The following is a 123,790-nucleotide window of genomic DNA, read 5'->3' as shown; positions in this document are numbered from 1 at the left end:
ACCCTACTGCCGTCAACGGCGCCGAAAGCTGTAGTCTAGGGAAGCCTGAATGGCTGTGGTCCTGGAGGGCCCCTATCCAGTCGGTATTCCATGTCTCCCTCCACCAACATACCCCAATCAATAATCAGGATGGTGATTGAGCACCGGGACATCTCGCTGAAGAGTTGATCCCTTGATTCGGGTGTGGTGGAGGAGAGGGATATGGGAAAACAGACTGGAGTGTGGGAGGGAACCGGAGTACCCGTAGGGAAACCACACACACGCCCAGGGGAAAATGTAAACTCCACACAGGTGGACGTGACCTGGATTTGAACCCATCACCCTGGAGCTGTGAGCCCGAGGCGCTAACCACAATCCAAAAACATTAGTATCAAAATGGTGATTAAAGCCAAAGAGGAAAAAAAAAACATGGTTACAAAGAGAACTAGTAGTTACCATTTGCAGAGAAATTGTATACCCCTGGTTGATCAGTCAACTCGGGTCACGTGCTGTATATTTTTGGCTATTCATTTGTCAAATCTATAGCAAAGTAACCTTTGAACATTGGAACGGTTTCGTACGAATGCAAATGAAAGAGCGCCAATCTCGATCGACGCCACAGCTCGCTAAAAAGAGGCACGGTCACTGATTGGAATTCTCCTTCCAAATACTCCAGGCCTTTCAGCTGCTCGCCATCACGACACGGAAAGGGACTGACCGATGACTCCCAGGCGGTGGGCGGCGGTCAGCGCCAAGCCGGTGCCGAAGGCGTTCCACAGCGTGCCGGCCACGGCGTAGGTGAGGATGGCGCCCAGGTTGTCGAAGAAGAGGCGCGCCGGCATGAAGTAGCCGGCGTCGCCCACGATGGTGGGCAGCAGGAAGAGGAAGAAGAGGGCGGGCTCCAGCTGGTACGGCTGCTTGTCGTCGGCCAGCAGCGCCAGGCCGCCCAGCGCCAATCCCAGCAGGATCAGAAGCACGCTCTCGGGGACCACCCGCGTCAAACGCCGTGAAAGCTGGAACACTGAAAGGAGGAAACGCCATTGGCACGGTGCAAATGTCCACAAATGAAACCTGCTTCCTAAACATATCCCATGAGGCATGACGTCAGGAGGGACCCACAGATTTTGGCCACGCTGGCCACCAGTAGCCACACGGCGATGACGTAAGGCGTCTGCACGTAGCTCCACTCCCATTGCACCACCCGGTATCCCCCGCCGCCGTGGCCGTGCCCCTCTCGCTCTTCCTCTGCCTCTGCCGGGTCCGAGCTCGCCCTCGCCCTGGGCGCGAGGAAAAGCAGTGGCGGCAGCAGCAGCGCAGCGGACGCACGAGCGAGCATGGCGGCCACTTGATGCGTCTGGGAGTCCGCGGGAGGCGGGAAGGCTTTTAAATCCCAGGAGGTAGGCTTAGGGGCGGGACCTCAGAACCCCCATTTGGACCTCTGCGGACTACTGTGATTACTGCCTAAAAGTAGCCTTAAGGTGTGTTTTCCAAGTATCTTTCCTAGAATTCAAAAGACATCAATTACTTGCACAGCCAAAATACTCTGGAAAAAGGTCAAACAGCCCTCAAAGTCATCTAAACCAGGGATGTCAAACTTGTTCCTCATCGCGGGCCACATAAGACGCCTGGGTAGACTTTGCGGGCCGGACCATTAAAATTATAGCACACTTGGCTATGCATAACCCAAATATCACATCTTTCCTTTGTTTTGGTGTAAAGAAGCACAGGAACACATTGACATTTGAAATTTAACGCATTTTCTCGTAAATAAGCCTGCCCCCGTGTATGAGCTGCACCCTTAAAATTGCCTGAAAATGGTTGACGTTTGCAATTTCTGGCGTACGAGACACCCCTGATTCACAATTTTCACCTCCATATTCATGGTTTCCTGTTTTCTTCACTTTCAATCACCCTGAGAGCCTGACAGAACCTCCTTGGGGACCGGTTTCGGCCCACAGGCCATGCATTTGACACCACTGGTTTAAACACTCCCAAATGGACAATACACCCTTGAAGTCATGCGAGGAGAACAAAGCAGCCTCAATACTCCCTACTCAACTACGTACTATACTTCCACAAAAGCATCAAGGCAAAACTGCAATGTACTGTAGACAAAATAGCTCCAAACGCACACAATTGTACATGTATTTAAAAAAATCATTTTTATTCGAGTAGTACTTTTCCCAGTAAACAAACAGAGTTAAAAACAAGACCAAGCGAAGAGAGAATTTTAAAAATGCAGAAAAACCCAAGATTAGTGGAAGAAGGGCGAAAAATACTGCAAAAAAGGTGCACAGTAGCCCTCCCTCGACAGCACCCAAAAATAGTCGCATTTCTTCATTTGTGCTCTGTATTTGCCATTTTCCGTCGGCCCATGGTCATATGTCCTCTGCGCTTTTTTGGAGCCCCAGGGCCCGCAACGTCTCGGCGCTCACTCCGCTTTTCAGCGTCCTCCTCACTGCACAGAAACCCATGTCAAAAACACTTTGTCGTCATTTAGCGTTAAAAGAAAGGGGAACATATCTTCTAAAGACTTGCTATGGCTACAGGAAGGAGTTAGGCTCATTCCAAGCGGGTGGACGAACGGACGGCTATCTGGAAGCAAAAACTGGCACGGGCGCCGCTTCTTTCCGGCCGGATTGTTGCAAAAGCAAACATCGGGCAGAAGAGAAGCCACGGCGAGACGCGGACGCCGACCAAAGTACCGTCCGTACCTGTGGCTTTTTTTTTTCGCCAAAGGTCGGGGTCAGTCGGACTGGGGCCCACGTAAATCGCTTGTCGTCAAACGGACGGAAGCGGAGATGGCCGCCGCGATGTCGGCGAGGGCAGACGGCCGCGGACGGCCGCCGCCGCCAGCAGAGAAGAAGGGAGGGAGACATTCGGCCGGATTAGTGTGTTTTGACCAAAACAATGCACGTGGTGGCGGGTCCAAAAGTACAATGCGTCCCAAACTGGGCTCCATCCTGTCCCTCGGGAAATAGATGCTTTTAAAAAAAAATAGAAATATTTTATTTTATTTTTCTAGGGAGTGAGACTGGAGAATTTGCAATACTTTGAAGTTGTGTGGTTATCCGTCACCGAAAATTTCAGGAGACGTGAAATGATATCAAGGAGTGGTACTCATTCTTAAAATACTTTGTGAATCTACTTGGAAAAAGTCATCTACATCAGTGGTCCCCAACCACCGGTCCGCGGGCCGCCTAGTGCCGGTTCGTCGGAGTAAGAAATATTAACCTTTTCAATCTCGTTCTCCTACTTGAAATGATGAAAGTTGTTATAATAATAAATACTTGCTACTATGCTTGGGAAATGTTTTTTTTTGTCGTCTTGGGTGTCGTTTGTGCACCGACCCCACACAATTTTGACTCAAGTGATAACCCTCCCCATTCACCGGTCCGCATGAAAATAGAAAGAGCTTTACCGGTCCATGGTGGGGAAAAAGGTTGGGGACCGCTGATCTCCATTCTCCCTGACGTACTGCATTAGTCCTTAGAGTGGCCTGAATATTTCCAAATTTAATCCTTAGAAGATCTCATAAAATCAACTTTTAAAAGATAATGTTATCGCTAGCCGGCACTTAGCGAACAGCGATGGACGAAAGGTATGCGTGGGCGCTCCCACTTTAAGCCAATTGGATGTCATTGGAGGTGAATGGCAGGCAACAGTTTACGCCTTAGGAAAACGCCAGGAAAGGTACGGGCCAAAACCCAGCCGCAAGACGGAGAGCTCGTCCGAAGCCGGCGGCGGCGGCACGTGGCTTACTGGACTTCCTGTTGATCCGGGAGCGCTTCCGGGTTTTGGGGGCGGACGCCCTGGCCTCTGGGTCGCGGGTCACCGACTCCACCAGACGCTCCATAAGGTCGTCCGACCGGTCTCGGTCGTCCCGAGGCGACGGAGACTGGCCGCGGGACGCTGTGGAGCGGGCGACCCTGGATTAGAGTGCTCCTTTGAAAGGCCATCGGACGGCTCCTTACCGCCGACGGCGTGAGAGCGTCTCCGGTTGCCGTCATCTTGGGTCAGCATCCGGGTCATGGTCCGGTGCTCGGCCTCCGGCGAGACGGGGGCCGAGCCCTCGGGGCGTGGCAGCGCTCCAGAGAACTTCTCCGTCTGAAACCAGGCCAAAGAGTATGTACGGGTTAACCGTCAATCTCGCACTGCAAACGGACGGGATGCACACTAGCGGCAAAGTCGTTTTGGGACGCCCAGTTGGGGCAGAGTCGTTTTGGGGCGCCCAGTTGGAGCAGAGTCGTTTTGGGACGCCCAGTTGGGGCAGAGTCGTTTTGGGGCGCCCAGTTGGAGCAGAGTCGTTTTGGGACGCCCAGTTGGGGCAGAGTCATTTCAATGGAGAGCAAAAGAGGAGTCTAGCAGAAAGAATGCAGAAGAAAATGCTTTGAAAAAGAGTTTGACCTCGGTGATCAGCTTCCCCCGCGTTTTGGTCCTCTCCCTGTGTTTGTCACGCTTGCGTTTGAGGGTGAGCGCCCTCTCTCTGGTGGTGCGGTACTCCAGCGCAAACTCGCTGATGATCCGGCAGAAGCCCGTCACTTTGGTGTCCCGGGCCGATGCCGCCGGCTGACCCAGGAACAGAAGGAACGAGTGGAACCTGCGAGCAACGCCACGAGCCTTAGTAAAGTTGTGGATGGCATGAACACTACACGACTTGTGGAGGGAGGGCAGGGCGCCTTTAGTGATTGCCTTCCCCACCTAGAAACGCACGTGCGTAAAGCGGTTGAATCAAGAATATTTGTTGATAAGCAAAAGCGTAAGTAAATGATGACATTATCGCCCGCATCCATGGGCGCATTTACGAAAAATGAAACTTTGAGATCATTTCTTTACTGTCGTCTGAGCTGCGGCAGGCACACTTTTTGCATTGAAATAATCTCAAGGCGAAACTTGCTGAAAGTCTTCCGACTTCAAACTGTTGCCTATATTCTCATTAGAAACTCATTATCATTAAAGTTTGATCAAGGGGAAGTAAATCACCCCAACCCCCAATATTCACAAATCCATTTTTTTCCAGTTGGATTTAACGTCCTCAACGTCAACAATTGAGATCCCGAACAGCTTTCAGTTCGACTGATGTTAAACTAATGAATGGCACGTTTTTAAACCTCGTTTTAATGTTGCACTTTTGCTCCAGATATTACGCAAAATGCCACGCGCCCACGGAGATGCCCCCGAACCCAAAACAACTTCCGGTTCAGTTAGCGTCAAAAGGGGAACTGGCTTAAATCTCGTAACGTTAACACTTTTTTCTTCCCCGTACTACTTCAGGCAGCTAAATTTATGAGAATTCCTCCCACCCGGCCTCGACGTCTCCCGTGGACGCAACACCTCGCGATTGTTGGATTTGAATTCTCCGGCAACGGGACTGACAAACGCCGCCGGCGAGCACGGCGGCATAAGGGACGGGAGGACGGACGGGAGGACGGACGGGAGGACGGACGGGAGGACGGACGGGAGGACGGACGGGAGGACGGACGGGAGGACGGACGGGAGGACGGACGGGAGGACGGACGGGAGGACGGACGGGAGGACGGACGGGAGGACGGACGGGAGGACGGACGGGAGGACGGACGGGAGGACGGACGGGAGGACGGACGGGAGGACGGACGGGAGGACGGACGGGAGGACGGACGGGAGGACGGACGGGAGGACGGACGGGAGGACGGACGGGAGGACGGACGGGAGGACGGACCTGTTGATGACTCTCCTGTGGACCACCTTGAGAATGAGAATCCTTTGAGTGCAGTCCTTCAGGAAGTCGGCCATCTTGTTCTTCAGGGCGCTTTTGGTCTCGTGCTTGGAAACCACCTTGAGGTTTTCCCAGGATGCCTTGCAGCGTCTTTCCAGCTGGAGCAGATTGTCCGCCAGCAGCTCAAAGTCCACCTAAAGAGAGCGGAGGGAGAGAGAACTAGAAGTAGACCCCGACCCGTTCTCAGCCCAAAATTGCACTCCATTCTCGGTGGTTTGATCTTCTTTCTTTCATCCATTTATAAAATAAAAAGCTGGCTTTCACCACCGCCAGAAAAGTGGTCCACGAGTCCGGCGGCGGGCTCTTTTAAACTCCGGCCTAAGCTAACCCCGTGTCCGGGACGCACCTTGGCGGAACGCGTGACGGCGGGGATCTCGGAGTAGACGTCGGACGAGCGCGGCTCGCTTTCCGTGACCAAGGCGCAGACGTGATGGAGCAGAGTTTGGCGGTGGACCGTGTCCTTCACCTCCGCCACCTTCTCCAAGTAAGCCAGCTCGAAGCCGCCGGCCTGAAGGAGGGATGGGCGGAGGGCTTACAAGGGCTTAAGGCGTGCCGCACTGCCGCAGGCCCGCCCGCCCACACTCACCTCGGAGCCGTTGAGGAAGTTCCCCACGGCCAGCAGCGTGGCCAAGATCTTCTTGAAGGTCCGGTTGCCGGCCAGCTGCTCCATGCCCAACTTCAGGTCAAACAGGGGCTCGGCGATCTCCTGAAACATCAAATGGGACTTTCTTTGCCCGCTCCGCGAGGTCCTGCGGCCGTTGTTGTGGCCCTTTGCTTTGTGGCCGCTTTGGACACCCCTTCCCATCCCTATGCTATTGGCTATCTGATCATTTTAACAAAAGCGGATGGCTCAAAAAGAAAACGCAAGAAAATATAGGAAAGTTGCCCTTCCAAGGCCATCTTTTTTTGGCCGTGACGATATACGTCACTTTGCAGTCGTACAATGATCGGATGTACAAAAATGGTCATCTTCTAATAGATGTATTTTTTTTTTGTCGACGGAGCGTTGTCTTGTTTGAATTTGTAAAAAAAAAAAAATAAATAGTTCCATGTATTTGAAAATCCCACACGGGTCAAGGATCCACGGTGCAGTCGCCACAGACTCGGGTTAACCCCCCCCGCCCAGACCGCGGCTGATTTTCACCTTCTCGAGTGCCTCGTAGTTGAGCTTGAAAGACCACAGCTGCAGGCGGGGGGTCAAGGCGCTGACGGAAGCCAGGCCCGAGAGGAATTCCTCGGCCGTCCCCAGGGGAACGTCGGGATTGGCCGAGCGAGCCTCGCGGATCTTCTGCTTCTCCTCCTCTGTGGGCGTCATGCTCAGGATCTTCTGCTCCCGAGAGGACAAAAGCCAATTGGGCCGGCTGATCTAGGGTGGGGGAGCATTTGGGGGGGTTGAGACGCTTTCATACCTCCACACCCTCCTTGCTGATGGCAAAGTCGTCAAAGTTGAGGATGGCGCTCTTGATGACGTGAACGGCGGGCAGGACCGTCATCCCGATGTTGATGGCGGTGCTCCGCTTGGAGTCCAGAACCAGGATCTCAGACTTTTTGCTCTCTGGCGCTTTCTGCGCGCATGCCACCCCCGCGGTCAAAGGGGCCCCCCCACCAAACGTCGGCGACGGTCGTCCCGGCTTACCTTGGCCGCTGGCGTCTCTTTGGCCCTGGACTCAAAGAGGTGCTCCAGCTTCCCCATGTCCACTTGGACCTTGTCCAGTGACGTCCACAGGGTGCCCCGTCCGAAGCGGCACTTGGCCGGCGTCTCCGTCTGCTTCAGTTCCCGCCAGAATAACTTGACAGTCTTCTTCTTCTTTGTCCCCGACGGCGATACCGCCCGGGTGGGTGTCGGAGGAGTCGGAGCGCCTGGCAGGGGCGGCGGCGGGGGAGGAAGAGGAGGAGCTGGAGCGCCGGGTAGCGGTGGTGGAGGAGGAGGAGGAGCCAGACTGCAGGGCACAGGTGGCGGAGGAGGAGGAGCCAGACTGCCTGGAAGGTGCGGAGGAGGAGGTAACCGCCCCAGGGGTGCTGAAAGGCAGGAAAAGTCTGTGGTGTCCAGAACGTCCAGGTCCTCCTCTTCCAGGAGGTCTGAGAAGTCCAAGTCTTTAATCCGAAGGCTGGCGCCGCACAACTGGAAATGGTCCCACGCGTCCCCGGGTCCCAGCGAGGCGCTCTCCAGGCGCTGACGGGGACTCTCGGCGTCCACTCTGTTCGGCTGACGCGTCTGAGGCTTTTGGAGAAGGCAGAAGAAAAAAAAAAAAACATCTCGTCAAGTTCCGTGAAGAGCAAAATCCATAGCGGGTGATTCATAATGCACAGAAAGGGAGCTCAAAATGACACAATTGACCCAGAATCGCCCCAAAGTGTGCCAGCTGTGCCGCGCCAGGGGTCTTGACCTGCTCTTCTCGGTCCATCTGCTCGGACGCTTCCGGCTCCGTGCCGCGCGAGGAGGTCACGTCCTTGTCGGGGGCGGCCACGTCCTCGTCGGGGGCGCCCGCCTCCTCCGTCGAGACGGAGAATCTCGCCGGGACCCCTGCCCCGAGTTGGCCGTCGTCACGGCCGGCGGCGGACGCTTTGGAGAAGAGCATGTCCAGAAGGAACTTCCTGTCGTCGGACAGCGTGCTGATCTGGCGGCCAACGGCGGGCAGCTCAGGTATGCCTGGAGACAAAGGCATGCTGAGGTTATTAGGATTTAAAAACAACAACAACAACAACAACGCCCCTTCACCACCCTACCCTCCCTGTTACGACTCCCCCTGGGGTATGATATACCAGGGAGTCGCAACTATCACAGCAGACAGGTTGGGTCAAAGATGAGTTCGAACACACATTGCAAGTAGCCTTCAGTTATTTTTATTTACAATAAAGTCAATAAAACAGACTACGGGATAACATAGGGGAAGCACGAGATATTAAAGTGGCACCCTCAAATAAACACGGTAAGACCCCCTCCCAGACAGGTGTTCAAATGAACACCCACAAAATACAGGAAATAAGACCGAAGGATGCCACTGTTAAACTGATGTAATATAATCTAGACAGGGGAATAACTGTGTCTAAATGCACAAACTATATGTATACCCATGGTGTCTAAACTTATCTCAAGTCCCCCTATGCAACCCAAAATCATTAACAACACATACAAAATATAACAGGGAGTAACATACTCACAAGCCTGCAACTCAGCAAGGCATCAAGGACAAGGGCAAAGGCCAGGGCAAGGGCAAGGGGCCAACTGACAACTGAAAAGGCTTTAAATAAGGGCAGGAGGGATGATTGGGGAATTAATTACAGCCGTGTTGGCCTGGGCAGGGCTCTGTCACAGGGGTGGAGCCAGAGCTGCAGATAAGCACACACCTCCTACATAGTGTGTGTTCAGGCTGCCAGCCGTAACACTCCCACATCAAAAGGATCGGACAACTACGGCCATCGAGGACCGCCAATGAGTTCATTGGGACATCAAACTTTTTGCACGTTTCCATTCTTTATCAAGATTTTGTTTCCTGGGTTAGGGTCAACCATACCCCGAGGGGGGAAAAAAACAAACTTTCTAAGCCTGATTGGCCTCAGAATCAACGGGAAGTGAGCAATGTCCCCTTCTGCTGATCACTCAGAAATGCCCCAAAATGAAAAGGAGCTGCCGCGCGAGACATGAGGAAGGAGAAAGAGCAAGCGTGCCAAGGAAACTTTCTCACAAAGTGCATCAAGTGATTCACGTGTCAATACATAACCAATGTCATTCATCTTGACCAAATTTCTTTTGGGGCAAACTGTCTTGGCACTGTTTTTAAAAAGGGGGGCTAAGAGCGCTTCAAAGCTCTTCAAAATGGAATGGAAATGGAATTTTGGACACAAGAAAGGCAATTTTCCTAGGAAAAGGAATTCAAAATGAGTCTGAAGAGCATTTATAAGCTTCCCCATTTCTAACTGAAACTTAGATTTGCCTCCAGAAAAGGAAAAAGGCAACATTCCTATCAAGATCCATTCAAGTGGAAAAACGGACGCACCGTTGGCGGGAAGCCCCTCATTTGGCACGGCCACGGTCTGCTGTCGACTCCGCCTCCTTTTGTCCCGTTCGGTGGCGGCCAAGGCGCACGGGAAATCGTCTCTGCGGAGGAGGGGAGAAGACGGTGAGACCCTCGTCGCCAGAACCCCCCCCCCCCTTTTTTAAATGATTAATAGCATAAAAAAATCAAAGTAGTGAATTGGCGTTAATAGAGGGATTACTGTACTCCAATTGCGCTCTTTTTAAGCCACGAGGATGTGTTTAGGTGGAAAGGCCTCTCTATCTCAGGTTTGCGTTCTCAGCCAAAGGGCAGATTGACATTGCGGAGCAAAGGCCACGCAAAGGCTTGGCTCGGTCTGGTCCAGTTTGCCTCCAAGCACCCCGGATATGCCACGGCCAAGCACCATCCTACGGGTGGGACTCACTTGAACGTCACGCTGTCGGCCTGCGGCCCATGATCCGCGGGGGAGGCGGGCGCCGCTGCATCCTCGGCGGCCTTGGAGACCATTCTGGAATTCCCACAAGGGCCCGGAGACGACGACATGCGGTGGATGAGGAAAGAGCGACCCCTGTCGGCCGTAGATGAACCCACTTAGCTGCTTACCTTCATTGTTTTTGTGACAGGCGAGGTAACACATTGAAGTCAAAAGGGCGGGCATTTTAAAGCACTTACGGCGTCGCCAGAGTCTCCGGAGTCTCCCGGTCATCCAGAGGGCTCGGGGAAGGAGGCGGAAGAGTGGGCGAGACCGGAGGCGTGGGCGAGGCTGGAGGAGCGGGCGAAGTAGGCGAGGCCAGAGGGACGGGCGAATCTTGAAGAGCGGGTGAACCGGGCGAAGTTGGAAGAGCGGGCCAAGGCGGACGGGCCCCGCCGCCATCGCACGAGCGCCGGCCCTTGCGACGATCTTTCCGTCCGGGAGCCGAGGGCTGGCAGATTTCTCCGTCCTCGTGGCGCAACGCCGCCTGGGTGCCAAACGGCCGGCGTTAACACCCTCGGTAGCGGTTTTGCCTCGGCGCTGCCATGGGCCCTCACCTCGTAGACGGTCAGCTGCACCCGCAAGTCGGGCGAGGCGGCGGCACGGCCCAGGTTCCTACGGACCGCCTCCTCCATCCCCAGGCTCTCCAGGCAGTCGGTGACGTCGTAAAAAGAATCCTGATCGGGAAGCGCCGCCAGAATTTTGTTGACCAGCGTCATGGCGAAGACCAGGAGCTCGTCGTCGTCGTCGTCCCCGCCCTTCCGGTGAAGGACGTCCATCACGTGGGACCACGGCGTGGCGCCTGGCGACAACGGACGCTTCTAGGGTTAGGGCTAACGCTAATCCCCAAACCACGACGACGAGAGCCGTCACGTGCGCCGGCCCCTACGGACAAAAAGTCCCTACATCCACACGTGGGGCTTTCCCCGAAGGGTGGTCGGCTCCGCAGAGAGTGGGTCGGAGGACGAGAACAAAAGAGGAAGCGGCGTTTCCACGTACCTCTCCGCACGTCCGCGGCATCCACGGCGGCGATGAGCACCGGGCTGTTAGATTCTTGATACTCCACGAAGACGATGAGGAGCTTCAGGGACGTTTTGACCAGCAGGCGAGACTGAAGGGCGCACAGGCGGCGTCCGTCTTTGCCGGCGGGGAAGAAGGCGGCTGACTCACCGGACTTCCCGTCAAGGCGTAGAGCCACTCCAGGGTTTCGCTGTGGCGGACCACGCCGTTCATGCCATCCACGAACAACATGATCTGGCTCAGGGCTACAAGCGCCGGCGGAAACGCCGCGTCAAGCCAAGCGTGTCCACGGAGGGAGGGACGCCGCCGGGCGGCTACCTCGCACGATGTAGTTCTGGTAGTTGTGATCGGCCTCGGCTGCCACTTTGACCAAACAGGACAAACCCTCCGACGCCACGAACTCGGGAACCAGGTCCTTGTCGTCCTAGGGTGGGGGGGGGGGGGGGGGGGGATCGGGGCGTGCTCGGCGTCGAGGGCGGCGAGGGGGCGGGTCAAGCCGGCGTGCGGCCTTACCTGGAAGAGCTGCTTGAGCGAAAAGAGCGAGCGCCGCAGCTCCGGTCCGTGGCTGTTGTACAATTTTTCTGCCGGGACGCAAAGCCAAAGCCGCGTCAGATTACTGGAAAGGACGGCCTGACGGGGATTCAAAAGCCTCCCAAAAAATATATATATAAAATCACCCCCAACCCCTTTCCCAACTAATGTGGCCTGGCCATTTTATGCTTGGTCATGGCAAACACCTGGTGGAAAAAGGTCAAGAAACAAACCAAGGCCACGGCGGAAGAACATTGGTCGGATTGGACGTTTACTACTCATTCTCCTTCCCAGGACCAGACCAATGGGGCACGGTGGCTGGCGCTCTTGAGAGGCCCGAGCGGCAAGAGAGCATTGTCCAGAAGGCCCAGGAGAGCGTTGGCAACTTGTTGTGCTCTGCCCTCCTCACAGGAAATGCCAGCCAGGCCCACTTTATCAGAAGCGTTTCCTGCCGCGCGGCCGACGAGGCCCTCGGCAGGAAACGGCGCAGTGACTGGTGTGGCCTGTTAGCGTCCGGACTTGGGCAGCTTGTCCTAGCGTCTTTGGGGCGCTAGGCAAATGCCCTCCTCTAGTGTGACACTGATAGCGCCGTACTACACGCGCGCACACACACACACAAAGTGGTACTTTTCCCGACTCGGTGGTTTTGTTTCTTTCTTCCTTTCTCTAGGGCAGGGAAGACAGCCACCCCTCTCAAACTCTTCCCTGCTCGCCGCCAGCACTTCCTCCTAACAAGCAAAGAGTATTGGCAAGCACTGACTCCCACTTCCGCCTTCAAAGATATTCCCGCTTTCGGAAGCTGCGGAGAAAAAAAAAAAAAGAGAGCAGAACGGGGCGAATGCGGACGAGTCACACGTGACCCGGCCACTGGGCCAGGCGCGGCACGGCGCCTCCAACCAGGAAGGAAGCGCTGACTCATAGTCGCAATGGCTAAAGAGACTAAGTTGAAATGTAGGCCACTTTCCCAAAGCTATACAGAAGCGAAATTACAGGCAAAAGGGTGGCCGGCACCCTTTGGCGGGCGCCAAGTGGTCCATCTGCCGTACTCTGAAATGGCTTTAACACCAGTAGACGTCAGAAGCGCCGGGCTGACATGGTTCAGAGAATCTTTGGAAGGAATAAGATACGCAGGACTACATGGGGACGCCGGACACCAACGCGGTAGGGGACGAGGAAAACCCGTGAGCGCTTCTGCCGTACTCTGAAAAGGGATTACCGCCAGTGGACCGGTTGAAGCGGGACGGTTAGGATTAAGGATCGGTCGGGGTGACATTCCGACGAGTCAAATTCATTTACTACGCGAGTCGAAAAAAGTGAGCGGAACTTCCGTCCGTCTGTCCGTGTGTGCGTGCGTGCGTGCGTGCGTTCAAAGCTGACAATTTCAACCTCTGCCAAAATAAATGGGGAAGGGGAGAAAGAAAAAAACTAAAGAAGAATGCGAGCGTGGGTACCCAGGATGGCGTGGACCCGCACCGACAATTGCGTCCGCAGGAGCAAGATGGGCTTCTTCCCCTTCCTGCGCACACACAGAGCAGATGAGTTAGTATTTGCCAGGCTTCCACCGGTGAAACTAGCACTAGTATTTACTCCTATATAAGCCCTACACTTCAAATGGCCAAATTTGACCATTTCTCCCATATAAGCCAACCCCCATTCACAATGTTCTCCTCCAAATTCATGGTTTTAATAGGGAGTACACATGGTTTACTTTGATAGCAAAATCATCGCTATTTATGAGATACTGTATCAATCAAAAGCATCATTGGGTTCAATATCGTATGAAGTAAATGCAAAATATCAAACCAATCGTCATTTTTTTGGTCTGGCATGTTTGCAAAGTCCGCCAAAGATGCAAGCTCCCACCCTAGTAACCTAGAAACTGTAACCCTACTTAGTTAGCATTGTCCATGTGTAGAAAAATAAAAATGGAAAAACACAGCTCAAAATCAAGTCGTACATGTAAACAGTATCATGAAAAAATTTGGAATATAGATCTAAAAATACAAATTCATGAGAAAAATGAAACAATCGATCAAGATATTTGCGTTGTTAAAAGGGAATTTAGAAGCCTTATTTTCATGTTCACCCTTGGTCAAAAATTCACGCACACATTCTCATTTGACTCCGGGAAAAGAATGTCTCAATCGGGCTTTATGCAAAGAGCGTTTGGGTGTAATTTTGCCGAATGGGCCGGAGCGGCGGCTCGCGTTCTAAAAATGGACGTGACTCCAGCGTGCCAGGAAATGGGGTGGGGTTTCGCTGGAAACTTGGAATTGGCCAAGAAAAAGGAGTCACGGAGGGTGGAATAAAAGGGGGGGGGGGTGTTAAACCAGAAATGGTTATCAGCCAACAGACTTGAGCGTCGTCTGACCAAACCGTGACGCAGATGGCCTTCTAGGTGACGGTACGGGCACGGGGAAACGGGCGCTACGGGGTCTCTCAGTCAAAATGGGTGGGGGTACGCTCGCCAGCGGCTAGCTACTTACGTGACATCCCGGTAGAAAGCGTCCAGATCGTCCCGTTGCTCCGACAGCGACAAGTCCAAGTCCAAGTAATTGCCGTACGGACACGTCTGCAGGGCACACTCCTCCAACTGCACACAAACGCCATCAAATTGGCCATCTTTCAAAGGCCGCTTACTGCTGCGGCACCCCCGCCACCCACCAGATAAGTGGCACCAAACGACCGGTGCTTTTTTTCCCCATCCTTGGTTTTTCAATTCGCTAAATGAAAAATACATGTTGTTTTTTTTAAAGTTTTACTTCCAAAAATACCAGTAAAATGGATGCCTTCCTTTAGAATGCCGGTTTTCCCATACACAAATGCAAGGAGAAAAACAAAATTTCCCACAAGCGCAGTTGTCCGTTGTTGGGGATTTCAAAAGACAAAAAGTGGCTGTCAAAAGCCAAATTCTACTGCAAGCGACCTCTGAATGCAGTGGAAGCCCAGACATCGAAAGCCCAGAGAAGGGGAAAGGGCGGACATCCATTGGCCCCCCCGTCAGTCCAAATGGATCGGACGCTGGCACCGTCGACTGGTGCCCTTAAAAAAGTGGACATCTCGAAAATTTCGGCGTGTAAATGAAATACTACACGCGAGCACGAAGCGTGCGTGCGTGCGTGCGTACGTACGTGTGGGTGTGTGAAAAGGAAAAGTTAACGTTCTGGTCGGACGGCATTTTTTTCCCAAAGACGCCAATGGCAGTAATAGCATTGCCTTCAATTCAATTCAATGGCGCATCCCTGCACGCCTGGCTCCACAATAAAAGCTCGGCTGGATGGACGGTCGAGCGAGCGAGCGAGTTCAATTCCACGCGTCCCTCCTCTTCGAACCAGAGGCGGCGACAGAAAAGAGAAAGCTCCGATCGATCGCCATTCCCGAGCACCGCTCCGCCAGCTTAGAAGTCGACATCGGCGGCGACGGACGTCCATTTCTTTGGCGGTCAAAGGTTCGGCTCGTTGGCCACCACGCCCTACCACTTCAAACGAATTGGACGTCTACCGGAGAGGAAGGATCTCGTCATAAGTCACCGACTGACGCCAGCCGACTGGGAATGGGAAGCGCGCAATGATCGAGACGAGGAAAGGAGCTATACTTCAACGAGTGAAGTGGAGGACGAAGGAAGGAGGCAAGGAGGAGACGTGGGAAGGAGACGTCTTCGGAAACTTTCTTTCTTTGCCTTTTCGTTTCTAAGAGGCGACGACGAAACCCCAAATGCAGCACCTGGACGGCCGGCTCTGTCTAACTTGGCCCCGGCCAGCTCTCTCTAATTCGGTCCCGGCGCGTCCACCTGACGACTCGGCGGTGAGCCTCGTCATTTGTCAAGTGATTTTGCTGACTCGACAGCCCGACACCCGCTTCGCTCACCTTGAGGGGCGCGTCCAAGAGCTCGTGAACGAGCTGAACGACTTGACTGAGCGGCGCGTCCTGATCCACGTCGAGCGCGGGAGGTCGCCGAGGTTCCGGAAAGTTGGTACAGATGAAGGGATCTTGGTCCGACAAAAACTGGACCCGGCACGTGACGGTGGGCATGATGCTTGGACGACGAGGTCGAGGACAGGCGGACGAGCCGGCGTCCGAGTTCCTAAATGCGTGGGAGCCAGCTCATTTCGGTGGCTTTAAATGAACTCCCGGTGACGAGAGTGAGTGAGAGAGGGAGGGAGGGAGGGACGGTGGGAGGCCGCTTCCGCTCGAGCCCTTCAGAGTAAGACATTGAGGCAAAAGCCCCGCCCCCCCCTGCCTCCTCCAACAAGTGAAACTTTTCTTTCTCTATACTTCTGCCGTTCTCTTCTGTATCTTTTTTGTATCGTTTTCTCATTTCCTTTTCATTTTGTGGCTTTTTTTCTGCTCATTTCCTTTTGATTTGGTAGTATTTGTAGTTGTCAATTGTGAGTCTTTTTTGGGGGTGGGTTAGTGAAATAGTTAATATCGACTGTGATTATAGACAACCAAATTTGAATTTTTTTGTCCCTTTCAAATAATAGTAGACCCTCTAAAGGCTTGAATGAATTTGACGTCCATGCTTGTCAAGAGGAGGCCGTTTTTTTCCCCTTATCTCCCGTTTCAATAGTTTTGAAGCGTCTCATTGATTGAATTGTCCTTTGTTTTCAAGTGCCTTGACGATTGAATGTCATTTTATCAGTGGAGTGACGAAAGCAACCCTTTGATCGACTTGAAGGAATTGGCCTCGTCTTGCCCGGATTGATCGCGTCTCACTCTATCGTTGGACTTTTGAACAATTTCGGAGCGCTCGGGAAGAGGCCGACGCGACAGTCTTGCCGGCAGAGCGCCTTTCTTCGGTGACACACTTTTTGTCTTCTTCTTGTTTTACAAATTGGAAATACCACTAGATGATGAAGATGCTATTGCTGACGTGTTTATGGGCAAAGGTCACACAAGAGAGTGACTCGGTACAGCCACAGTGTGCAGGTCAGATAAATATCGATGGAGATATTTGGCAACTATTTATTTTTCATTGTTTAGCGACACAGTCACTGGAAACGTACGGTCACGGCGCTGCGAGAGATTGGTCGCTGTCCAGCCCGGTCCCGCCGTCCGTCGGCGTGGCGCCCCGACGTAGGCAAATGCTCACCCATGCTCGCCAACGGTCGCCGAGGCCGCGGCGAGAAAGGTCCTTTATTGTTGGCTTTTGGAAGACAGACTGAAGATTGGCGCAGGCCTCAACGCAGGATGCCGGAGGAGACGCGCTTTAGCCTGAAAAGATAGCCCAGGGCTCTCATTAGCGCCGGGTGAAAAGATAGCCCAGGGGTCTCATTAGCGCCGGCCGGGCGGCCTTTTTCCGCCCGCTCCCGTCTCCCACCTCCCGATCAAATCCTCCGTCCGCCCGTCAGCGTGGGGTCTGGGCCCCTGGGCTTTTGTCTTCTTTTTCTTTTTGTCCTCTTGTCGCTTGGCTTTGTCTCTCTTCTTCTTGCTTTTCTTCTTCTGCGGAAGGACACGAGCAAAGGGTTAGGGGTGCGAAAGGTGGAGCCCAAGCGGGTTCCTCTTTTTTCTGGGCCACTTTTCTCAACGAGCTTAGAAGCATTTGGGCCGGCTCCCATTTTCCGTCCAAACGCTCACAGCTTTCTGCTCCGAGATGTACTTTTCGAGGAGCAAACCTCCCGCCAACTACTCCTCGTGTCGCAGACCCCCCCCCCCCCCCCAGCCTTTGTATTATATTCATTCATATTATATACAGCAGATTGCATGTCAAATTCATCACGGTGTTGCTAAGGAAACCAACACACTGACCACCGGTAAATCGCAATCTACATTTCGAGCGCCCTTGCTCGACCGGCTGGGCAACTTCCCAAAAGTCTGTTCAATTAATCACGAGAGAAAGAGTAGGACAGGTACGTGGGCAGGCGCTCACCTTCTTGTCTTTCTTGCTCTTGTCTCGCTTCTTGCGTCCGAGCTCTCGGGCCGGCGAGGCGCTGGCGACTGAGCGGGGAACGGGCAAAGGATCCGTCACAAATGGGGGGAAGGGAGAAGAAGGGGTGCTTCGACCGAGGCGCTCACCGGGAACAAACCAGGGAGGAGGAAGCGCCGGACCGAACTCGGCGTCCTGCCGCGGCGGCGGCGCCAGCGAAACGCCGTCGGCGGGAGAAACGCCGTCTGCCGTCGCTGGCGTTAAGACAAAGCGGGGGACGCGGTCAGAGGCGGCCTTTTTTCCCCCCACCGTGCGCCCACTCGTATTCAACGGGAAATGCCGGGTGATCCCCGTCGCCCACTCCGAAGTCTCGGAAGCCACGGCAAGAAGGCGAAGGAGGCTTTGTCACCTGTCTGCCGGGACGAGACGGCAAAGAGGGCCGCCGACGGCGCCCCCTCTCCGTCCTCTCCGGCATCGCCGTCCTCTCCGTCCGAGGAAGACGAGGACGCCTCGTCCGAGGAGCTGGCGAAGATGGCTTTGAACACGTCCATGGGAGGGCGCGTCTCTTCCTCCACCTCCTCCTCGTCGTCGTCATCATCGGCCTCCCCCTCGGTCTCCTCTTCGTCTGCTTCTGCCGGCGCCGCCGCCGCCACCGCCACCGCTTCTCGCTTCCCGTCCTGCCAAAGCCAAATCATGGCAGATTGATCGGAAGAAGGCCTCGGCCAGCCGGTGCTCCGGCGGCCTACCCGCGCCGGGTCCGGGGGCTCCGTCTTGACGGCCCGAGACTCCTCTTTGAGCGCGCCCGCCTGCGCGGGATCCTCCTTCTCCGTCACCGCCTCCTGGTCCCACCTGGACTTCTTGGAGGCCAGCGGAGGAGCTGAGGGAGATAGCCGGGGAGTCAACAAACCCCCCCCGGCCACGGGTGGTTGGAACGATCGGCCGGCCGCGGTCGGCGGAACGGGCACACGTACGTGGATCGCCGGGAGCGACGGTCAGGAAGTTGAAGATGGAAAACTTGTCTCGCTTGACTTTGGGAAGACCCACCACGGCGGACCTGCGTTTGAGCGAGCCGCTCGGTCAGGCGGGCGGTCACGGAAGGCCGCGGTCCAGCGGGCGTCGAGCCTTCGGTCAGGCGGGCGGTCACGGACACCGCGGTGCCTTCGGCGCTTACCCGGGGTAGGGGTGAGGCACGTTGAACCTCTTGCAGAGAATCTTGTCAGGATGCCACTCCAAGCTTTCCCGGGTGAGCTGGCCGAACATTTTCATCCGGACGGCGGCTTCTTTGTCCTTCTCCGTGCTGCCCTGAAAGCGCGCCCGTCTCATTTGTCACCAGCCCGTCCAGTCTCGGTCGCCAGCCCAAAAATCACGGGGACAGACGCGCTCGCCCAAAAGAAGACTGGGGTGGCCGTTAATCGCCGGAACCATTGCCAGAACAATGGTCTCTAAGGCTCAGGGACGGGACGCCGCCTCCTTCTCTCTCCCCGCTCACCTCTTGATCTCGGGGGACTTCCACGAGGTCGTCGCCAGCGTCGTCGTCTTTGGCCCGCGTGAAGCGGCTGGCCAGCGCGGAGGAGGTGGGCCGGTACAGGACGGAGGCTCGCACAAACTCCTCCTTCTCCCTGCCGCGCTCCCACTCGGTCATGGACGGGTCCAGACTGGCCTCCGCCGCGTCTATAAACGGTGACGTGAGTCGGGGGCGGTGCCACCGCCGTCCATCGCCGGACGCCACGCCGGACGCCACGCCGCCCGACCAGACCCACCTTTGTGTCCGCCGCGCAGTCGCTCCAAGTAGGCTTCGTATCTGGCCTGCTTGGCGTCGTTCTTCTGGAATGGTTTGAAGGCGCGGCCTTGGCCGTGGAGGCCCCGCCAGGCCGCCGCCGCCGCCTCCTCCTCGCGGCGCAAGGCGCTGGTGGTGGTGGTGGTGGGCTCGGGGGCGCCGCGCAGGCGGAGCAAGCGCTGGCGGTCCTCGGGCTTCAGCAGCTCCATCACCGAGGAGGGGCCTGAACGGGGAGAAACCCGGATTACACTTGGTTTCTTAAATAAAAAGGAAGACATTCAAAAGGGAAACAGCCCCAACATTTTCAATAGCGCTCATGTCGAAAGGGTGGAAGATCCCGGAAATGTCAGTAGTTGACTGGGATAGGCTCCGGCACCCCTGGCAAGCCACAGGTTCAGCAGTACAGAAAAGGAATATTTTTCAAAGGAGAAAAAGTCAACTTAAAAGTAGAATCTTTCTTTAAAATAACATGAAAGAAAGAAGTACCAATTGAAAGAGAAAATGACCCACCTGGCAGAACGGGCTCCCCCAGGAGCGCGCCCCTCTGAGCGGCGACCACGCGGTGACGCCCGGCGTCCTCCGGGAGCGCCGCCCGGGTCGGGGCCCCGGCCGCGCCGGGGGCGGCGCTCACGCCCGAAAGGTGCGACACTTCTACCCGCCTGCGGAAGCGGCGCAGCGGGCGGTAGTCGTCCGGCAGTTTCGGCGGGGGGAACGCCGCCTGCCGTTCCCGAGGGCGACACGTTGCAAATTGGAACCAAAATCCGGCGAGGGGGGCGGCGGGCCTTTTTACGGCCTTTCGCCTTACCGTTTGATTTTCTCGGCTGCCCCGCGCCAACGCGAATCCTTCCAAGATTTTGCCCAGGTACGACGCCTCCCTTCGGTGGCCGCCGCCGGCGGTGACGGCGGTGACGGAGGCGCCGCGCGGCGCCGTCCAGCCGTAGAGCCCGTCTCCGGGCTCGTCCGCCAGCACCGTGTCGTACTTGGACATGGCGTCACGGTGGTACACGTCTTCGTCGTCGTCGTCCTCCAGCGCGCCCACGCCGAAAGCCTGCAGCCGACGGCGGGCGTGATGGTGGAGGAAAAAAAAAAACGGAGGGGGGAAAGCTGAAATGGGCCAGCGTGCTCAAATTGGTTGTCATTTGCCGTCGTGGTCCGCCATTGAACATGTCGACCTTGGACAAATGCTCACCTGCCCGGCCACGCCCCCCAGCCGCCGCGAGACCCGTCGCTTTTCCCCAAAGAGTCTGCTGGTGGCGTCCGAGTGAGGCGAAAAGAAGTCCAGGTGGGCGTCGCTGTTGCCCCGCAGCGCCAGCGCCGGATCCAGACCGCGGTAGCCCAGGCCCTGAACGCCCGCCCTGGCTCCAAAGTCCACCGCCACCACGTCCTTGGGGGCAAAGGTGGCGTTCTCGGGGGCAAACTCCTCATCGTCGTCGTCCTCCTGAAAGACGGGCGTGGTCCATCTTAGCGTGCCCCCTCATTTTTTTTCTTTTGCCCACGCCCTCGGCCGCCCTTTCATTGAGATGGGCCGAGGAGGGAAAGCGCCGAGCCCCTAAGCTAAGACGAGGCCGTGGTCGGTTCGGGCGGCGGAACGGGACTCCACCCACCTGGGATTCTTCCGAGCCGGTGGGGGGCGGAGCGCAGCCAAAGACGCGCTGTCGTCGGGGCTTCCTCTTGACGCGAGGTCCCACGCCCTGACCGGCTTTCCAGCCCATCCGGGTCAGCAGCTCGGCGCCGACGCCGGCGGCGGCGGGCGCGATGAGTTCGTCCAGGAGCTCGCTCCCAGGTAGGGCGGCCGCCAGCGCGCCCGGCGCCTCGGCCACGTCCCGCGGCGCCCGGGACGCGAACGGCTGAGTGGTGGTGATTCGGGACGGGGCGATGCCGTGCTCGCCCAGATCCTGACAAAACAAAACGAGAAAATGGCGCCCGCTCAGCAATGACGTAGCCGTAGAAGGCCGCCTTTGGCCAATGTTCAAGAACACTGGACTTTTTCATACGGACGGCCCCCAAAACACGCGTGAACTGCATTTGCCAAACCAAAGGGATTTCTTTTTGACACCAACACAAAAAGCCACACGGCCACATTTGGGGGCAAAGGGGAAAGGACTTTTGGAGTAGGTGGTCGTGGTCAAGGGAACCAAATAGGAATAATCGGCTTTCAAATAGCTCTCTCTAACCTCGTCGTCCATAAAGTCCCGCGGCGTGGCCTCCTGTTTCTCCGCCTTCTGCTGCCGCGAGGACACAAACGTGGACGGCGTCCATCCTGACGCAGAGACGGAGCGGGTCAACCTTCCTCCCGGGTGCGGCCGGCCGCCGGTGGCTCACCTTCTTTGGATCCCACCGTGTTGAAATATCCCGCAGAGAATCCGCCCGTGAAGGCGCCGTGGAAGCGTTGGTAGCGGCCCTTCTCGTCTCGGACCGTCTGCTCGTGGAGGGGGAGCGGCTTGCGCGGGGCCTCGTCTGCAAGAGTAAAGTGGAACGTCGGCGTGGGAACGGCCAACAAAAAACATTGGCTTTAAAAAAAATATACAATTCAGTAGTCGTCGGCGGGCGGAAAGGGCTTGGGTTAGCAATCTCGCGTCCTCTGCTAGCCTAGGTGGTTAATATCACAGACTGGCGTGGCATCGTTGCACCGACAGCGGCCAATACCCAATGGACCTAACAAACAGACTTTGAAAGAGTCATTGGGGGCTCTGAATAGTTTTAGACAGGGTCTGCCAAGTGAGAAGACAGTCATTTACCTTTTGAGAAAAATAATATTTTGTCCACAACACAGTAGTATAGGGGTAGTATCGGTAGGGGTTATGCTTACGCAGTGTGGGTGTATCAAGACTACTACCTCCCACGATGCCCATTGTGTATAGAACACCAAAATACACACCGAGTTGAATAGGGGGAAACATCTTAACTCGGACGCCAAGTTAGTTTGAGGGTTTTTATTTTCTTGGAACGAGCGGCTGTGACTGGGCTGAAGACCCGTCTGGCAACCCTGCTAGCAGTTGGATGCCTAGCCTACATGCTAGAACGTTTGGAACTCTGATTGCCATTCATCTTGAAATAAAAACGACCCAAATCAAGTTTCTTTATGCCCTTTGCGTTATGTGGAGACAAAAAAAAGTGTGTACAGAGAATGAGCTGCCTGACTAGCAAGACAGCTAATACGACCAAGACAAGCGTGGCTACATTTAAAAAAAATCCACCATGTGTACAAAGAATGGGCTGCCTAAGTAGCCAGAAAACTAACAGACCCAAGCCAAGCGTGACCCAATTCCAAAAATCCAAGAATGGGGTGCCTGGCTAGCAAAACAGCTAACACGGCTAAGCCAAGCGTGACTAAATTCCTTTCGTCGTCGTCGTCGTCACATAACAGCTCGCAAGGAAAGTGAAGAGGGAAACGGAAAGTTTCGAACGCGACCAACCTTCTTCCAGAGGCTCCAAGGCAGTCCCGTAAACCACAAAATCCGTCGGACATTTGACGTCTTCGTCGAAGGCCGCCATGTTTCCAATCGGAGTACGGCGGCCGCGGAGGAACGGCGCGACGGTAAAAAGAAAACTCTACTCGACGGCCATGTTGGCGGGGGCAAAAGGTGCGCGATATTGCAATAAAACGTCTACACGATAGCCATGTTGGCGGGGGCAATGTTGGCGCTTGCGCATTTTGCAAACATTGATGGCAATGTTTGCAATTCCCGACTCACGCACAAAACACTTGATTGAAATCCAATGTACAATTTAGGTTCCACCCAAAAGTAGTAGTATAAGTTTGTGCGCCGCCAAAGGGCACCAACCGGGAATCAGTTCCATTTATTTTAATCTCATCTCATTTTCTGAAGCGCTTTATCCTCGCAGGGAACTGGGCGACAGAGGACAACCGTGAAACCTCACACCAATACCTATGGGCAATTTCGAGTGTCCAATCAGCCTAACGTGCATGTCTTTGGAAGGTGGGGGGAAAGGGAGTGGCCGATGGAAACCCACGCAGGCCCGGGGAGAACATGCAAACTCGTGGAACGTCTCGTGACAGGCAATGGGTTAATGGGAGTCGAAATGGGAAGAAAAGTCCAATTTCATATCACGAGACGAGAACGTGACGTGCGTCCGCGTTGAGGTGGTGAGGGCCCCCCTCCCGGGGTCTGGCCGCTCCCGGTCAAAGTCCCGCAGCTTTCCAAAGTAAACAGAAGAAGAAGAAGAGCCTAACATTCCCTACGGTCGAAGGAGGGAGGGGGGAGGGAGGGAGGGAGGGAGGCGGCGGACGCTGGCCGAACCCCAAAGTCTCCACTGGGGTGGGAGGGCAGGCATTTGGTGATAGAGAAAGCACAGGCTAAGTAAAAAAAAAAAAAAAAGAATATCATACAAAAATTCAAATCAAGTAGGTACTTTCTGGAGGCCTTGCGCAAAGCCCCCGCCACTGGACCATTACGTAGAGTCGCCCCTCGACTCGGTGACTCATCCCATGGCCGTGTTTCCTAGCGCGTCCCCGAGCCGAGTGCACCCAAAGGCCGCTCGACCTTGGCGCGAACTCGGCGCGAACTCGGCGCGCCCCCCGGTCCAACCCTAGCGCGGCCGGCCAAGGCGTCAGCGCCTCAGATGAATCACGTGCGGCGGGCGCCGACGAAGGACAGAGGTCGCGCGGACAAACGCGCCTGTGTTGTCGGCTAATCGCCGGCTCGTTAGCCGCACGTTAGCGCGTCTTAAAATGGTCGCCGGGATTAAGATTAGGCCCACGGGCGATCGCCTCCGGAATGCACGCGCCGTTCTCGGTGACGCGGCGGGCGCGCAAAAAGACCAATCTGTGACAAAACGGGAAGCTCTTTGCGCCACTTCCTCGGCGAGTCTGGTGACGCGCGAGGAGACGTTGGCCGGCCGAGCGATGGCGTGTCGGTCGTCGCCGTCCCGTCCTACCGTCGGGACCGGGAAGGGGCGTGGCGCCGAGCGGAGTTGCGTGGCGCCGAGCGGAGTTACGTGGCGGCGTTCCGGAAAGCCGTCGGTTCGACGGGAAGTCGGCCGCACGTTGAGCGCTGAGCAAAGAGGAAGTTACATCATCGGCTAAAGGTGCGCACGCTAAGGCAGCCATGAATTCAATGTCGGCTTGCTCCAAAAGTAAGCGCGTCAGGATGCGTCAACACTCGGCCATCTTGATTGATTGTGCGAAGCAAAGGTGTCCGCGTGCAATGTGCCTTTCTTTGCTTTGGTTCCGGCAATTGGCTGCACGTTCCGAGATTTCAGAGGACGCGGGCCCTTTCCCGTTCTATTTGGCGCCAGGCGAGCGGGTCCGGACGGGATGGCTTCCTCCAACTCCACGGTGAACTCAGTGATCCAGAATCCACCGCAAGTGGCTCGCAAGTGGCCAAAGATGAACGGGAGAGAGAATCAAAGTGGTCGCCTGCGTCTCTAGAAGACATTTGAAGCAGCGAAGCAACATGTGCAATCTCCGATACAAAGGTGTTTCTGACCCTGGTGACCTTTGACTTTATGACCTCAATTCATTTCAGTCGCCGTTTATGGCGGTTGGTCCAAAGCCGAGGTGCACGCAAACGCCAAGTAGATACGTATTGCGGTGTCTGTCCGTTGGGGAGCCTGGGAGAGGCGGGGGTGGGGGGATATTTGAGGGAAGGAGGGAGAAGAAATAGCGCCAGGCGCCTGTTTGGGCCCATTGCGGGAGGCCAAGAGGGTGGCTGGAGCCAGGCATTCTTTTACGGCGCGTTTCAAAGTGCACTCCGGTGTGCGCCACCGTTTATTTGCCGCGTCTCGCTCGGTGTACTCCCGACTTGCGTGGCTTTGCCTCAATGCGTTGGTTGCACCGTCTGTCTTTCTGTCTCTATGTCTCTCTGTCTGTGTGCCGTGCGCTTTATCTGCGGGTGCTCGGGTGAGCGCTGTACCATGCGTGGGAGGGAGCGAGGGAGGGAGGGAGGGAGGGAGGGAACCCATTTTCTGGCTTTGCACCACCACTTTTTCCGGGTCTCTCCTCCTTGCTGTATTTGCCTGTTAAACGTCTAAATAGGTGGAAGTTTTTGTCGTGCAGAGGAGAGAGAGAAGTCCAAAAAGAGGAAGTGAGCTGTGACAGGGTACGCACGCTTCCTGTGTATGTGCGCCCGTGTGTGTGTGTGTGTGTGTGTGTGTGTGTGTGCCGGCGAGGGGGGGCTTAAAACCTTCTGCTGTCAATCAGATCTGGTCATCTTCCCCGTCTTATCTCACTGAACATCTGCGTCCCGTGTCTTTGTGTGCCTCCCCTGTGAGTGGATACGTGCATTTTTGCCCAGGGCTGGCTTGTAAATAAATGGGGTGAAAGTGTGCCTGTGCGTGCGTCCGCGCGTCTGTCAACGCGTCCGTCCTTACATGCGCGCGGGACAGTTAACTGTTGGAAAAACTTCACGCTAAAGAGGAAGCCACGTCGGCGCCGGCACGCGGGAGCGCTCCGAGATAGACGACTTGACTTTCAACCGAATATGTCTTCCGAGTTCCACGGCACATTTACTCCCTCACACGCGCACACACCGGCCATCCGTCAGGAAAGGGCGGCCACTCCAGAATGCAATGCACTTTGAATTTATTGGGACGTCAAGCAAGCTCATCCAAGAACCACATGCAATAGACGGGATCAAAGCGGCCCCAAGGCACTTTTGCATTTTGCACTTTTCATTCCCGCAGTTTTTCAACACGTGGGCCAGGAGGCCGGTTGTGGGGAAAGCCGCTCAGGGGACGGCTCAGGTGAGTGAGTGAGGGTTAGGCCAGGGGGCCCAAAAGTCCAGTCCACTTTTTGACAAAAACACAGGCGTGGCTTTGCAGAGGTCCGTTCCTCCTTTGGGATCCCATCGGCGATCGCCCCGGGCACGTCAAAAAGGAGCGACCGTGGCGACGGGGAGCTCCGCCCGCCGATCGCAGCCAGACCTCGGCATCCGACGGCGAGGACCGCCGAGTCTGGGGCCACTTTTCGGGCGTCCTAATACAACAAGCTGAATTATGTCCATGGGAGTTTAGTCCTGCTTTGTCCCTAAAACCTTTGTCCTAGGACAGGTGTCTCTTGGAGAGAATTGCGGCGTGAGACCTTGGCGCCAGTGCTCTTCAGCTGTGCGCTCCGTAACAGGGCTCATGTATTTGCTGCTGTTGTTGCTGCTGTTGTTGTTGTTTCTGGCGAAAGAGGCCACGCAAGGTGTCCAACTCGCGGCTGAGGTGCTCCACTCGGCGCCTGAGTCTGTCGTTGTCCGAGCCCAGCTGCAGGACCTTCTGCTGCGTCTCCATGTTGCGCATCTTGGCTTTGTCGCGACTCTTGCGCACCGCCACGTTGTTGCGCTCGCGCCTCAGACGGTACTCGGGGCTGCTCTTGTCCAGCCGCTTCCCGGACTTGCCGCTGGCCGGCCGGAGGCGCGTCCAGCCCTGCGCGCGACGCCCCGTGGGGAACTCTGGCTGAGGCGTAGGCACGCCGTAGCCGTAGCCATAGCCGTAATTGTAGCCGCCTCCGCCGTAGCCATCTCCGCCGTAGACGCCGCCCCCGTAGCTGCCTCCTCCGCCGTGCACAAAGTCCTCCTCCCGTGGCTCCTGCTTGATGGAGAGCTCCTCCGCCTTCAAAGTTGTAAAACGACAGAGAAAAATACGAGTCAAGCCTCCGTTGGAAAATGAGCAGTGAACCGTGTCAAAAGATCTTTCAAAGGAAGGAAAATAGTTTGCTGCTAATGTCTTATGGTCTACTTGTATTGTTTCAAGTTGTACTCCATTGACTCGAGCATTTTCCAAGGGTCATTTCTTTCAATATTTATTATTTTTTTGAGATCCATTTTTAGTCCTTGGTGACTCTATAGTCACCTTGGCTTTCTTGTTTACATTTTGCTTTGACTTTTGAATCATTTGATGTTCAATTTATGTCATCGATATTCTACTTTGAATGTTTTCCTTCAGAATTTGGCCCTTTTGCTTGGCATTATTGTTCACTGGCTTGGCGTTAGGGCTCACGCACAACTCTGCGGACGAAAGGAAAGGACGGGCGTTGGTTAGACGGCTCGCACACACCTTGAGAGCGTCCGTCTTGTCGTAGGTCGACAGCTGCTGGTGCTGGGCTCCGTGGTCGTGGCCGTGCGCGCTCTCGTACTCGTCATCGTCTTCGGCGGCGGCGGCAGCGCGCATCCGCGACGGTTGTTGGAAGAGTTCGGCCAACAAGTCGTCGTCGTCGTCGTGGAAGGCGGACGGATCCGCGTAAGCGCTGAGGTCCATCTCCGTTTGCCCGCCGCACGGCTCGCCTTGTGTGCTACGGAGGAAATGCCCAGCGGCGGCGGCGGGACCCATCGCCGTCGCCGACTCGTACAGCAGGTTGTGCAGCTCCATGCGCATGGCCGCCAAGTCGTGCGCCTCGGACCTTGTGCCCGCGCCCGAGTCAAGTGGACTGGAGTAGAGTAAAGTGGTGTGGAGCGAAGCAACGTGCAGCGGAGTGGAGCGGAGTGCAACAGAGTGCAACAGAGTGCAGTCCTCCTTCCTTCTATCTCCACCCTTCCCTTCCGTCTGCCACCTGTCCGTGCCTTGACGTGCCGTGAGTGGACTCTGCAAAGTGGCCGAGTTGTTTTATAGCGCGGCCAGGGCGGCGACTGCGCTCGCTGGCCACGCCCACGCAGACCGACAACCCTCCCTCTCTTACAGTGCGTGCGCGCGCACGCGTGCGAGACAATACGGACAAATGTGAGCGAGCTGTTGAGAAATGCCTGCTTTTCTTTACTTTTCACCGCTTCTCTTCTCTGCCAAAATACACATTCGAGCCGACGCCATGAGACCCCGCGAAGCCAGCCGACTTTGACACGTTGTGGTCCTTGAAAAGCCATCTCTTTGTACATGCCTTGAAATGCAGTTATCCATGTATTCAATGTTCATAAAAATGGGGTCACGTAAACTATCTAAAGGCTGACTTGGAGCCAGAGGCGGGGTGGGGTGGGGTGGGGGGCACCCTGATTTACTGGGCAACCAATCGCAGGGCACAAGGAGACAACCATTCACGCTCATGCCTAGGGTCAATTTAGAGTGGCCACACAGGACATGCCCAGGTGGTCCAAGCGCAATTTGAATTCGCCCAGAATCCAATCTGAATAATAATGATTAAATAATTCAACATTTGGGGACAAGGCCACATTGTTCATTCGAAAGCAGGAAAATCTGAATCATTTTTTTTTTAACTCAAAAGAATTGTTAACAAAATAAAGGGTTCGGGAAAAAAAACAAGGAGCTACACTCTACCAAGTTTAGCAAACCCTGTAAAAAAACGGATTGCCGCCAACACTCCAGATCAAAATGAATTGCACGTTCACATGTGAAGAAGATACATTTTTGAAGACCTTCAATAACAAACAGCAGCATTGACTCCTTTTGGTCTTCGCCAAAAGAAAACATGACGTCGCGTCACAAAAGAAAGCAATAACCGAGTCCACAGAATACGTACGTCCTCTATGATTGTTAATACTCACATTTTCCAACTCCAATACATCCCAAATATAATTGTGTTAATTCAAGGGGACCAGGAAAAGCGTGGTTTGTGTGACGTCATTTCTCACGGCCACCACACTCGCTCACTTGTTGAAAGAGGGGCGCCGTGCCAAAAGACTTAGATATAAAAATACGTGTAAATATATACATATATATATATTTTAATTAATGCATTTTTAATCAAAAATAAGCTTCAGCGATGACACGTTCAGCAGGCATTTTATGTTCGGATAAGCCAATGGTGGACTGTTGGAGTTGAGAAGTCTTCTTCCTGTTTGCGCAGGCAGGCGGGCGTCGACTTTTGACAACGTCACGCTGCGCGTCAGCTCATGACATTTAAAGCACGGTCGCCGATTGGTCGGACGACGCGTCATTCCCAGTCAAAGTTGCGTCAGGTAGCACATACTCGGACATGATTGGTCCAGGCGTCTGGCAGGCGGGTTTCGTCTCGTTTGTGATTGGTCGACGCCAGGCGCTGCCCTACATGGCAAAAGCGATTTCGCAATCGGCTCTCCGCGGAGTCCATGTCGGAAACCAAAACAGGCCGAGGGTTCGCTCGCAGAACGACGGCAGCGGGAAGTTTAGCGACGACGTTTTCGTCCGTCGCCGCTTTCGTCCATCACAAGGTAACGTTTCTTTTATGGGGGGAGCGACCCTTCCGGCCGTCCGTCTGTCCGACCGTCCGTCGGTACGTCGACGAAGCGGGCCGAAACGTCGGCGGGCGGCATCTGAAAAAACAAACACTGGAAGGAAAACAATCTCCGGTGTCTTTCGCTTTTATCCCCCCCTTGGCTCTTTCACTTTCACGGCTCGATTTGGACGGGTTAGGGCGCCCGCGTCACGCGAGAATCCCGTTTTGCGGCGGCATGAGCAAAAGTTGGCCAAAATGGTCGGTAAAATGACAAAAGGAGTCGATGTCCCGTGCGCCAAGCCGGCCGTCGACCCGTGTTTGCCGTCATATCATATGTTATCTTGCGAATAGACGCGGAGTTCCCCTCGCTAAGAGCTAAGAGGGGGACGATGATGCAACAACGGGCAACAACAGATCACTCGGCTGCTTGTTTCCACCCGGAAGCTCGACGCGAGTGCGCCTCTTCCGCCGGCGGCAGCCTGCCTAGCAACGCCCCGACCAATCGCGCAGCGCGGATCCCCCTTTGACGCTTTGTTTATCTTCCTACGCTGGCGTCTGACCGTCACGTGATCTGCGGCGCTGATAAGCGTGTTCTCGTTCACGTCTTTTTGATGTCGTGGAAAAAGGGGGAAAAAAGACAACAGCGACCACACCGAACACTGGCTTCATTTTGGCACATGGACTTTAGTTTCAATGTCTCCCAATATAGAGTCGTTAGCATAGCAGGGAATAGGATAACAAAGTGAGCTTGTGATTTTAGACTGATACATTGACAAAAGTAACACTGCTTTGAAACAAAATCAGTGGGTCTGTGTGTTTTTAAATTTTTATTTTTTTTGGTTCCCTTGCTAGCTCGTATTAAACGGTGCGTTGTAATTCCCCCCAATCCCCCCCCCCCCCCGCCTCCCACAGGTGTCAGCCCGGCAATCCCCGCTCAGCGGTTACCCAAATGAGCCGGCCGCCCCAGCATTCTAAAGTCGCGTCATCGGAGCACAACGGCGTGAGCGTCATCCAGAGCCAGCTCGCGGTCGCCGCCAACGCCAACTCCGCCAAGTCCAACTCGGACGCCGCCCTATCTTCCTCCCCCGGCGGCAAGGCCGCCACCGCCGCCGCCGCCGCCGCCCCCGGCAAGATGAAGAAGTCGTCGGCCGACAAGGACAGCGACGAGTACCGGCAGCGGCGCGAGCGCAACAACCTGGCGGTGAAGAAGAGCCGTCAGCGCAGCAAGCAGAAGGCCATGGACACGCAGCAGCGCGTCAACCAGCTCAAGGAGGAGAACGAGCGGCTGGAGGCCAAAATCAAACTCCTCAGCAAAGAACTCAGCGTGCTGAAAGACCTCTTCCTGGAGCACGCCCACAACCTGGCCGACAACGCGCAGCCCCCCTCCGGGGCCAGCCCCGCCGCCGACAACCCGTGACGGACGCGGGCGGGATCTCGCCGGTGACTCCCGATCCCGGGGCAGCCGGGAAGAGCGATTGGCCGGTGCCCCCCACGGAGGATTTTGAGCCGCGTTCACGTCACGCCAAATGTGCATACAAATGTGCTATCCAAAAGCATTGGAGGAATACATACACAAGTATACACTAATACCATGGACAAAATGACCACTTACATTGGGGAAAAAGTGGCATTAAAAAAAAAAAACACGTTTCGAGAGGGTTAAAAAAAAAACACGTTTTGAGAGGGTTAAAAAAAAAAAAAAAGAGAGAAATTGAATATAGGTTCTAAATGGCTCCTTCTTGGTTTAAGGTCCCTCGGCAGGTCGTCTTATTTTTCCTTATCATTGGGAAGGAAAGCATTTATTAATCCATCACTGCGTTCCACCAATTCCTCCAGAATACAAAAGAGTTGTTTTGAACGACTGTTTATACGGACTGGTATCCCTCCGATGCTCTGTGTAGATCTCTTCAATGTAAATTGGGGCGTCCCATTATTCTGACTGGACGCCAGGAATGCTCGCTTCAAATGGAACGGACGCTTCGGGCCGTCAACGGTGGCCAATGACGGGAATTGGCTGAAAACGTACAGGAAGAGGCGGCTTTGGATGGCTTCTTTTTTGAACCGATGCCGTTACGGACGGACTTACGGACCCAACCCCGCGAGCCCGAGGACGGATGCCACGGCTCTGCCCAGGAAATAGTTTGCAGACTTTTTCGGGACGGAGGCACTTGTCGAGCGCCATCGTCCGCGGCGCTCTCAATTCGATGCCATCGTACGTTGGTCGGCGTTTGTGTTCCCGAGCGCGGCCCCCCACTGTGTTTGTTAGCATGTTCCCTCTAGCGTGGCTAATGCCACATTTAGCGGCGCTCTGCGACCGCGGTTCTGGAGGGCGCCCACCAAATCCAGTGTGTTTTCCCAGGTTGGACGCACCTGAATCAAATGATGAGGCTTCTGGGCGGGTCAATTGACCATTTGAGTGGTGGAAAACAGACTCCCTCCAGAACCGCAGTTGCTGCTCCTTCTCCTGCTGAAGGAAAGATTCATTAGCATGAAACCCCCACCCCGAGCATGGCTAACCCTCAATGTGTTGCGGTGTCTTTATTATTATTATTATTATTTTTGGTTTTTTCTAACGGGTGCCGCCGCTAGCCGGACGTCACGACGGAGCGCCGGGCGACGGAGGCCGACGGACCCACGCCAGATTTTTCCGTAATAAAATGTGTTGAAGTCGGACCAAGAACGCGGTATCTTATTTATTGACCTGATGGAAATCACATTTCTGGGTTTTTACGGCTACTCTTATTGTACTTTGAATAGAATGACAATAAATCTTTTGGGTGGACTTTCCATTTGGCGTCCTTCTTGGAGTTGGCTAACCTCGAAGTCCAGCCGCCGCAGGAAGGGCCCCAAAATCCACCGCAAGTGGCGCGTGGCGTCGTCTGACGGAAAATGTCGGAGAGAAAGCCCACTTGTCGACCCCCATGGAATACTGACACTTACTGGCGCCGCGGCAAGTCTTTGTGTGGTTGCGTGCGCTATCGCCCGCCGCCAAAGTGGCGTGGCGATAACGCGCGCACCACCATCGACTCCTTAGATACACACTGGTTGAGGTCAGCGGGTCGTTTGGCGCGCACGCGTGTCTGTTCAATTTCCGCGTGGACGCATCTTTAACACTTTTGGTGACAGCTGTGGAAAAGTCAGCCGGCTAACTCACCCAAGAGGCGCTTTGCCAAGGCTTTTTCATCTCCACTCACCTATGAGGGTTTTTTTTTGCCTCAACTCGTCTTCAAGGATTTATTGGGTCGGCTGAAGTCGGTCGGGTGTTCTCCTTTCAACTTTGTCCATTTGCCCTTTGTTTTCCGTCCACTTCTTGAGGGCAGGCATGGCCTTTGAGCACTCAAATGTTTGAAAAATTCCTTGGCATTGCAACGTCGCCCACAAAAAAGTTCACTTTTGCACCAAAAAAAAGAAGAGCCATTCACTGACTTCCCATGGCAAAGGTAGAACTCATTGGAAAAAAGTGGACCACTAGTAGACGTCGCAACCCATTTGAATAGGAGCCAGTGAGTTAACAAACGACGCCGAAATATCGTCAACGTGTGCACTCGTACGTGCGCGCGTGCGCGTTTTACGTGCGCCCAGGGACTATTGCGAAATGATCCATCTTGTCTGATTGGGGCTGCCAGGAGAAAGGGAGGCAAATGTCACTTTCGCCAACACTGGGCGACTTTTGCCCTACTCCAGTGGGCCGTGTGTGCGTGCGTGCGAGCGAGCGAGTGTATGAGACGACTGGGGGGTGGACTGTTCCCCTGGTGACTGCAATAACTAAAAGCCTTCCTAAACCCGCTCATTCTTTTTTTCCCATCTTGCTATGAGTTAGAGAGCGACGGAAGTAGTTGGCTTGGCCTTGCTCCGCTCACTCACAGTGCGCATCACGCATCTAGACGGCCAGATGATGATGATATCTATCTAGAGCCCCCGCTACTTCCGCTCCGTCCGCTACGCCAGCGAAGCCGGCTCAAGGCTAATGCTAATGCTAATGCTAAGGCAGCTAGATCGGCGCGGAGCACCATGAGCGGGAGCTTTGCGTCCGAAGGGCAGTCGCGGGAGCAAGGCCGGGTGCCCGGACGATTTCCGAACACCGCCCCCGGCGTGTGCTAACTGGTGAGGAAAAACGGAACTGAAGGGAAAGGGGAGAAAAGAGGACAAAAAAGGAGGTGCGACGTCGCTTCGATTGCCCGCCCGCTGTCGTCCAAAGGGGGCGTACACCTTAACCCAAATTTAGAACCCTAACCTAAGCCTTCCTCCCTGTCGCCTTTTTTTTGTAATCGTTGGCCACGACGTTGACAGTCCTCCAGAGCAGGGTTAGCCAACTCCCTCCGGTCCTTCAGGCCCACCCCCATGTCTGGTATCCACTCTTGTTTTCCACACCTCCCTCCATCGGTTCAACCGAATGGAATGAGCGGGACGGTTCCTCGTTCAAGCCTCCGGACCGGGGCTGGCTAACTCTGGTCCCGGAGCCCCCTCGTCATCAAGTGTCTTTTCCATCTCTCCCTCCCCCTCCCTCTTCTAGCACAGCTGAATCAAATAATGAACTCACCGGCACGCCGTCCACAAGCCAGATAGCCATCCAGATGATTTGATCCAGGTGCGTCGTTGGGGGCAGAAACGGAAAACAGACAGGAAAGCGGCTCTCCGGGACCGGACTTGTCGTCTGCTCTGAGTTGACGTATTTGGCAGGAGACGAAGCTTCCTCGGGTGGCAAGATGGCGATCGCCGTTGTGGCCGTGACCGCCGAGCCCTTCTCTTCTTGAATCCCAAGGCCCGACCGACCTGGTGGGTCGGAGCGGGATCGGGCGGGATGGAGAGGCCCGAGGGCGGTGGCGGTGGCGGTGGCGGCGGCGGCGGGCGTCCGGGCTGCCCCCGGACCAACGGCTGGAGCTGGCCCCCGCACCCCCTGCAGCTGCTGGCCTGGCTCCTGTACGCCTACTTTGCGGCGGTGGGCCTGGGCGTGCTGGTGCCCCTCCTGCCGCCGCATTGGCTGCCCGCCGGCTACATCGTATCCTTTCTTCCCCGTCGCTCCGTTTTGCCGCTCGACGTGTGCGGCCGGAGGCGATATTGTCTCTCGGTGTGCCTCCATTTTTTTCTTTGTCAATCAGTGATATCGGCGAGTCTAAAAGAGAACAAAGATCAAATTTTGTCAAAAGCACGCTTTCCGATAAGGCCGCCACAGTGTACCGGCGTCATGTTGGCGTGTCACCTGTGCGTCCACGTCTTGGCGGTCAGCGTGGACCCGGCCGACCGCAACGTGCGAGCCAAGGGCGGGGCGGACTGCGTCCGCGTCGTCCACAACTGCCACTGCTACCTCTGCCGGGTGGACGTGTGAGTGGGTCGCTGGCCCGCCGGCTTGCCTGCCCGCTTACCTGCCCGCTTACCTGCCCCCCCCCCCCCCGACATGATCTCTTTCAGGGGTCCCAAGTCCAAGCACTGCAGCGCCTGCAACAAATGCGTGGCCGACTTTGATCATCACTGTCGATGGCTCAACAACTGCGTGGGGAGCAGGAACTACAGGTGCCTTTGGCCGCTTTGGGTTTTTTTTTTTTTTTTTTCTTTCTCAACGCCCCCCGACCGTCCGTCTGCCCGCCGCCACTTTTGGCCGGGCCGCAGGTTGTTCCTGTACAGCGTGGCGTCGGCCGTGTTGGGAGCGTGCGTCCTGCTCGGCGTCTCCTCCTACGTCCTGATGGCCTTCTTCCGGGAGCCGCCGCCCGGGCCGGAGCGCACGCGCTCGGCCCCGGACCGGACGGCCGCCGCCAGCGCCGCCGTGGCGCTGGCCGGCGTGACGGCGGCGCTGGCGCTGTTGGCCGCCGTGCTCCTCTGCCACCTGCTGGCTTTCCACTTTTACCTGAGTAAGTCCCCATTGGATTTTGGAAGTCTTGCCTTGCCCGCCCGGGCCGCCATTTCACCGAGGGCCGCTTTTAGTGTGGAACAGGTTGAGCACCTACGAGTACATCGTGCGTCAGCGCCACCGCCGACGGGGGAGGCCCGAGACCGGCACGCCGGCGAGGCCCGAGACCGGCCCGGAGGAGGCCGTCGCCGCCGGCCCCCAGGTCGGTTGCCCGCCCACGTAGATTTTCGATGCGTCCCAAAAGTCACAGCCGAGGTTTCCGAGTAGATGTGGCCCAATTTTCACCTCTGGATCTTTCCATGGCACCTTCAGGAAGTGGAGCTGCGGGGAAGTCTCAGAAGAGGTCCCTGGGAAACCCCTGGCCGCTCCATCGCCGCCGTGGCGTGGTAAGTGTTTCCCGTTTTGGGGGCCACCCGGGACGCGTCTCACGGCATCCCGCCCCGGCCGAGGGCAGGTCGGAGGCCCCCGCCTCGCCGGAGCCCCGCAGCTCGCCCGCCGCCTCGGCCCACAAGAAGAGGACCAAGCGTCCGGGCGCCGTGCGGGCCGCCGCGCCCCCCGCCGAGTACCGCTCCGACTCGGCCGAATCCCTGGAGGAGGTCCCGGTGGCGCTGGCCCGGCTGGGCTCCAGCCGTCGCCCTTCTCTCCCCTCGGCGGTGGCCACCCTTTAAAGAGGCGTCCGTCGGCATTGCGCGGCTGGCGAGTTCAGAGAGAGAGAGAAAGAGGCCCACATGGGAGCAACATTTTATTTGTTTTCATTTCTTTGTACACAAGTTGTATTAAAATGTGGAGGGGGAAACGCTGGCTGTTTTTCTTTCCTCCTTTCCCCAAGGCACGGCACGCTAGTGGTCCAGGGGCGCCATGAGCACGCGCAGCTCCCCAAAGGCGGAGCCGTGGCGGCCGGCCAGCGCCGCTTTGCTCTCCACCGCCTCGCGTAGCTCGCGCAGACGTTGGCGGCACAGGCGGCACTTGCGCTGTCTGCGGCGGGGCCCGGAGGGCCGTTAAACACGGATGGATGGACGGACGGACGGACAGACGGACGGAGAAGAAGGCGGCTCGGCCTCACCGCTCCTCCCGCGTCACGTCCACGCCCACCGGAGGCGTGGCGCTCAGCGTCTCCCGGATGAGCGGCCAGAAGTACTTCATGATTAACTTGAGCGAGGAGCAGCCGCACTGCGTGTAACTGCGCACAGTCCGCCGGCCGTTAGGAGGCGCTCCTCCACGGGAAGCGGCCCCAAAGGCCGGCCGAATAGCCACGGACCCACCTTTCGTATTTGCTCTGCAGCAGCTTGTCGATCTGGGGGAGACTGCTGGCGCACACGTCCAGCTTCCACAGCGACCTGCCAACACAAATGACCGGCATTTTTAGCGGCTCAAACGGGGAAAAAAAGGAAAAAAGCGGGACTCACGGCTGCGTGTTGATCATGTTGAGCACGTCCACCACGATGGACAGGTCATTCATGGAGACGGCGGCGTCCAGAGCGCTCTGCGGAGACAGGCCGCGCCGACGGGATCAAGGGCGCCGTCGTTTGTTCCACGGGAGGCTTTCACTCCCCGGGCGGGACCCACCTTGATGCCGGCGCGGGTCCAGACGTCCCGGACGCCCTGCAGGTTCTTGCGGCGGTTGCCGAGCATGACGCACATGGTGACGTGGCCGTTGTGGATGTGCTTCAAAACCTCGTCCTCGCTCAGCGTCCCCGAGTGGCCGCCCTGCGCGCGTCGACCGATGGACCACGGCTGCGCCGCCACCGCCGCCGCCGGGCGGCAAAAGGCGGCGGCCGGGACTCACCGACAGGAAGTCGGCCACGTCCAGGCCGGTGGGCTCGCTCCGGCCCACGGGGAAGATGGCCGGCGGCCGAGCCGGGGCCGCCCCGGCCGGCTCCGCCCTCCGGACGGGCGTGGACGGAGGCGACGGAGGAGCGCGTCTTTCCGTCGAGGCCTCGGGGAAGACGTCCCCGACCCGTGCCTCCTCCGGGGGGGCGGGACTAGGCTCCGGGATCCCGGGAGGACTGCGAGCTGGGGGGGGGGGGGGGGGTGGCGGCGGGGATTTCAATCGGCCGTCCGTTCGATATCCCGAGGGAGGCTATTGGTCTCGGGACCGTCCCGAGGGAGAGAACGGTCGCCGGCCGACAAACCGAGTCTCCTTACAGAGGGCGTCGCGGGGCCGGAAGATTTCCCGGTAGTCGCGCGCGTGGGCCCAGGGCGCTTGGTCTCCCGCCTCTTCCTCGCCGGGGCTGCGCCTCTCGCCCTCGGGGCTCCGCCGCTCGGGCCGGGGCCGGCCCCGGGGGGCGGGGGGCGGCGGCGGTGCCGGGCGGGGGGCCGCCTCCGTCGCCGGTGCCGGGCGGGAGGCCGCCTCATTCGCCGGGCCCTCGTCGCCGCGCCGCGCTTTGCCGTCGGCGGCGGTGCCGTCGCCCAGCCGGACGCGCTTCAGGTCCACCATGTAGGTGGACAGGCCGCTCGTCTGGTAAGACGCGGCCATCTGAGGGCGGAAGGAGGAGTGAGCCGACTGGTGGGGGCGGGGAGGGGCGGGGAGAGGCGGGGCGGGCGGCTACGAACCAGCTGCCTGTCGCAAAACGCCAGGTCGGCCACGCGTCCCCAGCCCACCGTCACGGCGTCCAGCCAGCGCTGGGGCTCCCAGGCGCACACGCGCAGGACGTCGGCGTGGCCGCTGAACAGGCAGCCGCCGTCGGCGCTGAACGCCACGCACCTGAGAGAGAGGCCCAGGCTGAAGGGGGCGGCCCCACCGGGGGGCGGCTCCACCGGGGGGCGGCTCCACCGGGGGGCGGCTCCACCGGGGGGCGGCTCCACCGGGGGGCGGCTCCACCGGGGGCCGGCCTCTCACCTGACGGCGCTGGTGTCCTGCAAGGCCCCCACTTGGCAAAACTTCTCCAGATCCCAAAACCTCAGCCACCTGCACACAGCCGGCGGAGGGGCGGGCGCGTCATTCCGAGGCGCCGCCCCCGACGGTCCGGACCGGGTGGCGGCCGTACCTGTCGGCGCCTCCCGAGGCCAGCAGGTACTCGTTGGGGTGAAACTGGACGGCGGCCACGGCGCCCGTGTGCGCCGTGAACTCGGTGATGGTCTTGGCCAGCTTCAGGTCCCACAGCTGGCGCCAAGCGAGCGGGCAAAAATCAGCGGACGCGGACGGGGGGGAGGGACCGGGACGAGGGAAGAGCCACCTTGACCGTGCAGTCGTCGCCGGCCGACGCCAACCACCTGCCGTCCGGGCTGAAGGCCAAACTGCGGACGGCCCCCGAGTGACCCTGGAAGGACGCCGTCGGCGGATGGAGGCTTAGGCTCGGGGTCGAGGCCGACCCCAGCCCGCCGTCTTACCTTGTACCTGTAGATGGGACCTTTCCTTCGCACGTCCCACATCTGACGGGCGGACACAGAGGCGTCGGATGGCGAACGTCCGAACGGCGAGGCCAGCACGCACCTTAATGTTGGCGTCGGTGGATCCGGACGCCAAAAAGTCTCCGAAGGGATGGAAGGCCAAACCGGTGATGCTGGATTTGTGGCCCGTCAGAGTCCGCAACACTGAGGGCGCAAAAGGCGGCCGTGAGGTGGCCCGGGACGGGGCCGGGCCACGGGGCCGGGCCACGGCGGCGGTGGCGGCGAGGGCGCCGAGCTGACTCTTAGCGGCCTCCAGGTCCCAGACGCGGATGGATCCGGACTGCGAGCCGCTCACCAGCTGCTCCTCCGACGCGTTGAAGCGAACGCACTCCACCGCTTTCTTGTGGCCGCACAGACTCTGGCCAAGAGGCGGGGCAGAGCGGCGGGTGAGCCCGGCGACGGAGAGACGCCCGCCCCGGCTCGGCCCCGGCTCGGCCCCGGCTCGGCCTCCCCGTACCATGACGCAGTTGGCCTTGCTCGGCGACCAGATGTTGACCCGGCAGTCTTCGCCGCCGCTGGCCAGCAGGCGCGCGGTGCTCTTGCCCAGCGCGGCGCAGCAAACGGGGCCGGCGTGGGCCTCAAAGTCCTCTGTGGGTTTAGGTTGAGTTAGCTGAGGTGAGGTCAGGCTGGGGTGAGGTCAGGCTGGGGTGACGCCGGCGGTGAGACTCACGCAGTCGCCAGGCGATCTGGGCCCCGCCGCCGGCCGTCGCCATGACCGGACACTGCCTCGTCTCGTTTCCTTTCGCCCCTAAAATGAAGAAGCCGGCGAAAAACAACTGCAGCAGACAGACATCCCATTTGTTTGACGCGGTTGCGTCGGCCGCCGCTGCTGCTGCTTTGGGGTTGCCGTCGACGCCAATTTTCGTCAGGGGTTTAGGTCCTAACCGTCAGGGTGACCCACCCACGGCAGCTCCACTCGGCTGTCGATGTGGAGCAAACGCGAAGACTCATAGAAAAGGACGTCACGACTCGAAACGATACGCGACGCCATCATGTTGACTAAAGTTGTAGCCCACTTCTTTTCAACGGGGCTGTCCAAGTTTGGCGAAACCACGTCAAGTTCGCCTGCTCCCTCCCATTATCGCGGAGTGAAGCTAAAGCGAGGAGCAGGTGGAGGAGAAAAAAAGAGAAGGAGGAGCAGGGGAGGAAGCAACGAGCGTGGCATGTAGCCGGGACTACTAGCATGGTTAGCCGAACCCATGAGTGAGCCCAGCTAGCAAAGGAGCTAAACGCAAAGCGCGTAGCTAGCAAAAGGCCGAGGCTTTACCTGCTCGCTTAAGCCCAGAGTTGCGACCGACCGACCGATGCCGGCTTGCTTTCAACACACCGGCGCCTGACGGAAGAGGACGCCGGGCGTTAGCTGACCCAAACGACAGCACCGAGAGTGTTTTGAACTGGAGGCGGCTGCGCGCGCAGCCTAGCAACGCTGTCGGTATGCCAACCATATAGCGTCAGATGCAAAACGTCGGAGTCGGCGGCGTCAGTTCGCGGCGGCCATCGTACGACAGTCAATGGGGAGGAGGTCCGCTCTAATGGATATATTTCGCTCAAGATATGAAGCCGAGCGTTTTTCGCGATGGACTTTCAGGTTCAGGGCTGACGGTGACAAATTCAAATCATTATATTGACAAAAAGAAGAGGGCTGACGAGTGACATGTCACATCGGGGCCGCCTTCTTTTTTCGGTCACGTGACCGGCCACGGCGGCGCCGTCGCTTGCGGAAGTGGGGAGAAGTCTACTGGATTTGTCGGTTTTGAGGGATTGCCATCAGGAGTGATAGATTGCGAGCAATCGACAACCCGACAACCGAAAGAAGAAGAAGAAGAAGCGGCGGCCCGGCTCGGCTCGGGCCGGCCATGACGACAATGACAACGACGACGGCGGCGGCAGCGGACGTGGCGGACGTAGAGGACGAGAGTCTTCTGGCCTCGGTCTTCCAGGAGCGCTTGCCGGACACTTGGAAGGACAAAGCCGACCTGGCGGCGTACTTGTCGGAGCTCAGCTCGTTGGGCGTGGACGAGCTGGGCCGCGAGCAGGAGCGTCTGGCGGAGGAGCGCGCGCGCGTTCTGGAGCAGACGCGACACTTGGCCTTCTCCGACTACCAGACCTTCATCCGCACCGCCGACTGCACCGAGCGCATCTACCGAGACTTTGGCCGCGTGGAAGCCAACGTCTCGCGCCTGCTCGACAAGGTTCCCGCCCTGGCCCACAGGTGTCGGTGAGTAAGTTGCCGGTCGGCCGGCCGGACGAGGTTTACACTCGTTTGGTCCCAATCGACCGACAGACAGGAACAACCTGAAACCCCCCCTCTGTTTCCCCTTTCAGGAGGTTCGCAGAGGAGGCGGAGCACATGTCGGCGAGGCGAGCCACCAACACGCTGACGCTCAAGCGCCACACGGAGATCCTGGAAATCCTAGAGATCCCGCAGCTGATGGACACGTGCGTGCGCAACGCCTACTACGAGCAAGCGCTGGAGCTGGCCGCTTATGTCCGACGCCTGGACAACAAACACGGAAGCAATCCTCTCATCCAGGTGAATAGTCCACCTGTGGACTCTTCTTCTTCCCGCGGTCCGTCCCCCATCCAACGCCCCGCCTCCACCCCGGTCCAGGGCCTGGCGCGCGAGGTACGCGAGAGTTCCGGGCTGATGCTGCTTCAGATCCAGCGGCAACTGCGCGGCGAGGCGCAGCTGTCGTCGTGCCTGCGCGCCGTGGGCCTCCTGAGGCGCGCCGCCGGCGCCGGCGGCGGCGGCGGCGCTCCCGACGAGGCCGAGCTGCGCGTCAAGTTCCTGCGGGCCCGAGGCGCCTGGCTGCGCTCGGCACTGGACGCCGTCCCGGACGGCGATCCCTACGGCCACGCCAGCAAGAGCGCCGAGGCCGCCCGGTCGCACCTCTTCGACGTGCTGACGCAGTACCGCGCCGTCTTCTCCGAGCCCGGCCCGGCTCCGCGCAACGCCCGGGTCCTCCGCGGCTGGCTGCTCGCCAAGGTCGGCCTTTTATTTTTCTAGCACCTTTCTAGATGCCGGAGCCGACCTAGTTCACGCTGCAGGTGTGCGAGTTGACGGAGGCGCTGGAGCGCGACCTGCGGCGGGGGGCGGCGGCCCGGCTGGACTCGCTGGCGCCGCAGTGCATGTACTTCGGCCTGTCCTTCGGCCGCGTGGGCGCAGACTTCCGGGGCCGGCTGGCGGCACTTTTCCCGCCGGCGGCGGGACGGGCCTTCGGAGAGGCGGCGCGGGAGGCGGCCGAGGGCTTTCGGCGGGACCTCGCGGCCTACGCGCCGACCGCCGCGACCCCGACGGCGGGCGTGGCGGCGCCGGCGGTCCCGGGCGAGGGGACGGTGGCGCCCCCGGCGGGCCTGCTGGACTTTCCACCCTTGGCCCGCTTCCTCAACTGCATCCTGGCGGCCTTTAACGAGCTGCGCCTGTGCTGCCCCCTGGCGCTGGCCCGCCGCGTCACCCTAGACCTGCACGGGGCCCTGACCGAGGTGAGTGGCCGGACGCGGACTCGATCCGACGCCCTCCGGGCCACGTGACTACGAAGGGCCCCCCGCAGGTGAGCCGGGAGCTGGCCGACTTCCACCGCGCCGAGGATTCGGCGGCGAGCGACGGCGAGAGGCGCCTGTTTGCCGCCATGTGCCGCGCCTACGCCCGGGACCTCCTGCCCTTCCTGGACCGCTGCCTGCAAATCCTCTTTCCGGCCTCACAGGTGGCGCTGGTCCTCGGTGAGCGGCCGAGCCCGTCATTTTTTTCTGCTAGGATTAAAAATTGGAAAATCCCGGCTGAAATCAGTTCCGATCTACGTTAACTGTGATATTTGAGGGAAAGTTGTGAGCCGTTCAGCTCCTCCGGCCCGGGACGGGCCCGGCTTCCGTTAACCCCCACCTTTCCCGTTCCGTCGGCAGGCGCGCCGGCGCCCGTCGCCGAAGGTCTGGCCCGCGTGGACGGCGAGCGGCTGCTGGAACCGCTGACCTTCTTGGCGTCCGAGGACCGGTGGTCCTCGGACCAAAAAGACGGCCGGCTTCCGGAGAAACGTCAACCGCCTCAATGAAGATGCCGGCGAGAGACGACAAAGGAGCAAGATGTTCACGTGGTTGTGGTCTTTATTGAAAATTAAAAAAGAGAGAGAGGCAAATGTGTCAGTCTCAATCACACTGGAGGCGAGAGGGCAAATCCCCGGCGAGGTCAGCAAAGTTCCGGCGCCACTAAAAGGTGGCCAATTGGCATTTTGTCCCAGGTCCCGACACGCAATTTCTCCGTCCTTCCAAGTTTCACACCAGTCTGTCCATACAGAAGGCGTCGACAACGGCGCCAGCAGCACCCTACCCGATTGGAGGCGCGCTTCCGCCAAACGCGGCGGTCCGTTGCAATTGAAAACAAGAGAGCGGCCCGTCCGAAGCCAGTCCTCCTCCGCCGCCGAATATTCTTTCCCCTGAGCTGCCCGCGGCGACGCGGTTTGTCCGTCCGTCCGTCGGACCTCGCCGCCAGCTTGGAATCAATCTAAACGGGCAATGGCGGCGCACCGTGAGGACGGCGAGCGGAAACCCCAAAGCCGACCACGCGCTTACCCGCCAACTGCGAGTTGGATTTGCGTCGAGGGGCGGCGTTGAAGGAAGACGCCACGTTGAAGGGGGGGGCGGCGTTGAGGGAGGAACCCGCGCTGCTGCTACGAGACAAGGGGAGGGGCCCCAGGCTCAGGGGCGGAGACTCCATCTGCTAGAACGCGCGTCATTAGAGTGAGTGGAAGGGAGGGCGGGGGCCAGCGGTCGCCTCCTCCCATATCACCGGTGGCGTGGAAGAGCCGCGAGCCAAACCCACCTCGGAGCCGTGGCGCGTGGGCGACGACGAGGCCGAGCGGCTGTCCGGCCGCCCGGGGGCGGAGCTCCAGGCGTTGAGCTCCACGCTGCGAACGCGCTGAGCGAACTTGAGCGAGCACAGCGACTCGCCGGCGTCGGCGGACAGGGGGGACACCTGGGGGTGGGTGTCGCCGTGGAAACAAAATAAAAAGGAGAAAAGGGAGGTGGCCACTGCCGGCGCCAACCTCGGGACCGACCTGCACAACCAGGAGCGTCTTTCCGTCGCCCCTGAGGCTGTCCTGCAGCAGGAAGGTGAGTCGCGAGTTGCGGAAGGGAACGTGGGCGTGCTTGCAGCGCAGCGCGTTGATGACGTCGCCCAGCGCCGACAGCGACTTGTTGATGTGCTGCGCCTCGCGCAGGCGCCCGCCCTCGGCGCCCGACTTGCGCACCCTCTCCGAACCCGCCAGGTCCACCAGGTTCAGTTTCCCTAAAGAAGAGGCCGGACGGGTGGGCAGGTCAGGTCAGGTCAGGTCAGGTCAGGTCAGGTCAGGTCAGGTCAGGTCAGGTCAGGTCAGGTCAGGTCAGGTGGCGAAAGACGCCACCCTCTCGCTCACCTTGCGTGCGACTTCCCGTGGTGGCGTTGATTCCCGCCACGCTGACCATGAGCAGGGCGTGCGAGCGGGAACTTCGGCGGTTGAGGTCGGTGCTGGCCGTGGCCCGGCCGGCTCGGCCCGCCTCCAGAATCTGAAGGGTTGCGCCGGCTTCAATTTGCCCCTCATTCACCCCCCCCCCCCTCTTCTCTCGCATTACCTGGTTGACGTCTTCCAGCGTGCGCACGGCCACACGCGTCAGTCCGGGCACGTAAAGCTGACCGCTGCCGTCGGGGTTCATCTTGATGTCCAACTTGTCGGCCCGCTTGTCGCCCAGCAGGTCCCTGCGGGGCGGCGATGGGGTCTGTCGGTGGCCCGCGGCCCTACGGACGGACGGACGGACGGGCCGCTTTACTCACCGGAGCGTCTCGTTGTAAATCTCCAGCATGCTGACGCAGACGTGGAAGTCCCACTCGGGACTTTGGGAACAGACTCGCGAAAAGAGGAGGCGCAGCGCTCGCTGGTTGAGGCCCGGGTCCGAGGGGACGCCCTAGAAGACCGCCGTGGCCAAAAAAAGAAAAGCGCTGGCTCAAAATGGAATTGACTTGGGATGGAATTTAAGGCGGCGGCGGCGGCGGCGTCTCACGTCCATGGTGTACGTCTTTCCCGATCCCGTCTGCCCGTAAGCGAAAATGCACACGTGGAAGCCGTCCATGCACGACGTCACCAGCGACTCCACTTCCTGGAAAACCTGGACGGGCGGAACGCCGCGCGTTGACGGCGGGTGGGGTGGGGGGCCCTGCGGCCCTGCGGCGAGCGGCTGACCTCCTCCTGGGTGGCCCGCGGCGGGAAGACTTTGTCCAGGTCGAAGGTCACCACCTTGCCCTTGTTGTCCAGGTAGAGGACGCCGTCGTCGTCCGGGTCAAAGGTCAGGGCGCTCTCCCCGTCCTCGGCGGGACGCACGCGGCACAACACGCGGATGTTGCCTGCCGGGGGGGGGGGAGAAGAGGATCTTTGTCAAAAGCCCAACGGGACAGAGGAAAATCTCCAAAATCTTGACGCAAAAAAATGACAAATTGAAAGATTTTAGGGACATTTCAAGCGCGCGACTTCTATGTGCGAGTAAATGCGGTAGGTTGACTGAGGAGAGGGGAGTAGCCCCGCCCCCAAACCAACCTTTGAGCTGGACCAGCTGGTTGTGGATCTTCTTCCTCAGGTTCATCTCCCGTTTGTACTTGTCCAGCAGCTTCTGGTTGGTGGCGCTCACCTCGCCCATCACCTGACAGATCTGCGTAGACGCGGTGGAGGCGGTTAGGCCCGGGCCAGGCTCGTACGCCGGCTTGGATGGCGTGCCGTGGGCGCATTTGGCCCAGCGTCACCTCGCGCTTGGCCTCCTCGATGGCGTTCCGCAGCATGGCGGGGAAGTGGTGCACTTGCTTCTTGAGTGCATTGTAGTCGCCGGTCAGCGTCCTCAAGGCGGGGTGGAGACCCAGTAGCTTCAAGCGCACCCCTCCAAGCAAAAAGTGGAAGGAAATCAATGAAATAACAACAGCCCCGGCCGGACTGACCTGAAGTGAATTACCCGCCAGGTTGTCGCGCACGGCCTCCATCTGGCTCTCGGCCCTGACGAAGGCCTCCTCCACCACGCGCTCCTTCTCCTCCTTCAGCCGCAGCAGCTCGCCGTCCAGCCGCTGGCGGGCGCGCTCCGCCTCGCCGTCGTACAGGGCCGCCTCAAAGACCACGGGAACAACGGAAAGCGTTGGGATCGGCCCGTCGAGGCGTACGCCCCTCCCCCGGGCCGCCTACCTGCGTCCGCAGTTGAGCGCACGTCCTCTGCGACTGCTGCAGTTGCGTCTCCAACTCCCTCAGCAGGTGGCGCTGCACGCAAACTTGCTCCTGCAGCCAGAGGTTCTGCGAGCGCAGCGAAGACGCGCCGTCGCCGGACTCCGCCTCCTCCGTCTGAGGGCCGCAAACGGGCCGTGGTGAGCGACTCTCTCCGTCCGCCTCGGCGGGCCGGCCTCACCTGGGTGGCCGCGGTGGGCCCGGGCCGTCGGGCATCCTCCCGGACCTCCCGGGAAGGCCAAGCGGTCACGGGGAGGAAGGGTCCTTCCGAGGTCAGCAGCCGTCGTCTGAGGTTCTTGTTCTCCGCCTCCAGGAGCTCCAGTCGCTTCTCCAAGTCCGTGGCCCCCTGCGGGAGACCGGGCCAGACGGGATGAGGCCGTGCCCGCCGCCGTGCCCGCCGCCGTGCCCGCGTTCCGGTGAGAGGTCCTCCCGAGGCGCCTCCCTTTGGGAACCTTTGGCGGGCCGAGGAGGAGCATTTCCCACGGGTCCGGCCGCGATGGCTGCGTTTGCGGCCGGGCCTTCCGCGCGGGCTTACCAAGGTTTCCTGGCTTTGCCGGGCCAGATTCTTCTCCACTTCCTCCACCTGTGGGAAGAGCAGTTAGGTTGGGGTGGGTGAGACTTGATGGACGGCTGGCGGACTGGAGCGGCACGGGCCCACGTACCTGCGACTGCTCTTTCTCCGCCGCGGCGCCTGGCCCACGGGCAAAAGACAAGCACAAGACAACGCTCAACTAAAAAAAAAAAAAAATTAAAAAAAAGGCAAGTCGGACTAACCCGGAGACGTGCGCTCCTCCCCCGCCTGCCGCCACCGCTCGTCCTTTTCTTCGTCCGGGTCGAGGAGAGACCGAAGGCGGAGCGCTTTGTCTCGGGGCGTCTGAAGAAGACACGCGCGCACACGGGTTAGAGGGAGGTCGTGGCGGCAAAGGCAAAGGCCAGGTGGGAGACGGCGGGGTGTCGGGACGCCCACCTGGACCGGCGGGCCGGCGGGCGCCTCGGCTTGGCCGCCGGGCGGGGGACGGCGAGAGAAGGCGGGGCTGGGCAGAGACAGGAAGGAGGCGTCGTCCTCCCCTTCGCTCATCAGGAAGTCCAGCGTGCTGGCTACCAAGGCACATTGACAGGTCACCACCATGTGCAAACGCTGGTCCCGCCCGGCGTGGCAAAACCACGGTCACAAATTATTTCCGATATAGACGGAATGTACATATTTTGCACAGCTCTCATTCCGGGGGAAAAAAAAGATTGACTTTGTAAGTAAAGGTACGAGCGTACGTTGATAAAAGCCGGCAGAAAAAAGGGGAGGTGAGGCCAAATGAAGAGAAAGTCAAGTCACCAGACCCACCCGTGCGTGTCGGAGAGGAAGAGACGTCACGGAAGAGACGTCACGGACGGGCGTCACGGACGGGCGTCACGGACGGGCGTCACGGACGGGCGTCCCGACGCAATCCAAGCGGATTGGACAATTGGCAGCACGCACCGTCCAAGGGAAAGTCGCTCTTCCACGGCTCCTGCAGACAGGGGGGGTGGCCCAGTTCCCACGTCTTTCTGGGGCCCAGCATGGCCCCCGCGGACCTCCCGAGGGATGGCTCGCTCGCTAGCTCCCGCGCCGCCTGTGGGGAGAGGAGGGGATCGGAGGGGAGAGAACGCCGGGGGGCTTAAACCGGATTTGTCGTGCCGCCGGGAAAGCCGGCTGGACATTTTTGGGGGCCCAAGTGGGTGGGTGGCTGGGTGTTATTCGCCCCCTCCCTCACAGACTGAAAGTACCAATGAATCATTTGACAGCAAATAGTCTGCCTTCTCACCTATACCTACAGGCAGGCAGGCAGGCAGGAAGAGAGCTTCCTTAGCTTCCTTAGCTTTCTTGGCTGCCACTAGTACGTTTCACTAACTGCTTTTTTCCCCGGTCCGGTCACCAGAACAGACGGTCCCCGGGCCCCCCCCTCGCTTGTCCCCTGTCCGTCTGTCCGTCCGTCCGTCCATCCGTCAGTCTGTCCAAATTTCAAGAGCCGAGCAGCAAGATTGGAGCGTGTGGCAGAAAGACTAAGTCTCAATTCAGCGGGAGGGGAAGGTCTGGATTCGAGCATAGTGCCTGCCGCGAGGGTCCAAAGGTCATGAGCCCCAAAGCTCTCTAAAATGGCCCATTTGGGCAATGGAGGCACCGGGCGCACAACGGCTACGAGTCACATTTGTTCTTTCTCCACAGTCCAAGTCACATCTGCTCGATTTTTACCCCACAGTCCAAATTCGAAGCAAACGTCCCACACCCAAAAAAAAAAACCACAATGACAGCCTGCCTGCGCCGCGCGGAAGAAAGAAAAAATAGGACATATTGACAACGGAGGGAGCTGGAAGCAAGGCTTTGGGTTTTTTTTCTTCCCCAGAGACAGTATTCACTGGAAGACCATGGCTGCACGTGAAGTGTATTAAAGTGAAAGGGTGATGACGTCACATTGGATTCGACAGTGAGTTGGAGGCCTTTTAGCGTCCCTTCCAGCCTCCAATGATCCTCGTTTCCACGGCGAGCCTAATTTATTGGTGTCGTTCGCTAGGCTAGCCTAGGCTTAAGGCTAACGACGCTATTAGCGATAGGCGTATCACTTTGATGCTTTAATTGCAGCCCTATCGTGCAACATTGGACAAAGCGGACAAAGCGGTTAAAGCCGATAGCCGAAAACGCTTCGCTAGCAAAGTGTTCGAATGACAGAACGCCGGTCGCCATGGAGACAGTAGCACGTGCGGTGGCCGTCAAGCTATTGTGACGTCACCTCGAGCCAGCAAAAAGAAAGGAAAAAAAAACACGGCGAGGAAGGAAAGTTCTCGAATGACCCCGTCCTCTTTTAATGCCCGCACACACGGGCGACAACGACGTACCTTCGACCAAACTCGGCGTCTTGTTTTCCTCTCCCTTCCTTTCCTTTACTTGTCGTCGTCGACGTCAGGGAGCGGAAACGTTCGACACAACGCCTCCGTCGGCTCCTCGCTCCGCTCACGTCAGGTCGCGGGCACGAACACGCAGCTCCACTTCAACTTTCAAGTGGCTTTTTCCATCGGAAAGAGGGGAAGAAAAAAAGTCTTGGCGCCAGTGGATCTTGTCATTTCCGGTGGCATCCGCTGCTGCCTTCACGGACTTGCCGACATGTCGGGGAAAAAGCACTACGGCACGTAGGGGGCGGAAAGGTTCGCGGCGATCACGTGACATAGAATGAGGACGGGGGCCGGCTCGGGCGGGGCGAGTGGTTAAGGAGCCAATCGGGACGCTGTCGGACATTTCATGTGTAAATGTCCCGTTTCCTACTTTGAAATAACTCCCAACGGCCCCATTTTGACAAGCCGCTTGGAAGCTCACGCACTTTGCTCAATTCAATGCACCAGTCCAACTTTTAGGATGCCTTTTTAATAGGAAATTGGGGAAGCCGGAACATTTGAGCTCTGACCGGGGCCGGCAAATGGTCACATGTTGCTCTGGCGCAGGCATCGGCAGCCGCAGCCGGCCGGGCACTGGTCCCGCTTGCGGAACCAGTCCATCATGTGGCCCGTGTGACCGCCGTGGCCGCAGCTCAGGCAGAAGTGGGAGGAGCCCCGGACGGCCACGTGGCAGACGGCGCAGCGGAAGCTGTGCCGCTTGCACGCCGCGCACTGGGCGCCGCGACCGGGACTGCCGCAGTGGCAGCACAGCACGCGCAGTTCTGAAAGCACAAGACGCCGGTGACGGCCGGTTGTCCAGGGCGCCGCCGCGTGGCGCCGCGCGACGTTCCGGCCCGGAGATCGTACCCACGCCCCGGTGGCTCTCGGGAGAACAGGAAGCGAACTTCAGCACGTCGGCCCGTTTGTCGCGGAGGTCCCAGCGGTAGAGGATTTCCGCGTAACATTTCTTGAAGTCGTCAAACTGCGGCGCGTTGGCCGGGTCCAAAAGCCTGCGGGCGACAGGACCTGGCGTCACGCCACGGGGCCAAGGGGCGCCCGCCGTGGCCCTCTCCTCACTGGCCTTTTGTTGAGCTCGTGGCGCTCGCGCTCCCGCGGCTCGCCGTACGCTCCCCGGTTGCCCTGGCGAGCGCCTTCGGGAGACTCGCCGCGGGGCTCCGGGGGGTCTCGGCTCCCGGGCGCCGTCGTCTCGCTTGGGCCCGACTGAAACCGAGGAAGCGTTCTTGACTTTTAGCGGCGCCGGCCGCGAGCACACGGCCCTACTTACGTAACGGGTATACGGAGGGAGGGCAGCTCGGCGGGACGGTGGCGGCGGCGGCGGCGCCGGCTCGGCGGCCGAGCCGCCAAAGACGCTGCACATCATGGCCAGCGTCTGCACGTCGCTCATGTGGCTGTAGTGGTCCACGCTGAGGGACACCAAAGAAAGACGTTTCAAAATAGGGTCTGGCGTTGACCATGGGGGAGGGGGGGACATTTACAAAATAGGACAATTGCCTTTGCGGCGGAAATCATTGGAGAATAGGAACAAGGTCCCCCCCTTCTCTCGTTTCTATTTTCGGCAAAAATTGTGGACGACTCACAGCGTCTCCAGCAGGTGGCGTCCAAAGGGATGACTGGCCCAGGGCGCGTCGGCGTCCGGGTCCGGGTCGGGCCTCAGGTCCCGGGCGGTGGCCGCCGAGGCCAGCGCCCACACCTGAAAGGCGCGTTAGCCGGACGCCCGGCGGTGACCCCCCCCCCCCCCGAGCCCAAACGGACTCACCTTGGCCACGTCCCTGCGTCCGGCGGCCAGGGCGGCGGCGGCGTTCTTCTGGCACGTGTCCTCGGTATCGCGTGTGTTGAGGCTGAAGACGACACCGGCGGCGTGTTGACGTGTTGGCGAGCGGGCGGGCGGTTGTCGGATTGGCCGAGCGGAGCTCACGTGTAATTCTCCCCCAGGACTTTGTGGACGGGGAGCAGGCAGGAGATTTCCTGGACGATGACTTTCCCCGCCAGCTTGAGGGAGCGGACGCCGCCGTCGGCGCCGTCGCGCTTGGTCTTGAAGCGGCGGGATTTCTGCCGACGACAGAGTCGGGGGTCGGGGCTGGTCGCGGCCCCGGAGTCCGGCGCCCCCCCCCCCAACCCTTGGGCTCACCCGCTCTTTGTAGTAGAAGGAGGAAATGGAGACGGCGTCTTTGTCCGCTCGGGTGGGGCTGCCGCCGTAGAGCCGCAGCGCGTTCTGAGACTCGGAGCGGATCTTCATGGGCGTCAGCACGCCGCTGTGGTAGGCCGACAGCGCCGACAGCGACCTGGGCGTGGGCTCGGCGGCCGGGACGGCGCGGTGCATGCCCACCGGCCGGGTGAAGTAAACCAGGCAGCCCGTGCCGCAGAAGCGGGCACCCGACGTGCGCGGGAAAGGAATGTTGGCGTCCTGGACGGGTGGTCCACAAAAACAGAAACAAAAAACCATAGCTTTTTAATCCCTTTTTTAAAAAATGGATTTCTCTCGAATGATTTGCGCTGTTACTTTTTGCATTCCAAACACTGGCAATATTGGGGACTCTCTAGAGACATTTGGGGAGACGTATTCCCCGCCTTTTATCCTTCTTTGAAATGAGAAAAATAACCTGGTAGGAGCCGTAGGTGTTGGTGACCCGGGGGAAGGCCGGCAAGGTGGGCGCCACCGGATCAGACAGGACGAAGGGTCCCGAGGACGCCGCGTCCTCCTGCCGGGACAGGGGGGGGGGGGGGGGGGGAAAGTAAGTCGCTGCCTTTTGTCGGCCCCTGGCGGCTGTCTTTGGGCTCACCGCATGGGACTCCAGGCAGGACACCAGCTTGCGGACGCAAGGTTCCAGACAGTTCTGGTTGCGTTTCACCTTCTGCAGGGACACGTCCGTCAGGATCTGCGGGAGGGGACGGGGGTGATTTAGTTCCGAGAAAAGTCGCCCCTTGAGATTTGTCACCGCCGGCCGTCCCGCCCTTTCCTACTTTGTGGATCTTTGTCTTCATGGCGGCGGAAATGGTGGTGGGCGAGACAAACTGAAAGGCGGGCGCGCAGTTGTTGGGGTACTGTCCCGGGAACTTGATGAGCAGCCGCACCCGGTGGCTCCCAAAGTGCGCCGAAACCACGCAGCTGCACTTTACCGCGTCCATCTGCCCACCCGGAAAAGGCACCTTTTTTTTTCTGTTGACGTGGCGAGGGGAAGGCTCGCCACAATGCTGGCGGCGCGGAAATTGACGGAGGCAAAACTGGCGGCGCGGACTAGCGACTAGCGGTCGGCGCTCTCACCTCCACGTTGACGTTCCGAATTTGCAAATTGACCAGAGAGAATTCCTGCTGGAGCGTCTGAGCCAGACCCGAAGACGCCTCCGGGTCACGGGCGCCGCCCCGACTGGAGACGCCGCCCTGATCTGCCAGAGAGGGGACGGGTCACCGGTATTAATGCCGGCCCGACGCTCACGGCGGGACGTACGCGTCAGCCCGTCCGGATGCGGCGCCGGGGGAATCTTGCCGCGCTGGCCTTCGGACGCCGGCGACTTGTCCGCCTCGGCGTTGAGAGGGGCGGCGTCCGTCGACTCGCCCGTCAAGTCGCCCACGCACAGCTGCGCAAAGCGGCGTCAGAATGGGCGCGGCCGGGCGGCCAAGGAGACGCTGACCTTCTGCAGCTGCGGGTCCAGCCTCCAGATCCTCAAGGTCTGGTCTCGGGACCAGGTGACCAACTGGAAGTCTTGGCGGGCTGAGGACAGGGTTAGGACAGGGTTAGGACAGGGTTAGGACAGGTTTGGACAGGCTTGACTTGAAAATCCCACCGCGAGCCACCCGGAACCGGTCTAGGTCGGAACGAAAAGCCGTCGGCAGACGCCCGGCCGGGCGAGGAACCGAGGCGGGTGGAGTGCTGATTTCAAGCGACGCCGTGTCTCACCTTGTTTGTGAGGCCGCCACTGGAACTCCAGGACCACGTCGTCGTGTCCCACAAAGGCGTGGACCGGACTGTTGAGGTCCAGCGTGGACCAGAGAAGGAGACTGTTCTCGCGCCGCAGCTGAGGAACCATCACCGTCACCAGGCCGTTGGAGAAGGGCTAAAAAGAAGAAGAAGAAGAAGAAGAAGACGACGAATATGCCATTTGGAAAGCCACCGACCCGCCGTCCGTTTCCCCTATTTTGTCCTCACCGTGTATCTGGCCTTCCAGACGGGGACCTGGCAGGAGAGGACGTCCAGGCACTTCCTGGGCTGGCGGTAGTCCCAAAAACGGACCGAGTTGTCCTGGCTGCTGGTGGCCAGCATGAACTCGTGCTCCGGGTGCCAGTCCAGGCCGTGGATCTTGGACAGGTGCGCCGCCAGGTACTCGCAGGCCGTGTCGGCTTTCTGACACCACAAGCGCCTTGGTTCCCCGCTCTTGTCCTTCCCGCTCTTGTCCTTCCCGCCCAGCGCCGCCCGCTCCTCACCCGTCTGTCCCAGATGCGCACGTCTCCGTCGTGACTGGACGCCAGCACGTTGGCGTTCCCTCGGTTCCATTTCACCTGCGATGCGCCGGCTGAGGACACCCCCCCCCCCCCAAAAAAAAGTCACCCAGATGACGGACTAATACATGAATAAAAAAAACAACGAGTTTGAAAGGGACCGGGACTCACCCACGGCGGACAGCGCCACGGCGGGTTTGCGGGCGTCCCTGCGGACAAAAGAAGAGCTGTGGACGGTCCGACCGCGGACAAAAGAAGAGCCGCGTCCTCCCACCTGACGTCCCAGATGTAGATGAAGGTGTCCACCGAGCTGCTGACCAACAAGTCGGCCTCGAAGCACGACCAGTCCAGATCGCTGCCCAAGAGGAAACATTTCAAGGGCGACCAAAGCGAAAGAAACTCAATTGGACGGCGGCCACGGCGTTAGGGTCAGGGTTCCAACCGTGTCCCGACTGGCCGAAAGCGGTCCGCACCTGATGACCCGCGTGTGCCCTTGCAGCGACGTGCGGACGCCTCCTCCGCCGTCCTTCCACGAGTACAAGTCCACGCGTTGGTTGCTCTGGAAGGAGAGGGGCGCGGCGGGGTTGAGACGGCGCCGGTCGGTCGGCGGGGGCGCGGCGGGGGTGAGACGGCGCCGGTCGGTCGGCGGGGGCCCGGCGGCGCACGCACCGAGGCGGCAAAGACGTGCGCCTGCGAGCGGTGAGGGTTCCACTGCACCGTGCCCACGTCCCACTTGCTGTGGCGGGACATCTTTCCGGCCAGCTCCGACGACGCCTCCAAGTTGACCACGTACAGGAAACGGCGCCTGAGCGGGAAGACCGTTTCTGGACTTCTGGGCTACAAGTTTGCCGAGCTTCCCCCCAATGCTGCCCCCATTTTTTTTTGCCCAATTCTGGCAAAAAAAATGTAGGCCTGGATTGGGATCCCCAGAGCGCACGGACATTTGTGGACGGCGACGACGGACTGGCACGGAGGAGCGTCTTTAGGGCGCAATTGTGCCGGTGCAGCGACTTACCCAGAAAGCACGGCGTGCGAGCCCAAGCAGTCCACGGACATGGTGCTGGCCTGCCGACAAAAACAACATCTTCACCGTCACTCGAGCGAATGGATGCAAACAAAAAAAATAGTATACAGTCCAGCATCCCCTCGAAACGCTCGGTTTTGCAAATAAACAAAAATAATATACAGTCCAGCATCCCCTCGAAACGCTCGATTTTGCTTTGGGTCCCACGATCCAGGCATCGGAAAGGGGAAAAGAGCATTTCCCTCAAAACTGGGCCACCGGTACAGTATTGACATGTACCGTCAGCAGGCGGCCAACTATCGGGAATCACTCTTATTGGCTACGTTTCCAAAGTGGAGACTTTCCAATTAAAAGTATATTCTTCAAAAGGCTTTCGTCCCATGCAGAAATACTCCGTTGAACTTTACTTTCCCCCATTTGACCACAGGGTCAAACAGCCTAACCCTGCCATTAGGAAAAGCGTTGTTGTTGTTTGAGATAGGCTCGGGGATTTTTAGGGTAGCTAAAGCTGGCGCCTTCCTTGGCATTTACACATTTACAACAAATTTGACTACGTAAAAGCTGGGCAGAAAATATGTGTGTGTGTGTGTGTGTGTGTGTGTGTGTGTGTGTGTGTGTGTTCGTGTATTTACCTGCGCGTCTCGAAACTCCAAAACCACATTCTCGCTGCTCCAGCGAGCCGCCATTGTTGTTAAAAACACGGTCACGTGACAGCCCCAGAAGTGACATCATTAGACGGGAGAGGGGGTGAGTTTGTAAGTCACATTCGGTATTGTGAACAAGTCGGGAATTGGACAAGGACCACGAGTTCGAAAAACTCGTTTACTTTCTTTCCGTGGTGTGTTCGACACGGACACAATAAGTCAACGTTACGCGCAACACGTGACTTGACGAGTTTTGGCCGAAGACCCGGGCGCGTGTTGATGGCGTCATCGGCGAAGATGGCGCAACCCCGAATGGAGCATGTTGTCGCAGATGCGGGAGCTTTTCTTCACAGAGCTCCTCTCCAGGTGACTTTTACACGCGGCTAACCGTCCCGATACGACACTTCTGACTTTGAGCTCGTTTTAACGCAACGAGGCAAAAATCGGTATTCGACCGAGCGATCGTAGCGTAGCGCATGGTTCAAATTGTCAACACGCCACGGGTGAGACGGGCATGAGATGGAGCTGAGCTTCAGAATAAAACTTTGCTCCACTTTTCTTTTTAAATCATTGGCAGTTGGACCATTAGACGAGAGGAATTTAAAATGGGAGACATTCTTTCAGAAAAAAAAGCTTCCTGGTAAAAGAAAAGACCCATTTTTGGTTCAAAAGAATATTTAGGAATGATGCAAGTAGGATAGACACGTCGTTAAAAGGATGCTGCCTTCCAGGAGATCGGGAAGAACGTGTACACTTTGAGCGAGGTGGTGGAGGAGATCCGAGACAAGGCCACCCGCAGGAGCTTGAGCTTCCTCCCGTACCAACTGGTCCTTGGCCGGCCGCGGCCGGAACACGTCCGACGGGGTAACGACCTTCCTTTCCGGGGGCGGGGCGACCCCCACTCACCCCGGCTGGGCTTCCATTAGTGACGGAATTCTCCAAGAAGACGGGCGACTACGCCAGCCTGTCGTCCACCGACATCAAGGTGGCGGCGCTGACCCTGCAGCTGGAAGAGGAGCACGTGGGAAGGGACCACCTGCGCCGGGAGCCCCTCCGACAGGTACGTGAAAAGCCCGCCTTCCCCTTCCTTCCGCGTCCATCTCCGAGTGCGCCCGTGCCTCCGGCAGGTTCAGGTGAGCTCCACGCGGCGCCATCCCGAGACGCCCGTCGACGTGGCCGGCTTCCACTTCCCCTCCCAGGTCGGCCCTTGCTTTGAGCCGGTACTTTTTCTTGAATTCAAATGGGGCCGGGGTCTTGAAGTGCGGCGTCTTTGTCGGCAGAAGCGCGGCCCGCCGGAGCCCCCGGAGTCGCGGCGACTGGACTCTGGGTGCCGTGACCACGAGGACGACTCCTTCAACAGCTTCCAGTTTTGGAGACAGGTTCTTCCCAGCGTGGAGGACGAGCTGAGTGCTTTTTTGGTGAGCGGCTAAAAGCCGAAGGATCCCCCCCACCCCGGCGTCGCTGGCCGACGGACATTGGATCCGTTTGGACCGCCGACGGGATCCCTAAATGAGCGGTCACGGCGGCCTCTTGGTTTTCAATTGCGGGGACGCTTTGCTTTGAGGTTTCCGAAGAGCCACGCGAGGCTCCGACGGCCGACGACTTCAACGGCTTCCACTTCTGGAGGCAGACGCCGGCGCCCGTGGACCGCCACCTTCTGGCCCTGCTGGTCATTAGCACGCTCGCCAACTCGACTGCACTCAACCCAAAGTGGGGCTTCGCCGTAACGTCTTTTTTTTTCTTTCTTTTTGCAGGACGAGGGTTCACAGGAGTCCCGGGATACGGGAGATGGCGGGCGGGAGATTGAAGACGACGACGAGGACGACGACGAGGACGACGACGACGACGGAGGAGGGGGCTGGATCACCCCGGCCAACATCGGGCGGGTGAAGGCGGACTCGTGCGATGGGACCAAGGCTCAGCCGGTCAAAGTGGGATGTCTGACCACAGACTTTGCCGTGCAGGTGAGCCGCCCCCAGAGCGCGCGCGCTCATTCCTCCACCCAAAGGAGAAGATCCTCTTTGGTTTGAGCGAGGCGTTAAACGGTGGGACGGGTGCGCACGCAGAACGTCCTGATGCAGATGGGACTCCACGTGGTGGCGGTCAACGGAATGTTGATCAGAGAGGTCCGGAATTACATCCTGAGATGTCACGCCTGCTTCACGTGAGTACACCGACGTCCCGCTGCTTTTTGGAGCGTGGACTGACGGCGCCCTGGTGCCACCTCCCCCAGGACCACCGGCGACACCAGCAAACAGTTCTGTCCCAAATGCGGCAACGCCACGTTGAAGAAGGTTAACGTCAGCGTGGACCAAGATGGACAGATGCGCATGCATTTTTCCAACAACCCCAAAGTGCTCAACCCGCGCGGCCTCAGGGTAAAAAACAGACACACACACACACGGTCAAAATGGGGGGGAATTCAAGTGGAAAAGGCTTAACGGGGGGAGGGGGTACTCTGCTCTCTCACCTTTGAGGGTGCCCAGTTACGGAAAATGGCTTTAAAAGGGGGTATCGAGCACCGGAGGAAATTGGAACGGGATGGCCAATGGTTTGAGAGCAAAGGCCACGACTCACCGATCTGATTTGTGATCAGCACACGTTGCCGGCGCCCCGGGGCGGCAAGCACAGCCGGGAGCCGCACCTGTGCGAGGACCAGCGCTTCCCTCAGCAGCGGCAATCGCGCAAAGGGCGGCAGAAGACGGACGCCCGGCACCCGGACTACGCCGCCGCCTCGCCCTTCTGCCCCAACGACGTGTACAGCCGCGCCGCCGCCCTCAAGGTCCGAGACGCCGGCTGCGGCGCGGGTCGCCGGCGGACCAACCCCAACGCCACGCGCTCCAAGTACACCAAATGAAGCCTGTTGGGACTGTGGAAAAATTAAAAATGTGTCCATCAACATGGAGGCAGCTGCTTTCTTTTCTGGTGTCCTATGAATGTCATCCCTGGATTGGCTTCCTTCATTGAAGGGACCTGAAAATAGCAACAACAACAGTCCTCTCGTCTAGAATTGTAGTTTTTGTACGTTAATTTTGCCCTTTAAAAATACCCAGCCCCAAATTTCTCCCCCCACAAATTAATGTAACACTAGGCTCTTTTCAAATGCCATGTTTTATTTCTAAATGACTAACAACCATCGGCATCTATTTTTTCTTCTTGAATCTGTGGGAGCTAAAAAATATGTCCGAAATGATTTTTCTTACAAAATGACCAAGTGAAAAAATCGGCCTTTTCATTTAAGGATGAATAAGCGCGGCCTATCCGGCCGGTGGCTCTCCCGGCCGCAATCAAACGGGCGACTCGTCGGCAGCTGGCCGCCCAGAACACCGTTAGGGGACGATTGGATTCAGGTGCCCCCGTGTGTCATGGCTTGGGACTTGATGGGCCTACAATATATACTTCAGAGTCACTTTCAGACAGCATCATTAAAAAACAAAAACAAAATCAACTTTACTGTCACTTATGCACAATAAAAAAAAGTCCAGAGCGCACGCAAAAAAAAGGCATTCAGGATCCGTTGAGACGAACGTCCGTCTCCATGTCTTCCTCCTCCCGGGCGACCGTCGACCCTCCGCCATCGTCTTGGTCGTCGTCGTCCTCCTCTTCCTCCTCCACTCCGTCTACGGGGGGGGGCAAGACAAAGGTGGCTTTGATTGAGCGAACGGACGCACGGGTAGGCGTCACTCCTCCCTCCCCTAACTCACCCGGCGCGGCGGCACGTCCCGGGATGTGCCCGGCCTGCAGCAAGCCCTTCAGGCGCTCCACCTCGGCCAGCGACGTGGCATTAGCGATGGCGTTCTGACGGGAGAAGGACGGGGGATTGACACCGGGTACTTCCCGTCAAGCCGTGGTCATCAAAAGGATCCTCACCTTGATGGCTTGCACGTCGGCGTGGGACGGGCCCGTCCTCTTCTTCTCCAGCTGCACCGCCATCCCCGGCGTGAACCTACCGGGGGCGGGGGGAGAGAGAGCGCCGTTAGCCGAGGCCGCCGCTAGTTTCGGGGGCCGGCCACGGCCCCGAGAGAGGCACTCACGTTTTGCTCTGCTTGGCGATATCTTTGGCCAGTTGAGCGCCACGTTTGCCTTTGAACATTTTCTCCGCCTCCTGGCGTTCCTGCCAGCACACACGCGCGCTCCGGTTAAGCCGGCCGGTACCCGTCGGCACCCGTCGAGCGGACCCACCTTGAGCTTGACCTTCTGGAAGTCTAGCACACGGATCTGCGGGATTTTGTTGATGACGTAGAGCCGGTAGTGCTTCTTGTTGGTCACGGGATTCCTCAGCAAGCTGAACGGTCGAAGGGGGAGGGGGAAAAAAAGCAAAAGGTGGGCGGAAGGAAGACGGGGAGCCGCGCCGTGCAACCCATCTGGCGTCTCACCTGAGCAGACTCAACGTCTTGACCGACGCCAGCGGCTCCAAGTCGCCCTGAAACGCAACCGTCGGGGGTTATCTCGCCGGCCGCAGACCCGCGACCGAACCGACGACGGATGGATGGCTCGCCCCCCCACCCCCCCCCCCCACCCCGACTACAAATGGACCGGCCCACTAGCAACATTGGCCCCGTGTGCAAAAGGACGGTGGCGTCGGATCCCAAAGGGGCCTCACCAGCTCTTGGATGTTGTTGCTGGTGAGGACCAGTTCTCGAAGACTGGGAAGACACTGCTCCAGATTCTCTCCGATACGACTGCAACGTGCACGCACAAACAGACAACAGCGTTGGGACGTGCGCGTGCAAAGGACAACGATGAGCTATTGAATGGGGGGCCCCGTTTGTTGCCACATCTCTCACCAAATCCTGTTGTTGTTCAGCAGCAGCGTTTTGAGTCGCTTGAGGAGCGGGAACCCGTCCAGTTTCCGGACTTCGTTGTCAGAAAAGTCTACCGTGTCGAATTGGTCCAGCGTAGCGCCCAGATTTTCCAGAACGGGAATTTTATACCCTGGTGATAAGACATAAATAAAACCATTTCCAATGCGAACCCCGAACGCCTATTGGGCCCAGTCTCCGTTCAACGAGTAGTCAAGCCTCTCTTCATTCTCCTCCTGTTTGATTTTTAACGTGCTCAGAGTATTTTTCTCTACACTAGCACTCGAGTGCCGAATTGGACAAGTTTGGCCAGCAATGGTGGTCAAAGAGACTGCCGCCGCGACCCATTTGAGACAATCAAAAGCAATTGGCAACCCTGGCGAATACACGCGAGGAGCTAGCGTCACGGGCTAACTAGCTACGATTAGCTTAGCCGAGCGGAGCGTAGCGAATAAACGGAGGAGTGCGGTTACCTCTCAGGTCGAGCTCTCTGTCTCTCACCGGGTTGGTGTATTGAGCAGCCTGCTCGATTAACTCGGCGGTTAACTTCACCATTTTCGACAACGACTAAGCACTCTTGACTCCTTTGGAAATGCAGCGTGTTATTTACAAAGTAAGAGCGGCGTCTGCAGAGCCGGAAATAAAGACGACTTCCCGCTCACCGATGTACATCCGGTTCAATATAAAGTCAACATACTTTTGCGTCTTTTATTCCATTTTTTTTTAAAAACTCCTACTCCTGAACATTGTCAGTGTTTCTTTTAAATTTAAATGGTTATTTGACTAAAATGTTTCCCCGCCTAAAAATATACTTTCGGGCACTGAGGTCAATGCCTTGGACACGTTGTTCAGTACAGTCTGTCTCTTGTATTATAAGCCGACACAACCAATTTAAGTATTGATAAATAGGTTTATAGCATTTATTGGGGTATTTACTCATGAGTTTTTAGCAAAAACTCGAAGGGGTTTGGTTTCTCATTTGGCAGGGGCGGGCAGGGGTGGAGCGTCATTGGTAAGGGGGTGGACGCGAAGGGGCGGGGGTGGAGCGCCATTGGTAGGGGGTGGGGGCGAGGGCGGGGCGGTCTGGTTCTGAAGTCAGAATGACGGAAATGACGAAATGACGCTTCCGAGCCCAGACTTACTTTGGTATAAAGCTTCCAAATTTGACGTGTTAAAACCCAAGATGCTCTTGAGTTAAGTGCGTGAGCAAAAGGACGCTGATGCAAGTCGGAGCGCGAGCGAAAGCGAAAACGACGACGGCGAAAGCGAAAGCGACAGCGACGACGGCGAAAGCGACAAGCTCCGAAGATGCACCGCCGCTGACAGACAACAAGTTCCGTCTGCCTCCTGCTCGCTGACTCTGATTGGTTGGTTCAATGTCCACTCCACCGACGTCTTTTTGTTGTGTTGCTGCGATGCGCCGACGCTCTCCTCTCCTTCCTTATATATCGCCTTCGCCTGCGCCTTTTGCCAAAGTCGCGACAAGTGCAGCCGAGTCGCAGTCGCACACTTCAGGTGCTTCTCGACGACTTCGCCCGTCGGCTCGGCTAACGCTACTAGCGCGTCGAACCGGAGTCGAGCAAAGAGTCTCAACTTGTTCTAAATATGCCCACCGAATGTCCCCAAAGCAAGCCCCTACTCGGAGTGCCGTTTCGCTCGCTGGCTCGCAACTAGCTTGAAACTGATTTGATCGACTTGAGTTGTCCGGCTTGCTAGTAAGCTAGCTCGCCGGCTGGCGGGTCAGTCGGTCAGTTAGTCAGTTAGTCAGTCAGTCAGTCAGTCAGTCAGTCAGTCAGTCAGTCAGTCAGTCAGTCAGTCAGTCAGTCAGTCGCACTCTAAATTCACTGGGCAGCGTTAATCGGCCCCAAGTCCTGCTCCCGAGTTAACGCTTTCGGGCACGAATGAGCAGCTTCTCACTTGCACTTGATTTAGTTTAAAAACACTGGTATTTTCAATTGGCACGAGCTCAACCATTTGAACTGTTAGGGTTTCGATACTTGAGTCTATGAATGAATACACTAGGCCAAACAAGTCACGGAAAACCAGAATATAAAAAGGCAGCTGTAAAAAGACAGCTGACCTGTCTCGGGCGCATGAGTGCCCTCTTGTGGACGTTTCTCATAACCCTAACGCCCTAACCCATACTAAAGAGTGGGAGAGTTTGAAATGTCCAATATTAAAAGTGGATGCCACTAGGTGACTGAGCGGTCGGTGGCGTTTTCAAGTGTAATTTTGGGCTGCTCCGACGCCTGGGCAAAGCACAATCGGCTTTTGACGCCCGTACTCCCTTCTCTCTCTTTCAGCAAATTCCAGATCAAGCTCCAAAGCGTCCGATATGAAGAAGAGAGGTTTGTCTCTTCAGCTCGTGAAAAGGTAGGATTGGGCGTCCGCTTGCTCTATCTATCACTGGGCCAGGCCGCGGGACGCCCGCGCTGACACGCCGCCACCTTTGCCCCCATCTCGCCGGCAGTGGTCGGCAGACGCGCAGAATATTTGGCTCCCGCTAGACCCCGAGATGAACGACCCCGTCCCCCAGTGCGACGACGGCGGGGGCGGCATGCTGAACCGGAGAAACCCCGAGATGAACGTGTCCGTCCCCCAGTGCGACGACGACGACGACGGCGCGCCGAACCGGCGGCCCAAGCTGCACGAGGAGCTTCAGATCCAGGCGGCGGTGGCGGTGGGCGACGTCTACACCTTGCGCCGTATGCTTGAGCGCGGCTACTCGCCCACCGCCCGCGACGCCAACGGCTGGACGCTGCTGCACTTTTCCGCCGTCAAGGGCAATCAGCGATGCGTGCGCGTCTTCCTGGAGCACGGAGGTAGGTCGTCGGCGTTGGTTAGTGCTAGCTAGGGTGGCTCCATCTAGTGTTTGAAACGAGAAGTGCAACATAACGGGAGACGCGTTCCGTTTTTTTTTTTAAACGGGCACTTTTCTCCGTCCGTTTGTAACGGGACTATTGCAAAAAACCGTCCCCCCCCCCCCCCCCCCCCACCAGTCGACCCGACGGTAAAGGACTTCATCGGGGGCTTCACGGCGCTGCACTACGCGGCCATGCACGGGCGCGCCCGCATGGCCAGCCTGATGCTGGAGTCGGACTTCCGGGCCCAGATCGTGGACGCCAAGAGCTACGACGGCTGGACGCCGCTGCACGTGGCGGCCCACTACGGGCGCGACTCGTTTGTGCGGCTGCTGCTGGAGTTTGGGGCGTCGGTGGACCTGCTGAGCGACAAGGCCACCACGCCGCTGCAGCTGGCCATCATCCGCGAGCGCTCCAGCTGCGTGCGCATCCTGCTGGACCGCGGCGCCGACATCGACATCCAGAACGGCTTCCTGCTGCGCTACGCCGTGGGCAAGGGCAACCACCCCTACTGCCGCATGTTCCTGCAGCGCGGCGCCGACACCAACCTGGGCCGGCTGGAGGACGGCCAGAGGCCGCTGCACCTGTCGGCGCAGCGCGACGACGTGCTGTGCGCGCGCATGCTGCACGCCTACGGCGCCGACGCCAACGCCCGCAACTACGCCGGCCAGACGCCGGTGGCCGTCTCTGTGGGCGTTAGTCGCCGCAGCAGGCCGTGCCTGGATTTCCTTCAGGATGTGACCAGTGAGTGGGGTGGCAGGCCGGGGTGGTGGGCTCGGATGGTGCGCCCCCCGGTGGCTAACGGCGTCCGCCTGCGTGTGTCTCTCTCTCTGACTCAGGGCACCCCCGGAGCCTCCAGGACGTTTGCCGCATGAAGATCCGCCGCTGCGTGGGACTGCGGCGTCTGCGTCTGCTGGAAGAGCTGCCCGTGGCCAAGGTCATGAAGGACTATCTCAAGCACAAGTTTTAACGGCGCCTATGCAAAGACTGGCCGTGTATATAGCTCAGATATTTTTCTACTTTTATTTATGGCTGGCCGGTGGGCGGGCGCCAAAGGGACGGCTCAGAGGCCGTGTCCGGCTCGCTCCGCGTTAATTTATTTCCTGCGAGACGAGCGGACGGATCCGCCGCCTGGCATTTTTTGTCCATTTCTCACTTTGACAATAAAAAGGCCCGCCGCGGGGAGCGCTTGACTTTTCTTTCCTGGCTCAAGCGGTGGCGACAAAACGCTCTGGGACGTGGCGAACGACGTCTCCGTCTGGTTGGTGCCTTCAGGTCCGCGGGCTTGGCTCCCGGACGGGACCGGTCGGGACCGGACCGGAATAAGATGAGCCGACCCGGTGAGTGATTTATTTTTGCCGGGTGGGGTGGGCACGCTATTCCACTGCCAGGCGGCGGCGGCTGCGGGGGTGCGGCTTTTCATTCCAAGCCAGAGTAAGAGAGGAGACGACTTCCCAGCCGAGCTGCTGTGTGCAATCAGTGAATTGCACTCAGGTGCTGGCTGGCTGTTTGAGCGAGCCCCACCCCCGCCCGTCGCTTCAACTGTCTGCCGGAAGCAAAAAGTGCAAAGTGCACCTACCTAGCCCCGTCACAGCCAAGTTTGAGGACGCCTTTGCCCACCCATCCACCCATCCACCCACCCACCCCTGCCGTGGACTGTCCAAGCCAGTCCCAGACTTTTTTGGACCTTTCAAACGTGGGCGATCAAAGCGCAGACTTTTGACCCCATGGAGAGGGCACATGTATGAAAAGGCGGCATTTGTTAAGACCAGGCCATAATCGATGGGGGTGGGCAAAGTCAAACAAAGAAAACAAAGTAAATCAAGAGCCACAGTGGCTGTAGCTTTTGCTCCAAACCTCTAAAAGAGGAACGCTCCTATGTCACAAGTGCAATCAGTGAATTGCAGTCAGGTGTGGCCGGTATGGGCACAGCCCCGCCCCCGCCCCCTTGCTTGAAGTGTGTCCGATGGCTTGGAAGTAAAATACTGGATCTGTACTACTCCGTCTTTCTGCGAACCGGACGACGAACGGACTTCCGGACGCCGGCTAACGGAAGCGGCGGTGTCACGACGACGTGGCGGCCCGAGAGTTGGATAGCGGGAAACGATGGCTCGCTGCTGTTGTTGCTTCCGTTGTTGTTGTTGTTGTTACAAATGCCATTTATTAGAGCAATTTCCATTGAGTTAGCGGCAGGGACGTCACGGGCGGGCGTCGCTAATTGAGGCGCTGCGGCGCTCATCTTTGACCATTTTCTCGCAAAAAAAGATGTAATCAAAATCCACTTTAGTCGGACGTGGGTGCAATTGGCTAGAAATTGGCGGCGTCCCGGCCGCTGATTGACCGGCCTTTTTATTTGCGGGCCAAACGGTCCAAAAAGCAAACATTTCACAGACTTGTGAAGCCTTTATTCGGCAGTATTTTTCAAAAGCAGTCATCTTGTCATGGCGACATGATATATTGCTCTTTTTTCTTTCATCTTTTTGCTCAAACGAATAAGTTTGTTGATAAATTCATCAAATAGTTTGGTGATTTGCTCCGCGACTCGGTCAACATTTCCGCCACCCTTGTTCATTTTTTTTGTGGGTCACGGAGCGACCAATCCATTGATAAAGCTTGCCTTCCCCTCCATTTGCAGCCTATTTCTCAATGGCTCCTTGTTGATATCCATCCATCCATTCGCGCTCATCCGTCGGTCCGTCTGTCGCCGGCTGCGTCCGACCGACCGTCGCCGGGGCAACCGTGACACGGTCAGCCGGCCACGGGAAGTTTAAAAGGGAGCGGCGGCCACCTCGGCGTCAATCGGCCGCCAAGACGCGCTCGCTCGCAGGTGAGTGACAATTTTAACGGTGGATATGTCCAATTTGACCTGTACAAGTAGCACTTGTTTGAACTCCTCCACGGCCAATAGTGGTGAAAAGTAGATGGAGAGAGTTTCCATTGGATATTTTATATTGCTTTGGAAAGTTTGCATTGAAGTTGGCGTCAATCTCACATTTGTTTTTTCTTTCCAGGAAGAAGAGAATATTTATCAAATCCAGTTTTGTCAGGTAAGCATTTCAAATGTAAATCCATTTTTTTCGGGTGATGCTTTCAAAAGAAAATGCATTTTTTTTTCAGGCGACCATGTAGAAAAAACTAATTTTATGACCCCTGTGTGTTATGTTGTGTCTTTTTGTTCCAAATTGGTATGTTTTGGGCCAAATCGGATAACACTTTTGATGCACCTCCCGCTTGAAAACAAACGTTTGTCCCGTTTCCGACCAACGGGGCGGCCCTCTCCGTCCGTCAATGGCAGGGAAAGAAAGGCTCCAGCCCCGGCGTGTAGGATGCGCTCCAGCTCCGGCCCCGCCCCCGGCGTGGTGCCGTACCGCCTTTTGTTGCTGTGCCTGCTGTGCCTGCCGTGCCTGCCAGGCCCGTCGTCGGCGATGCTCCGACCGGGGGGCCTGGAAGCGCCGGGTGTCTTTTTGTCACAATTAGGTGCCACCTTTTGCACTACTATTTTCTGGGGGGGGGGGGGGGGGGGTTCAACTCTGTCCTCCCTCCAGTCATTTGACCCGGCTCCTTCTTTTGGGGGCAATTGCAGCGAGGAGCCGCGCCCGGGAGAAGAGGCCCGAGCCCGCCCCCGGAGAACAGGCGCGAATATCCGGGCGATTGGACGGCGGCGGCGGCGGCTTCCCCATGGAGGGCGATTCTTTGGAGCAGCTGGTGAGAAGTCTTTTCTCTTCCTTTTTCGATGTAATCGAATCTTATGAAGTTTTCTTTTGGGGAAAACAAAGTCCGGTTAGAAAAGGGCGATTTTTCCTATGGGCACCCTAACCCCCAAACCCAATCTAATGGATGATGTTAGCAATGATCTTGACTATTGCCACTCATGAGCACCTCAAGTAAGTGGCGCAGCCCCGTCCAAAGGAGGCATTGCTTCCCTCTAGCGTCAGGAAAGCGTCACCGCAACTCGTCTAAAATGGGGTCATCAAAAGTTGTTTTTTTTCTTTCTTCCTACGACTGTAACACATTTCTCATGATGACGATTTGTGTGTGTGTAGGAGGCGTCGTCCGACGAGGCGTCGCGGTGGTCGCGCTCGCCGCGCCGCTGCGTCCGTCACCAGCAGTCTTGCATGAGCTCGACCTTGCCCTGCTGCGACGCTTGCGACACTTGCTACTGTCGCTTCTTCAAAGCCTTCTGCTACTGCCGACGCGTCGGCCACGTTTGCCCGCTGGCGCGTACCTGAAGCCAGTGCCCTCTTCCTCCTCCTCTTCCTCCTCCTCTTTCCCCTCTTTTTCCTTCGTCTTTGTCGTCTGGCATCCTCACTCTGCTGCTAATAAATGAAGTCAATCGTTGGTTTGTCTTGGTTTTCAGTAGTTTGCCTCTCAAAATGGATCTAGCCAATCCACGACTATTTGGAGAGTGGAAAATCCCGACGAAAAGTTTGGAGAAGAAGACATGGCCCAATTTTGGGATCAAGATGATCTAAAGCTTCTTCACAAAAACTTTTTTTTTTTTTTTAGCTCGCCAAAGATGTCCAATGCATTTCAAGTCCGAGTTTGACGTTAAAATGAATCGAAAGTGACTCAAATTGGAAGTAAAGCATCCTTTGGGTCGCGTTTTTGATGCACAGCGCATGCGCCCAGCGAGAGAAAACAAACCCCTCCCTCTCCCTCTCTCTCTCTCTCTCTCTCTCTCTCTCTCTCTTGTCTGCGGCAGCACACGTGTAAGGTTTCACTTCCCGCCCAACTCACGATGACATTCGTGCCGGCCAATGAGCGGCAGCCTTTTTCCTGGAGCCCGAAGATAAAGGCACCAATCAGCAAGCGGTTTGAGTTCCCGTGGGCGTTCCCCGGACCCTCTTGACTCGCTCCACTTTTTTGGGACAAGGAAAAAAGTGGGCAAAGAGTCAAGCCGCTACTTCGTCCGGGTCTCGAGTCCGAGTCCCGAGTTCGAGGTGTGGTCCCGGTCGTGGCGTGCGGCTCCGGTCCCGGTCCGGGGAACGGTTGTTGGCTTCTTCGGCATGCGGAGCTGCCGTGTGGCGCGCCTGTTGGTGGCGCTATTGTGCGCGGAAGTGTCCGGTAAGTCCGCTCGCTCGCTCGCTCGCTCGAGTAACGGAGTTCACCAAGTTGATGGATTGACTGAGCGACTTGCTAGCGACAGCCAGCGACAGCCACTTTTCGGCTGTCTGTCACCTAACAGAAATTTTTTCTCGTCCATCTGGGAAGAAAATGCATGTCAAGTTGCAAAGGGCTGAACCCAAAGCCCCAAACCCAACACCTCAAACACCCCCCCACCCACACCCCCACCCCCACCCTCACCAGTCCTCGGTTGGCTTGTTTTGCTTTTTGCTGGCTGAGTTTAATTAGGAGGAAGAAGCAAAGCCAAGTTGTGGAAAGCTCCAAATCCATCATCAACTCACTTGGTTTTGTTGACACCGTTAGCTAAAGTCTCTTGTCTTGAATTGGCACCGCCGGCCGGGTTCGCCGGGCTCGCCGGGCTCGCCGGGCCACACTCTCCAGATGTTAGCGCAGGAAGAAAAGACAAAGCCGTTAGTTAGTTGTGGGCCGGCCGCCTTTGCCGCCCGTAGACGTTCAATGGCGGCCCGTCGCCGCCATTGCTTGACGCCGGGATGCCTTTGCGCAGTGGCGGCCGGCGAGACCGCGGAGCGGGCGGAGGCGGTGCTCCCCACGTTGCTGTCGCCGCTGGCCGACCCCGAGCGCGTGCTGGTGTCGCTGACGGCGTCGGGAACCCACCTCCTGCTGGAAGCCTGGAGAAACGGAGACGCCGTCCCCCCGGTGGAGGTGGAGGAACGGCGGGCAGGCGGCCGGAGTTGGCCCGCCCTGCCGCCGGACCCTAACCGACTCTGCCTCTACTCTGGATCCGTCCGGGACCGACCCGGGTCGTTGGTGTCCTTGACCGCCTGCGGAGGCCTGGTACAAACCACGCGCACACACACACACACTTTCGAACGCCATGCGTTGTGTGAGGATTCTCCCGTTAAACGTCGGCATCTTTTTCAAAGGACGCGTGCTCTCTGCCTTCCAGACGGCCCTGGTGCACTCGGAGGGCGAGGTTCTGCTGGTCCGCCCTCTGGAGGGACGCAATTTTAGCGGCTTCGGCTCCTTCTCGGGAGTCGAACACGGGCTGCGGCGCCGGCGGGACGCGTGGCCGCCGCCGCGGCGCTGCGGAACCACGGCGGAGCGGGAAGAAGGTCAGTGCGGGCGGGGCCTTTCACCACCTACGTGAGACGGAGAGCGGAAACGGCCCAAAAGCTTCCCAAATGGCCTTTTTGTGCGTCGGCAGGCCAGAAAAAGTGGGAGGCGGGCCGGGAAAGTCGCGGCAAGCGCGCGACGCACGACCACGCGTACACGCTGGAAACGCTGGTGGTGGCGGACGCCGACATGGTGCGCTACCACGGAGCGGACGCCGCCAAGAGGTTCTTGTTGACCGTCATGAACATGGTAAGTAGGCCGGACGCTCCGCCGTGGGCAAGCGGAGGACTTGGGGAGTATCTGTCCCTTCCTCTGGCTTGTGCTTTTTCCAGGTCTACAACATGTTCCAGCACCCCAGCTTGGGCGTGAGCGTCAACGTGAGGCTCAGCAAGTTGCTCCTGCTTCACCAGCGCCCCGTAAGTGTCGACGACGTCCTGACCAAATGGCGCTCGCCACCGGAATTGCCGGGGGGGGGGGGGGGGGGGGGGGACAGCCTTCACCAAAGGAAGCCTTGTTTTTTTTAGCCTCTTTGTGACGCAGACGATATCCGCGGCGTTTGGCGGCCTTTCTTTCCCCCACGTCCTAACGCTTCCTTCCTTCCTTCTCTCCCTCTGTGTACGCGCGGCGTCAGGAGAAGCTGAAGGTGGGCCACCGCGGCGAGCGTTCCCTGGAGAGCTTCTGTCAGTGGCAGCACCAAGAGTTCGGGGGGTGGCCGTACCCGGGTGCCGCCCACGGCCCACGCGGGCGAGGCCCGGCCGTGGACGCCGCCGTGCTGGTCACCAGGCGGGTGACCCGGCCCGGGAACCCACCGAGGGACCGCCGTCTTGGCCTTCTTGGCCTTCTTGGCCTCGGGGGATGCTTGGAAGTTGACTGACTGCTCTGGTCTATCCGCCGTGTATTTCAGGACAGACTTTTGCGTGCACAAGGAGGAGCCCTGCGACACTGTGGGTAAGCTGTCCTGAAATGAGCTAAGTCACCTCCTCCCGTCCATTTGCCTTGAGCGCGTTGTCTTCTTTGTTTGGACCATTTGACTTGGCTTTTGTTCAGGTATCGCGTACCTGGGCGGGGCTTGCAGCGCCAAGAGGAAGTGCGTCTTGGCCGAGGACAACGGCCTCAATTTGGCCTTCACCATCGCGCACGAGCTGGGGCACAAGTGAGTTACGTTTAGCTTATTTTGGATGAGCTTATCTTATTTGAGCCTATTTTAGCCTAGGCTAGTGGCTAAATGGCGGGCTGTGATTTTAGCATGGGCATGAGCCACGACGACGACCGCCCCTCCTGCGGCGGCCACCCCTACATCATGTCCGGCGAGTGGCTGAAGGGCCGCAACCCCAGCGACCTCTGGTGGTCGTCGTGTAGCCGCGACGACTTGGGCAAGTTCCTCAGGTGTGTTTGGGACCCGGCGTGCCCCCCCCCCCCTCTCGCTCAACCCGGCTCGTCCGCAGGTCCGATTCCAGCGCTTGTCTGGTTCGCACGGACCCCGGGGGCGGCCACGCGCCGCGCCTCCCCCACAAACTCCCCGGCATGCATTACGGCGCCGAGGAGCAGTGCCGGATCCTCTTCGGAAACAACGCCACCTTCTGCTCCGACATGGAGGTGCGTCCTTTTGGTCGATTCATTTGGCGAGTAGAGACGGACTGTATTTCCGGCAAAAGCGCCAGCGGTCGGTAAAGATGTTCCCGTACGAGAATGGCGTGGCGTCATGGATGTTTCCAAAGTTCTTCGGGAATGGACGCGCGCCCGCCGGCCGCCTCATCGTGGGGAAAAATCAGTTGGCGGCGGAGACGCTCTTGCAATTTGTCCCCTTTTCTTTGCTAGCACCTGATGTGCGCCGGCCTGTGGTGCCTGCTAGAGGGCGAGACTTCTTGCAAGACCAAACTGGACCCTCCGCTGGACGGAACGCAGTGCGGGCCGGACAAGGTAGGAGGTGCCGGGACCCGGTCCTCGGCCACCGGATCGCCATTGCCGCCTCCGTCCTCCTCAACTGGGCTCACGGTCCGTCTGACTCCCGTACCGGCCGCAGTGGTGCCGCGTGGGCGAGTGCGTGAGCAAGACGCCCATCCCGCAGCACGTGGACGGGGACTGGAGTCCGTGGGGTCCGTGGAGCATGTGCAGTCGCACCTGCGCCACCGGGGTCCGCTTCAGACAGAGGAAGTGCGACAACCCGCCGTAGGTAGCGCCGCCGTGGGTGGGACTTTCTACTTTTAGCCGGGCCCGCCCTTTTTTTTCCGGGAGGGAGGGGCCGGCGTTGAACCCAAATAGCCTTTGCCGGCGCCCCCCCCCCCCCCCCGGACAGACGCCCTGGGCTTTCGGCAGGCCGGGTCCGGGCGGGCGGGCGTGCCAGAAGGCCAGCGTGGAGCACAGGGCCTGCGAGGGCCCCCCCTGCCCCGCCGGAACCCCCGGCTTCCGCGACCTCCAGTGCCTGTCCCATGACCGGCGGGTGGGCAACAAGGAGGGCGCCGTCTTGACGGCCGTCACGGACGAAGGTGACCGTCCGGACGGCCTTCTGTCCGTGGGCCTCGGCCATCCCGTCCTGACGCGCCGGAACGTCGGCAGAGCGGCCGTGCGCCTTGTTCTGCAGCCCGGCGGGTCGCGACCTCTCCGTGCTGCCGGTGGCCGAAAGGGTGATGGACGGGACGCCGTGCGGCCCCTACGACGCCGACCTCTGCGTCAACGGCGCCTGCCGGGTGAGCCGGGACAGCCGGGTCGGCCGGGCCGGGCGGGCAAAGTGGACTGACGCCCCTGTTTGCAGAAAATCGGCTGCGACGGCATCATCGGCTCCGCCTCCACGGAGGACGTCTGCGGCGTCTGCAACGGGGACGGGGGATCCTGCTCCCTGGTCCGGGGGGACTTCAACCACAGCAGAGGCATGGGTAAGCCACAACGCCGTGCCCAAAAAGACGAGGGGCGAGTCAAATCCCGTCGCGTTCGGATGCCTTTTTTTTTGGCCAGGTTACGTGGAGGCGGCGGTCATTCCTGCCGGAGCGCGGCGGATTAAGGTGGTGGAGGACAAGCCTTCGCACAGCTTTCTGGGTAAGACGCCTTCCAATGCCAGCACCCGCCAGCACCCGCCAGCAGCCGTGAGCAAGCGCGCTCTTTCAGCCCTGAAAGACGGCGGCGGCAGGAAGTCCATCAACAGCGACTGGAAGATCGAACTCCCCGGAGAGTTCCAGGTGGCCGGCACCACCGTCCGCTACGTGCGCAGGGGCCTTTGGGAGAAGATGTCGGCCAGGGGCCCCACCGACACGCCGCTCCATCTCATGGTGGGTCAGAACTCTGATCCCGGTCCTTTGCTCCCCGCCCGTCGGTAGACGGACAGAGCGGGCCGGACAAAGCGGGCCGGACAGAGCGAGCCGGACAAAGCTTTTCCCGCCGTGCTTTGGCAGGTGCTGCTCTTCCACGACCAAAGTTATGGGATCCACTACGAGTACACCCTGTCCCTGAACGCCTCGCAAGAGCGCCAGGGGCCTCCGCAGGACCGTCCCCCGCCCTACGCCTGGACCCAGGGAGGCTGGGAGGAGTGCAGCGTGCACTGCGGAGGCGGTGAGTCATCTGGGCGCTCCTGGCGACGGACGTCCATGGCCCACGTGTTCCCAAATCCATCCTTCCGGCTCAGGCGAGAGGAGGACGACGGTGTCCTGCGCGCGTCTGACGGCCAATTCCAGCCAGCCCGCCGCCGACGACTTCTGTCGCGACCAAACTCGGCCGCCGCCGCGGGTGGAGACTTGCAACCAGCAACCCTGCGGCCACCGGTAGGCGGTGGCGTCTGCCCGAGGCCGTCCCGGGGCCGTCCCGGGGCCGGGCTTCCTTCCGCGCCTTTACTTTTCAGGTGGCTGACGGGCCAGTGGGAGGCGTGCTCGGCCTCGTGTGGCGCCGGCACGCAGCGGCGCCGGGCGTGGTGCGCGCTCCAGCGCTCCCACGGCGCGCCCACGCCGGCCGGCGACGTCGCTCGCTGCCCGGAAGAGGCGCCGCCGCTCACGCGGACCTGCTGGGGCCGCCTCTGCCCGGGCGCGTGGGAGGCGTCGGAGTGGTCCCAGGTGGGCGGCGCTCGCTCCTTTCCCCGCCCCGACCCCGGCCGTCAGCTTTCCTTTTCCGGCCTCCTAGTGTTCGGAGGGTTGCGGCGCGGGGGTGCGTACGCGCACGGTCACCTGCGGCGGCCACGCCGACGACGACGCCACCGCCGCCGACGCCGGTGGCCGCTGCGACCCGCCGACGCGTCCCGCCGTCCAAGAAGCCTGCCGCGACCTCTCGCGTTGCTACGAGTGGCAGAGCGGCCAGTGGTCCAAGGTAGCTTTCCGGCCGTCGCGCCCGCCACCCGCAGGCTCGGCCACCGGAGCCATTTTTTTTCTCCACCCGCCAGTGCTCGTCGTCGTGCGGACGGGGCCTGCGGTCGCGAGTGGTGCAGTGCATGCACAAAGTGACGGGTCGCCACGGGGACGGGTGCCCGGCGGGCCCCCGCCCGCCCGCCTACCGCCCGTGCCGCGGCGAGGGGGCCTGCCGCCCCGAGGCCAACGCCATCACCTCGCCCAGGCTAGGTGGGTGGTCCGGGGGCGGGCGTTTTCCTTCCCGTGACGGCGCCGTGGCCACGGTCTTTCCGCTCTGACGTGTCTTAGCGCTCTTTTGCCAGCCGCCCTGACGTCCAAGTGCACGGGCGACCAGTGGGCGGTGTACTGCCGCGTGATCCGTCAGAAGAAGCTGTGCCGGGACATGCGCTGGTACCAGCGCTGCTGCCAGACCTGCAGAGACTTTTACGCCGCCGGCCACAACCAAAGCCATTGATCCCATTCAACCTAGGACCGTGTTTTCTTTTTTTTTCTTTCTTTATCTCCCCGTCTGGCCGGCTCGCTCCGCCTCCCGTGTTCCTCGCCGGCGCGAAGCGAGGAACGTAAGAATGGCGGTCGGGGGAGTCGATGTAAAGGCGTGGGTTGGCTCCGCCCTCCCCCCCGGGACAAGCAAAAGCCGGATGCTATTTTGTCAGGCGCGACATCTTAGCGTGTGTCCCCGGTGGGTGTTTGGTGTATTTGATGTTGTCCACTCCCGGCTGCCGGCATTAAATGTTCTCTACCAGTGACAACGTTTCTAGACGATGAATTGAAAGAATGTTTTATCTTTTTTAAAATGACATTTGAATACATTCCTTTTGACTTGATGAGTATGTTAATACTTGAGTCCTTTTTTTCCTCTTTATGTCTTTATCCTCTTTACCTTTTTTTCGCAAAAAAAACGACAGTATAGTAAGGCTTTTTATTGCAAAAAGAACGACATAGTATAGTAAGGCTTTTTTTCACCAAAAAACGACATAGTATAGTAAGGCTTTTTATCGCAAAAAAACGACATAGTATAGTAAGGCTTTTTTTTCACCAAAAAAAGACAGTATAGTAAGGCTTTTTTTTCCGCAAAAAAACGACATAGAATAGTAAGGCTTTTTATCGCAAAAAAACGACATAGTCTAGTAAGGCTTTTTAATCGCAAAAAAACGACATAGTATATTAAGGCTTTTTTCACCAAAAAACGACATAGTATAGTAAGGCTTTTTATCGCAAAAAAACGACATAGTATAGTAAGGCTTTTTTTCACCAAAAAACGACATAGTATAGTAAGGCTTTTTATCGCAAAAAAACGACATAGTATATTAAGGCTTTTTTCACCAAAAAACGACATAGTATAGTAAGGCTTTTTTTCACAAAAAAAACGACATAGTATAGTAAGGCTTTTTTTCCACCAAAAAACGACATAGTATAGTAAGGCTTTTTATCGCAAAAAAACGACATAGTATAATAAGGCTTTTTTTCACCAAAAAACGACATAGTATAGTAAGGCTTTCTTTCACTAAAAATGACATAGTATAGTAAGGCTTCTTTGGTAAAAAAAACGACATAGTATAGTAAGGCTTTTTATCGCAAAAAAACGACATAGTATAGTAAGGCTTTTTTTTCCACAAAAAAACAACATAGTATAGTAAGGCTTTTTATCGCGAAAAAACGACATAGTATAGTGAGGCTTTTTATCGCAAAAAAAACAACATAGTATAGTAAGGCTTTTTTTTCGCAAAAAAACGACATAGTATAGTAAGGCTTTTTATCACAAAAAAACGACATAGTATAGTAAGGCTTTTTATCGCAAAAAAACGACATAGTATAGTAAGGCTTTTTTTTAATCGCCAAAAAACGACTTAGTATAAAGGCTTTTTATCGCAAAAAAACGACATAGTATAGTAAGGCTTTTTATCGCCAAAAAACGACATAGTATAGTAAGGCTTTTTATCGCAAAAAAACGACATAGTATAGTAAGGCTTTTTATCGCAAAAAAACGACAGTATAGTAAGGCTTTTTTTCGCAAAAAAACAACATAGTATAGTAAGGCTTTTTTTCACCAAAAAACGACATAGTATAGTAAGGCTTTTTTTTCCGCAAAAAAACGACATAGAATAGTAAGGCTTTTTATCGTGAAAAAAACGACATAGTATAGTAAGGCTTTTTATCGCAAAAAAACGACATAGTATAGTAAAGCTTTTTTTTCACCAAAAAACGACATAGTATAGTAAGGCTTTTTTTTCACCAAAAAACGACATAGTATAGTAAGGCTTTTTATCGCAAAAAAACGGCACAGTATAGTAAGGCTTTTTTTTCACCAAAAAACGACATAGTATAGTAAGGCTTTTTATCGCAAAAAAACGACATAGTATATTAAGGCTTTTTTTCACCAAATAACGACATAGTATAGTAAGGCTTTTTTTCCACAAAAAAACGACATAGTATAGTAAGGCTTTTTATCGCGAAAAAAACGACATAGTATAGTAAGGCTTTTTATCGCAAAAAAAACGACATAGTATAGTAAGGCTTTTGTTCACCAAAAAAACGACATAGTATAGTAAGGCTTTTTATCGCCAAAAAACGACATAGTATAGTAAGGCTTTTTTTCACAAAAAAACGGCATAGTATAGTAAGGCTTTTTATCGGAAAAAAAACGACATAGTATAGTAAAGCTTTTTTTTCACCAAAAAACGACATAGTATAGTAAGGCTTTTTTTTCCACCAAAAAACGACATAGTATAGTAAGGCTTTTTATCGCAAAAAAACGACATAGTATATTAAGGCTTTTTTTCACCAAAAAACGACATAGTATAGTAAGGCTTTTTTTCACAAAAAAACGACATAGTATAGTAAGGCTTTTTATCGCGAAAAAAAACGACATAGTATAGTAAGGCTTTTTTTTTCACCAAAAAACGACATAGTATGGTAAGGCTTTTTATCGCGAAAAAAAAGACATAGTATAGTAAGGCTTTTTTTTCACCAAAAAACGACATAGTATAGTAAGGCTTTTTTTCACAAAAAATGCAGCATAATAAGGATTTTTATTTAAAAAAATGACAGTAGAGTAAGGCTTTAAAAAATGACCATATATAGTAAGGCTTTTATCTATAAAAATATAGCATGTATAGTAAGGCTTAAGGCTTCTTGTTTATATGACCAGGCTTGTTAAAAAAATAATCAAAAAACATCTTGTATAGTAAGACTTTTCATAAAAAATGACCAAGTATAGAAAGGTGTTTTTCCCTTTAAAAACATGTATATAGTAAGACTTTTCCTTTCAAAAAAACCATGATAAGGCTTCTTTTCTTTAAAAAAAAAACATGAATAGTGAGACTTTTCTTTAAAAACAAAATGACAATGTTTGTTCTTAAACATGTATAGCGAGACTTTTCTTTTAAAAAAACAGACCGTCTACAGTAAGGCTTTTTTTTCTTTAAAAAAAAAGTCAATGAATAGTAAGGTTATTCTATTCTTGAAAAAGAAGACCAACTACGTTAAGGCTTCTTTTCTTAAAAAAAAAACATGTACAGTAAGACCTTTGTTTAAAATAAAACTGACCATGTTACGTAATATGGCTTCTATCTTTCAAAAGTGGACCACGTAGGGCACCGTGTCCGCAAGGTGCCCGAACGGCCGCCCTGCCTGCCTGCCGTATCCCGGCCGTATCCGGGCCGTCGCGAACCTCCACGACTCGGCTCGCTCGTCCGTCTGCCGAGTAAACCTCGGAAAAGGGGCCGAGCGGAAACGGAGGGCGCCGTTAAGAAGCTGGAAATGTCGTCCCGACGACCGGCCGGAGCCGAAACGGCGAGAAAGGCATTGGTACAAAAGACAACTGGACGGAACTGGGGGACAACTTTTCAGAGAGCCGACTTCCGGCCCACGCTTTCACGGGGATCCAACGGAGGCGCTTTGGCTCGGGACTGGCGTGGAGGCCTTTTGGCGCTCGGCGCAACACCGTCCTTAGGTCATCTTTTTGTTCTTGCGTTGATGGGTGCCCGGGGGCAAATCCCTGAGGTAGTTGAGGTCCAAAGTCAGCTCGTCGCGGGTCCCGGCCGCGCCTCGCGCCGCCGCCGCGGTCCTCTTGGGGTCCGCTTTGTCCTTTTGGAGGCGCGGGCGCTCGGTCGGCGCCGCGCGCGACCTGACGGCCGGCGAGGCGGCCGCCTGTTTGTGGGCCGCCGCCGCCGCCGTCGCCTCCTCGGCCGTTTTGGTCCGACGCCCGCGGGGCGGGGACGACGGACGTCCGTTTCCCCCTCGCTGGGTTTTGAGCGTGGCCGTCGTCGTCGTCGCCCGGGTCTTGCCCCGTTCCTCGCCGGGCCGAGGGCCTTCGTCGCGTCTGAGTCGCCCGGGCACGGGCGCGGTCGGGGCCCGGCGCGCCGTCTCCGTCGGCGGCGGCGAGGAATGAAGGCGGGGGGCGTCCGGGACGGCCGTGCGTCCCTTCACCCGGAAGGAGCGCTTGCCCCCCACCCGGGAAGGGCTGCGGTCACGCGCCGGCGGCGGCGGCGAGGACGGCGCGGCGTCCCGGACTCCGCACGAGTCGCCGTGGTTGGGCGACGGGGCGGGCGGGGCCGACGGGGCCCGCGGGGACGGCGGCGGCGGCTTGGCCGACGGCGCCTTAACGGACGGGCAGCGACACGGCTCCGGAACGATGCGATTCATCCGGAAGAACAGGCAGATTTTCATGCGCCACGTCTTCTTCTCGGGCGGGAGCTGCGCAATTCTCACCTCGGCGCGTGGGCACGGGGGCCCGCCGCCGAAGACTCGACGGATCCTCCGCCACCAGGAGCCGGCCTCGGCCTCGGGAGCCCCGCCGCCGACGGTCCCGGCGACGGTCCCACCGTCCTCGGCGGCCGGGGGAGGCGGCGGAGGCGTGGCCAACGGATGGGCCGTTTTCTTGGGACCCAGCAAGCGGCAGAACTTTTGGCGCCAGTTGGCGGCCTTGAGCGCCGGTCCCGAGCGACTCTTGTCCGAGCCGCCCACCGGACAGAATTTCATTTTATCCAAGCTGTCGCTCACGCTGTGAGAAAAACAGAGACAGAGTGTGAATATCGGATCTAGACCAGAAGCCAAAAATTGGGGCCGGAATACTCACTAGAGGCTGTCGCTCTTGTGCTCGCTCAGGTGGCTCATGGTGAGAAAAGGGTGCCGGAGCGCGTCCTCGGGGGTGATCCTGTGTTCGGGGTCCATGTGGAGGAGACACTTGAGGAGGTCCACAAAGGCCTCGCGATCCTCCAGCTCCACCGCTTCGCCGGCTTCCGGCTTGAGCTGCGTTTTGGGTGGGACGTTAGCGCTGTGGCGGTGGCGGCGGTGGCGGAAACGGTGGCGGAAACGGTGGCGGTGGAGGCTGACCGCGAGCACTCACTTTGACCATGTCGTCCAAAGACTTGAAGGACCACGGCAGGGACTCGGGACGGACTCCGGTCTTTTCTTGGTACTCGCGCTCCGTCTGCCGGCAAATTGGGCGGCGGCCGTGAAAAGAGAGCCCGTGGCCGTGGCCGTGGCCGTGGCCCCGCCCCCATCCGCCACCCGCTCACCATCAGGCGCCACTTGGGGTGATCGCCGTCGTTGTCCCTGTCGCTTCTCTTGAAGTACTTGGGGGTGTTTTTGCTGGCCGTCAGCAGGTGATCGGGAATGCGGCCCACCACCTCGATCATGCTCCGTAACTGCCGCAAAAAACAAAAACAAAAAAAAAACACGATATTGAGCCTTTCTATCCGGGGGCTGGTTTTGGATGTCAACTTACCATGTTGTAGTTGTTGTTGGCCAAAAACAGGTAGTTTCCCAGGTACAAAAAGGAAAGGACGCATCCCAGGGACCACATGTCGATGGCCTCGGAGAAGGGGAGGCCCAGTGCCACCTCCGGCGCCCTGTAGGGGGCGTAGTTTTGGCGTCAACCCATAAACTCAAGTGCAAGACCCCTCCCCCATTCCACTGACCTGTTGCCCATGGGCTGCAGGGCCACGCCGTAACTGAGGGGCGCGTCCTCGGTGATGATGGACAGGCCAAAGTCGATGAGCTTGACGCGGAAGGGCGCCGCCGTGTGGTTGACCAGCATGATGTTGTCCGACTTGAGGTCGGTGTGGATGACGCCGATGCTCTTCAGGGCGTCGAAGGCCGTCAGCAGCTAAAAAAAAATGAAGGAAGGAAGGAAGGAGGGAAGGAGGGAAGGAGGGAAGGAAGGAAGGAAGGAAGGAAGGAAGGAAGGAAGGAAGGCGCTCACGTGTTTGTCCTTCTGTAAAAAGGTAACGTTTCCCTCCGCAATTACCTGCTGGGCCACGGGTCGGATGTCGCTGGGCGAAAAGGTCTTCCATTTCTTGTCCAGGACCATGCTGAACAAGCTGGTGTCCAGAAGCTCAAAGACCAGGCACGGGTGTCCGTTGAAGGTGAACGTTTCGATGAACTCTACGATGCTCTTCTTGTCCGGGTCCAGCACGCTCACAATCTCCTGCATGTTGATCTGCCGATGGCGGCAATGGAAGGGGGCACTTTTTAAGGTCCCTAACCCTAAGCCACCCCCACCCCCAAACCCTAATCCTAAGTAAGCCACCCCCAGACCCAAAACCCTCACCCACCTCATTCTCAAAGAGAGCATAATTCTTGTGGACCTTGAGGGCCACGTCTTTGGCCGTGGCCAGGTTCTTGCACTTGAAGACGTGGCTGCTGGTCCCTCGGTCCAGCAGCTTGTGGATGTGGTAGAAGCCGTTTTTGCTCTCCACGATGGAACCTTCCATCTCGCCCAGATCCCGGGATTCCGCCTCGGAGGAGGAACGCGCTGAAGAACATGCAGAGAACCAAGACTGCGCCGCCGTCAGCCGGAGGTGGACCGGGACCCGTAGGAGGAGGAGGAGGAGCCAACGCCATCCCCTTTGAGACTTACCTGTGTCATGTGTGGTGGATTCCAGGAAGGCGACGACGGCGGCGAGGCGTGGCGCGGCACGGCACGGCGGGCGAGCCAGCGGGCAACATGGAAGGCGGGCGCCTGGGCAGCGGGCAAAATCCAACGGGACGCCGGGCGATCTTTGTCAGGGCGGGACGGCCGCAGCGCCGCCCTTGTTTCACACGCCTACCATCAAAGTTGCCTGACATCATCAAGGTGCACCCGCGACCTCATCCTGCACTGATGACGTCGGCCCGGCCGACGATGTCGGAGGCCGCGCCGCTTTGGGCGGGGCCGGCGGGGCCGGCGGACCCCGCCTCCTCCTCCTCTTCCTCCAGGGAGAAACTGAAAAGGCCCCAAAGAGCCAAAGAATGGGCCCAGGTGACATTTTGCATTCGTGTTTTTAATGGCTCCTTTGGTGAAGAACGAGGTCACAAAAAGACAGTCCATTTCATACGACTATAACGGGCGTCCCGCTCCGATGGGCCTCCGAGAGAATGGGAACGTTTGGCTATTATTTCTTCCGGACGGCTTGGAGTGGGCGTAGCCTCCGTCACCACCGTTGGAGGGAGCGTGGCGCCGTTGGCGGGCCGCCGCCGCCGCCGCGCAGGCGGGCCGCCCGAGCTTCCGTCACGGACGACAGCATTCCCTGCGGGGGTCGGGCGAAAATTTAGGGTCGGGTGGGGGGCCACCAGAGGAAAGTGGTTGGAGACCGCCGACCTTTTCCAAAGCACATTGAGCCATTGAATTCACATTCGTGATAGAGAATGGAAAAGACGAGAGAGAGAGAGAGCCAAGCGAGCCACCGCGTGGCTAAAAAAAGAACCAAAAGAGCCGTAAAAGAGAATAAACGAGACGACGTGAGACGGAACACCAGAGGCCGAAACGCCGGCGAGAGAAAAGGAGAAAAAAAATCTGAAAATTGAAGTACCCGGGCAATGTTTTCATCTTGCAGTTGGATGCTTCGAATGGTCTCTCTGCCCTGCTCTTTTTGGCCAACGTTCAACTTGCGGGCTTCCTGAAAAATCCATCCGTCACAAAGTGCCTGGCCTTAGGAATCCCCCCCACCCCCCATAAAATCAAGGTGCATCCCATAACACTTTCATTGCAGTTGTAACTTTCTTTCTTTTTTTTTTTTTACCTTGCAGTAAATGTTGAGACACGTTCCGCTCAGGTCGGGAGGCCGGTACGAGTTTTCGTACAGACACTCCCACTCTTTGCTGAAGTGAGCCATAAAATCCACCTCTTTGACGCACACCACCCTCCTGGGGAGGCCAAGAGGGTTACTTGGGCTTTGGGGCCCACGGCAGAGACGGCCCACCTGTTGGTGACCACCACGTTGGTCTTCTTACGCCCGGGATAAGGACAGTGACGGCAGAATACTTCGCCTTCCAGGGCATTCAGCTCCCAACGCTGCCGGAGAGCGCCAGAGCGCCAGAGCGCGGGAGGGAGGGAGGGAGGGAGAGAAAAAAATAAAATCACCACCGACACAATCTGTTCTTTAGAAAGGTTTACTGCTTCTTTTTTTTTAAATCCAAATCAAGAGGTGGGGAGAAAAGAAGAAGAAAAGTGGCCACGTCCTTTAGTGGTCATGGTGCTGCGTGCGGGTCAAACACACAAAAGAAAAGCAAGGTTAACTTTGCAAGACAGAAAGAAAAAGCAGAGAGATACACCAAGGACAGAGCCCCCCTCCCCCACGGACGGAAGGCCACCGGCTACCTGGAAAAGGTCCAAGCCCCGCGCCTCGGCCAGGTCGTAGGCTCGGACGATCCCGTCTTCTCGGATCAGCCGGACGGGGCGCAGCTTGCCCACTTGCTCCGTCGATTCGGCCGCCCTGGAAAACGCGTCGAACATAAACGCCGAGGGAGGAGGGAAGGTCACGGCCTCGGGCGCCTCACCTGATTTGACCTCTAGGGGGCGGCGTGGGACGGACGCACGCTCACACGGACGGAAACGACGGAAATTTAGTCTGGGGTTCATTTGTTTGAGGGTCAGGGTTCAATGGAGGCAAAACAATGCCAAATGGGGGGGTCGACGGACTGGCCGCTTTCACGTCACGTCACGTAGGGCCAAACCAAAGCGTGGCAAAGAAGGAGAAAGGGGGGGGGAAAAGGCGGATGGACGGCAGGTCAAAGCACCGGGGCTTGACGGCTTCCTTACTCACGTTGCAGACGGGACGGGGGGAATAAAAAGAAAAAAAAAAGAGCGCATCCGAGTGACGCAAACGCGGAAAGCAAAAGACGTGGGCGCGCTTTTACCTCTGGATGCCCTGGAAGGCGCTGCTGGCCATGTCCACCACGCCGCCGGTGGGGCGGGCCACCACGCCCACCAGACCTTTGCCGATGCCTTTGAAGAAGCCGGCCGCGCCTTCTTTCCTGGCCCCTGTCGGGAGGGGAGGGGGGCATCGTTAGACTCTGGCAATAGCGTCCGTCCGTCCGTCCCTCCGTCCCTCCGTACCTTCCACCGGTTTGGTGACGATGCCGGTCACTCCGCCCACGACGCCCTTGAGAAATCCTTTGCCCCCTTTGGCCAAGCTCTGGCCAAAGTCTCTGGGCGCTCGGTTCATCTCGTCTCGCCGTTGCCGCTGGTACTCGGGGTCCATGGTGATGGCCGCCAGGCCTTTCCCCACCGAGCCCGTGATCCTGGAGACCACGCCGGCGGCGCCGCCTGCCGCCGGCGGAGAGCGGAAAGTCGCCGTCGGACGGTTGGAAAAGGAACCCGCCGGCTTCCTCTCCATTTCGCCCGATTGGCCATTTCTCCACCACACGAAAAGGAGGAGGAGCCGCCACTCACCCACGGTGTGACCCAGGAGGCTGCGCACGCCGATGGCCACGCCTTCGGCAAACTCTTCGGGGCCTCGGACCGCCCCCTGAAAGGGCTCGTAGAAGAAGGCCTCCACCCCCTGGGACAGGCCCCGGATCAGGCCGAAGGGGTTCCCCAACACGTCCAGACCCAGGACCAGCACGTACATCTGCTTCAAGAACTGACGGAGAAGGGCGCCCGGTCAAAATAGGGCCGAGCGGTCGTCGCTCGTTCCGTCCGTCCGTCCATCCGTCGCACCTGCTCGCTGTAATGGCGCGTGGCCGCTTCCGTCAGTTTCTCCCGCCGGTAAAACTGGCACTCCACCTCAAAGTAGTCCAGCCTGCAAAAGACCAACAAAAATGGGCAAATCTCAATTGTCCCGGCAACCGCGGCACGGCCGAATCGGGTCTCACTTGAAGAGCAGGTCGTCCACGTCGATGAGCGTGGCGCCGATGCCGCTCAGGAGCAGGTTGAGCGACTCGCCGTCGGTTTCCCCCGCCGCCGCCGCCGCCGGCCCCAGCGACAGACTCAGGTGCAGCTGGAGGGGAAAGAAAGAGTCGTCCCCGATGAGCGCGGTGGGGGCCTCCAGCCCCGCCCCGCCCCGCCCCCAATAAAAGACAGTCCCTCCCTACCTTGACGGGGGATATGTGAAAGTATTGAAAATAGTGCAGTCCGGACGCCTGGTCCAGAGAACTTTGCATCAGTTCAGCTTGCAGCATCTCCATGTCCTTTTGGACCAGCTGCCTCTACAACACACAAACATTTGTGGACAAATTCTAGTGGCCGGGGGCCGGGTGAGGGTTAGGGGACGGGAAGTGACCCGCCGACCGCTACGCCATCGAGTTTCTTCCTGTCCGCTGGCCAACCATTGGACAGGAAGAAAGAGCGCGTTGCCCACCTGGTGCTCCGCGGCCCCCGACGGCTCGGCGGGCGCCAGGAGCGCCAAGGTGGCCGACAGGAAGCCCCGGTCCACCTTGACGGCCATTTCCTGGACCAGCACCATGAAGTACCTGAGAAGAGGAAGGCTCAGCCGGGGGAAATGTGGCGGGAAAGGCAAATGCAAAACGTTTTTGCCTGACTTGAATTGCGTGACGCCGCTGCGCTGGTCCGAGCGCGTGATGACCGACATGTCCAGAAAGGCCTTGGGCTCTGCGGGAGGGAGAGAAGGAGGGAGGGAGGAAAGGCCGGCGTCGGCCGTAGGGCCGTCGGGCCGCTCCGTGGCGACGACAGACTCACCCGAGTCCAGAGCCAGCGACTTGGGAGGGGGAACCGGGTGGAAGGCCACGGGGAAGACGGCGCCCGGGAGCTGGTTGTCCACCTGCGGACAAAGGGCGGACAAAGGGCGCATACTAGGCGGTGGGCGCATTTCCCTCCGCTTCCTTCCGCTTCCGTTCCGTTCTAACCTGAAACCAGTGCAGCTGCGCCCGAAGGCTCCGCTGGTGGGGAGATCGCTTCAACTCCACCTGGACGGCCGGCAGGAAGTTCCTCCGCAGGGGGCAGACGTGGGGCCGGCGCATGGTGGCCCCGCCGACGCCCACGCCGAGCTCCACCTCCAGCTCGCCGTCCAGTCGGACGGGCCCGGCGGGGGAGCGGCCGGCGCCGACGCCCCGGTGGGCCTCCTCCAGCAGGGCGATGTGCTTCTGACTCAGCGGCCTCCAACGGTTCTTGCGCCACATCTCCCACACCACTCCCGAACTGAAGGCGGTCGCCGGCAAGCGTCAAAAAGGAGGAAACTGCCACGGACCGGCGGCGGGAAGCCCTCAGACGCACCTGGTGACGCCCACGTAGGCCACTTCCCGCCGGCCGTCGGCGTCCACCAGGGAGAGGCCGAGGTGGCGCAGCGAGAGCCTCAGCTCCTCCCGGAACTGCTCCAGCTGCTCGGCCTGCCGGGCTCGGGTCACCACGCCGGCGTCTTCCGTGAAGATCAGCACGCGCTGACGCCCGTCCAGGAAGGACGCCCAGTAGACCTGGGACGGCCCGCCCTCCGGCCAGAAGTCGCCCCACTCGTCCTGAGAGGGGGAAGAGGGGGCGAAAAAAGAAAGTGAGCGGCGGCCCTCAAATCCTAGCTCTTTGGGCGCCCCCACCCCCTCCGAATTGAGACCTTGAGAAGGCCGGTCTCTCCGGAGTGGCGGCCGCAGCTCCAGGCCAAGGTCCGAACTCCGGCGGGGTCGTCCCAGGCGAAGCGTCGAGCCTCGCCGGGCTTCAGCCGGCGGTCGGCCGCCGGAGGGCCGCTGCGAAGAGGGGAGGTCGTCGGCGTCGGGCCGCGTGGGCCGCGTGGGGCGGGCCTCCGCCGTGGGACGGAGACACTCACCTCTGGCGGTAGGCCACTTCCGCCCGTGCCGTGTGGTTGATCAACAGGGCGGGGGCCGCCCCCCGGAAGTAGTCGCCCAAGCCCACCACGGTGGAGTGGTCCGACACGTTGACCTCCACCGTGATGCCGCCGCACTGCGGAAAGAGGCGGGGAGCTCAAACACGGGCTGGCTTGAAAAAGGCACGTGGCGAGCACGTGGCGAGCACGTGGCGAGCACGTGGCGAGCACGTGGCGCCCCCCCCCCTTACCGTGTCTAGGGCCAGCAGGGTGCCGTTGTCCTGCCGATCCAAGCGGAACCACGGGGAGGCCCTCTCGGCGCCCACGGCACGCACGCGCAGCTTGGCCGGATGGCTCTCGGGCCACAGGGGGAGACACTGCGGGGACGGCGGGTCGAGGTCAACCCAGATACGGACCGGAACCGCAAAGTGGCGTTTTGGGGACGGGGTCCGGGGCTCACCTCTGAAGAGGAGATGTAGTGCCACCTGGTGGCGGCGTCCACCAGTTCGCCCACCTCCAGCTCGTAGGAAGACTTGTTGAGCAGCGTGTAGAAGGGGCTGACGGTGACCATCTTGGTGAGCTTGAAGCTGCTCATCTGGATGCTCACGCCCACCTGCGAGAGACGGGGGGGATTGGGGGGGGGGGGGGGTGGGCTTTGTGAAAATGGCCGGGTTTGCGGCAATTCCCACCAGGTAGTCCGGGGCGCCGGCGTTGCTGCCGGGGCAACGCACGCAGCCCTGACTTCCCACCGCGTCCAGGGAGAAGGCGTCCGACCAGGAGCTGTTGGACACGCACATCTGGATCTGCCGAGACAAACGGCGGCGGCGGCCGGTTACAAAGCCGAGCAGTCGAGCCTCGTTTGGAATTCGGAGCCGGAGCCAACACGTACCTTGTTTTTGCCCAGGAGGTTCTTCCCGTGGAAGGAGAAGAGGATGACGTCCCGGAAGTCGGTGGCGTGCTTGACCTGGACGCCGCCGTCGGCCCGGTATCGCAGCACCCGCCGCGTCTTGTTGACCATCCAGAAGGGGCTGTAGACGGACAGCAGGAGGCGCCCCGCCGCCACCCGGGCGTGGACGCTCAACTCCAGGGTGAGCTCGCGTTCCGAGACGCAGGTCATGCGCACGGCCGGAAAGTGGCCGGCGGTGCGCTCCAGGCGCAGCTGGCCGCGCCAGTCGCGACCCTGGTAGCCCGGCAGCTCCAGGCACAGCGTTTCGCCGGCGGCGCGAGCGTTGAGCAGGTGGGAGGTGGCGCCCTCCGCCAGCTCGTGAGAATCGCCGCAGTTCTGAAAGGCGGTCCACCATTTTCGGACTCATTTGGCTTGGGGGAGAGGAGCGTTTTTTTTTTTGCCTGACCTCCATGGTGTAGCGCAGCGCGTAGGGCAGCAGGTTCCTGAGGGTGGCCACGGGACGCAGGTGCAGGACGTAGGCCGGCTCCCACTCGTCCCGGGCCGGGTCCACGTCCACGTGCGTCAGGGCGTCGGGCGTGGCCAGCACGCTGACCGTCAGGGGCGGGTCTCCACCCTCGCCGTCCGACGGCGGGCACGTCAGCAGCGAGAGCACCTCCGAGCCCCGCCGCGCCTCCTCCTTCCAGGAGAGGCAGGTGGACGACGGAGCGTAGGGGCGGGACGCCGGCTGCAGGAACAGCCGGAGCCTGCCACCCACCGTGGATGTCACGGAGCCGCATTAGAGGGAAAGCCAAAGCGCCAATTGTCCGTTTCTACAGATGGCTACCTGTAGGCATCCAAGGGGATGTGGAATTCCTCCTCGGGTTGAGCCACTCCGACCGTTTGCAGGTCGCCGCCGTCCGGGCACCGTTTCAGCACGGTGAACGGCACAGAGAAGTGGTTCTGGATCTGTGGGGGAAAAAAAAATAAAGCCCAGTTGGCCCAGAAGGGCGGCTCACCGACCAGACGGACGGACGGACGGACCGACCTGCAGGGGGGAGCGGACGGTGACCAGCTTGTTGCCGTCGGCGCCGTCCATCTGCACCACCAGCGACAGCGACCGCCGGAGTTCGGGCCCGCGGACGTTGTAGAGGCGGCGGCCCGGCTTGTCCACGGGGACGTCGGCGATCTCGCTGTACCCCGACGGCACTGCGGACAGAGAGGAGGGATCGGACCCCGGCGTCCCGGCACCCCCTCCCTCAAGCTCCCTCAACCTCCCGCCCTACCGACGGTGAGGCAGAGTCCGCGGCTCTCTGACCGCCGCGGGGCCGAGAGCGTCCCTCCGGCTTCCGAGTGGGAATGTTCCAGTTCCACGACGCCCAGGGGCGGCAACTCCAGCAGTTGGCCCCGGCGCGCCGCTCCCGCCGGCCTCAGGTCGGCGCCGGGCCGCAGCAGCAGCGGGACGCCCAGGGCGTTGAAGACGGACACCGGCGCCTTCTCCCGGGCCGACGGGTCGAAAGTGGCCGCGGCGCTCCCCGAGAAGGCCTGAGGGCAAGGGTGGGTGGAGGTCAAGGTGGCGGTCGGTTGGGCGTCCCAATCCGTAGGCCAAACCCTCCCCCGGCAGGGCGCTTTTCCCTTACCTCGGCCAGGCGGGTCAAGACGTCCAGGGTGCCGCGCGACAAGGTGACGTTGAGGGTGTCGTCGGAGGAGACGCGGACGTCCGTGCGCGCTTCCGGCGGGATGACAAACTCGTCCCCGTGGGCCGGACTCCTGTCCGCCTCGGGATTGGTCTTGACCTGAGCGATGGACACGCGGCGGGTGACCGCTGACGGGCGGACGGACGCCACCCGAGATTCCCGCCCTACCTCCAAGTCCAGCTTCCAAGGGCGCGCTCCGCCTTCCACGCGCTCAATCAGCGGCTCCCACACGGCGTGGACGGCGTTAAAGTAGTTGACCTGCAAGGCACCCCAAATCAAAAGTGTCCCCCGGAAAAGTGTGGTCCCAATTGAGGCCCAATCGCCCGGGGTTACCTCCAAGGTCAAGTTGGCCTTGAGACGCGGGAGGGAGGACCAGTTCTCGGCCCGGCCGCCCAAGGACGACTCGGCCAGCAGCAGCGGGACCGTGCGGTGACCCGGACCGGACTCCAGGGTCACCCGGACCACCTGAGAAAGTCAGAGGAGGGCTCGAGACCCCTGTGCCGCCTTTTTCCCCCTCCCTCCCGAGGGCCGCCTGGCCCCGCCCCACTCACTTTGACTCGGAAGTCCAAGTGCTGGCCTAGGCCCAGGTCCCGGTTTTCCCCAAAGTTCTCGGTGACCTCGGTGGCCCGCTCCACGCCCAGGAACCAGTAGTCGAGCTCGTAGACGTTGTGGGCGGCCCACAGGTCCTCCATCTCCCGGGGCTCCGAGCTGTCGTCGCCGCCGTCGTCGTCACCGTCGTGTCCGCCCCGCCCTCGCACGGCCGCCGTTATGTTGCCGACGGTGTCGAGGATGAAGGGAGAAATCTAAAAAGGGCCAAGAGTGCTCCTTTGGTGTCCTGCCCGAAGGCCATCCTTGGCGACGAGGAGCACGCCATTTTCCGCGCGTCCGAGGCCTACCTTGACCACCAACTCCTCGGCGGCGAAGGAGAAGGCCGGCGGTCGGCCGGGACCGCTTTCCATTTGCGCGTCGACGGAGCAGGGTCTCAAGACAGTGGCGGCCACGGCGGGCCGCTCCTCCCCCCCGCCGTGGCCGCGGGTTACGAAAGGTCGGGCCAGGATTCGGAGAGACCTGAGGCGGGCCTTCAGGCTCCGGGCGCCGTCCCCCCGCCGCCGGGCGCTCACGTCGCACTGGAAGGAAAGGGCCAAGGAAGGCGCGTCGGCGTCCGCCAGGCTGGCCACGAACACCACCTCGGGGTCCATCACCACGGCGTGCACGGCCATCTCGGACGGGGGAGCAGAAGAGAGAGGGGCGCGGGGCGGAGCGTGAGGAAGTGCCGAGACGCAGACGTTGACGGCGGCCTCTCCTACCATCTTTGGGGCGCTTCCTCCGTTGCGCCGCCGCCGACGCCGCCGCGCGCCCGCGGCTCTTGGCGGGAAGCGGCGGCGGCAGAGCCCCCAGGAAGAAGTCGCCCACGGCCGTCAGGAACTCCACGCTGGCGCACACGTAGAGACTCTGCAGGACGGCCTCCACAGAGCGCCGCCCGCCGTTTTGCCGGTAAGTCACGTCGACGGCGGGATCCCCGCCGGAAGCCTCTCGTCGGCCCACCATCCTGAAGACCGGAGGCGGGGAAATGGAAAAGGGCGCGGGCCAGAAGCCTTTGGACGGCCGGCCGACGTGTCGGCGCTCACCGCGAGGTGACCCTGTCCACGCCCGTCCTGCGGTCGTCCAAGGCGCAGTCGGTCAGGACGGCCCGGAGCTCCAGGTGGCCGGCGCCGCCGCCGCCGTAGATCTTCCCGGACGCGTCGAGCAGGCGGAAGGCCAACTCGCCCAGACAGAGCCGGCTCTGCTCGGAGGACTGCGGAAGGAAAAGAGGCGGGATCGGAAAGGCCAGGACCCAGGGAGCGTTACCCGTCTACATCTACCTGCGCATCGGCTTGCTCTTTGTATAGAAGCAGTCCCAGAGACTCCACGCGGAAGTTGAACTTGACAGAGCAAGCGTTTCCGTCCCCGTCCCCGTCTCGGTCCTGGTCCAGATGTTCTTCGTCCCCGCCTGAAACAATGGAGGGCAATCTCCTGACGCCCGTCGAGCGCCAGCAATTTTCAAGATTTGGGAGAAGATGGCCGACCCGCCGTCGGTGTGAGACGCAAGTCGGTCGGCGGCTGGGGCGGCCCCGGGCCCGGCTCCGGCTCCAACTCCGGTCCCGGCGCCGACTCCTCGGCCTCGGCCAGGTTCTCCGTGACGATGGTCAGCAGCATCCTGAGATCTTCCTGGCTCAGCGCCACCTACGTGAGTGGGATTTTTTTTCCAATGGTAGCCACCAGCAGCTAAGAGCAAACCCGACCCCCTCCACGTTAAAAAAGAGCCCGAGACCTTCATGGGCGCCAGATCTCCGTCCAGCTCCACGGCGGCCACCTGGTGGTACCAGGATGCCGACAAGTTCCTGTTGAGCCTCAGGTTCAGGTCCACCGGTTCTAGGAGGTCGCCGGAGGCTCCGTCCCCCGCCGGGTCCAAACACATCCTGACGGACAAAAAGTGCCGTTTGAGGCCGGCCGCGTGGCGCGTGGGCCGAGGGGCGGGTGGCCGCCGGTGAGAGCGACCTCGCCACTTTGAGCCGCGTCAGCCGCACGTCCGTCTTGTCCACCACGGCCGGCAGGGGGCGTCCGTCCACGGGCAGCAGGGAGAAGGCGTTGGACACGCTGAGGAGACCCAGGTCCGCCACCAGGGCGTCGTAGGAGGTGGACGAGCGCGGGACCACCACCAGGGGCGCCTTCAGCTCCACCCAGGCCGAGAGGCGGAAGCTCTTGCCGGCAAAGTCGCGCACGCTGGACGCCGCCCTCTCGGTGGCCGCGCTGACGGCCGCTTTGGCCGTCTGGAAATGGTCGCCAAAGTTCTACGGGGCGGGAGGAAGGGCCCGAGGTTTTTAGAGGCGTGAGCCGGAACGGAGGAGCCACGGATGGACCTACCACCAGAGCCGTGGCCAGCTTGTGCAAGTAGACCACCCGCAAGCGGCCCACGTTCAGCCGGAAGCGTCCGTCCGACGCCGACGTGTCGGCGTAGCCGGCGCCCTCCGTGGCGTCGGGAGTCAGACTGACGGAGAAACTGAACACCTCGTCCCCCTCGATGGAGACGGCCTAAACGGCCAATACCCCACGGTCATTGGCCATAACGGTCAGTCGGCGGTGGGTGCGGTGGGGGACCCACCTGCCGGTGGAGGCTGGCCGGATCCGCGTCCAGGACCGCCAAGTCTTTTAAGCGGGCCGACACGTGAGTCTCGGGTCCCCGCGTGGTCAGGGAGCCGTGAAGACCTGAAAAGGCATACCGCCGTAGGCTCCGTATTGCCCAAGACGCCAGAATGGCTCCCCCCCTCACCTTGGATCTTGACGTCCACGATGTGGCCCCTCTGATCGCACACCAGGACGCGGAAGGCCCCCAGATCCACCACGGCCTTCAGCTCCACCACCCGGTGGAGGGCGGCGGGCCGGGCGTCCACGTCTGCCGGAGGAAGCAAAGCCACGTCAGGGTCCGCCCGCGGCCGGTGGACTCGCCGCACTCACCGGACTGGGCGGGCCGGTCGTCCGGCGCTCGGGTCACGACCGGCTCCCGGGGAGCCGCGGCGCCGCCGCCGCCGCCGCCGCCGGCCGGAGACAGCACCCCCGAGAAGAAGTGGAGGGCGGACAGGAGGGCCTGAGCGTGCAGCACCAACTCCAGGGAGGCCAAGGTCACCTGAAGGGAGGAGCCAAAGCAGTGAGCGGAAGATACGGCAGCGCTTTCCGTCAAAGGGCTTTCCCGGCGGTGCCCCTGGCCGGAATTTCCCCCGCGTCACTCACGTTGATCATCCTTTCCGTGTTCTTGTACACGCTGGAGAAGTTCGGGCCGGAGCGATCCGCCTGTAGACGACGGAGAAGAGCGTCGGGTCAATTCCTTTGGCGCCAAAAAGTCCATCCATACTTGGGAGCTGCGCCACCTTCAGGTATTGGACTTTGAGCAGCTCGTCACCGGAGGACGAGTGGACGAGGCTCAGGTGGTCGCCGTCGGAGTCTGCTCGGCCGTCAAAAGGCGACAGGGACGGAGGTGGGTCAGGCGGGGCCACGTGGGCCACGTGGGACGCTCAAGAGCCTCACCTTTGAACTCCATGCAAGAGAGCTGCATCCGCTTGACGTACAGGGCGGCGCGGGTGTCGTACTTGCGCACTTTGGCGTCCACTCCCAGGTGAGCCAGGTGCAGGGCCAGGAAAGGAGATTCCGCCTGGCCTCGAGCACCCTCGTCCTTGCTCGTCTTCTTCTTCTTTAGGCTCAGCACAACCTGAAAGAGGCGGGCGGCTCTAAAGGGCGGCCCTTGCTGGCCGCTCCTCTTTTACCTGGCTGATTTGAAAGTCCACGGAGACGTTGACGGCGTCGTCCGAGGCGTCGTCCGAAACGTCGCCGTTGGCCGCGGGCTCTACGGCGCTCCCTGGCTCGGCCGCCCGCCGCTCTACTTTTCCTAGGGACAAAGAAGGCGGCGCGGTTAGGGCTTTGCCATTTGGACGGTGGCGGCGGCGGCCGGCAAGGCGCTCTGTCACCCGTGGCCCCGTCGGGGCCACGGCGCTCGCTGCTCCCCTGGCCCATATTCTCTTGCAGGATCTTGGCCAGCAGCAGCAGGTCCTCCTCCCCCACGCTCAACTGCTCGGGGCAAAAGACAGGCAAGCGTCGGTGGGCGGGCAATTGCTCCGTCAAGTCGCCGTCCCCTGGAGAAACGGCCCGAGGCCGCCTTCGGTGCTCCGCCGGACTCCCCCGCGCCACCCGAGAGCGAGGGACACAAGCTCACGTGGAGAGAGGGCAGGACGCCTTCCACGCGGACGCCCGGGATGTGGGTGAACCAGGAGGAGGCCATGTTTCTGGTCACCAGCAGCTCCACGTTGACGGGCTCCAGGATCTCCACGTCGGAGGCGCACGAGCCGTTGCCTCTGAGGACCAACGGGGAGGGGCGTTTGCAGAGTCGCTCGCCGGCTCCGTGGGAAACAGACCCTTTCTCCTTTGCCCTATTCCCACCTGGAAAGTTTGAGTTGCGCCAGACGGACGTCCAGGGTCTCCACCACGGCGGGCAGCGGGAATCCTTCCGAGGGCAGCGCGGCGAAGCCGTTGGAGACGGTGAGGAGGCCCAGGTCCACCAGGATGGCGTCGCGGGAGAGCGCCGAGCGCGGCACCACCACCAGGGGGGCCTTGAGCCGGACGTCCAGCGACAGGCGCAGGCTCTTGCGGGCCAGGCGCCGCACGCCGGACGCCGCCTTCTCGGCCGCCTGGGCCGTGGCCGCGCTCACCGCTTCTCTGGCCGGGTGGAAGTGATCGGCAAAGGCCTGCCGTGGAGACTGAGGATGAGGACGGACGGACGGACGGATGGGAGGGAGGGAGGAGCCGGGCAGCGTCCTGACCAGCAGCGAAGCCAGAAACTTGTGCAGGTAGACCATCTTGATGCAGCCCAGGCGCAGGGCCAGCTCGCCGTCCACCTTGGACACGTCCCCGTAGCCGTGGCCCCGGGTGGCCCCCGGAAACAGAGACAGCTCCAAGCCCAACACCTCCTCGCCCACCACGGAAACCGCCTCACGAAATCAAAGATCGGCCGGTCAGCGCTCGGTCACGCTCGGGCGGGCTCCTTCGAAGAAGTCACCTGTTTGTGAATGCAGCTGGGGTCCGCGTCGGTCACGGCAATATCGCGGAGGTGAGCGGACAGCCGCGTCCGCTTGGCCTGCGCCCACGCCGAGGCCTCCAGACCTGTGGGGGTGGACGGCACGCGCTGAGGCCGGGGCTCTGGCCGAAGCCCCCGCCGCCCCGTGGCTCACCTCGCACTCGGATGTCGGCGATGGCGCCGCGGTCGTCGCAAAGCTCGGCGTGGAAACATCCCAGCGTCGCCGACAACTTCCACCTGAAGACGTCGGCGTCTCCGCCGCCTTTGGACGCTGCGACAGAGAGGGGCGCTAACGAGTGGCTTACGTGGGTCATCGCCGGCGTACATTTTCCCGCCATATCAACGGCGTGGCCAGTCGGACAAAATGAGCGGGGAGCCAGCAAAATAGTACAAAGGACCCGATCCTAATTTGCGTCGGGACTCACCCACAGGGCCGTGGCCTTCGTCCTCCCGTTTCTCGGCATCCGGACGGCGCCCGGAGGGCGGCGGCGGCGGCGCCACGCCGGAGAGGAATTCCACGGCAGACAGCAAAGCTTTGCCGTGGAGGTGAAAGTCCAGGGACGAAAAGTCCACCTGCGAGACCGCGTGGGCTCAGGTCGGGAGCACCAGAGCGCGGGAGCGCAGGAGCGGGGCGCCGTCGGACCCACCTGGAGCCTCTGCTCCGTGTTGTCGAAGAGCGTCCGGAAGTCGGGTCCGTCCGCGTCGGCCTGCGGGACAAACGGCGGACGGAGGTGGCTGGCGGGGTCCAACCCAGTCCGGACGGCGCCGGCGGCCAACTCACCCTGACGTAGCGCACCCGGAGAAGGTCGGCGTTCCGCTGCTCCGAGCAGTCGACGAGGCGAACGGGATCGCCGCCTGAGACGGCACGCAAAAGTCAGGCGGGCGTGCGGGGGTCGGGCCAAGGTTGGCCAAGACTCGGCTCACCTGGAACACGGTACGAGTCCAGCGTAATCCGCCGCAGGTACGACGTGACCTCGGCGTCAAAGGTCCTGATCTGGCCGCGGGCCCCCAGCCGGGAAACGCCCAGCGCCAGCGCCGTGCTCTCGCCGCCCTCGTCGTCGCGCCGCGTCAGCTCCAGCAGCACCTGAGGGACAAGCGTGGGTCAAACGCCACCCACACGGGTGGCCAAGGGGGCCAAAGGGGACCAAAGGGGACCACCCACCTCTTTGACTTCAAAGTCCAAGCACAGGTCCACCATCTCCGGGCGCCGCGGCTCCTCGTCGCTGTCCGAATCTGAAGGAGAAGGACGCGGGCGGCGTGGGACGCGGGCGGCGTGGGACGCGGGCGGCGTGGGCCGAGGGCGCGGACGGACGGGCGAGCGGCGCCGCGCATCTTACCCGTCTCGGCCGCGCCGAGGAGCGCGGGTTCGGCGGCGCGGGCCGGCGCTCGGGACTCCTGCGGAGGGCCAAATACGGGCCGGTCAATAGAAGAGAGAGGATCTCGGGCCTTCGCCTACCTGGCGCTCTCTGGGCGCAGACTCCGGCCGGCGCGGCAGCGGGATGCCGCGGAGGAGCGCCGCCACTTTTCGGATGGTCTCGTCCGACATCTTGACGTGGACCAGGGGCAGCTCGCCCGACGCTTTAAACCTGCCGCGCGCACGTGGAGAGGCTCGAGGAACGGAAGGCCCGACACGGCCGGCGCTACGTCCGACGGCGCTACGTCCGACGGCGCTACGTCCGACGGCGCCCCGCGGTACCTGGGCATCCTGACGTCGTCGTCCACCACGCACTTGGACAGGTGGAGCGTCAGGTCCAGGGGCCGCAGGATGTGCTGGCGCGAGGAATCCCGCAGACGGGACGCCTTCCACTCGTGGGCTGGAGGCGGCGGAGGAAGCCGGTGGGTGGGCCCGGGTTTCAGAGAGCTTTCGGGTCGGCGGCCCGCTTTGCCTTACCCGACTGGCCGTAGAGCACTTGGACCCGGGTCAGCTCCACGCGGTATCGCTCGTAGGCCCGCTCCATGACCTCCTCCAGGGAGGAGAAGGAGGACGAGGGCGAGCGCAGGTTCTCGTCGGCGCTGTTGAACTGCGCAAAGAACTTTTGAGTTCCTTCCTCCTCGGCGGAAGGCCTGGCCGCGCCTTCACCTGCAGGTTCCCAAAGTCCAGCACCACAGCCTCCGAGGATTCCGAGTAGAAGCCGGAGCGGGGCAGCACCAGGTAGGACGGACGCAGGTCCACCTTCAGATCCAGAACCTTGCGTGTCTCGATGATGTGGGCCAAGCCTGCGGGAAGGCCTCCGTTTTAGCCGGAGGGTAGAGGGGGGCGGGCCCGCTTTCCCGGTAGAGCCGGATCCCACCCGTGGCCGTCTTCTCTTTGATCTCCTCCAGCTTGGAGAGCGTGGCCGAGGTCAGGACTTCCAGGTCCACCTCCTGGGCCATCCTGAAGAATTCGGCCAAACTGTTGATCGTCACCTGAACAAAATAAGAATAATAATTGTCAATCTTGTTGATTTTGGTCAAGGAGCCGCTCTCCCTTTGTTTTTGTTTTTTTTTCATTTTTCTCACGGCGTCGTAGATGATCTGCACGGACTGAGAGTGGATCCTGACCACGTGATTGGCCGGGCTGTCGTCGGGGTTGAGCTCCAGGAGGGCGTGCAGCAAGGAGGCGCGGCCCTCGGCCCGGTCGCCGCCCCCGCCCGGCCGCGGCTCCTCCGCGGACGACACGAGCGAGGGGACGCGGCCGTTTTGTCGCAGGCCCGTCACGTTCCAGCCCTGCAGCGACGCCTCCGCCCTGAAGGCCGGGCGCATGAAGCGAGCGCTCTCGCTTCCCGTCCCGACGGAGGGAGGACTTCCGGCGCCGTACCTGAGGGCCCGGGCTCCCGGTCGCTGGCGGAGGGCGCAGGCCAGGCCCAGGGCCCTGACCCGGAGGATCTCCGGGACGCCGGAGCTCTCTCGGACCGTCAGCGAGGCCCCGCGCAGCTGGAAGTTGAGCGCCAGCGCCACGTACTGCGCGCAGAGACGGGCGGTCGGTCGGTCCCGCCCCGACGGCCGGTGGCCGGAACGGTCCCGAACGGGACGCTCACCTCTTTGGGCGTGGTCGAGCCGCCGCCTTCGCCGGCGCTGTATCCGATGGCGGCGTAGAGCTTCTCCTTCTCTTCCGCCGTCAGCACGGCGTCCAGGGCCGAACCTGAGGACGGGGAGGGAGGCGGGCGGGCGGTGGGTGCCGCGGTGGTCAAGGAGGGGGCCGGAGGGGGTGGCACGGCCGCCCGGTTGCCCGGGTCTACCCTGGCTCTCTTCTTCCTGCTCCTCCAGTGGCTCCTCCTCTTCTTTCTTGGGCTTCCGTCCAAAGAAGCCGGCGAAGGACCATCCCCGACCGTCGCCCTTTCCGGCTTTCTTGACCGGCGGCTTCTGCCCCGAGCGGATGGCCTGTCGACAAAAGAAAAGAAAAAAAATCCTCAAAACATTCATGGATCAGCGTCAGTGGCGGCCGTTTGTCAAGTACCTCCATCTGGGCCTGTTGCCTGGCCAGGGTGATATTGAACACGTCCAAAACCTTCTCCATTTCCTGGAAGAAGCAGACAACTGTCCAGAGGAGGCGGAGCGGGATGGGAAGAGGCGGGGCCACCCACTACCACCCTCGGCAGTGGCCCTCTACCTGCAGCTGGCGCTCGGCGTCCGGGCCGAGCTTGTCCCGGCTCAGGATTTTGCTCTTGTACGCCGACTTGTAGGCCTTGAGGTCCCGGCGGTGGCGTCGAATGTCGGACCAGGACCACGTCCGCCCACGCACCTGTACTTCCAGGATGCCGCCGATGGCGTAGCGCCACCTGTCGGGAAAAAGACGGATCATTTCAACGGATTTGAGGGCGCAGAGGAGGGGGGAAGGCTCGGGGGAAACTCACCAAGCCACGGCGTGGGCCCGCACCGGGACCCCGGGGCGGAACTTCCTGTAGGGGGCGTTCTTGGCCATGCGCTCGGCCGATTCCAGCATCTCCACCGCGCTGACGTACTGCGGCGAGACGGAGGACGTGACGGGACGCCGGGCCACCCGCGCCGCCTTCCCGGTCTCCGGCTACCTGCGCTTTGGTGATTTGGACATCCACGTCGCCGACCTCCAGATCCACCCGAGTTTTGGGCGAGTCCGGTACCTTCTCGGCGTCGGGGTCGATGCGGATTCTGGCCGTGGCCAGGATGGGCTCGAAGACTGCGAGGGGGGCAAAGGCGAGCGGATCAACCGGCGCCCCCTACGGGGAGCCGTCTCTTCCGGAGGTCGGCCACCCACCGTAGTCGTAGAGAGGCCCTTGGCGGTCCTCGCCGCCGATTCCCTCCTTGAGGCCAGCCTGCGACGAGAGGTGACGGTCAGCCGGCGGTCAGCCGGCGGCCCGCCCGGAAAGGACCCCGGCGGGCGAAGCGGGCCATCACCAGGACTTCCGGCTCGGCTTCTCGGCGGAGGACGGCCCCGTTGACGTTCCAGTAGGCGCACAGTCGCTCCAGACGGCCCAGCTAAAGGCACGCCAGGACGGAGAAAAGACTTTTCAAGCGGCGGACCGACGGCATTTGGCCACTGGGGATCACCACCGCACCTTGTAGACGATCTTGGCGGCTTGGTCCAGGATGGATAACTTCCAGTTCTCGTCGGCGGTCTGCCAAAAGAGCGCGGGATTCCGACTGGAGCTTTTAGCGGCCCTCCGGCGAGGAAAGAGCGGCGCCTTACCTGCAGGCTGAGTTCCGCCAGCGTGACTCCCAGGGCCAGGGGCCGCCGCGGGTCCGTCACCTGGGTGGGAGACGCTCCGACTTTGAGCGCCCGACTGGGCCCCGCGGCCGAGCGGCCAGCGCCCGCGGACGGGTACTTACGTCGTCCTCGTATCGCAAGTGGACGCGGTTAATCTTCACCTGCAGGTTCTTGATGACCTGCGTGGCCAGTTTCTCCAGCAGCGAGTCGCTCTTGCCCTCCTGGTCTGAAAGGCGGCCACAAGGTTCAGAGGTCAAGGGGAGGTGGCCCGGCCAGCCACCGGGTGGCTCGGCGCCGCGGGCGGGTCCGGCCTGCCTGCTCCGCGGCTTTCTAACGGCGGTTCTCCGGCTCACCTGAACGCCCGGTGCCTTTCGGCTTGCCGGGAGCTTTTTTGCGCTTTTTGTGTTTTTTACATCCTTTGAGCGCTTCGGCAGCATTAAGGAGAGAGACAGTTAGTTCGGGAAAAGAAAGCGACAGGGAGCCTAGAGTCATGGCGTAATTTGTCCCGCCCGATTGGCCAGACCTCGTCCCGAGTGAGGAAAATATGGACGGCCTCGAAAGAGCGCACGTTTTCGTATAGCCCGAACAAAGCCGGGTCGGTCGCGCGTCCGAGAAAGCGCGTCAGAGAAAGCGCGTCAGAGAAAGCGCGTCAGAGAAAGCGCGTCAGAGAAAGCGCGTCAGAGAAAGCGCGTCAGAGAAAGCGCGTCAGAGAAGAGTGGAGAAAGGGACCGTGGTGATGCCCGACCTCCTACCTGGCCCGGCCGCCGTCCGCAGCGCTTGCTCCACGCGCAGCAAATGGCGCCGCTTGGCCTCCTGCCGGTCGCGCTCCTCTTTGGCCTCGTCGTACTCGCCGGCTGTCGGCGGCAGAAAGACAAGTCACGTGGGAGCGCGTCAAACAGGAGACATCTTTTTGTAAAAAAAAGTCCTTTCGGATGTAGAAAAATCAAATGGGCCCCTCAAATCCGCCTTTTGGTTGCGGCCAAATGATCAGCGGAAAGAACTGGGCGGGCTTACCGGCGGCGGGCGTCAGCAGCAGATAGAGGCCATCCAACGTGGCCACCACCGCCTCCTTGTACAGGTTCTTCCAGGGGATCTTCAAGGTCAGCGAGCCAATCAGGCCCGCCTTCACCTTGACCGGGACGCCCAGTTGGCTCTGTGGCGGGAGGGAGTCTTTAGTTGGGAGGCCGGCCGTCTGGGGCCGGGAAATGTCCATCCATATTCAACTCACCAGTGCATTTTCCTTCACTCGCAGGTTCTCCAAAACCACATTTCCTGCAAGAAACAAAAAAGGGCCAAAACAGAGCAAATTCAGAAGGGGAGGGGGGCGAGTTGATATCATCTGGGCGCTCGTTGGCGGCCATGAAGAGATAGCGCAGAAGGACGAAAACATTTGAGGGAAGGGGGGCGGGACCGCAACACGTCGTCTCCAGAAAGAGACTTTTGTCGTTTGACTTAAGGGGCGCGCCCCCCGCACTCGGGTCCCGTTGGTTCGGTCGCAAACAAAATCGCGGGAAGCGAAAGGCAACAGCGGCCTGGCGCGAATGATGGACAGGTGGCGCTTAATTGCGCTGCCGCCGAATACATGGCTGGGACGTTTTCGGATTTCAACGTAGTCACGCGCCACCAGAGTAAAGGAAGCCAAAATGAAAAGCGCCTGACGCTTCCGAAACTCCAGGCGAGACACACCCCTTCTCGACCACGGCCATTTGTCCCCCCTATCTTCGCGTGAAAAGGAACGCAACGCGACAAGCCCACAGGCGACATGACAAGCCGAGAGGCGACACGACGTCAAAGTGTCGAGCCGAGACGAGACGCCACGCGACGTCAAAACGTCGAGTGGAGTCGAAAAACGACGTGACGTGACGAGAAGCGACGCGACGTCAAGCTCCGAGTCGAGCCCAGCTTACCTCCCCATATTCCAATTCGGAGTTGAGAACTGTCCAGGTTCTCCACGTAGTCTCCAACGAACCTGTTGAGGAGGTCGCTGACCAAAGACTCGAACACCATGACGGAAAGACGGGGGAGCGAGTATGAGTGAGCGAGAGAGACATCCGCGTCGTCCCACTTCCGGGTTGGGAGGAGACGAAGGTGCGCACGCGCGAGATGAACTCCTCCTCCTCCCTTTTCATCAGACCTAATGTCGCCGCTTCCTCGGCCAGCCATTTTGGGTCAGAGCAACCAGCACTGACAGGAGTCGAAATATTACGCAGTTTCCAAGTTTTGTTCGGTCGTCTTTCAATCACTTCATTTCAAAATTGATTTGTGCGTATTTTTATTTTCATCATAAATGTACGTGTAGCTCAAAATCGACCAAATCTTTTGGATTGTATATCATTTTATTTATTTCCCATTTTTAATTTTCTTTTTAACAGAAAAAATGCAAACATTCTTTTCAATGGAAAAATAAAGTATCTCTCTCTCTATATATATATAGACTGCATTCAATTTCATTTCTTGACACTTGCAGGCATTTTTCCAATCCCTTGCTTTGGATTGCATTTGGGGGCGTTTTCCCAACGGCAATGTCTAGTCACTTTTTGTTCATTTGGTCCATTTGCGGCTCTGTGTCGACGGTTTTCTGTTCATTTTGGAAGGTTACTTTCTTAGGCCAGCGCCCGTGTGTTTGGAGACATTGGCGAACTCCTTCCGGTGGAAAAACACGTCCGCCTTTTACCTTTTTCCCCCCATTCACGGTTGTGGAAAAGCACGAGCACCGCTTTTCCGAGAATGGACCGGCGCCTTTTCGTCGGCCGTCCCCGCCGGCGGCGTGTCAATAGCTTCCGTCAATAGCTTGAGCAACGAGTCGGCCTTGTAGGGGAAGAGTTTCTTGCTTTGCAACCTGGCGATCAAAAGGCGGAGCCTCAGGAGGCAGCCCGCCGCCCTCCCCCACGTGTCCTCCGGGGGGCGCTCGGCGTCCAGTCGCCGGCAAGAGGCGGCCAGGCCCCCCCGCTCGCTCCTCAGGTAGCGCAGGTAGCGCACCAGGTACTCCAGGAAGCAGGTTTCCGCCGAGATGAGGAAGTCCAACAGGAGGCGCTCGTCCCAGGAGAGGCCGCGCAGGAGGAGCAGGAAGTGACAGTGCGGGTTGCAGCCGGCGCCGCAGGGGTCCCTTTGCCAGTGCTCCCTGTTGGCGGGAGGGTGGGGGGTTTGATGGGGTTAAGGACGGTTGGGTCGTCGGTTGTTCCTTCGCTGGCACGTACCGGAGATGGAGGAAGATGGCCAGCGCGGCTTTGGCCGCCTCCGCCATGTCGTCGTCCTGTTCGCCGAAGAGCAGCGGGAGGACGGCGCAATGGTGGTCCGTCCCCGACGGCGGCGGACGCACGCCCTCGTCGCGCAGGAAGTGCCACAGGGAAGACAGGCAGAGCGCCGCCTGGGCCGCGCCTGAAACGTCATCGCCATGGTTCATTGGGAAGCCCTCCCGGGCATCAAAAGGCATTTACGGCAAAATGTCCCACCGCGGACGGGAAGTGACCCAAATTGATAAGGAGACCGGCGTGAAAGGATTTTTGTGAGCAGCTTAGTCCAGAGTTTTTTGCCCCCTCCTTACCTCGGCCGTCGTCGGCAGCGACGCGACGCTCCACACTCTTGATGACGAGCAGGCCGAGAGCACGCAGCATGGTGGCGTCGCGCCCTCCGTCACGGGTACAGACGGTCCCCCCGAAAAAGGCCGGCGGAGCCACGGCCACGCTCGGCAGCCAATGGGCCGCCACCGCGTCCAGCGTGGCGTGCGCCAGCTCCGCCCATCCGGAGGAGGAGCGCAAGGCCGCCCGCTTCAGCAACAGCGCCGCTCGTTTGCGAACAAAGTAGCGCGGCGCACCGGCCACAGCGCCCAGCAAGGCGCCGGCGCGGGCGTACGCCGACTCGGGACTCTCAGCACGGCATGGGGCGGACGCCGCCGCCAACAGTTCCAAGAGGTCAAACAGGAGGCAGAGGGTGTCGCAGTCGGCGTGGGCGTCGCCCAGGAAGCGGGCCGCCGCCGCGTTGGCGCTGGCGTCAAATGCCGTCACCAGCACCCGGACCAGTTCTAATCAATACAAATCAACAAAGGCTCGATCAAAAAATGCAGACAGTATTAAAATAAAAGAAGAATGTTGCAAAGTTGAAAAAGTAAGGCACAGACAAGGCTTTTTCTGCCGCCTGGACCTTTGGAGTCGTCCCTGAGAAGTTGGCGGAGGACGCGGCTCAGCGACCACAAGCAGGCGTCCAGGCGGGGTCCGGCGGGCGAGGTCGCCAACACCTGCTGGCACATCCGACGCCAGGCGGGTTGGAGCGTGCCCTGTGGTGAGCCACAGCCATAACAACAACAAAAGCAGTTGAAGCCAAATTCTCGGGTCACGACGCCCGGTGGTTTGTTGAAAATGCAGTCAGTGTCAAGGTTGCCTACTCACAGATTGTCGCAGTTGGTAGAGGACACATGAAGAGGCGCTCTTGGCGGCCAAGTGACGGATTATTTGCTCCTCGCTGCCAAAGCGGGCCACCTAGCATGAGCAACAGCGGTGGGGTTAGCGTTAGCACGAGCGGCCATAGCATTAGCCTCGTCGGGACCGGGAGGACAGCATTGGCGTTAGCCTGGACGGACGCGACTCACCACGACGTCCGAGTCTCGAAGCAGGTGCTCGGCGACGTCCCGGTGGAAGCGGTGGAGCCGTGAGCCGGCGGCCAGCGTCCGGCCAATCAGCGTCAGCGCCAAGCAACAGACCTCCGTTTCCCTTTCGGCTCGCACGCCGGCCACAACGACGCGGGCCACCTCCTCGGCGTGACGGTTGGGTGGCGTGCCTATCACCGAGCACTCGTACAGCTCGTCCAGGGTGGCTAGGACGACCGCCGGCGATACCGAGGACGGGGCGCCGACGCCGTCGCCTTCGCCGGGGGACGTCGCCATCTTGCCGAGACGGACGTCGCCTCTTCTTTGGAGAAGTGCGGTGGCATCTAACGCGCTTTACTGCCCGCTAGCGGGATGTAGTGCGGATCGGGTATGCCCGACGACTGGCAAAATTGGAAGAAAACAGAAAGAGTTGGCCAGGTTCACCCCACCCTTTAAAATAGACTTTTTGCCACATTTCCTTCTTCAATGTTAAGGGCAATTTCGAATGTGTCAATCTGAAATCTTTTTCTGTACATTTTTCTACAAAGACGATGGTTCAAATAAAAAGGCCAGGTAAATGTTTGTAAAACATTTGATCGTGAACGATCGCTTCGGCATCAGTGGATATCTATTGTTCATTGTATTTTGTGTATGGAATTGACGATTCAATTAAAAAAGAAAAAGAATATGAATGTATACAAAGGAACGGTCGGTGGCGTTGTTTTTTCCAGGGGGTGTAGTGACGCCGCCGTTCGCTAGAGGGTGGACATACAAATTCTGTGGCGGTCAGCTGCGAGATCTCTTTTCCTCGCGGCTCCATTTTCGGTGGCGTCAGCGACTACCATTGGCTTTTCTTCTTCTTCGTTTTGTTTTGTTTTTCCTCCCGAACACGGCGATGGACGACGTGGAGATTGAGGACGTGGACGAAAACGGGAACGTCCTGGCGGCGGAAGGCGGCCAGCCGCCGAACAACTGGTCTCTCTTCCTCGCGGGTAACGCCACCCTCGGCCTTTTAGCCTCGTTTGCGTGGCGTCACATTTCAGTCGTCAAGGAGTCGGCCAATTTGTTTTCATTCTGATTGGTAACGCCACGAGCAATCAAACGTGCTAACCGACCAACTGGCTCATCTTACGCAAGTGAGCGCCGGATTTTGACGAATTGGCCGTCGCTGTCACATTCTTTCCAAGTCGAGAAGTCAGGCGCTTCCGGGGAGTCGCAGTTCACAATAAGAGCACACATAGTACAGTGCTGTGACTCTCCATTTGTTCCCGCTTCGCTGCTATGACGCCTAGAGACGTCCAATCCCATTCGACTGGTTGGCCGACAGCTGTCGTTTCCGGGACTCCCAGTCCAAACGGATTGGACAACAATCACTGTTAGGGCAGGGGGAACAATCGATGCTATTACCTAAAGAATCCTGTGTTGTAAGGATATAGCTATTTAAAAAATGACGCTAGGTGGTAACCGTGTCGTTCCGCTTTCAGCCGGTGACGCTCTGTCGCCGTACGGCTGCTACCTGCTGGCGGCTCTGGCGGCGCTGCTGGCCTCACTCGTCTACCTGGCCGCCAGGAGGAGGAGGCGCGGAGGCCGTGCCTCGCCGCTCTCCGGAGAGGACGCCGAGGCGGAGGCGGCGGCCAGGAGGCGAGAGGCGCTGGAGGCGTCCCGGCAGAGGATGCAGCTGGAACAGGACGCCGTGGCCGCCGTCTTCAGGGAGAAGCAGCAGAAGGCCCAGGAGGAGAAAAGGCGCCAGAAGATCCAGGACTGGGACAACGTGCGCCTGGGAAACACTTTGAGAGGCGGCCGTTTGCCGCGGGTCAGCTTCTTTGGCTCTTTGGGCCCGCTCTGTCGTCTCCTCCACAAATCGGACGGACGTGGGCGCCCATTCACCCTCGGCCTTTTTTTTTTTTGCCCCCGACAGAGCGACGACCAGGACGCCGCCAACGCCGCGATCAGAGCCAAGACGGCGGACAAGAAGCCGCTTCGTCGCTCGGGTAATTACGGCCCCCACGGGGATTTTTTTTTCTCTTTGGAAACAACTTTTAGGGCCTTTCTGCTGCCACAGTTTTTTTTCTTTGGGTCAAATGGTACATCTATGGCCATTAATGGCCATGAAAGTTGATGGCGAATAACGCAAGCAGTCAGATTTTTTTTTCTGTCTTTTTCAGAGTACAACCCCCTGAGCGGCGAGGGAGGCGGCGGCTCTTGTTCGTGGCGACCCGGAAGGCGGGGCCCCACTTCGGGCGGATGAGGTTAAAGGGTGGGGGTCCCGGACGGAGGGAACCCCGCCAACCAAACGCCGGCTGACGCCAGCGCCGCCGGCGAGCACCGGACGCCAGCGCCGCCGGGTCAACCCAATTTTTTTTTCTTAGCCTTCTCTATACATTGGGCGACACCTCATGTATTTTTCCGCCCTACGGACATAGTATATTCCAAGGGTTGACCGAAGCACCCGCCGCTTGGCGTCCGGGCGCCCGGCGAGCCCAATGTGACGTCGCGCTCGGAAACGGTCTGCGACCGGCGAGCGCGACCGATGAGCGTCGGCGACCCGCCGGCGACCCGCCGGCTTCTTCCCCACGGACAATTGCGCGGCCGCGTCTGTCATCCAATATCTCTGCAATAAAAGGACTCGTGGCAACTTTGGGTCTGGGCGTGCCTTTTATTTGCCACTCCATACAGAATGGGGCGAGTCCTTTGACCTCAAACCAAAGTTTGGGACCGACGGGTGACTTTTCCAAGAGCGCCGTCCGTCCCGCGAGCCCCAACAAAATAGGAAAGATCACCTGGGCGAGGAGCGGGCTTTTTCTCCCTCTCGGGAGAGACCCGGCGCCCGGGGGGACGGCGGGTCGAGGAGGAGGCTGGCACGCCGTTCCTGGCTTCTCTTCCTGCCGCCACCGGCCACGTGAACGCTCTTGGATCGGAGCGCGGGAAAGGGGGCGTCCGCCGGGGGCGGGGAGAGACGCACGTCCACATTGGACGGAGAGCGGCGTGGAGATCCGTCGGCCGAGCGGAGCTCGCCGCGCCATCTCTCCGGACTCTCTGTCGGAGAGGCGGCGGCGGAGTCGTCGTCGCCGAAGCCGTAGAGGTCGGGGCGGTTGGCGCCGGCGAGCTGGCACCCCGCCAGCTTCTCCAGGGCGACGGCCGCTCTGGCCGAGAGCTCCTCCAGTCGGGCCAGCCGCAGATCCAACGTCTGCAGGGAGGCCTTGGCGGCGTGCTGGCGCTCGTTCACTTCCTCCAGGCGCATGGACATGTTCTCCACCCTGCCGCCGGCCGGGAAGCAAAGGTGGGCCCCGCCCCCCGTGGCACAAAAGGCGGCTTTTACCTCTCGGAGGTGACGCGGATGCGCTCGTTGTGGGACGACTGCTTCTCGTCCTCCTTCTCCCGGAAGTACTCGTCCACGCGCTGCTCCTCAAACTCGTGGAGGCTCTTCAGCTCGTCGGCGCCCAACAGGAGCTCTGTGGGCGGCCCCGGGGGGGTGTCACGTGGCCCCAAAAGGGCAAAAGACGGCGGTGGAGACTCACGCAGGCGTCTCTGATTGGCGTGGCGGTGGGCGTGGCCACGGCGGAGGCGCAGGCAGCGGCGGCAGAGGCGCTGGAGGACGATGAAGACGTGCGGGAAGACGATGAGGGGGGGCGGAAGGATGGGCCGGTCGTGGAAGTTCATGATCAGCTGGTAGCGCTGGAACTTCCACACTTGGTTGGAGATGGACTTGACCTCGAAAAAGGTGTTGCTGTCACCGACAAGATGGAGGGGAAAAAAAAAAAACAGGTGTGTCAGGTGTCTTACAGATTTTCGACGTGCGAGCGCCTCTTTCTGTTCATTAGACTGACTTAAAGACGGCGATGAGAAGGTTGACCAGGAGGATGTTGGCCACCAGCAGGTAGCAGGCCATGATGGCCGGCGTCAGCCAAGCGCCCGGGATACACGGCGGGAGCTTTTTCCCGTCCTCGTCGTACAGGTTGTCCCCGCAGGGAGCTGCCGGCGGAGGACGGCAAATTGACTACACGCCAGTCGGAGAGCGGCCACGTCGGCGCTTACGGTTGATCTCCATGGCGTAAACTGGAGACGGACAAAAACAAAACAAAAGGAGCAATGTAATGAACGAGGCCTTTGGTGGGGTGGCGTTGGATGGAGGCCAAGGGACAAAGTGGGAAAACTAAGGGGGGAAAACCAAGGGGGAAAAACCAAGGGGAAAAACCAAGGGGGAAAACCAAGGGGGAAAACCAAGGAGGAAAACCAAGGAGGAAAACCAAGGGGGAAGCCAGCACACAAAAGAGGCCTTAAGACTCTTACTATGGACTCTAGTCTTACGGTCTATGGAGTCGGCAAAGACCTCGCCGTAGATCATCCAGTAGGGCATGTAGAAGATGTTGCGCGCCAGGCGCCAGGTGGGCTCCTCGTCGGGGTGCAGGATGGCCTGGCGGGCCACCCCGAAGCTCATCAGGACCACCAGCATGATGACCACAAAGTACAGCATGTCCACCATCTAAGGGAAGGGGGGGGGGGGGGGGGGGTCACGTCTTTTACGTCCGGCCACGCCCCCCCCCCCCCACCTTTTACCATTTTGCCAATCATCATGACGTAGGGGCCCAGGTACTTGTTGACGCCAAAGATGTCCAGCACGCGGATGTACCAGAAGATGATGTCCACGCAGTAGAGCACGCGGCCGTAGCCCATGTAGGGCTGGCTCTGGAGGCGCAGCAGGAGACCCAGCAGGAAGACGCCGATGGCCGCCAGGTCCGTCACGTTCCAGTAGTCCTCCAGCCACACGTTCACCTTCTGCTTCAGCTTGCCCGGCTCCGACATCAGGATCTGGAGTGGGGTGGGGTGGGGGGCCGGGATAGCTTTGTTCCTGGCTCCTGATTCGGTCACCTCCCCGCACTTTACCTGGCGGACCTTCTCCAGGCCCAGCGTGATGATGTAGGAAATGACCATCCACTCCTGGAGCGAAGGCCAGCGCTCCATCTTCACCAGGATGATGTAGTTGTAGAGCATCAGGTAAACCAGGTAGGAGATCTGAGGGAGGGGTGGCCACGACTTGCAAGGCTCAGAATGCAGAATTGACATTTGCTCCCTCCCCTATCCCCAAAAGCAAGGCTCTACTTGCCGTGTTGAACCAGAACTTGGTGAAGGGGGCGTTGTAGAACTCGTAAATCTTCCTCCCCACCGGAATCCTCCTCCCAGCTTTCTTCTGCACGTCCTCCTCGTCCCCTTTCTTGGAGGCGCCGGCAATGGCGGCGGCGGCGTCCTGCGACCGCCCTCCCGTCTGTCAGGAAAGCTCCCGCCCCCCGCCACATCCACGTACTCACCTTGCCCGACTTTTGGTCGTCCTCTCTGCCTCCGCCGGACGCCTCATCGCCGAGACGGAACTCCAGGAGGAGGATGGCGGGAGGAAAGACGATTGCCAGAATGACCTGCGGGGCAGCATATTACTGGACTCTGAAGCCTTTTGAGTGGGCCGTCCTGATCGTGGCTCCGCCCACCTTGAGGCCGTGGCTCTTGCCGGCACGCAAGCATCCCATCCACATGTCGGTGAGCAGCATCTGACTGCAGGTGTGCGCGATAAAGTCTCGGTGCTTGGCCGCCACGGCCAGCTTGAGGCAGGTGGAGTTGCTCCAGTTCTTCAGCTCGTAGGTCAGCAGCTTCATGGCCACCTGCTCGTCGCTCCTGTACGACTGCTCCAGGAGCTCGTAGGCCAGCTGGCCAAACTCCCTGCGGGAGGTAGAACGCTGAGCCGTCCGGCCAGTTGGCCGGCCAGCGTTGACCCCGCCCCCTTAAAACCTCACCTGGAATTGTTCTCCAAACCCTGGTAGATGTCGTCCACCAGCTCGCTCTGGGACGACTCGTGGGCCATGGCCTTGTAGAGCTTGCAGGCCACCAGGGCTTTGGCCATGGCCTCTTCGCCGCGCTCCCACAGGAAGAGCGCCATCTTCTGGCGCTTCATCAGCACGGCCCACACCATCAGCTCGTGGAAGGGGTAGTGGAAGCGGCTCACCTCCGGGTCGTCGGCGTCCACGTCCGCCTCCTCCTCCTTCTTCTTGGTGTTGTTCTTCTTGCCCCTGGGGCGAGTTTCGTCGTCCTGCCGCCGCCGGCCGGTGGGAAGTGGTCAGGGCGTGAACCACCGGATGTCCCTCCCGCTCGCCACGCACTCACCTCCATGCCGAGGAGCTTCAGGGCTTTGGGCTGCGACGGGGTGGGGGGGGGTTAAAAAAAACAAAGGCTCAGCCTCCCAACGTTGCTTTTTGGCTGTCATTACGGCTCAGATGAGGGTGAGGCAAATTGGGAAGGACGAAAGACAAAAGAAATCTCACCCTCTTCAGGCCGTACAAGTTGTTGTAGAGCGTGCGGAAGGTCTTCCTGGTGTAATTGCAGCGGTAAGCTCCGCCCATCAGGAACTCCAGCACCAAGCCGATGTCGATCAAGGTGATCTGGTAGTCCGGAGGGAGGTTGCCCTGAGAGGGGGGGGGGGGGGCAGTCAGTCGTGGCCGGCGACGGCGGGGAGGGTCACGCCCGACCCCTCACCTTCTTGACGTCCCGGACCACAAAGTGCAGCGTATTGGCGGGCCCCAGCTTCTGCGGAGGTCAAGGGGGGGGGGGGCTCAGAAAGGGCCCGTCGGAGCGGCAGCGAGCCCCGCCGGGCCCAAACCGTGTTGTAGAGTTCCTCCAGGCGGGGGATGGTGAGAAAGTGATGGATGTTGACGCCGTTCTCGATGAGAAGCTTGACAAAGTCCACGCGGTCCAACACCAGCGCGTCCATCATGGCCTGCTCCAGAGAGTTCACCTGCCGCCGAGCCGCCGCGTTAACCTTCCGTCCCGTCCAAAAGTGCGGCAAAACGTGCGCATTTACCCAGTTGAGCAGCTCCAACTTCCTGGGGTCCGTCTCCTCCGGGGCTTCCGCTTTGCCTTTTCCCGCCTTGCCTCCTTTCTTTCCTCGAGCTTTCCCCTGGGCCGCCGCCGGACTCTTGGGACGCTCGCTCGGGGTCGGCGGCTGCGCGGTGAGCGAGGCGCGTGTTGGGGGGCACAGCCCAGAAGGGGGCAGAGTCATCTCACCGGCCAGTGGCGTCCGTGCACAAAGATCTGACTGCGAGCGATGTCCACCCGATTCCACGCCAGGGCCAAGCTCAACTGGTCGCACGCCGACGCGTTGGTGCCTGTGGCGCGGACATTATTATGCGACTTGGAGACGGGAGTGGTGGGGAGAAGCCCGACCTTTGAGCAGCGCGGTGAGGATGGACATCTCGATGTCCTGCTGGCCTTCGCCGCCCACTCGGAAGACGGTGATCTGAAATCAAAGCGCCCCTTTGAGGCACGCGCGGAGCCCTCGCCAACCGGGCGGGGCCCGGCGTCAAACTTGACCCACCAGGGCTTTCTTCTTCATGCACTCCATGACCATGAGGAAGGCCTGGCGGGCTTGGGCGCGCCCGTAGTTGAAGGTCTTCTGGAGGGTGACCAGCAGCTGCTCCTTCACGGCCTCGTTCACCGACCTCCGAGAGAGACAAATCACAAGGTGCTTTTTTTCTCCAAACGCCAACCGTGGGCTTTGACGCCACGCCCGCCGCCCGCCGGGAACTCCGCCGTTCACACCGACCCGTCGTCGTGGCAATATCTGTGGGCGAAGGCGAGGATGTCGGACGCTCGCCCGCTGCCGTCGCACAGCACCACGGGGACGGGCGGGTCCTCCCGCAGGCTCTCCAGCACCAGGGCGATGACGTTGGGGCCGCCCTCCAAGATCAGGCACACCACGGGGACCCCTCGACCCAGGCCTGCGAGAGAGAGAGGGGTCGCTGGGCGGGTTTCTCGCTCCCGGGCCGGGCCACCGGCCGGGTTCGCTCACGCGTGTTGATCTTCTGCAGCGCCACGTGTTTCTCCAGCCGCCGGCGAAGGCGCACCTCGGCCCCGTACTTGCCGCCGGTGCCGTCGTCGGCCAGGATGAAGTGCGAGTGGCTGCCGTTGACCGCCGCCAGCTTGCCCAGCGGGTCGCCCATGGTCCCGTACGGGCGCGACACCTGCCAAAGACAGCCGTCAGGCCCCCACCGTGGACGGACGGCCGCCATACCGTACGCACGCACGGACTCACGTCTCTGCCCAGGAGGTCGTCCCTGTTTTGGACGATGCCCCAGGGCGCGATGCCGATGGCGTACACTTTCCCGCGAGACTTGGACGAGTGTTCCTTCAGGGCGTCCCCCACGTATCGGACCACGCCTGCAAAAAGAACCAAAATCCACGGGAAGTCAAAGCAAATCAAAGTCCCCTCAGACCAAATACAAGTTCCCGGCGGCCGCAACCAGTAAACACAACGGCGCGTAGGTACCGGTGCTGACGCCGCCGGTGAAGATCCAGGCGCCGGTGGTGACGGCGGCCTTGATCAAGCCCCGCCCAAAGACCTGTCGCAGTTTGGGGGGCAGCTGGAAGTTCTGCAGGCCCCCGTGCACCGAGATGAGCAGCGTGGGCAGCTCCAGCGACCACTCCTTCACCATCAGCTGCAGGAGCGACTCGGGCTTGGTGTCGAAGGAAACGCGGACGTACTGCGGGGAGGGACGGGAGCGCCGGTCAGCGCCGGTCAGCGACGGGCGACCGCTCCCCGTCTATCCGCACGTACGTACGTACCGCCGCCTTGTTGACGTGTCCGCCTTCCTGAAACTCCATGACGCCGTAGGCGTCGGTGGGCGAGGCCCGGGTGTGCCGGAGGGGGTTCCAGCGCTCTTTGGCCCGGAGCTCCGCTCCCGCCTCCTCGTTCGGTCCCTCCCCCTGGCCTGCCGCCGTGTGCTGCGCCACCAGCTGGCCGCAGCTGCACCTGCCGAGACCCATGCAATGAAATTTTAGGGTGAAAATAGTCTGCATTTCCACTTGCGTCCACTGGGTGGCAGCACTTAGTCAGCGTGCCCCGACTTGTAGTCATCGTGATTAAATGCACGAGGGCGCTGTTTCCTAGCCCAAGTGCAACTATATCACGAAAGTTTTTTTGAAAGTAGATTTAGTATCCTGCATTTAAGTTTGGACGGAAGCTGCTTTTCATTCAAAACTAAGTAAATGATCCCATTTTTCAAACAGAAATACGTTTATGCCAAATGAGAAATAAATGGATGAACTTTGGCGTCCATTTTGATAAGCATATAGTATCCAAAAATGGCAATCACGGAGTGCAGCGAATGGAAATGAAATGACGTCTATACGCACGTCCATACGCACCTGCTGGGGTCTTTTCCGGCGATGACGAGTGCGCATTCTCTCTTCTGGAAAGTTTTCTCTATCCAAGCTCTCTGCAGCTGAAAGGCATCCACATTCAAATGGAAGAAAAAAAGTTTTCTGGTCAGTCACGGCATCTGAAGAACATTTGGTAAAAAGCCGCCGTAAGAGAGTGTGACTAATTAGCGGGAGAGCCGGGCGTTCCATTTCTCCATGGACGGTTGCAATCCTCTTACGCAATAATCATAACAAAAAAAAAAAAGAATAACATTAATCCCACACAGCTTTCATGTTAAAGGGTGCTGCGTGCTATTGCACTCTACATAATGGGGGAAGGATTAAGGTGGCGGCGCTGGTAACTTAAGCTTCAGCCTTTACATTGTCCTCCTCCCCGGCGCAACAGTACGGACGCATACTCACAATAGTACGTTAGGGACTCGTAATGGACGCAGATGTTTGAGGGGGTCCCATCTCAAAGTTGAGGTGGTACTTCAACCCGTTACATCTCCGAGACTTTAAGGTGCCACGGTGCACTCTTTGAGGGAGGCCTGGACTCAGAGGTCACGGGAGGTGCTCTTGGATGGCTCCAAAGTACCCGGAGCAATCTTAAATAAAGCTTCATCTCCCAATTGGATGGCACAAAAAGACGCTTTCTTCCACGGGGCCAAAAGTCGACGCCCCTCAAAGAAAACCACATTTGCTTTTGATGGAAATGACTTTTGATGGCGTCACATGACGTCTTTTTTTTCCCCCTCTCGATATAATCTCCTAAAGGCAGTTTTGTGACAAAAGTCAACGCCAACGACCCCTCCCGGTTCTCGTCATATTAAGAGTAACCCTTGACTTTTTGGAAGATTGAGAGAGACGTGGACTCACCCTCCGCGATCCGGACGAGGCCCTGCGTTTGACGGACGAGCGCTCCGAGGAGCCGTCGGTTCCACGTCTTCCCCCGCCGTCCATGGCGGTCTCGGCTCAGCCTCGGCTCCACAACGGCGCTCTCCTCTGGCGTATCGGGACGGGATTAGTCCTCTTTAATACAGGACGGAGATTCCATAAATGCCGATTGCAGGAGGAAAATCCACTTAGGGGCGCAAGAGGCAGACAGATGCGCAATCCCTCCGCAGGCCCCGCCCAAGCTACCTAGCCCGCGCCGTCGGACGTTACCTTTTTCCGTCTTGGTGACATTGGGAGCTTTCTTTCCGTCGTGGCTCCGGGTTTGAGCGGGAAGCCACCCTCGCTCGAGTCGACGGGAAGAAAAGCCAAATCAACCGGAAGTGCCCTGAAAGTACAGGAAGATGCTAGAAAGTCATTCAAAATGGCCTCAAAAGGTTTTTTTCCACATTTAGAAATAGAAGGTCTGGCCCGTGTTGGGCCGGACTAGACGTCCAATCAACTTTGAGCGGGAAGGGAGAAGGAACATAGGAGCTTCTCGATGAGAGCCCGAAACACCAAGCAGTCCTTCCACTTGAAATGAATTGGACATTGTTGTTTTTTTTAAGAGGAGGAGACACCCTTCAACGTCTATTGTCGTCCCTTGCAGACAAGGAGTTGTCTGTTTGAAATCTGTTCCTTGTTTACGCCACCAACGAGCAGTGGACAGAGAGATCCTAACCCTAACCCCGCCTCACCTTCTACTTTCAGGGCCATTTGTTGATTTTCCACGGGCGTCATGGTCTTTGCGCATCTGTTGCCGTTCCCGCGTGGCCGTCGTCCAATGGGATGGTGCGAGCGGGGCCGCCGATAAGCAGCTGTCGCCGTCCGGACTCGGCGACGTGCCGGATAAAAGGCCGGCGCGGCCCGGGCGCCGGCATCGTCTCCATCATGGCCGTCTTGTGGATCGTCTCCTGCCTGGCCCTGGTGGCTACCGCCTACGGTGGGGGAAAAAGCGTCCCCGAGTCCCAGCGGGGCGCCTGACGCCTCTCTTCTTCCCTCCGACAGGTTGCGGAACGCCCGCCATCCCCCCCGAGGTGAGCGGCTACGCCCGCATCGTCAACGGCGAGGAGGCCGTGCCGCACTCGTGGCCCTGGCAGGTGTCTCTGCAGGTCAGTCGCTCGCCGTCGTCCTTCCGATGGCGTCCCTCTTCTTGTCCATTTCGCTGCGGAGAGAAGACAGCTATTAGGATTTTCCCCTACGTTTCCTTTGGCAACGCGGGCTTTCTCAATTCTGAAGCCCGTCAAACTTGTACAGCGTGTCAAAAGCGCACATGAGCTCGTATAACATTGACAACGTAACTTACGGTACACGAGCCGCTAGCATAGCGATTAGCCAATGTTGCTAGCCTGGCAAAAATACACATGTTCTTGTGTCGCATTGACAATGTAACCCACAGTACACCAACTGCTAGCGTAGCAAATTGACCATTTTACACTGCTTTTAGTCTCTTCTGGTTGGTTTATAATAAAATGACGAATGTTTTATCCAAAGGAAAGAAATGATACAGCTTGTCAAAAGTGCGCATGACCTTGTATATATAGCATTGACATTGTAACTTACACAGCCCGCTAGCATAGCAATAAGCTACTCGCGACTGGTATTGCTAGCCTAATCACTAATTAGCACAATAGACACACGAAAACGAAGGGATAACAGCGACAAAAATATTCAAGACTTCCAGAACTCCAAAGGTTTCTGATGAAATCTCAAACAAAATTCGATTTAGCATGATAAAAAAATGTAGCATTGAGACTTAATCAATGACACGCTTGACTTACCTTGCACTTCTGAATTCACGACTTGAAGACAAACGCACTCCTTTTTGTCTACACAAGTCGGTGACTCGTTAAACACCCACAAATATGAGATTATTGACGTTTTGTATGATATTTCGGAGAGTTTTGCTCGGTTCATACACGACGCTCGCTCTGACGAGGAGTCTCCCGACGCGGCCGTAGTTGAGGAGAGCAATATCTGTCCTATGCCGTTTCGCCACCGGGGGGCAGTGCAAATCAATGAAGCGCAATCGTGCACTTGCAAGAGAAACAAACCACCGAAACATGACAAAGCCCGTGTCATGAAACAATGGGTTGAATCGGCAATATTGAAATAGGATTCAATGAATCATTCGACGTGGTCAATTTCACTGCTTCATTGTTGCGGTCGCATTTAGGCGTCCCCGGGCTTTGGGTCAAGGTCAAGTCCGAGTTGTTGAGGGTTGGTTTCCCATTGCGCTTTGGCTGACACGACTGAGACTTTTTGCCGACGTGGCGTTTTGCAGCAATCCAACGGCTTCCACTTCTGCGGTGGCTCCTTGATCAACGAGAACTGGGTGGTGACGGCCGCCCATTGCAACGTCAGGTGAGCGAGCGAGCGCCAAAAGCTCTCCGAGCCACCCGCCCTCCGTGGGAAGACCCTAACCCCCCCCCCCCCCCCCGTCGCGCCCATGCCCAACACGCAGGACTTATCACCGCGTGGTGGCCGGCGAGCACGACAAGGGTTACGGCTCCTCGGAGGAGGTGCAGATCCTGCGACCGGCCAGGGTGTTCCAGCACCCCCGCTGGAACCCTCGCACCATCAACAACGACATCGCCCTCATCAAGCTGAGCACGCCCGCCCGCCTGGGCGAGCACGTGTCGCCCGTCTGCCTGGCCCAATCCGCCGACAACTTTGCCCCGGGCTTGACCTGCGTGACCTCCGGATGGGGACTGACCCGATACAACGGTGAGGGGCGGGTGAGGGGCGGGTGAGGGGCGGGTGCATTGGGGCGCTCCTCTTACCTCTTAGGCTCCCGGCTAACCCTGACCGTAGCCTAACCTGCCGGCTCGGCTTTTGGTCGTCAGCTCCCAACACTCCCAACAAGCTCCAGCAGGCGTCGCTCCCTCTCATGTCCAACGAGCAGTGCAAGCGTCACTGGGGTAGCCAGATCTCCGACGTGATGATCTGCGCCGGAGCCGACGGCGCCACCTCCTGCATGGTGGGTGTCCCCCCCCCGCCCGCCCCGCTCGCCGTGGGCCCCCCGCGCCGACCCCGCCTTGACCCCGCGCGCGCCTCCCTCTTCCTCAGGGCGACTCGGGCGGCCCTCTGGTGTGCGAGAAGGACGGCGCCTGGACCCTGGTGGGTATCGTGTCCTGGGGAAGCAGCCGCTGCTCCACGTCCACGCCGGCCGTCTACGCCCGCGTGAGCGAGTTGCGCGCTTGGGTGGACCAGACGCTGGCCGCCAACTGAAGGCCCCTTTTGTTCCCCGGCCCCCCGAACCCCGAATAAAGAGCACGTACGTGCGATGATCATCGCCCAAAGCTTCTGGACTTTGATTTGACGGAGATTTGACGATGTGTGCCGGACCAAAAGTAGACACGCTAACAAGTTAGCCTCGTCAGTATAACAAGAGTATTTCAGAATGTTCAAAACTCATTCGGATGAACATTGGATAGGAATTGGCCGTCTGGCGCCGTCGACGGCACCGAGAGATGAGCCGTAGACTCCAAAAAGGGTGCCGGGGAGCTGCCGTCCCCGTCCCCGTCTCCGTACCCCCAACTCCCCCCGGCCCGCCCCACCCATCCGAACGTGTCTTCTGAAATGAAAAGGCCCTCCCGGCGAGAGGGCGTCATCAATTATTTGTTGTTTTTGCGGAGGTGCCCTTTGGCTTTGGCTGCTCATTTAGCTCTTAGCGGGACGTCGGCGCCAGCCATCAAAGCTACGCCGCGCTCTACCGTCTTATTTCTGCCCGCCTCCCTGACACTTTCTGCTTTTATCCATTTCAACTTCACAAATGCACTTTTCATCCACACATCCGCGCATTGATCCTTCCAAAAAGAAAAAAAAGCGGGCTCCAAACAAGAGTGGTCATGGCACCAAAATGAGGTCCTCATGGCTAATTTAGCCACGTTAGCGCGGACGAGCACACGCCTTGTGAATGGGGGCCACCGCCAAGCGGGGAGGGGTCGTCCGCTCAAAGGCCGTGGCTTCCTCCGAGAGCGCCGGTCGCTAGGCGACGCGGCGCCCGAGGGTGGCGCTTCCCAATTAGTCAGTGACCGCCGGGGACGGACGGATATGTCGACGCACGTGTCGGCCGCTAATGATAACGTCTCAAAACGGGGCGGGACGGTGGCATTTGTTGGCCCTTTTTTAAGCCAGTGTGGGTATTTTTTGGTCAGTGTGCCATTTTCAGGCCACTTCATGTTGAACTTGGCTCAATTTCCCGTAAAGAGCATCTTATTTTGTACGTCGGTCGTCCCCTTTTGCTGCTTTTTGGAGGAAGTGAGCGAGAGAGCGGCACCAAGTGGATCACAGGCTCCGCCCAGCGGGAAGGGCCAGAAGCCCCGCCCCCGCCACCCGTCCCTGAAATACCCGGGCGGCCGACCCGACGGTCAGCGTCTCCCCCGAGACGCGCGTTCGCTCAATCGCCGTAGACCAGGCCGGAGCCGCGCGCTTTCCGTCCGATCCGAGCGGACTTGACGGGACGGGACGGGACGGGACGCCATGGAAACCGATCCCAACGGCAGCTTCGTGGACTCGGCGGGGGGCTTGCAGCTCCTGGGCCACGGCCACCATCTCCGGAGCGCCGCGCCGGTCCTGCTGCTGGGAGCCTGCGCCGCGGGCGCCGCCGGCAACCTCCTGGCGCTGCTTGTGCTGGCGCGCGACTTCCGCGCCGGTCGCGGCTCGGAGGCCAAGGCGGTGCTGGCTTCGGCGGCCGCCGCCGACGCGCTGCTGCTTGTGCTGTGCGCCCCGGCGCGCGCGCTGGCCGCCTACAAGCAGGCGTGGACGCTGGGTCGCTCGGCCTGCGCCACCGCCGACTGGTTGCAGCACACGTGCCTGGTGGCCAAGACGTTCCTCCTGGCGGTGGGCACCTGGGCCCGGCGCGGGCCGAGGTGGGGCCAATCTGATGACCGGGGCGATGGCGAGCGCGAGGGTGACGGCGACACCAAGGGCAACGGCGGCGGCGGCGGCGGCCGGTTGGCCTGGGCGCTGGCCTCGGCCTGGCTGCTGTCTGCCACCCTCTCCCTCCCGGAGATGCTCTTCTCCGCGATGCGGACGCCGGGCGGCCAGCCGGGAGCCCCGGCGGGAGCCCCGGCGGGAGCCCCGACGCTGTGTGTGTGGCGGGCGCCGGAGTGCGCCTCGCACATGGTGGCGCTCTTCTACAAGATCTACCCGGCGGCGGGCTACGCCTTCCCGGTGCTCTGGTCCCTGGCCCGCTACACGGCCAGCCTGCAGCGGGCGCTGGAGGGCGATCCCCCCGGCCCCCCCGGCCGGCGCGGCCCCCGGCGTGGGCCCCAGGTGACGCTGCTGTTGCTGAGCCTGAGCGGCGCGCAGGCGCTCCTGCTGCTGCCCGAGTGGGGCGTCTTCACCTGGGTGCGGCTGGGCTACCGCCGCCCCCCCGCGGGGGTCTTCCTCTTGGCCCAGGCGCTGGTGTACGGCGGCGGCGCGCTCTCGCCGGCGCTCATGCTGGCCATGTACGACGACCTGCGTCGGGGCTCGCGGGCTCTCTTCCGCCGCGGAAAGCCCAAGACCGCCGAGAGCCACGGGGTGGGGGCGGGGGCGGGGGCGGGGGCGGGGACGGGGACGGGGACGGAGGACGGGAAGGGGATGGGTGACGGGCCGGGGAAGGCGATGGGAACGAGCGACGGAGCCACCGCCGATGCCGCCGCCCTCGCCGCCGCCACCGCCGACGCGGACAAGACCTTCCCTGACGTGGAGCACTTTTGGACGGGGCGCAGAAACACGCAGACGGAGGAGGCGCCGGACCCAATCCCGTGGGAGCGGGACGAGAAAATGCTCTGATCCTGAGGCGGACTTTTGCATTTGCATCTCCCAAAAGTCCCAGTCGGAGTGGTGGCCAAAGTCAATTCCTTTGCTCAAAGGACGGCCTCTCTGGAAATTTGGAATAGCCATGATCATGATGACGTCTCACGTCATTAGCAAAGAGTATACGTATTAGTTTGTCATGGTCAGGGTTTTTTCTTGTTGTTGTTGTTGTTGTTCTTTTGGTGAAATATTTGATATGACGTTTTGAATGGATTGTGTGTTTGGACCTTGGATAACGTGACAGTTTGTGCACTGGTTGATTTTCTAGATTTGAAAAAAAGAAGCCTTCTGGGTGTGTTTTGGACGTGATGCTGGCTATCCCTCGCTATTTCCTTCCCAAATTTAAAAAAGCTTTCACTTGCCGAAAGACGAATCCTTTTTTTTTTTATGTATGGTGTCAAACGTGGCGTGATTTTCCTTTTTCAGTCTTCACCTCTCAATCTTCTCGATGAAAAAGTTTCAATATTGTGAAATGTGTTAGAAAGAAGGGGATTTGGTGGCTTAAGAAAATGCACCTTTGTGTCACAGTCATTTATTTGAAATAAAAACATTTCTTGATTCAGAATGCCTGGTGTTTTTTTTCAAATGAGAAAAATCACATTTATATCCGTACATATGTTCATACATATGGTTTTAGTAGTTCCTGGGTGGCGCCGTCTACCAAGACTAAAACCAGCGCTTCTGCTGACCTTTCTTTCAGCCTGTGAAAGGAAGGAAGGAAGGAAAGAAGGAAAAAGTGCTTTTGTGTGGCAGGGGGGGGGGGGGGGGGGGGGGGGGGCTTGACATTTTCTCCGTCCCATATTCCTCATAAAGCCAGAGGCAGACTTTCATTTTCCTGAAAAGCTCTGGACGGAGCGCCATTGTGGCGGCCGCCGAGAAGGTGGCGTGTTGGCGGGAGGGGGAGGGGACTTCCATTGGGGCTTTGCCATCCCTTGCGGCCGCCGCGGAGGGACGCAAAATAGGTTGACGAGAAGCCAATTGAAAGGACTCCTCGCTCGGGGAACCAAAGGTCCTCTCGTCGCATTGTGCCCATGAAATGAAACCTTTTGGGGACAAAATGGAAAGGCGTCTCCACGGCAATAGACGCCAAAACACCTTGGGTTCTTTCTAAAAAGCTTTTTTGGATTCAAGAATTGATTGGAAAGAAATGTTAGAATGCCCCCAATGTTTCCATATCCAGTTTTGTTTCATTGAAATAATCCATCCCCTCTCCAAAATGGATCTTTATTGGGATCAGTTAGTAGAGCTCAATCTCATTCCAACCAGAGGAGTGCTTTCTACCAGTCTGCTGTTCCGAGTGCAATCAGTGGATTGGCGTCAGGTGCGGCTGCTTTCAGCCCAACCCCCGTCCATCTGTGGCGGATCGGGCGGAACAATAAAGCTGCCACGGTGGCCCTCCATGACTGCTTATTCCACCCCTGGCCATCCCCGCCGTGGACGGCGACCGGTCGCGTCTTTCCGCTTTGTGAAAAGGCCCCGGCGGGCGGCGTGGCATGTTAGGAAGATAAACAAAAGTTGTTGTTTTTTTCTTTTAGGCCATTAGGACATCCTTGGCCGTCTGTCGCTAGAAAAAAACAACAAGCGAGTACTCGGCTCTAAAAGGCCGCTCGGAGACACGGCGGTGGCGGCGGCGGCGGCGACGACGGTCGACGGGAGGCTAAAGGGCAAAAGGCTACAACGCTTTTATCCAGACGTGGCGGCCGGCTCCGCTCAAGCGTGTCATCTTTTTTCCACTCTTTGGGAAACGGGACAAGACGAGAAAAACCGTCTCGTCACTTTTTTTTGGAAGACTCTCTTGACGCTTCCCCTGGTGGCCGCAAGGCGAACGTCTTGGGCAGACCCGTCACTTTGTGTCAGGCTTTCTTGGCGCTCCCTGGTGGCCTTATGGCGAACGTCTCGGCGTGTGTCCTTTTTTTGGAAGACTTTCTTGGCGCTCCCCCTGGTGGCTTCGTGGCCAAATGTCTGGTTCCCCGACCCTGCTTGGGGTCGTGTAGTCAAGTCAGGATCGACGTCCCGTGGGCTTTTGAAATATGCTGCGTTCACCTCCGTTCTTGTGATGGAAACAAGCTGCGGACCACCCCCGCACGACCTCCCATCTTGGCTCCCGAGAGCCCAGCTTGACTCTCTCCCATCCTCCCATCTTTACAAGTGACCTCCAAGACTTCCCTCCCTGCCTTCCTTCCCCCTCAAGGCTCCCCTCTCTCTCCCCCACCCTCCCGTGTGCTTCCGATCAAATAGCGCGCGGGACATTTGACGGCGACGGATGGTCTTGACCTCCCCGGGAGGTCCTCCCCCCCGGCCCACCACCCCAATAACCCGGGTCTTGTTCCCCCCGACCCACCCCAGTACACAAACACCCCCCTCGCCCTCTTCCAGGGGAGGCACCTGCACGGAGGAGAGATAGTCAACGGCCGTGAAAAAAGACCCGCGGGGGAAATGTCGGCGCTGCCAGAAGACACACATCTGTTGACACTTAACGGGGGCGCCGTAGGGGGAAACCGCTCGATGGGGAGCTTTGCTTTTTTTTTCTCTTTTTTTTCTTTTTGGACCGACTCCCGCAGAGTCGTCGAACATCGACACGGCAGTCTTTGGTGTTTTGTTGACGTCACAAAGCCTGCGTTTGTTTGTACGGCCTTCTCTCTTGCTTTTAGCCTGTCGCCATCCGAGTGTGTGTTTCCATCTCGGTTGGTGCGCTAATGTGTCCTTATCGTCTGTGCGCGTGGGGGTCTCTTTGGGTGTTTCTTGGCCAGGAAGTAAACAGGAAACGGAGGGAGTGGCCGTTGGGCCTTCATCTGCGCCACCTCGCGAGACGACGTAAAGTGGCCCGGTTTAAAATTTCCACCGTAGACACGGGCGGGCCGGAGCACGCGCCGCCCGTACGGAACCGGCCCCGCCCCCCCCCCCCCCCCCCCGACGGCCCCTCTCGGAGTCAAGCGCCCAAACCTGAAGGAAAAGTAGCCCGGGAGAAACGATTGGCAACGGGAAAGAGCCGGTGGCGTCGCCAGGTCAAAGGTCACCGTGCCGGGAAAAGGCTTTTCAATGCGATGCGTGTTGGAAGGAGTGGTGACGGCTCAGAAACCAAAGGTTGCCATATTGAGCAGCGGCGGTGCGCTGGCTTTGGAGTCTTTTTCTTCCCTCCTTGTTTCCTCGCAGAGAGTGACAGCCGCCGCTGGTCTTTTGCGCGTGGAAAATGCGTTGCCGCCGAGCCACCCGTGGCGTCTCCCCCTTCCGGCTGGCGGACAAAAGCCGCCTTTGTTTTTCTGGCCGGAGGGGACGGGACGGGCGAGAGGCGAGGGCCGTCCTGGCCTGTTCTGGCCTGTCCTCACCTCTCGCCAGGCCAGGCGCGTGCGCGCCTTTCTCAGAACAGAGTGTTCCCGAAACATTTCTTCCTCGAATTGGAACGGGGGCCGATTTCAGGCCGATTTCAGGCCGAGCTCAGCCCGGCCTCCCCGGGCACCCCGGTTTACGCTCTGGCGGGCGCCTGCCCGGGGTCACTTTGGGGCCGGCTCCGAGTCACGGCTCGTCTCATCCGTCCCGCCGTACATTTTCCGGTGACTTCCCCCCGGTTGCTGATTTTTTTGGCCGCCGACGGTCCCGGCCTTGGCTCACGTCCTCCGACCAGTTTGGACGTCCGGCGCCGTCCCTGGGCCGTCCCTGGGCCGTCCCTGGGCCGTCCCTGGGCCGTCCCTGGGCCGTCCATTTTTGCGGCGTTCCCCAGTGGCTCAAAGTACAATTTTGGGGCCGTAGCTTTTCCCGCTGAATTTGCATTTTAGATCATTTCCTATTGACGCTCCATTTGGAGCGGCCTGTCACTTGCCGTCTATTTTGCCAGTCTCCGTCCCCACGTCGGGGGCATCGGCGCCTCCCCTTTCTGACCAAGCCGTCTCCACTTGCCGTCCGTCACCGCCCGCGGGAGCCAGGGGAGGTCGCCACGGAAAGCGCGGACCGCCGGCCTCGTAGCGTGAGGACCGGCGGACGTCGGCCGTGGGCGCGGGCGTCTCGCCCCGTTAGGCACGAGCGGTAAACCGGGCATTGTCCCGAGGGGCAAACAAGGCATTGTGAGGGCGGCGCGCCTCGTTAGCCGGCAAAAGCCCCCGGCCGGCCCATTCTCCGTCAAAAGGTGTCTGGCGGTCGGGGTCTGGCGGTCGGGGTCTGGCGGTCGGGGTCTGGCGGTCGGGGTCTGGCGGTCGGGGTCTGGCGGTCGGGGTCTGGCCATGGGCGACGCGGCCGTGGTAAATAGGTGACTTCGGACTGGCGTGCCCCTTTAGCATGTGTGCTGGCACAGGTGAGCCACCTCTTTTGTCTTTTTTTTTTTTTTGAGGTCACCCCCCGTGACACGGAATGTCCCAAAATGAAGTGAAGCGTGAGTATTTTCAATGGCTCTATTCATCTCCAGTGGCACAACAAACATTGGCCTTCTCTCCTAATGCTTGACAATTGGGATGCTCCCCCAACAAATAAATAAATAAATAAACACCCTCCCTCCCCCGGATTGACCGGCCGGCACCCCCGAATCCTCCCAACGTGGCCCGAAATCAAGAGAAGAAGTTTTTTAACCAAATATATTCCCTACTTTCAAAAGGGACGATTCTCCAGAAAAGCCAAAGTGGAACGGAAGCTTCCCGGCGGTGCCGGCCAATCAAAGCGTGGCGTCGGAGGAGGACAAAATGTCCCGGCGGCGGCGGCGGCGTCCGCACGCGAGCCGGCGGCGCCGCGCTTAGCGGGCGATTGAGGTCAGTGGGCCAGGGATTTCCCGGGCGGTTGTCCCGGCAACCCGGCCCCGCCCACCCGCCGCACCTGTCACCCGTTTTCTAATTGTCACCCGTGGAGCAAAAGAGCGTGCTGCGTGACTCCACTTTGTCTGCGGAAATGCTCTTTTTTCCCCTTTTGAGACAAAAATATGCTCCAGCGTGCTTTGGCCCCCCTTTTTAAATCAACAATAAACTCAAGTTTAAGAAGGAATTGATACAACAATCCAATGAAAAGGATATATTCACCATTTTGGCTTCAGCTCGAAACCTTTGTGGGGTCACTTCCCGTTCCCGCAACTTCCTGTTGGACCTGAGCTGACATTCCTGTTCGTCTTGGGTCCATTAGCGCTCATTTCCTGTTGAAAATTGTCCGTGGAGAGAAATCAAAGCAGTGGAAAGTTGATCTAACATTCATTTTGCCACGTTTTTCCATCCCGGTGCCGGTGCCCGTCCCGGCCAATGTGTCGACTCGGGCTGGATCTGGCCGCCACGCCACCACGCCACACGGCACGGCGGTGGAGGAGCACGGTCCCGTCCCATCCCGTTCCATCCCGTCCCATCTCGT

At 59.1% G+C, this 123,790-nt stretch overlaps 22 protein-coding genes across 43 annotated transcripts in view; 10 read left to right on the top strand and 12 right to left on the bottom strand.

The window, feature by feature from the left end:
* LOC144193939 (sodium/hydrogen exchanger 5-like) overlaps positions 1–1,513 on the bottom strand; it is a 6,449-nt gene extending 4,936 nt beyond the window's left edge. For both annotated transcript variants that reach the window (XM_077712619.1, XM_077712620.1), the window contains exons 1-2: positions 1,099–1,513; positions 698–1,000 (exon numbers count right to left, since the gene is read on the bottom strand). In XM_077712619.1, the coding sequence (XP_077568745.1) occupies positions 698–1,000; positions 1,099–1,315 (520 nt within the window). In that variant the 5' untranslated portion in view covers positions 1,316–1,513. The remainder of the gene's footprint in view (positions 1–697; positions 1,001–1,098) is intronic.
* Positions 1,514–2,121: 608 nt separating this feature from the next.
* On the bottom strand, positions 2,122–15,873 carry LOC144193938 (FH1/FH2 domain-containing protein 1-like). 2 transcript variants are annotated; one of them, XM_077712618.1, is made up of 22 exons: positions 15,623–15,873; positions 14,242–14,348; positions 13,207–13,271; positions 11,738–11,805; positions 11,543–11,648; positions 11,375–11,469; positions 11,204–11,315; positions 10,762–11,006; positions 10,405–10,691; positions 10,157–10,300; positions 9,733–9,833; positions 8,122–8,384; positions 7,371–7,949; positions 7,144–7,299; positions 6,879–7,061; positions 6,321–6,440; positions 6,081–6,242; positions 5,678–5,868; positions 4,387–4,579; positions 3,954–4,086; positions 3,742–3,891; positions 2,122–2,437 (listed from the first exon to the last, which is right to left on the bottom strand). In XM_077712618.1, exons 1-22 carry the CDS (start codon positions 15,785–15,787, stop codon positions 2,358–2,360), a joined length of 3,705 nt encoding a protein of 1,234 aa, XP_077568744.1. In that variant the 5' UTR covers positions 15,788–15,873; the 3' UTR covers positions 2,122–2,357. The 2 variants fall into 2 exon arrangements, with proteins under 2 accessions (XP_077568744.1, XP_077568743.1); XM_077712617.1 differs by having other exon boundaries at positions 7,371–7,955; positions 15,623–15,872.
* Positions 15,874–16,706: 833 nt separating this feature from the next.
* Positions 16,707–23,001, bottom strand: gpatch1 (G patch domain containing 1). The gene is made up of 17 exons (XM_077712622.1): positions 22,815–23,001; positions 21,721–21,855; positions 21,573–21,658; positions 21,003–21,293; positions 20,588–20,836; positions 20,204–20,446; positions 19,909–20,116; positions 19,382–19,621; positions 19,111–19,292; positions 18,793–18,923; positions 18,593–18,675; positions 18,368–18,498; positions 18,031–18,298; positions 17,771–17,875; positions 17,625–17,692; positions 17,076–17,197; positions 16,707–16,969 (listed from the first exon to the last, which is right to left on the bottom strand). The coding sequence occupies exons 1-17, from the start codon at positions 22,891–22,893 to the stop codon at positions 16,936–16,938; spliced, it is 2,655 nt and encodes an 884-aa protein (XP_077568748.1). The 5' UTR covers positions 22,894–23,001; the 3' UTR covers positions 16,707–16,935.
* Positions 23,002–25,925: 2,924 nt separating this feature from the next.
* cebpa (CCAAT enhancer binding protein alpha) lies at positions 25,926–29,988 on the bottom strand. Of its 2 annotated transcripts, XM_077713266.1 has the most exons (3): positions 28,836–29,988; positions 27,400–27,924; positions 25,926–26,955 (listed from the first exon to the last, which is right to left on the bottom strand). In XM_077713266.1, exons 2-3 carry the CDS (start codon positions 27,715–27,717, stop codon positions 26,458–26,460), a joined length of 816 nt encoding a protein of 271 aa, XP_077569392.1. In that variant the 5' UTR covers positions 27,718–27,924; positions 28,836–29,988; the 3' UTR covers positions 25,926–26,457. The 2 variants fall into 2 exon arrangements, with proteins under 2 accessions (XP_077569392.1, XP_077569391.1); XM_077713265.1 differs by having other exon boundaries at positions 27,400–29,988.
* cebpg (CCAAT enhancer binding protein gamma) lies at positions 29,311–32,272 on the top strand. Its single transcript, XM_077713268.1, has 2 exons — positions 29,311–29,480; positions 30,398–32,272. Exon 2 carries the CDS (start codon positions 30,435–30,437, stop codon positions 30,900–30,902), a length of 468 nt encoding a protein of 155 aa, XP_077569394.1. The 5' UTR covers positions 29,311–29,480; positions 30,398–30,434; the 3' UTR covers positions 30,903–32,272.
* An 839-nt stretch (positions 32,273–33,111) lies between these two features.
* zdhhc1 (zDHHC palmitoyltransferase 1) lies at positions 33,112–36,126 on the top strand. 4 transcript variants are annotated; one of them, XM_077713264.1, is made up of 8 exons: positions 33,112–33,589; positions 34,166–34,484; positions 34,659–34,807; positions 34,895–34,996; positions 35,093–35,331; positions 35,405–35,532; positions 35,643–35,716; positions 35,785–36,126. In XM_077713264.1, exons 2-8 carry the CDS (start codon positions 34,287–34,289, stop codon positions 35,996–35,998), a joined length of 1,104 nt encoding a protein of 367 aa, XP_077569390.1. In that variant the 5' UTR covers positions 33,112–33,589; positions 34,166–34,286; the 3' UTR covers positions 35,999–36,126. The 4 variants fall into 4 exon arrangements, with proteins under 4 accessions (XP_077569390.1, XP_077569389.1, XP_077569387.1 ...); XM_077713263.1 differs by having other exon boundaries at positions 34,004–34,484; XM_077713261.1 differs by having other exon boundaries at positions 33,999–34,484.
* On the bottom strand, positions 36,060–40,640 carry katnb1 (katanin p80 (WD repeat containing) subunit B 1). Of its 2 annotated transcripts, XM_077713257.1 has the most exons (17): positions 39,988–40,408; positions 39,391–39,468; positions 39,178–39,308; positions 38,961–39,078; positions 38,764–38,864; positions 38,661–38,702; positions 38,507–38,590; positions 38,318–38,433; positions 38,170–38,238; positions 37,884–38,034; positions 37,476–37,806; positions 37,117–37,343; positions 36,897–37,037; positions 36,737–36,813; positions 36,593–36,667; positions 36,394–36,510; positions 36,060–36,305 (listed from the first exon to the last, which is right to left on the bottom strand). In XM_077713257.1, exons 1-17 carry the CDS (start codon positions 40,163–40,165, stop codon positions 36,170–36,172), a joined length of 2,172 nt encoding a protein of 723 aa, XP_077569383.1. In that variant the 5' UTR covers positions 40,166–40,408; the 3' UTR covers positions 36,060–36,169. The 2 variants fall into 2 exon arrangements, with proteins under 2 accessions (XP_077569383.1, XP_077569382.1); XM_077713256.1 differs by having other exon boundaries at positions 38,764–39,078; positions 39,988–40,640.
* On the top strand, positions 39,778–42,850 carry cog8 (component of oligomeric golgi complex 8). Its single transcript, XM_077713258.1, has 6 exons — positions 39,778–40,938; positions 41,046–41,253; positions 41,332–41,706; positions 41,769–42,203; positions 42,272–42,440; positions 42,621–42,850. The coding sequence occupies exons 1-6, from the start codon at positions 40,577–40,579 to the stop codon at positions 42,764–42,766; spliced, it is 1,695 nt and encodes a 564-aa protein (XP_077569384.1). The 5' UTR covers positions 39,778–40,576; the 3' UTR covers positions 42,767–42,850.
* kifc3 (kinesin family member C3) lies at positions 42,801–49,096 on the bottom strand. 4 transcript variants are annotated; one of them, XM_077713254.1, is made up of 21 exons: positions 48,812–49,096; positions 47,356–47,550; positions 47,283–47,315; positions 46,911–47,041; positions 46,718–46,817; positions 46,606–46,634; positions 46,479–46,526; positions 46,125–46,289; positions 45,908–46,060; positions 45,684–45,831; positions 45,481–45,611; positions 45,278–45,389; positions 44,927–45,087; positions 44,748–44,852; positions 44,521–44,651; positions 44,322–44,445; positions 44,126–44,255; positions 43,769–43,998; positions 43,534–43,686; positions 43,284–43,428; positions 42,801–43,215 (listed from the first exon to the last, which is right to left on the bottom strand). In XM_077713254.1, the coding sequence occupies exons 4-21, from the start codon at positions 47,019–47,021 to the stop codon at positions 43,211–43,213; spliced, it is 2,181 nt and encodes a 726-aa protein (XP_077569380.1). In that variant the 5' UTR covers positions 47,022–47,041; positions 47,283–47,315; positions 47,356–47,550; positions 48,812–49,096; the 3' UTR covers positions 42,801–43,210. The 4 variants fall into 4 exon arrangements, with proteins under 4 accessions (XP_077569380.1, XP_077569378.1, XP_077569377.1 ...); XM_077713252.1 differs by having other exon boundaries at positions 46,911–47,081; positions 47,283–47,550; XM_077713251.1 differs by lacking the exon at positions 47,283–47,315 and having other exon boundaries at positions 47,418–47,550.
* A 218-nt stretch (positions 49,097–49,314) lies between these two features.
* wdr59 (WD repeat domain 59) lies at positions 49,315–55,178 on the bottom strand. 4 transcript variants are annotated; one of them, XM_077713248.1, is made up of 23 exons: positions 54,957–55,178; positions 54,316–54,365; positions 53,970–54,105; positions 53,774–53,859; positions 53,575–53,655; positions 53,472–53,509; positions 53,286–53,374; positions 53,011–53,205; positions 52,762–52,918; positions 52,496–52,575; positions 52,312–52,441; positions 52,128–52,244; positions 51,827–52,022; positions 51,646–51,741; positions 51,466–51,564; positions 50,994–51,269; positions 50,781–50,914; positions 50,622–50,703; positions 50,443–50,555; positions 50,130–50,268; positions 49,926–50,065; positions 49,712–49,854; positions 49,315–49,626 (listed from the first exon to the last, which is right to left on the bottom strand). In XM_077713248.1, the coding sequence occupies exons 1-23, from the start codon at positions 55,054–55,056 to the stop codon at positions 49,391–49,393; spliced, it is 2,913 nt and encodes a 970-aa protein (XP_077569374.1). In that variant the 5' UTR covers positions 55,057–55,178; the 3' UTR covers positions 49,315–49,390. The 4 variants fall into 4 exon arrangements, with proteins under 4 accessions (XP_077569374.1, XP_077569375.1, XP_077569376.1 ...); XM_077713249.1 differs by having other exon boundaries at positions 51,827–51,991; positions 52,128–52,249; positions 53,011–53,201; positions 54,957–55,176; XM_077713250.1 differs by having other exon boundaries at positions 51,827–51,991; positions 52,128–52,249; positions 54,957–55,123.
* nob1 (NIN1 (RPN12) binding protein 1 homolog) lies at positions 55,043–57,869 on the top strand. Of its 2 annotated transcripts, none has more exons than XM_077713260.1 (10): positions 55,043–55,334; positions 55,700–55,832; positions 55,895–56,028; positions 56,096–56,167; positions 56,252–56,386; positions 56,533–56,637; positions 56,723–56,932; positions 57,035–57,132; positions 57,202–57,346; positions 57,565–57,869. In XM_077713260.1, the coding sequence occupies exons 1-10, from the start codon at positions 55,248–55,250 to the stop codon at positions 57,823–57,825; spliced, it is 1,380 nt and encodes a 459-aa protein (XP_077569386.1). In that variant the 5' UTR covers positions 55,043–55,247; the 3' UTR covers positions 57,826–57,869. The 2 variants fall into 2 exon arrangements, with proteins under 2 accessions (XP_077569386.1, XP_077569385.1); XM_077713259.1 differs by having other exon boundaries at positions 55,044–55,334; positions 56,249–56,386.
* A 192-nt stretch (positions 57,870–58,061) lies between these two features.
* On the bottom strand, positions 58,062–60,461 carry snrpa1 (small nuclear ribonucleoprotein polypeptide A'). Its single transcript, XM_077713443.1, has 9 exons — positions 60,244–60,461; positions 59,756–59,903; positions 59,572–59,650; positions 59,345–59,391; positions 59,151–59,253; positions 59,003–59,082; positions 58,839–58,914; positions 58,673–58,766; positions 58,062–58,588 (listed from the first exon to the last, which is right to left on the bottom strand). The coding sequence occupies exons 1-9, from the start codon at positions 60,323–60,325 to the stop codon at positions 58,476–58,478; spliced, it is 822 nt and encodes a 273-aa protein (XP_077569569.1). The 5' UTR covers positions 60,326–60,461; the 3' UTR covers positions 58,062–58,475.
* A 412-nt stretch (positions 60,462–60,873) lies between these two features.
* Positions 60,874–63,816, top strand: asb7 (ankyrin repeat and SOCS box containing 7). Its single transcript, XM_077713442.1, has 5 exons — positions 60,874–61,137; positions 62,074–62,143; positions 62,241–62,592; positions 62,770–63,375; positions 63,471–63,816. Exons 3-5 carry the CDS (start codon positions 62,286–62,288, stop codon positions 63,599–63,601), a joined length of 1,044 nt encoding a protein of 347 aa, XP_077569568.1. The 5' UTR covers positions 60,874–61,137; positions 62,074–62,143; positions 62,241–62,285; the 3' UTR covers positions 63,602–63,816.
* Positions 63,817–64,300: 484 nt separating this feature from the next.
* On the top strand, positions 64,301–66,969 carry LOC144194387 (uncharacterized). The gene is made up of 5 exons (XM_077713444.1): positions 64,301–65,458; positions 65,643–65,678; positions 65,927–66,108; positions 66,215–66,336; positions 66,675–66,969. Exons 3-5 carry the CDS (start codon positions 65,958–65,960, stop codon positions 66,858–66,860), a joined length of 459 nt encoding a protein of 152 aa, XP_077569570.1. The 5' UTR covers positions 64,301–65,458; positions 65,643–65,678; positions 65,927–65,957; the 3' UTR covers positions 66,861–66,969.
* A 501-nt stretch (positions 66,970–67,470) lies between these two features.
* Positions 67,471–73,978, top strand: adamts17 (ADAM metallopeptidase with thrombospondin type 1 motif, 17). Its single transcript, XM_077713301.1, has 23 exons — positions 67,471–67,695; positions 68,261–68,550; positions 68,663–68,828; positions 68,921–69,078; positions 69,162–69,245; positions 69,461–69,612; positions 69,734–69,777; positions 69,877–69,982; positions 70,075–70,215; positions 70,275–70,425; positions 70,648–70,749; positions 70,853–70,998; positions 71,146–71,315; positions 71,386–71,516; positions 71,582–71,702; positions 71,782–71,862; positions 71,932–72,092; positions 72,216–72,372; positions 72,446–72,581; positions 72,659–72,866; positions 72,934–73,116; positions 73,190–73,364; positions 73,457–73,978. Exons 1-23 carry the CDS (start codon positions 67,638–67,640, stop codon positions 73,606–73,608), a joined length of 3,273 nt encoding a protein of 1,090 aa, XP_077569427.1. The 5' UTR covers positions 67,471–67,637; the 3' UTR covers positions 73,609–73,978.
* A 2,186-nt stretch (positions 73,979–76,164) lies between these two features.
* On the bottom strand, positions 76,165–80,347 carry LOC144194192 (homeodomain-interacting protein kinase 3-like). The gene is made up of 9 exons (XM_077713078.1): positions 80,017–80,347; positions 79,712–79,936; positions 79,405–79,596; positions 79,076–79,263; positions 78,883–79,006; positions 78,674–78,802; positions 78,502–78,585; positions 78,232–78,404; positions 76,165–78,156 (listed from the first exon to the last, which is right to left on the bottom strand). The coding sequence occupies exons 1-9, from the start codon at positions 80,023–80,025 to the stop codon at positions 77,103–77,105; spliced, it is 2,178 nt and encodes a 725-aa protein (XP_077569204.1). The 5' UTR covers positions 80,026–80,347; the 3' UTR covers positions 76,165–77,102.
* A 51-nt stretch (positions 80,348–80,398) lies between these two features.
* vps13c (vacuolar protein sorting 13 homolog C) lies at positions 80,399–100,054 on the bottom strand. Of its 6 annotated transcripts, none has more exons than XR_013325850.1 (80): positions 99,879–100,054; positions 99,200–99,243; positions 98,986–99,124; positions 98,724–98,825; positions 98,325–98,396; positions 98,094–98,197; positions 97,954–98,013; positions 97,823–97,882; positions 97,662–97,742; positions 97,522–97,579; positions 97,316–97,443; positions 97,142–97,248; positions 96,898–97,066; positions 96,745–96,807; positions 96,527–96,668; positions 96,326–96,429; positions 96,106–96,248; positions 95,808–96,033; positions 95,600–95,714; positions 95,389–95,525; positions 95,200–95,329; positions 95,005–95,122; positions 94,765–94,894; positions 94,646–94,703; positions 94,471–94,541; positions 94,233–94,392; positions 94,090–94,163; positions 93,956–94,015; positions 93,734–93,881; positions 93,463–93,579; positions 93,291–93,394; positions 93,055–93,222; positions 92,675–92,979; positions 92,451–92,589; positions 92,206–92,305; positions 92,005–92,126; positions 91,769–91,949; positions 91,612–91,685; positions 91,475–91,534; positions 91,202–91,370; positions 91,017–91,139; positions 90,849–90,952; positions 90,611–90,778; positions 90,245–90,537; positions 90,018–90,165; positions 89,773–89,929; positions 89,569–89,696; positions 89,335–89,501; positions 89,016–89,255; positions 88,603–88,942; positions 88,258–88,509; positions 88,040–88,171; positions 87,875–87,964; positions 87,650–87,805; positions 87,296–87,554; positions 87,058–87,218; positions 86,857–86,978; positions 86,479–86,776; positions 86,016–86,408; positions 85,816–85,929; positions 85,587–85,739; positions 85,378–85,503; positions 85,130–85,263; positions 84,920–85,049; positions 84,589–84,827; positions 84,222–84,513; positions 84,055–84,136; positions 83,898–83,967; positions 83,717–83,828; positions 83,451–83,564; positions 83,232–83,356; positions 83,077–83,158; positions 82,810–82,999; positions 82,474–82,683; positions 82,275–82,398; positions 81,736–81,850; positions 81,338–81,429; positions 81,158–81,281; positions 80,948–81,066; positions 80,399–80,665 (listed from the first exon to the last, which is right to left on the bottom strand). XR_013325850.1 is itself a non-coding variant. In XM_077713073.1 (80 exons), the coding sequence occupies exons 1-80, from the start codon at positions 99,976–99,978 to the stop codon at positions 80,570–80,572; spliced, it is 11,184 nt and encodes a 3,727-aa protein (XP_077569199.1). In that variant the 5' UTR covers positions 99,979–100,054; the 3' UTR covers positions 80,399–80,569. The 6 variants fall into 6 exon arrangements, 3 of the variants coding, with proteins under 3 accessions (XP_077569199.1, XP_077569200.1, XP_077569201.1); XR_013325851.1 differs by having other exon boundaries at positions 80,948–81,030; XM_077713073.1 differs by having other exon boundaries at positions 80,948–81,034.
* A 244-nt stretch (positions 100,055–100,298) lies between these two features.
* On the bottom strand, positions 100,299–103,772 carry lins1 (lines homolog 1). 2 transcript variants are annotated; one of them, XM_077713080.1, is made up of 7 exons: positions 103,253–103,772; positions 102,557–102,954; positions 102,357–102,446; positions 102,112–102,244; positions 101,516–101,992; positions 101,169–101,349; positions 100,299–101,092 (listed from the first exon to the last, which is right to left on the bottom strand). In XM_077713080.1, exons 2-7 carry the CDS (start codon positions 102,848–102,850, stop codon positions 100,660–100,662), a joined length of 1,608 nt encoding a protein of 535 aa, XP_077569206.1. In that variant the 5' UTR covers positions 102,851–102,954; positions 103,253–103,772; the 3' UTR covers positions 100,299–100,659. The 2 variants fall into 2 exon arrangements, with proteins under 2 accessions (XP_077569206.1, XP_077569207.1); XM_077713081.1 differs by lacking the exon at positions 103,253–103,772 and having other exon boundaries at positions 102,557–102,983.
* On the top strand, positions 103,341–105,188 carry selenos (selenoprotein S). Its single transcript, XM_077713083.1, has 4 exons — positions 103,341–103,545; positions 104,038–104,366; positions 104,472–104,544; positions 104,719–105,188. The coding sequence occupies exons 1-4, from the start codon at positions 103,449–103,451 to the stop codon at positions 104,799–104,801; spliced, it is 582 nt and encodes a 193-aa protein (XP_077569209.1). The 5' UTR covers positions 103,341–103,448; the 3' UTR covers positions 104,802–105,188.
* Positions 105,189–105,195: 7 nt separating this feature from the next.
* LOC144194191 (transient receptor potential cation channel subfamily M member 1-like) lies at positions 105,196–114,609 on the bottom strand. Of its 2 annotated transcripts, XM_077713077.1 has the most exons (30): positions 114,448–114,609; positions 113,365–113,831; positions 112,901–113,015; positions 112,613–112,765; positions 111,740–111,816; positions 111,158–111,344; positions 110,862–111,075; positions 110,628–110,752; positions 110,385–110,556; positions 110,139–110,313; positions 109,911–110,034; positions 109,760–109,832; positions 109,601–109,701; positions 109,398–109,538; positions 109,197–109,331; positions 109,073–109,123; positions 108,862–109,002; positions 108,704–108,733; positions 108,337–108,629; positions 108,034–108,262; positions 107,860–107,964; positions 107,658–107,798; positions 107,438–107,566; positions 107,111–107,362; positions 106,862–107,036; positions 106,589–106,609; positions 106,381–106,525; positions 106,072–106,280; positions 105,873–106,005; positions 105,196–105,810 (listed from the first exon to the last, which is right to left on the bottom strand). In XM_077713077.1, exons 4-30 carry the CDS (start codon positions 112,694–112,696, stop codon positions 105,330–105,332), a joined length of 4,143 nt encoding a protein of 1,380 aa, XP_077569203.1. In that variant the 5' UTR covers positions 112,697–112,765; positions 112,901–113,015; positions 113,365–113,831; positions 114,448–114,609; the 3' UTR covers positions 105,196–105,329. The 2 variants fall into 2 exon arrangements, with proteins under 2 accessions (XP_077569203.1, XP_077569202.1); XM_077713076.1 differs by having other exon boundaries at positions 105,873–106,280.
* On the top strand, positions 113,441–115,961 carry LOC144194194 (chymotrypsin B-like). The gene is made up of 6 exons (XM_077713082.1): positions 113,441–113,609; positions 113,675–113,778; positions 114,951–115,030; positions 115,131–115,393; positions 115,513–115,646; positions 115,736–115,961. Exons 1-6 carry the CDS (start codon positions 113,456–113,458, stop codon positions 115,895–115,897), a joined length of 897 nt encoding a protein of 298 aa, XP_077569208.1. The 5' UTR covers positions 113,441–113,455; the 3' UTR covers positions 115,898–115,961.
* A 1,097-nt stretch (positions 115,962–117,058) lies between these two features.
* Positions 117,059–118,993, top strand: LOC144194418 (G-protein coupled receptor 151-like). The gene has a single exon (XM_077713485.1). The coding sequence runs from the start codon at positions 117,152–117,154 to the stop codon at positions 118,448–118,450; it is 1,299 nt and encodes a 432-aa protein (XP_077569611.1). The 5' UTR covers positions 117,059–117,151; the 3' UTR covers positions 118,451–118,993.
* Positions 118,994–123,790: the final 4,797 nt, after the last annotated feature.

Source organism: Stigmatopora nigra, chromosome 3, assembly GCF_051989575.1.
Source record: "Stigmatopora nigra isolate UIUO_SnigA chromosome 3, RoL_Snig_1.1, whole genome shotgun sequence".
NCBI lineage: Eukaryota > Metazoa > Chordata > Actinopteri > Syngnathiformes > Syngnathidae > Stigmatopora > Stigmatopora nigra.
The sequence above is the reverse complement of the archived record's forward strand: the minus strand, read 5'-3'. Positions and strand labels throughout refer to the sequence as shown.

Coding starts and splice junctions, on each gene's coding strand:
- lins1 (XM_077713080.1), bottom strand. CDS start 102,850: ATGGCGACGTCCCCCGGCGAAGGCGACGGCGTCGGCGCCCCGTCCTCG. Junction 102,447..102,556: donor TTCGAGACTCGGACGTCGTG/GTGAGTCGCGTC, acceptor TGCTCATGCTAG/GTGGCCCGCTTTGGCAGCGA. Junction 101,993..102,111: donor TCTCAGGGACGACTCCAAAG/GTCCAGGCGGCA, acceptor TGTATTGATTAG/AACTGGTCCGGGTGCTGGTG.
- vps13c (XM_077713073.1), bottom strand. CDS start 99,978: ATGGTGTTCGAGTCTTTGGTCAGCGACCTCCTCAACAGGTTCGTTGGA. Junction 95,330..95,388: donor TGGACTTTGGGAACCTGCAG/GTGAAGGCGCGG, acceptor TTCTTTGCGCAG/TTCAACAGCGCCGACGAGAA. Junction 81,430..81,735: donor GGGGCTTGGACCTTTTCCAG/GTAGCCGGTGGC, acceptor GCTCTCCGGCAG/CGTTGGGAGCTGAATGCCCT.
- wdr59 (XM_077713247.1), bottom strand. CDS start 55,056: ATGATGTCACTTCTGGGGCTGTCACGTGACCGTGTTTTTAACAACAAT. Junction 54,366..54,956: donor TGGAGTTTCGAGACGCGCAG/GTAAATACACGA, acceptor TTTTGTCGGCAG/GCCAGCACCATGTCCGTGGA. Junction 50,066..50,129: donor TCCCTCCGTATACCCGTTAC/GTAAGTAGGGCC, acceptor CCTCGGTTTCAG/TCGGGCCCAAGCGAGACGAC.
- selenos (XM_077713083.1), top strand. CDS start 103,449: ATGGACGACGTGGAGATTGAGGACGTGGACGAAAACGGGAACGTCCTG. Junction 104,367..104,471: donor GAGGCGGCCGTTTGCCGCGG/GTCAGCTTCTTT, acceptor TGCCCCCGACAG/AGCGACGACCAGGACGCCGC. Junction 104,545..104,718: donor GAAGCCGCTTCGTCGCTCGG/GTAATTACGGCC, acceptor TGTCTTTTTCAG/AGTACAACCCCCTGAGCGGC.
- cebpg (XM_077713268.1), top strand. CDS start 30,435: ATGAGCCGGCCGCCCCAGCATTCTAAAGTCGCGTCATCGGAGCACAAC.
- LOC144194192 (XM_077713078.1), bottom strand. Junction 78,586..78,673: donor ACCCCAAGTGGCGCCTGATG/GTGAGCGGGTGG, acceptor ATTTGCCGGCAG/ACGGAGCGCGAGTACCAAGA. Junction 78,405..78,501: donor CTTTGGACGACATGGTCAAA/GTGAGTGCTCGC, acceptor CCCAAAACGCAG/CTCAAGCCGGAAGCCGGCGA.
- zdhhc1 (XM_077713264.1), top strand. CDS start 34,287: ATGGAGAGGCCCGAGGGCGGTGGCGGTGGCGGTGGCGGCGGCGGCGGG. Junction 34,485..34,658: donor GGCTGCCCGCCGGCTACATC/GTATCCTTTCTT, acceptor AGGCCGCCACAG/TGTACCGGCGTCATGTTGGC. Junction 34,808..34,894: donor TACCTCTGCCGGGTGGACGT/GTGAGTGGGTCG, acceptor GATCTCTTTCAG/GGGTCCCAAGTCCAAGCACT.
- cog8 (XM_077713258.1), top strand. CDS start 40,577: ATGACGACAATGACAACGACGACGGCGGCGGCAGCGGACGTGGCGGAC. Junction 40,939..41,045: donor GCCCTGGCCCACAGGTGTCG/GTGAGTAAGTTG, acceptor TTCCCCTTTCAG/GAGGTTCGCAGAGGAGGCGG. Junction 41,254..41,331: donor GAAGCAATCCTCTCATCCAG/GTGAATAGTCCA, acceptor ACCCCGGTCCAG/GGCCTGGCGCGCGAGGTACG.
- asb7 (XM_077713442.1), top strand. CDS start 62,286: ATGAACGACCCCGTCCCCCAGTGCGACGACGGCGGGGGCGGCATGCTG. Junction 62,593..62,769: donor CGTCTTCCTGGAGCACGGAG/GTAGGTCGTCGG, acceptor CCCCCCCACCAG/TCGACCCGACGGTAAAGGAC. Junction 63,376..63,470: donor TTTCCTTCAGGATGTGACCA/GTGAGTGGGGTG, acceptor TCTCTGACTCAG/GGCACCCCCGGAGCCTCCAG.
- LOC144194194 (XM_077713082.1), top strand. CDS start 113,456: ATGGTGCGAGCGGGGCCGCCGATAAGCAGCTGTCGCCGTCCGGACTCG. Junction 113,610..113,674: donor CCTGGTGGCTACCGCCTACG/GTGGGGGAAAAA, acceptor TCCCTCCGACAG/GTTGCGGAACGCCCGCCATC. Junction 115,647..115,735: donor ACGGCGCCACCTCCTGCATG/GTGGGTGTCCCC, acceptor CCTCTTCCTCAG/GGCGACTCGGGCGGCCCTCT.
- LOC144194418 (XM_077713485.1), top strand. CDS start 117,152: ATGGAAACCGATCCCAACGGCAGCTTCGTGGACTCGGCGGGGGGCTTG.
- LOC144193938 (XM_077712617.1), bottom strand. CDS start 15,787: ATGCCCACCGTCACGTGCCGGGTCCAGTTTTTGTCGGACCAAGATCCC. Junction 11,806..13,206: donor GCGGGTCCACGCCATCCTGG/GTACCCACGCTC, acceptor GCGTCCCGGCAG/AAAAATTGTACAACAGCCAC. Junction 11,316..11,374: donor ACGCCTTGACGGGAAGTCCG/GTGAGTCAGCCG, acceptor TGCGCCCTTCAG/TCTCGCCTGCTGGTCAAAAC.
- LOC144194387 (XM_077713444.1), top strand. CDS start 65,958: ATGCGCTCCAGCTCCGGCCCCGCCCCCGGCGTGGTGCCGTACCGCCTT. Junction 66,109..66,214: donor TGTCTTTTTGTCACAATTAG/GTGCCACCTTTT, acceptor GGGCAATTGCAG/CGAGGAGCCGCGCCCGGGAG. Junction 66,337..66,674: donor GCGATTCTTTGGAGCAGCTG/GTGAGAAGTCTT, acceptor GTGTGTGTGTAG/GAGGCGTCGTCCGACGAGGC.
- LOC144194191 (XM_077713076.1), bottom strand. CDS start 112,696: ATGGACGGCGGGGGAAGACGTGGAACCGACGGCTCCTCGGAGCGCTCG. Junction 107,363..107,437: donor GCCTGGAGAAGGTCCGCCAG/GTAAAGTGCGGG, acceptor ACCCCACTCCAG/ATCCTGATGTCGGAGCCGGG. Junction 106,526..106,588: donor TTACGCCATGGAGATCAACC/GTAAGCGCCGAC, acceptor CTCCGCCGGCAG/CTCCCTGCGGGGACAACCTG.
- adamts17 (XM_077713301.1), top strand. CDS start 67,638: ATGCGGAGCTGCCGTGTGGCGCGCCTGTTGGTGGCGCTATTGTGCGCG. Junction 68,551..68,662: donor TGACCGCCTGCGGAGGCCTG/GTACAAACCACG, acceptor TCTGCCTTCCAG/ACGGCCCTGGTGCACTCGGA. Junction 70,426..70,647: donor CCTTCTGCTCCGACATGGAG/GTGCGTCCTTTT, acceptor TTTCTTTGCTAG/CACCTGATGTGCGCCGGCCT.
- gpatch1 (XM_077712622.1), bottom strand. CDS start 22,893: ATGGCGGCCTTCGACGAAGACGTCAAATGTCCGACGGATTTTGTGGTT. Junction 21,294..21,572: donor GGGACTTTATGGACGACGAG/GTTAGAGAGAGC, acceptor TTGTTTTGTCAG/GATCTGGGCGAGCACGGCAT. Junction 16,970..17,075: donor ACGGAGGATTTGATCGGGAG/GTGGGAGACGGG, acceptor CTATCTTTTCAG/GCTAAAGCGCGTCTCCTCCG.
- cebpa (XM_077713265.1), bottom strand. CDS start 27,717: ATGCGCATGGAGCTGCACAACCTGCTGTACGAGTCGGCGACGGCGATG. Junction 26,956..27,399: donor ACAAGACGGACGCTCTCAAG/GTGTGTGCGAGC, acceptor ACAACTTTGAAG/GCGGAGGAGCTCTCCATCAA.
- snrpa1 (XM_077713443.1), bottom strand. CDS start 60,325: ATGGTGAAGTTAACCGCCGAGTTAATCGAGCAGGCTGCTCAATACACC. Junction 59,651..59,755: donor CTGAACAACAACAGGATTTG/GTGAGAGATGTG, acceptor TGCACGTTGCAG/TCGTATCGGAGAGAATCTGG. Junction 58,589..58,672: donor GGGACGTGCCGCCGCGCCGG/GTGAGTTAGGGG, acceptor CCCCCCCCGTAG/ACGGAGTGGAGGAGGAAGAG.
- nob1 (XM_077713259.1), top strand. CDS start 55,248: ATGGCGTCATCGGCGAAGATGGCGCAACCCCGAATGGAGCATGTTGTC. Junction 56,387..56,532: donor ACGAGCTGAGTGCTTTTTTG/GTGAGCGGCTAA, acceptor CTTTGCTTTGAG/GTTTCCGAAGAGCCACGCGA. Junction 56,638..56,722: donor GCCACCTTCTGGCCCTGCTG/GTCATTAGCACG, acceptor TTCTTTTTGCAG/GACGAGGGTTCACAGGAGTC.
- katnb1 (XM_077713256.1), bottom strand. CDS start 40,165: ATGGTTGGCATACCGACAGCGTTGCTAGGCTGCGCGCGCAGCCGCCTC. Junction 39,079..39,177: donor GCAAGGCCAACTGCGTCATG/GTACGGGGAGGC, acceptor CCTCTTGGCCAG/AGTCTGTGCGGCCACAAGAA. Junction 38,591..38,660: donor GTCCCATCTACAGGTACAAG/GTAAGACGGCGG, acceptor GCGTCCTTCCAG/GGTCACTCGGGGGCCGTCCG.
- kifc3 (XM_077713251.1), bottom strand. CDS start 47,499: ATGCTGGGCCCCAGAAAGACGTGGGAACTGGGCCACCCCCCCTGTCTG. Junction 44,652..44,747: donor GAAAGACGTACACCATGGAC/GTGAGACGCCGC, acceptor GCGGTCTTCTAG/GGCGTCCCCTCGGACCCGGG. Junction 43,429..43,533: donor CCACGCGCCACGGCTCCGAG/GTGGGTTTGGCT, acceptor GCGTTCTAGCAG/ATGGAGTCTCCGCCCCTGAG.